Source organism: Coffea arabica, chromosome 4e (assembly GCF_036785885.1).
Source record: "Coffea arabica cultivar ET-39 chromosome 4e, Coffea Arabica ET-39 HiFi, whole genome shotgun sequence".
Lineage (NCBI taxonomy): Eukaryota > Viridiplantae > Streptophyta > Magnoliopsida > Gentianales > Rubiaceae > Coffea > Coffea arabica.
The window spans coordinates 26,836,127-26,961,316 of NC_092317.1; the positions used below are offsets into that span (position 1 = coordinate 26,836,127).

The window sequence follows — 125,190 nt, forward strand, 5'->3', positions numbered from 1 at the left end:
GCTAGACCCAATAGGGCCGTCCCTCGCTAGTACATACTCGCATGCCTTCACTACATTTTCATGCATTTTTCTTAGTATTTTTTACATTTTTACATGATCCTTTACCCTTTTCCCACATTCAAAGTATGATCTTTAGGATTTTGCATTTCACTCTAGTCATTAGGGTCATTTGCCTGATTAGGTTAGGGAGTTACTCTTTTGGTAAGGGGGATGGACGACTACACATAGCCTTAGCACGCTCATTTTTTTTCTAACCAAAAGGAAAAGTAAAAGTCACGATTTAGGGTCTCCCCGTACCCGTCTTGCTTGCATTCCTCTAGGGTTCATGCATTTCATTTACTCACTATCACTTTGCACTCTCACTTCATATACTATTACTTTTTCCACATGTTCACTTCACATGACTCTTATCTTACACATTCTCACTCTACCACTAGCACTTTACATACTATCACTGAGCACACATGCACTTCACACTATCACTCTACATACCTCACCTTGCACCCCCATTTGCACACTCCCACTTACACACTATTATTTTTATTATTACTTTTTTCACTTCACACAAACTCATGTTTTCACATTGCATACATTCATTCCATTCATTTTTTCACCATTAGCATTACTCGTGACCTCTTGGAGGGCTTATCTTTGGCTATCACAACTCATGTGATTTAGTCCGATCGAGCCTCTAAGAGATATTTGTCCCTTTCGATTCCTCATTAGGTTTAGGATTGCATTCATATTAGTTACATCTAAATACGATACATCTTTTGGTTAGAAATTAGGAAAATCATGACTAAATCATGCAACTAGCTTAGACTAGGTTGAGAGGGTGCCTTAGACTTTGTCTTTGCCTTCCCTCTCTTCAACTGTGACCCCCGAACCATTTTTCTCCGATTTATCGTAGATTTTGGAGTCAATCTAAAAAGGTTTTACATTTAAATCCACATTTTTTTGGTGACTTGGTACACCCCAACTCAATACCAAGTGGCGACTCCTACATTTTACCAAAACCTTTTTAGATTACTATTTTTGGCCAAAACGTCGTATTTCAAAATCCCGTGGCCTTTCCCTTTCATTTTCACACACATCACCATTTTTCAAACCATACTTCACCCACTTATTATACTTTTATTTTATTAAAAATGGGGCGCGACAACTGGCGACTCCACTGGGGACTTTCCTAAGTGGGTCCGAACATTTGATTTAGTTATTCTTTTCCTCTTCTACCTTTTTCATGTATCGCATTTGGATGTTTAGGGTTGCATTTTTCCTTTTTTTAGGATTTTTTGCATTTCGCGCGTATCAACTCACTCCCTCACCCGTTTGCGTACGATTGATTTGATGGATGGATGGTTTATTTATGTGATCCCGCGCTTTGCATTGCATTTGGGTGGGGGAATATTACCCTAGAGCCTCGCGTTGGTTCTCGATCCCTCCCCTCCAAGCGAAGCACTAGCATACGTGCATACGCCTTAATTTTTATCCCTCATTTATTTTTCTTTTAGTGGCTTGTCACGCCACTCCACCCTACTAGGATTAGGTGACCCACTTGGACGTGTGATCGCGACATGATGTGTGCGTAGCATGATCTGAGGGGTCACTCAATCTTCCATTTTAAGTTTTGGATTGATAGCCTTTAGCTTTTAGTCGAAGGTTGAGGATTTTTTGATAGATTCACTCAAACACGTAGCCGTGACACGATGTGTGCGTAGCGGTGTTTGGAGAATCGCTCAAGCCACCGATAAAGGGCCTGGGAATTGATGACCCTTGGCCACGAGTGTGACGACCCCACCTCCCCCTAAGGCGAACCAGAGGGTTCGGCGGGCTGCCTGCCCGGCTCTCGCCGGGACTCAGTCGTTCACTAAAGTCCTCAAATGAATTACAAGAATAAACCTCAAAGATACAGCACATGGTCCACAAATATACATCCAAGTCTCCAATAATTACATGTCACAATTGCAGCGGAAACAATTCCCAACTATACATAAAATGATTCCAAATCCAAATTGTACAACATAAAGGCCATCCATTCACGTCAATAAGCACAACAAGTCCTGCCTTCGCCTTGAGCCCTGTGGAGGGGAATAAAATATTTTTGGGGTGAGCTAGAAGCTCAGCGAGTAACCAGAAAATCAGTAATCAAATCGGTTTAACAATATTTCTTTTCAGTGATGTCATAAATCACATGATAAGTCCAGAAATGATTACAGCATTTACAAAACATTAAATATGGAGTATCAATAATTCAAGAAACATGTACAATGGAAAGCGATAGTAACATTCATGAAAAGGATACGTTCATTTTTTATAAATAATCCCTCGTTCATCTTTTTTTTTTTTCCGGACGTTGGCCGGTCTGTGAGGACTCGTAAAAACTATTATTTTATGCCTAATTTATGGCTTAATAAATTATTTAATTGGATTTTTATCCCAAGGAATATTTTCTAGTCATATTAGACCTAAATACATGGTAATATAACTTCGTTATATTTTTAAAGTGACTCGTTCTAAAAATTAATTTCCTGGAGTGCGTTTAGTAAAAATAGTGAGTAGTACTTGGAGATTTTATCCGCGTAGTAGCACAATAAGCTTGGAATATTGGAGACTTGTACTATGGTCCTAAAATAGGTAATCTTATGAGTAAATACTCAAGTGATAGTTAGTAGTGCAATCGTTATAAGAATTTATTGGAAGTTTCGCGTTATCGCGTTAAAATTGACGGTACGCGTTTTCACACGCGCGACCTTATTTGAGGGACTTTAGACCCTTATTTCGGGACAACTAAGAGTGAATAATACTTACATGAGTATAAATGCATTGGAGGTTCAGTGCACTAGTGAACCAAACGCGCGAGAAAATCGAGCCCTAATCGCGCCAAACACACCCTAATGAGAGTTGACTTATGGGTGAATTTACACCACTTATTTCACCTTCTCTTGGAAGCTAAAAGAAATCAGATCACTCTCATCTTCTCTCTCCTCATTGCCGACCAGCCCTCCCCTCTCTCTAACTCCCTTGCTTCAAAATTTCAGCTCATAAATCTCACTCAAACCAACCCCAAATCATCTCCAAATTCAACCAAACTTGCACCACACTTAGCTTGATACTTGAGGATCATTTTGAGCAGCAAACAAGGGCTGAAAACCACGGTTTTTCTGGGGTAAAAGAGGGCTGAAAATTCTGCTTGAACATCAAACCAAAGTAAGTGATGATCCACTCTTGGAAACTTGAAGTTTGGAAGCTATCTTACCTTGTTAAGTTCATGCATGCATTTGGTTAGCTTGATATGGTTGTGTAATGTTCTAGTGGGCTCTTTGTATTCCCACACTTGGGTTGTTGTTGCTGATTTGAGGATCAATGTTGGATTTAATGGTAGTTTAATGGTTATAATGATGGATTTATGGAGTGTTATTGTTGGAAACTCAAGTAGAGGTCATGACCAGAAATTGCTGAATCTGCCCCTGTTTTGTTCGGCCATGATAAGGCCCATTATTTATTGGCATGAACCTGATGTTTATATGCTATATTATATGTGTAGAAATTTTCGTTGGAAAACATTAACGTTTGGATGGGCAAACGAATTTATTCGTGGACTAGGCAAGCTGGAAAGTTATTTTCGGGTAACCCTGTCCAGCGGTAGTATTTTGACCATAACTCTGTCCTCGGGTGTCGAAATCAAGTGCCGTCGGTGGCGTTTGAAACTAAACATTCCTAGCTTTAATTTGAGATAAAATGCACGTTCTGATTCTTTGTGAGTGAGCAGAACCAAATGTTTTAAGATGGCTGTCCTGTCTCTCGGATTTGCTGGAATGGCTTGTAGAGGCAGCAACTTGAGGCTCAATTTTGAGCTGGTTGCTTGCCGAATTTCAGAACATTTCCTTCTGTGAACTTTTAGTCCCGTGAATTTATTTTCTAACTCCATAAACCATGCCTCATTCCGAGTTAAATTGATTGAGTTGTGACTAAAACAAGAGGACTGCCCAGTTTTGGAAAAACGTAGTATTTGGACTGATTTGGGGCAAAACTTGGGAATGATTTTATTAATTGAAGTTCTTGATGCTCATCCCTTACCAAAGGTATCATGGATGTATCTTAGACCTTTATCTCTCAAATGAACCATGGTCGGATAGTTTTTTGGTTAAACGATTTGAACTTGGAAAATGAAAGTTACAAGGCAGATTGCCTTAGAATTTTTCCTGAACTTTGGATGAGTTGTTAACTACCTTCCCGAGGGTATTTTTCCCTGAAATTTGATAGAAAAATACCTTGCATATAGGAGTAAAATACTGCCAATTTTGACACCAATTCAAGTTCGTTTCGATACCGAATTAAATTTCTAGTGTTGGAGGTTCAAAACTGGAAATTCTTCTTCAGTCTTGAATCTTCCTCAACTTTGAGCTACCGTATCTCGGTACTCGAAACTCCGATTCTCGATCCGCTTGTTTTGCTATAAACCTCACTCGCAACTCTAATTGAGTTACAAATTTCAGATGCCGGTTTGCAATGTGTGAATCGTGCCGAATTTTCAAAGTTGGCCGAAATCCAACTTAATTCTGCCTTGAACGCCGAACCTGTACCTTCAAGCTCATTTTTGAGTACTTTCCACTTAGATTCATGGAAAGGTGTCTTCTAAGAACTTTTAACACTTTCCAAAAGGTTTCCAACGGTATAAAGTTTTCCAATTTTGGACTTATATCGAGAGAGATGCGAATTTTCAAAGATTTAGGATAAAACTGAAATTTCTCAATTTTCAAGGCAAAGGAGTTTTTCCAAAACTTTTAATTCTCTTAGTATTATTCAAACGTTTTGCCCTCGCTTTTTATGATAAAAACCCAAATAATATTGTACATAATAAAAGGCAAGTTGAACCTCGATTTACGTGTAATTGAGGTTCCCTTTTGCGAAATAATCCTTAGATTGTACTAGTGTACGATCTTCATTGATAAATGGGTTAATTGTGTGACTATCCACTATTAATTGCCACGCGCACAAGAAGACCTTCAAGAGGATCTCACAGTGGACACTTGAACTCCCAGAAAACAATTCTTATTGAATTGCTCGGTGAGTGTCAAGTGTGTGAATTTTGATACTTGCTTATTTGTGGTATTTGTTGGAAGTTTTAAAAATAAGGGCGGGTGCGTACTTTACCGCACTCGTTCTAATTTCAAATGAATGATTGGAATGTATTGAATGAATGAAATATATTGAATGAATGAATGAAATGCAATGTTATGTTATGAATGCATGTCGTTGGAGTGAACCTCCTCGACTTTCAAATGAATGGGGGACGCCCAAACTCATAGGCCGACCTTAGACTCGAGCCAGCAATGGGCTTGGTGGGGACTTAGGCGTGCCATGAGATAAATATGAGCTTGACCTAATGAGAGGTCTTGCTCGGCATACTCGTGGAGTATCGCCTTATAAATGACTTGTGGGCCCTTGAGGTGTACGGTGGACGAAGAGAAGTAAGTGGTGATCTACGGAAATGGAAATACCGACCCGGTTGACAGGAGGGTCAATGCGGGAAGGTATACGAATGACATCGGCAGAGCGAGTGGAACTTAGCTCTTGAGAGCTATTATATCCTTGAATTGTTTCTGGTTACTTTTCCTGTTTAAATGATTGACTATTGAAGGGACATGGTTTTATTTACTAAATTTGGGATTGCTATTTGAACAAAGTGCTTGCATGTGTGTTCTTGGCCTCACGAGCGTTTAGCTCACCCTATAGTTTTGTTTTCCTTAACAGGACCGAATCTTGGAGAAGTAAGGAGAAACCATTCGTGGTACTTTTGTTAAGACTCCTGCTATATTTTGACTAGGCCCTGGTTTGGGTTGTACTTTTGGAAATTTGTAAACTTGAAAGTTTGGGCCCTGACGTGTATGTTGAATTTAAGTTGTTTTATGATTACCGATGTAATGGTTACATGTTAAATGACTTGATAAGCTTGAACGCTTCCGCATTATTGTATTTATGTTGTTCTCTTCGAAGTGTTTAGTCCGGTTCTAAATTGAATGGAATTGCTTGAGTCCTGGCGAGAGCTGGGCAGACGTCCGCGGATACCCTTTGGTCCGCCTTAGGGAGATGTGGGGCGTCACAGTTGGTATCAGAGCCATATGCCGACAGTTGGGACTTTAAGTCCTTCGTCTGGAAAAGCCCCGAGCCTCTCGTTCGTGAAGAGTCACGAAGCGAAACTCTCCGTAGGGGATGCCTGCGTGCGGGTGGCAAGCTGATAGGTACCCCGTGATGTGACCCTGAGAACTGTCACAGTTGGTATCAGAGAGCTAGGTTAGAGGTCTATATGGGAGACATATTAGATACTCTACCTTTAAGACTCGATACGGGATGACTTAATCCTACCCTAAGTGATACTTGAGGCGAGCTAGCAACTAAGTTAGTCCTACCTCAAGTGACGATTGGGATGAACCAACGATTAAGTTAGGCATGCATTGCAGGATAATGGAACTGAGTAGTGATCTAAGTTTCTAACCTGAAAGGTATTATTATTTTGCAGGGATGGATGGCGGAAATGGAGCCCCGGCAGCTAACGGGAATGGCCATGCGAATGGTCATTATGAGCCTCTTAGGACTATCTTCTACCGAGCTCGAGTGGGAGGAGCTCGAGTACGCTACTCACCGTATGATAGATACCCTCGATGTCCGTGTAGGTTGACTTACGCCTACCCGAGCCATGTAGTACATGCTATGGACGACGAGCGTCGTCAGTTGGTGGATACCAACCGCGCTTTACAGGCTGAGGTAGACGAGCTTAGGCAGATGGTCGGCGCTCAGGGTGAGCGGATTGCCGAGCTCGAGGAGGTGCTGGAGGGTGAGGTAGCCACATCTGCAGTGGTTAATGAGGAGCTTCAGGATACTAGGGCTCGACTCACTAGGCTAGGACGGGATGTCCGTAACCGGGCTTTCGAGATCCTGGCCGATGCTACTAGATTGGTTGAGGACGCTACTGAGGTGATTCCTGATGAGGAGGAGGAGGATCCCGAGGAGGAGGTTCCTCCTGATAGCCCCGCTGAGGACTAGGATCTTAGTCGTTGACCCCTTTTGACTTTTGACCAGTACAGTTAGGACTAGTTAGGGTGACGCGAGTGCCGAGGCCATGGTATTTTGCATGCTTGTGTGGCCTACTCTTGGGCACTTGTTCTTACTTTAGTCTTCTGTGACTAAAAGTATACTTTTGAGCACCTGTGTGCTATATTTTTGTGAATTGTCCCTAACTTGCTAATTGTACGAACTTGACATGCTTATGAATGTAAATTATTGTTAATTTCAATGCTTTCTTGGTTGATTCTAATTTTGATATATTCCAATCTTTCACCGCCTAGCTAGGGTTTTAATTGATCCGGGTGCAACACACTCTTTTGTAAACCCTGATTTCATGAGTGGAATAGACTTGAAGCCAATTAAGTTACCATATGACTTGGAGGTTAAAACACCCACTGGGGACAAAAGTCTAATTGCTAATCTGGTGTATAAGAATAGTGAAATCTGCGTGAACGAAAGAAAATTGCTGGCCGATTTGATAGGTCTAGTGATTAAAGGATATGATGTGATCCTAGGAATGGATTGGTTAGCCCGTTATAATGCCCAACTAAATTGTAGGACGAAAATTGTAGAATTGTGTATTCCAGGGGAGGCAACTCTGAAATTGGATGTGAGGGGTAAGTTAGCCTCATCTGCACTTATTTCGGGAATTCGGGCTAGAAAATTGTTGAATAAGGGAGCTCAAGGATATTTGGCTTTTCTTATTAATACCCTTAGCGATAAGGTGAATCTGGAGGACACACCGGTAGTGAAAGAATTTTCCGATGTTTTTCCTGAAGAATTGGAGTCTTTACCCCCGGAACGGGAAATAGCTTTTAAAATTGATGTAACTCCGGGATCAGCACCTATCTCAAGGACACCATATAGGATGGCTCCAGCTGAGTTGAAAGAGTTGAAGTTACCATTACAGGATTTGTTGGAACGGGGTTTTATACGAGAGAGTGATTCCCCGTGGGGAGCCCCAGTTTTGTTTGTAAAGAAGAAAGATGGGAGTTTGAGGTTATGTATAGATTATCGAGGCTTAAATGATGTTACGATTAAGAATAAATACCCACTACCCCACATTGATGAACTGTTTGACCAATTGCAAGGGGCAGTAGTGTTTTCAAAGTTGGATCTAAGGCAAGGTTACTATCAATTGAGGATTTTAGAGAAGGACATACCTAAGACTGCTTTTAACTCGAGGTATGGGCACTTCGAGTTTGCAGTAATGCCTTTTGGGTTAACCAATGCACCTGCCGCTTTCATGGATTTAATGCATAGGGTTTTTAAGCCTTACTTGGATCAATTTGTGGTGATCTTCATTGATGATATTTTGGTGTATTCTAAGAATACGAAGGATCATGAGAAACATTTGAGAATTGTTTTACAGATCTTGAGGGAACATCAGTTATATGCTAAGTTTAGCAAGTGTGAATTCTGGCTGAAAGAAGTGACTTTCCTAGGGCATATAATTTCTCAGGATGGGATTAAAGTGGATCCAGCTAAAGTTGAAGCTGTTTCAAATGGAAACGACCGGAAAACCCAACGGAAGTTCGGAGTTTTATAGGATTGGCAGGGTATTACCGGAGATTCATCCAGGATTTTTCGAAAATTGCTGGACCTATGACTGAGTTGACCAAGAAAAATAGAGAATTTATTTGGAGTCCTAAGTGTGAAGGAAGTTTTCAGGAGTTGAAAAGACGGTTGACTAGAGCGCCTGTTCTAGCTCTACCTAATGGACAGGATAGTTTTGTGGTTTACACAGATGCTTCTAAGGAAGGTTTGGGATGTGTTTTGATGCAAAATGATAAAGTGATAGCTTATGCATCTAGGAAATTGAAACCGCATGAAGGAAATTATCCGACCCATGATTTGGAGTTAGCGGCTGTGGTCTTTGCTTTGAAGAAATGGAGACACTATTTGTACGGAGTAACATTTGAGGTTTTTACAGATCACAAAAGCCTTAAGTACTTATTTTCTCAGAAGGAGCTGAACTTGAGGCAACGTAGATGGATGGAATTTCTGGAAGATTATGATTGTACGATTAAGTACCATCCAGGAAAGGCCAATGTAGTGGCCGATGCTTTGAGCCGTCAGGTACAAATGGCTGGATTGATGGTTAAGGAATTTCAGTTGTTGGAGGAAGTTAGCTATTGGAATCCTCGATTAGAACCAAGGAAAGTAATTTTGGGGAATATTGTGATAACCTCCACTTTATTGGAACGGATTAAGGAATCTCAGGAAAAGGACCCTGAAGTGCAAAAGTTGGTGGAGAAAGTTAAGACGGGAGACCAGACGGATTTCAAATTGGGATCAGATGGAATATTGAGATTTCGAAATCTGGTGGTTGTGCCAAAGGATGAAGGGCTTAGAAAAGAAATTTTAGAAGAGGCACACCGATCAAAGTTTACAGTACATCCAGGAGGGAATAAAATGTACCAAGACTTGAAAAGTCTATATTGGTGGAAAAATATGAAGAAAGAAATTGCCCAATTCGTTCAGACATGCTTGGTTTGTCAACAGGTTAAAGCCGAGCATCAAAAACCCTCAGGACTTTTGCAACCTCTAGAAATACCTGAGTGGAAATGGGAGAATATCACCATGGATTTTGTATCAGGCCTACCAAGGACACAGAGAGGCCATGATGCCATTTGGGTAATAGTGGATAGATTGACTAAATCGGCTCATTTTCTACCGATTAACATGAAATACCCGTTAGAAAAGCTGGCCAGGTTGTACTTGGATGAGATCATTAGACTACATGGTATACCTGTGAGTATTGTGTCAGATAGGGATCCAAGATTTGTTTCGAGGTTTTGGCAAAAGATGCAAGAAGTATTGGGGACTAAGTTAAACTTTAGTACCACCTATCATCCTCAGACTGATGGACAATCTGAAAGAACAATTCAGACCCTTGAGGACATGTTAAGGACTTGTGTGCTAGATTTTGGAGAAAGTTGGAGTAAGTTTTTGACTTTAGTGGAATTTGCCTATAACAATAGTTTCCACTCTTCTATTCAAATGGCTCCATACGAAGTACTTTACGGTCGGAAGTGTAGATCCCCAATTTGTTGGGATGAAGTAGGTGAACGAAAAAGTTTAGACCCGACTACCGTATCTTGGATTGAGGAGGCTAATGAAAAGGTAAAATTGGTACGGCAAAGGATTCAAACCGCTCAGAGTAGACAAAAAAAGTTATGCCGACAATCGGAGAAAGGATTTGGAGTTCACTGTTGGAGATGTGGTATTTCTCAAGATCACGCCTTTAAAAGCAAGCTTGTTGTCAGGAAAAGGGAAGAAACTACAACCAAGGTTTGTAGGGCCATATAAGATTATTCAACGAGTTGGGAATGTAGCCTATAAGCTGGAATTACCACCGAGCTTATCTCGTATTCATAACGTGTTTCATGTGTCCATGCTTAAGAAATATCATCCAGACCCCTCTCATGTTTTGCAACCGGAGAATATTGAGATCGATGAAACCCTGACCTATGAGGAGAGACCGGTAAAACTTTTGGATCGAAAGGTGAAGGAACTAAGGAACAAGCAGATACCACTAGTGAAAGTTCTATGGAAGAACCATGGAGTAGAGGAAGCAACATGGGAAGTTGAAGAGACAATCAGAGAGAAGTATCCAGACTTGTTCGTCAACCAAGGTAAATTTCGAGGACGAAATTTTCTTAAGGGGGAGAGGATGTGAGGACTCGTAAAAACTATTATTTTATGCCTAATTTATGGCTTAATAAATTATTTAATTGGATTTTTATCCCAAGGAATATTTTCTAGTCTTATTAGACCTAAATACATGGTAATATAACTTCGTTATATTTTTAAAGTGACTCGTTCTAAAAATTAATTTCCTGGAGTGCGTTTAGTAAAAATAGTGAGTAGTACTTGGAGATTTTATCCGCGTAGTAGCACAATAAGCTTGGAATATTGGAGACTTGTACTATGGTCCTAAAATAGGTAATCTTATGAGTAAATACTCAAGTGATAGTTAGTAGTGCAATCGTTATAAGAATTTATTGGAAGTTTCGCGTTATCGCGTTAAAATTGACGGTACGCGTTTTCACACGCGCGACCTTATTTGAGGGACTTTAGACCCTTATTTCGGGACAACTAAGAGTGAATAATACTTACATGAGTATAAATGCATTGGAGGTTCAGTGCACTAATGAACCAAACGCGCGAGAAAATCGAGCCCTAATCGCGCCAAACACACCCTAATGAGAGTTGACTTATGGGTGAATTTACACCACTTATTTCACCTTCTCTTGGAAGCTAAAAGAAATCAGATCACTCTCATCTTCTCTCTCCTCATTGCCGACCAGCCCTCCCCTCTCTCTAACTCCCTTGCTTCAAAATTTCAGCTCATAAATCTCACTCAAACCAACCCCAAATCATCTCCAAATTCAACCAAACTTGCACCACACTTAGCTTGATACTTGAGGATCATTTTGAGCAGCAAACAAGGGCTGAAAACCACGGTTTTTCTGGGGTAAAAGAGGGCTGAAAATTCTGCTTGAACATCAAACCAAAGTAAGTGATGATCCACTCTTGGAAACTTGAAGTTTGGAAGCTATCTTACCTTGTTAAGTTCATGCATGCATTTGGTTAGCTTGATATGGTTGTGTAATGTTCTAGTGGGCTCTTTGTATTCCCACACTTGGGTTGTTGTTGCTGATTTGAGGATCAATGTTGGATTTAATGGTAGTTTAATGGTTATAATGATGGATTTATGGAGTGTTATTGTTGGAAACTCAAGTAGAGGTCATGACCAGAAATTGCTGAATCTGCCCCTGTTTTGTTCGGCCATGATAAGGCCCATTATTTATTGGCATGAACCTGATGTTTATATGCTATATTATATGTGTAGAAATTTTCGTTGGAAAACATTAACGTTTGGATGGGCAAACGAATTTATTCGTGGACTAGGCAAGCTGGAAAGTTATTTTCGGGTAACCCTGTCCAGCGGTAGTATTTTGACCATAACTCTGTCCTCGGGTGTCGAAATCAAGTGCCGTCGGTGGCGTTTGAAACTAGACATTCCTAGCTTTAATTTGAGATAAAATGCACGTTCTGATTCTTTGTGACTGAGCAGAACCAAATGTTTTAAGATGGCTGTCCTGTCTCTCGGATTTGCTGGAATGGCTTGTAGAGGCAGCAACTTGAGGCTCAATTGTGAGATGGTTGCTTGCCGAATTTCAGAACATTTCCTTCTGTGAACTTTTATTCCTGTGAATTTATTTTCTAACGCCATAAACCATGCCTCATTCCGAGTTAAATTGATTGAGTTGTGACTAAAACAAGAGGACTGCCCTGTTCTGGAAAAACGTAGTATTTGGACTGATTTGGGGCAAAACTTGGGAATGATTTTATTAATTGAAGTTCTTGATGCTCATCCCTTACCAAAGGCATCATGGATGTATCTTAGACCTTTATCTCTCAAATGAACAATGGTCGGATAGTTTTCTTGGTTAAACGATTTGAACTTGGAAAATGAAAGTTACAAGGCAGATTGCCTTAGAATTTTTCCTGAACTTTGGATGAGTTGTTAACTACCTTCCCGAGGGTATTTTTCCCTGAAATTTGATAGAAAAATACCTTGCATATAGGAATAAAATACTGCCAATTTTGGCACCAATTCAAGTTCGTTTCGATACCGAATTAAATTTCTAGTGTTGGAGGTTCAAAACTGGAAATTCTTCTTCAGTCTTGAATCTTCCTCAACTTTGAGCTACCGTATCTCGGTACTCGAAACTCCGATTCTCGATCCGCTTATTTTTCTATAAACCTCACTCGTAACTCTAATTGAGTTACAAATTTCAGATGCCGGTTTGCAATGTGTGAATCGTGCCGAATTTTCAAAGTTGGCCGAAATCCAACTTAATTCTGCCTTGAACGCCGAACCTGTACCTTCAAGCTCATTTTTGAGTACTTTCCACTTAGATTCATGGAAAGGTGTCTTCTAAGAAATTTTAACACTTTCCAAAAGGTTTCCAACGGTATAAAGTTTTCCAATTTTGGACTTATATCGAGAGAGATGCGAATTTTCAAAGATTTAGGATAAAACTGAAATTTCTCAATTTTCAAGGCAAAGGAGTTTTTCCAAAACTCTTAATTCTCTTAGTATTATTCAAACGTTTTGCCCTCGCTTTTTATGATAAAAGCCCAAATAATATTGTACATAATAAAAGGCAAGTTGAACCTCGATTTACGTGTAATTGAGGTTCCCTTTTGCGAAATAATCCTTAGATTGTACTAGTGTACGATCTTCATTGATAAATGGGTTAATTGTGTGACTATCCACTATTAATTGCCAGGCGCACAAGGAGACCTTCAAGAGGATCTCACAGTGGACACTTGAACTCCCAGAAAACAATTCTTATTGAATTGCTCGGTGAGTGTCAAGTGTGTGAATTTTGATACTTGCTTATTTGTGGTATTTGTTGGAAGTTTTAAAAATAAGGGCGGGTGCGTACTTTACCGCACTCGTTCTAATTTCAAATGAATGATTGGAATGTATTGAATGAATGAAATATATTGAATGAATGAATGAAATGCAATGTTATGTTATGAATGCATGTCGTTGGAGTGAACCTCCTCGACTTTCAAATGAATGGGGGACGCCCAAACTCATAGGCCGACCTTAGACTCGAGCCAGCAATGGGCTTGGTCGGGGACTTAGGCGTGCCATGAAATAAATATGAGCTTGACCTAATGAGAGGTCTTGCTCGGCATACTCGTGGAGTATCGCCTTATAAATGACTTGTGGGCCCTTGAGGTGTACGGTGGACGGAGAGAAGTAAGTGGTGATCTACGGAAATGGAAATACCGACCCAGTTGACAGGAGGGTCAATGCGGGAAGGTATACAAACGACATCGGCAGAGCGAGTGGAACTTAGCTCTTGAGAGCTATTATATCCTTGAATTGTTTCTGGTTACTTTTCCTGTTTAAATGATTGACTATTGAAGGGACATGGTTTTATGTACTAAATTTGGGATTGCTATTTGAACAAAGTGCTTGCATGTGTGTTCTTGGCCTCACGAGCGTTTAGCTCACCCTATAGTTTTGTTTTCCTTAACAGGACCGAATCTTGGAGAAGTAAGGAGAAACCATTCGTGGTACTTTTGTTAAGACTCCTGCTATATTTTGACTAGGCCCTGGTTTGGGTTGCACTTTTGGAAATTTGTAAACTTGAAAGTTTGGGCCCTGACGTGTATGTTGAATTTAAGTTGTTTTATGATTACCGATGTAATGGTTACATGTTAAATGACTTGATAAGCTTGAACGCTTCCGCATTATTGTATTTATGTTGTTCTCTTCGAAGTGTTTAGTCCGGTTCTAAATTGAATGGAATTGCTTGAGTCCTGGCGAGAGCTGGGCAGGCGTCCGCGGATACCCTTTGGTCCGCCTTAGGGAGATGTGGGGCGTCACACGGTCTCCACCCATCCGGACGTAGCCGGACTCCACCCATCCGGACGTAGCCGGACTACAAGGTAATACTCGAGTATACCAAATTCACCCAGGGTCACCATATCGCCCGACCGAGTCCGCTTCTGGCTCGAGTCGATCGGTAACGAAGGGCAGTGGCCAGTTCAGCCAAACGGCTTACATTCATGCGCAACTAGCATTTAATCATTAATCATTGAAAATTTCATATTTATTTAGGTCGAGTGCGATAAAGTACACACTCCCCTAGAAAACTCGTTTTAACAATCATTGAAAGCACTTAACACATTATCAATCAATAATAACAAGCCAATAAATCAAGGAATACAGCAACAAGGAACACTCATATGCAAGCACGCATGATATGCAAGAAAACAGTTCAAAAGTAACTTTGGAAACAGTTTAAAGGTAAATATTGCAAGAAAACGGTTCAAAAGTAACTGTGGAAACAGTTCAAAAGTAAATAATGCAGGAAATGGTTCATAAATAACTTTAGAAATAGTTTGAGGTCACTCACCTCCACGGCTCAGAAATCATCCATCATATATCATTGCCTTGCTCAAATCCAAGTCTTAGATCACAAATTCAATGCAAACAAGTCCTTTAAAAGTTCGGACAGCACTTCCCCTGAATTTGCTAACTTTTCCAGCCATCATGGCTTCATTATTTCCTCATTCCAACCCAAAGGTACACAACAACAAGTTCATCCAATAGCCATTCAGCAAGCTCCAAGTAGTACTACTACAAGTCAAGCTAGGGAAAAGTCCGGAAATGAAAGTTAAGCTCAAAACCAGAAAAACAGTTTTGACGTCATTTTGCGGTAATGGCACCAAAGGTACTACGATTGTCGGATGAAGGTACAAGACCCACCGTTTCGAAGCTAAGAGATAGGGGTACAATATTGCAGAAGGTCACTCAACCCAGTTTCGAGTGTAACCAGGTCAAAAATGCAAGAAACTATACCAGAATCACAAAAACAGATTCACAGAACGCATTCCAGCGGAAACATCATAACTCAGGCTCTCCAAGTCCAAATCCAGAAATTCCAAAACCAGATAAAAGCTAAGAAACAGGGATACATTTCATCAGAAGACCTTAACAACCAAATCGGAAGCAATTCCAGCCAAAACAACCAATTACAGTCGCAAATCTCAATTTCGGGTAAACCAGAACAGCAATAGTAATTTTGACTTTTCTCACTTTACACTACTCCGATTGACCTGAAATTTTGTAGGCACCTTTAAAATGTCATTCCCTAAAACTTTCATGTTTTAAGAAAAGGCCAATTCGGCCTCTATCTAGGACCTAAAATTTCGGACAGAATGAAGAACCAAGAACCCTAATTTTCCAGATTTCTTCCAAAACAGAATTTACTTGCAATCTTCCACTTTTTCCACCTTCTAGAATCATTAAACATCATTTCCAATCATCATACATAACCACATAATCATACTCATATTAAAACAGAAAAATCCCCAAAAATAATAAAAGTTCATCCATCCAACCACAACTCAAAATATAATCCATCAAACCATCTCTTTAGCCATCACAAGTCACTAATTTAGCATAATCAAGAACAAAGAAAGGATGGCTAGACATGATACCTTCAAATATCAAGAAAGGTGATGACTTAGGGATTTTTCTTCCAAAACAACTCCACCAAGAGCTTCAATCTTCCTTAGCTAGCAAGTTTTATGGAGTGATTTGCAATTTAATTGGTTGGAACTCAAGATTTGGACAAGAAATTGAAGTGCAAGATGATGGATTTTCTCTCTCTTTTTCTCTCAAAATTTCGTCCAAGACAAGCTAAAATGGAGAGAAATTGGGTCCAAATTGGTTTTAGTAAAGTTAGAAAAGTCTTGGTCAAAAGTCAAGGTCCAATGGTTTTGTGACAAATGGTCCTTTAGGGTTTTAATCTTATCTTTTTGTCTCTCCAATACAAATATCTTAACACATTGTAAAATAATATCACTTAATACAAAATTCCAACAAGTTGTCAAAAATATAATGCATTTACCGCACTTGCGGGTCCCACGTCCAAAATACGCTTTTAATTTCTCAGAAACTAACCGATACTAGAAAAATCATTTTAAAACTATCTTTGCTCATAACTTTATCTGGGGAATTTTTCTAATCAAGAAAATGTAGAAAAGGCGGGCGTTTAAAAAAATAAACCCTAGAAAATTAGAAAATTTCCGGGTTCTCAAACTCTTTTTTTTTTCGGGGCGTCACAACGAGTCTGAAGGCTCGGGGACCTAAAACCTATCGAGTCTAGATGCATTAGTGAGCCAATACCTCATGCATCCATGATAGTTTGCCTAGGGTAGAGTCTGTCTTACCCCCTATTAGGGACACCATTCACGAGGGGAGGGATCCAACCCCTCTATTCTTTTTTTTTGCTTTATATCTTTGTATTGCTTTGCTACAAATGTGTTATGTGTATTTGTCTGATTAAACTAACTTTTCTTGGCTTTTGTCTCCATTGCATTCATAAGCCTAGAAAATAAGAGTCCTGGCATGGTACTCTCTAGGAGCCTACCCTATTTGATGTGACACGTTTAAATTCAATATTTCGCATTTGCACCATGAATCCATTTCATTTTAGGCTCACCCTAGCATACAAAAGGGGTTCCTTTAGGTCACGTTTCATTTGTGTACTGCATATTTAGTCGCTTTGATAAAATGGCATCATGCATAAACCCTAGAAAGGGAACGCCGCATAGGGAATCCCGTTTTAGGAATAAAGCCAACCTTTGTTTTTTCCCGTGGGTATTTGTGACAGCCCCACCTTCCCCTAAGGCGAACCAAAGAGGTTAGCGGACGGCCTGCCCAACTCTCGCCAGGACTAACGGTGCAGTTAAACACGATCTAAAACGTTCCGGGAGAATAAAAGCGCGCTCAAACAAGTCAAAATCGTAAAATAGCCAAACAAAAATCAAAACTGTCGATGAATAATGGGTGCCATGTCATACAACTCGGAAAAACATTTCCAAACCAAATAGGACACATAAACAGGGTTAAACAGTGTTATACACATACGTTTGTAATTTACAAAACAAAAGGGAGAGAATTGGATCAAAATACATTTAGGGTTTTTCCAACTATCGATGAGCTTTACAAAATATATATATAACTAGCTCAACTCGTGCTTTAAAACATCATAGTCCCCAAAAATGGTTCCCTGTATGGAAAACAAAGGCAACAGAAAGGGGTGAGCTTACGCTCAATGAGGTACCAAACATATAGGGGTAAAATCATGGCCTTTCACGTTTAATCAATCAGATACATATACCAGATATAAAGGAAAGCATTTAGACACAGTGATTCAAAAGAAAGGATACAGGTGGCTCTCAGGAGCCAGATTTCCATCTGCAGTACTTGATCCGAACCCGTTGACTCTCCGTCAACGTACATAGAACCAACATATCCGTAGACCCCACTTTACACCAATTTTCGTCCACCAAACATACCCCTACCGGGCCCGAACGCCGAACAGAACAGAAGTGGTAATACTCGAGTATACCGAAATTAAGGGTCTCAATACCCAAAGATTCCTGAAACAGACTACCGTGGTTCGTTATCTAATCGACCAGGCCCTTGTCGGCCTGACTTGAGTAACTAGCCACAGGTGTTGAGCTCAGAGGTCACAGAAAGGTCGTTGGATACCAGTCTCCAAACGACGTCCGAACAGACTCAGATACAGATAACAGATTCAGATACAGATAACAGATTACATATAGTCAAGAGGCATACAGACAGACAAGAGAACGAGTGTGATAAAGTACACCCTCGTCTCAAACAGATTAAACAGATAGTACAATCATTCAGATCACAGATTGCAAGTGCAGAAATCAAGTTAAGCAACAAGTGAGGGGAGTGGTACACTCACCGGTTCAAGTACAGATACTTCAAAAGTTTTCACTTCAGATTGGCTTTAATCGCCAAGAAACCCTAAAATCATCAAAGTAAACCAATTGAAGGTTTTACATCCAAAATCGAGTAAACGGAATGCACAAGTGAGGCTCGACTACATGTCGTACGCCTTTCCATGTTAAGTACTAGTACAAGTACTAGTACAAAAGAATAAGATATGACTTTTGAGCAAAAAGGATAACAGTTGGTCCTAGGGTTACAAACAACTCCTAAAACCCATCATTTTTTTCAAAAGGCAACTCAAACCTAAAAAGACTAAACGGCCTAGAAAATTAGACAGCATTTCCCCTAAATTTGCTTACTTTTCCAGCCATCATGGCTTCATTTTTCCTTAAATCAGCCCCAATGTCATACGCAATATAAATTCATCACAACAGCCGTTCAATAGGCTCAAAGTCATTCAAGTACAAAATTTAGCTAGGAAAATGACCGGAAATGAAAGTTAAGCCCTAAAACCCAAAAACAGTTTTGACGTCATTTAGCGTATTGGGCACAACCGGCACTACGATTATCGGATGGAGGTGAAATATACACCGTTTCGAAGCTAACATAAAGGGTTACAATGTTTAAGAAGGCCATTCAGTCCAGTTTGTAGTGAAACTACATCAAAATTGCAATGTACCAACCCAGAACCGCATAAACAGGTTAGCAAACCGCATTCTGGTTAAACAACCATAATTCAGGCTACCAAAGTCCAATTCACTTGATTCCAAAGCCATCTGAAAGCTAAGATACTAGGATATATTTCTTAAGAAGACATCAACAACCAAATCAGTAGTATTCCCGGTCAAACTAGCCAATTACAGAAGGAGATTCTCAGTCTCGGGTAACTACAGGGCAGCAGGGGTAATTCAGTTGTTTCACAGGCTACGTTGCTCCGATTGGCCTGAAATTTTGTAGGCATCTATAAAATATTATTCCCTACAACTTTCATGTTCTAACCCAAGGCTAATTAGGCCTGTAACTATGAGGAATAGTGCCGGGAAAAATGGGTTGGATTGAAACCCTAATTTCCAGAATTTCCTTTCAATGCGGAAATTTTCCGCAATTAGCCACAACTTACACCCTCTAGCTTCATTTAAGATCATTTCCAACCATCATACCAAGCCACACCATAATAATCATATGCAAACAGAAAAATCATGATTAAATAGAAAAAATTCAACAATTGCAACCAAAATCATGAAATAGCCCACAATTTCACCTCTTAAACTACCACAAGCCATCAATTAAACATCATTAGGTAGAAAAAAGAGGTTTCTTAGTTACTCACCTAATCAACTCAAGAAAAGAGACCACTTAGCACTTTAGCCTTCCAAACCACTTCACTAATCACCTTACAAGCACTAAACTAAGAGGTTTTATGGAAGAAATTCAAGATTAAACGGTTAGTTTGTGAGATTGGGCAAGATTGGAGCAAGAGACTTGAGAGCTTTTCTTTCTTTTCCTCAAGCAAGAGGTTCGGCCAAGGAGTGGAAATGTGATGAAATTTTTGGGTCAAATTTGATTAAATTGGTAAAGTAGAAAAGGTAGTCAAAGGCAAGACTAAACCTCCAAGTGACACTTGTCACTACCATTAATGCATGGCTATCCTTTTGTCTCTCCAACTCTCATCCATTTGGTATCCTCTAATTACCTCTTAACACCTATTAAAATAAACCCAGTATCCAACACTTAACCTAACTGGCCGAATTTTACCGAACTTTCCGCACTAGCGGGTCCCAATCCGATATACGCTCTTAATTTCTCAAAAACTAACCGATACTAGAAAAATTATTTTAAAACTATATTTACTCATAAAATTTATTTTTAAAATTTTTTGAATAAAGAAAATATGGAAAAACGTGCAATTAAAAGAAAATAAAACCTAGAAATTAAGAAAATTACGGGTCCTCACAGTATTTACCCCTTCAAGGGACTGCACGTTTAAGTTATCGCTTAACTGGAGGAATGAGACTCGTAAGTAAGGTAATTGACAAACTACTTTCTCCATTTTAGATGGATTGCCCTCGCCGAATTTATCAGTTGTTGATACCGTCAACCGAGGTTCAAAGATGGCCTACCTTCATGCCACCCAGTGAATTGCATCAAGTAGCCCAATATTTAGGACCGATTGGAGACTTTAAGGAGATCAAATCCAACGGTTATTTGGTAGAGGCTTTAGTGCATCTTTGGGACCCAGAGTGTTCTGCTTTTAGAATAGGTAATAGGCAAATGATTATAACACTCGAGGAAGTAGCTGGCCTTCTTAATCTACCCATGCATGGAACTGCCTTGAATTTTCCATCCGCTTCAGACAAGGCCGAATTTTGTAAGATCATAGGATTGAAAGAGTCAGTACTACGAGGGTCAGACCAACACGTTGCCGTGAATATTCTGTTTGAACGTTTTGCACCACGGGACGGGTTCGAGAGGCATGTGACAGATTTTGTGTTCACTTCCCAAGCCATATGGGAGCGCAAAAGGCCACTAGTATACGGAATAGTTATGAATGGGATCTATTTCTTTCCAAGGAAATATCAAAAGATAGCTTTTAAATTAGCAAAAATTGTGAATGACCTTTTTTTGGGAATCCAAGGTAAGCAATGCTCTATAGTCCCGACCATTCTCGCAGACATTCTTTTAGCTTGTACCAGTTGCCAAAAGGGAGAAAAGTTCTTTTATGGGGCGAATTTGGTTTTGCACATATGGGCTATAGGGCATTTTAGGAGACAAGCGTCCGTTGCCAATAGTTTGCCGGTAATTGGGTACAATTGGATAGTTACACATCCCAAAAGAGTCAACGAAGAGGGTCTACCGAAGAACGCATCCGAATATGTGGACTACTTGGAAATGTTGCAAGATCATGACATTAGGTGGGTATTAGATTGGACGGACTGTTTTAAGCCGGTACTTCGCACTAAGGCATTAGAATGTGTTCTCTTGTTGGGTACTCAAGGAATCATCTCATATACCCCGAAGAGGTTTCTCAGACAACTAGGTCGCATCCAGGGACTGCCGTCTACATCTGAGTTAAGTGAAGTCGTCGTATTCTTTGATAAGGGGGTACGTCCAAAAGAGATCCCTATGAAGAGCCAAATCACTGAAGCTTGGAGAACAATATCGGACGAAAGAAGCATTAGCTACCTTCCAGAACTCAAACAGAAAGGTGTAGCAACTTCACAATACGATGATTGGTTAAAAGACTCCACCACGCAAGGGTTGCAATGTGAACCGTATGAGGAGATCAAGAAGTTGAAAGCCATCATTGAAGCCAAGGACAAAGAGGTGTTACAGTTGAAGAAATCCGTCGAGGCACACAAGGAAAGGGCAGAGGAAAGCAAAAGGTTATATGAAGAGGAGCGAGAAAAGCGCCAAGAGATGAAGCGGAAATGTGGCGAATTATATGATCAAGCCGAACGTGTCAAGATGCCATATGCTAGAGAAAGTAGAGATTCTGTACTAGATAGGCTCAGAAATTTTGGTGACCTTGTACGAAATCGCCTTCGTGACATGATGTAAACAAATGTATTTGGTATTTTGCAATGAAGTGAAATCTCTCCCTTTCCACAAAGTGTTTGTCAAATAACAGGTTTGATTAACGGGTCTCATTCCGAAAGTGTTGCATCATGCTAGGCCTACCCTTGGCACAAAAAGGGTTCCCCCATAGGACATGCATCCGAATTTTTTTGGATATTTACTAACTCTTATCTTTTTCTTTTTCTTTATTTTATTTTTGTTGGAAAAGCTAAGTGAGGGCCAAATCTAAAGGCAATTCCTTTCAAAAACTTTCAGGTAATTTTTAAACATAGCTTCTCGCCGAAACCCCATCATAACACGATCCCGTAGTCAAGCCCAAAGGAATCGTGTAAACATGAGTTCACAACCGGAATCGTCGGATAGGTCTGCTACTACGGCTCAACCTGAGACTACAAATTTGGGGGTCCAGTTAACCGAGATGCTTGCTAAGTTTAGCGAAATGACCACCGAGATGGCGGCCCAGAGGAAATTGGTTGATCAACTTATCAGCAGCGGAGTTCAACCCGAACCTGCACCCGTCAGACAGCTTGAGCCAGAACCCTTTGTCATAGCCCCGTCTCAAACTACCTTTACTCCATCTTTCGTTATTCCACCCGAAAAACTTTCACCTATACCACCACAAATTTGACATACACTTACCCTCCTAATCCTTCATTCTTTCCTACTCACATGCAAGGTCCACAACCCCAGATCACTTCAAATATACCTCCCGAGTGTGAGAACCCGTAACTTTTCCATTTTCTAGGTTTTATTATCTTTCTAGGTTTTCTTATCTTCAATGGTTTGTTTTCTGCACTTTCTGTATCCGGAAAATTTTCTAGATAATTTTATGAGTAAATATAGTTTTTAGATGATTTTTCTAGTATTAAATAGGTTTTGAGAAATTAAGAGCGTATACCGGACGTGGGACCCACTAGTTCGAAAAGTTTTGGAAAAATTCGGCCAAGTTGCAGTCTTATAAAAAAGTTTTTAGATATTTAGAGGTTGCCAAGTGGATAGGTGTGAGAGAGACAAAAAGTTAGGCAAACAATTAATGAAAGTGACATGTGTCACTTGGAGATTTATTCCTACTTTTGACTTACTATTCATCTTTTTACCATTTTACTAAATAAAACCAAAAATTGACCAAAAACTCTCCAAATTTCAAAGCTTCTTGGCCGAACCTCTTCCTACAAGAAAAGAAAGAAAAGCTTCCAAGTTTCTTGCTCCAATCTTGCCCAATCTCACAAACTAACCATTTAATCTTGCAATTTCTCCATAAAACCTCTTCAATTAGTGTTTGTGAGTTGTTGTGTGAAGTTATTTGGAAAGTTAAGGTGACCAATTGCTCTCTCTCTCTTGTTTTTAAGGTGAGTTGTGAAGAACCACCCTCCTCCCTTAATTGATGCTTAAATCATGCTTAGTGGTAGTATGAGATGCAATATTATGGATTATTTCTTGATTTGTGGTTGAAGTGATGAAGTTTTATTATTTTTGGGGATTTTTCTGCTTTAATATAAGCATGATTGTGTGGCTATCTATGATGATTGGAAATGGTATATAATGACTCTAGGAGGTGGTAAAAGTGATTAATTGCAACCAATTTCTGGTTTGGAAGAAATTTCAGAAAATTAGGGTTCTAGTGGGAGCATTCTGCCCGAATTTTTAGCTCCTAGTTAGAGGCCGAATTGGCCTTGGATTAAAACATAAAAGTTGTAGGTAATGACATTTTAGAGGTGCCTACAAAATTTCAGGTCAATCGGAGTAGCGTAGAGTGAGAAAAGTCGAAATTACTATTGCTGTTCTGGTTTTACCCGAATGTAAGAGTTGCGCCTGTAATTGGTTGTTTTGGCTGGCATTGCTTCAGAATTGGTTGTTGAGGTCTTCTGATGAAATTTAACCCTGTTTCTTATCTTTCAGTTGGTTTTTGAATTTCTGGATTTGGACTTGGATAGCCTGATTTATGATGTTTCCGCTAGAATGCATTCTGTGAATCTGTTTTTGTGATTCTGGTATGGTATCTTGCATTTTTGACCTGGTTACACTCGAAACTGGGTTGAGTGACCTTCTGTAATGTTGTAGCCCTGTCTTTTAGCTTCGAAACGGTGTATCTTGTACCTTCATCCGACAATCGTAGCACCTTTGGTACCATTACCGCAAAATGACGTCAAAACTGTTTTTCTGGTTTTGAGCTTAACTTTCATTTCCGGACTTTTCCCTAGCTTGACTTGTACTAGTACTACTTGGAGCTTGCTGAATGGCTATTGGATGAACTTGTTGTTGTGTGTGTACCTTTGGGATGGAATGAGGAAATAATGAAGCCATGATGGCTGGAAAAGTTAGCAAATTCAGGGGAAGTGCTGTCCGAACTTTGAAGGGATTTGTTTGCATTGAGTTTATGATCTAAGACTTGGATTTGAGCAAGGCATTGTTATATGATGGATGATTTCTGAGCCGTGGAGGTGAGTAACCCTAAACTATTGTTAAAACTTCTTGTGAAATGTTTCTTGCATTATTTACTCGACTGCATCTCATGCGTGCTTGCATGTGAATTCATGATATGATTTTGGCTTCAATGAGTTCTGGGAAAGTCTTGTGCTGGACACCAACGTCTCCACCCTGTTTATGGTTCATGTTCATGTTTATCTGGAGCTCAAAAAGGGGCTCCCTCTTAATGTTAATGTTAATGTTAAATGATCTATTTGAGCGTTGGGTGTTCAAGTGCTATGACTTCACTGGCTCACGAGAGCAATAAACGGACATTTGTTCTTTGAATCATGACATCATCGAAAGGATCGAAATGCAATATTGTGAAATATATTTGATTACTAATTTTATTGGTTACTCGCTGAGCTTCTAGCTCACCCCAAAAATATTTTATTCCCCTCCACAAGGCTCAAAGCGAAGGAAGGACTTGTTGTGCTTATTCACATGTCTGGATGGCCTATATCTTGTACAGTTTGGATTTGGAATCATTTTATGTATAGTTGGGAATTGTTTCCGCTTCGCTTATGACATGTAATTTTTGGAGAATTTGATGTATATTGGAGATTTATATTGTAATATTTGAGGTTTATTCTTGTAATTTATTTGAGGAATGTAGTGAACGACTGAGTCCCGGCGAGAGCTGGGCAGGCGGCCCGCCGAACCCTCTGGTTCGCCTTAGGGGGAGGTGGGGCTGTCACACCGAGCCGTATACTTTTTATCACACCGCTGCAGAGCCCTTCCTGCCAGACCATACTGTCCAAGCTAAACCAGAGATAGGAGAATCTTCTGCTCCTGCGGATATGAAGTTGGTCAAGCGCCTGGACCGTTTGATGAATTTATGAGGAAAAGTCAGGGGTTAAAAAAGCAAGGAGTGCTGGATTATGATGAGCTTTGCCTTTTTCCTGATGTACAATTGCCTGTGGGGTTCAAGACCCCAAAATTTAACAAGTATGATGGGACAGGTAATCCCAAAACACACCTCCGACTGTTTGCTAACAAGTTGGGAAGACTCGTAGATGATGAAAATCTGCCTCTAAGGCTATTCCCGAAAAGTCTGGAGGGGGATGCACTCGATTGGTATTCCAATTTGAAACCGGAGGAAGTAAAGACCTGGCTTGACTTGTCTAATGCTTTCGTGAGGCAGTACGAGTACAATTGTGAGCTGGCTCCGACACGAACCACACTGGAAGGAACGAAGAGGAGACCATCTGAGGACCACAAAACTTATGCTAAGAGGTGGAGAAAAATAGCTGCAAAAGTTGAGCCACCAATGACTGAGGACGAAATTATCCGCACCTTCATTAAGGCACATGATCCTCCGTACTTTGAGGAAATTTTTCGCATAACTGGATGTTCGTTTGCTGCTAGTGTTAATAAGCTCGAAGAATTCGATGACTTCGTAGGAGCTGGAAAGATTGTTAATGTGTCTGCCCTGAAAACTCAAGTGGAAGCTTTGCAAGGACAAGGGAGCAGTGGGAAAAAGATGCAATTTAAAAAGAAAGAGAGGGAAGCTGCCTTTGTTTGGGACTGAAACCCTACACCGAGACCCAGATTTTAACACAGCCCAACATATTCACCACCTTATCCCTGCTATCCAAGTTCTCACCCTGTCTACAACACTAATATCACCCACCCCCGACCTCGCCCAAATTACGCCAATCCGCCTACAACCCCTTTTCAAATATCTCAACCAAATTTCCAACAAACTCGTCCTCGTCCTCCTTACAACCAGAGATTTCCCCCACCAAATAGACCCACCAACAACTATCCCCAACCCACTGAAACCTACAATCAAACCGGACCCGAACATTCACCAACCTAGGCAGGCCTTTGGATCAGTTGTATGAACAGTTGAAGGCTGCCGGTAAAATAGGTGTAATTCCCCTCCAACTTACCCTTATGGCATGCCTGCTGGGTATAATCCACAGGCTATTTGTGCTTATCATTCAGGGGCACCTGGTCACGCCACTGCCGATTGTCGACTCCTCAAACATAAAATTCAAGACATGATCGAGGCGGGGGAAATAGTGCTAAGGAAAAAGGGTGAACAAGGACCGAGCATAAGTACAAATCTCTTTCCCGAACACAAAGACGCCTTTGAGGCATCCACCCCCAATGAAGAAATTTAAAAATCCTGAAGGAGATTTGCACAATTGGATTGCCGAGTATCTTCCCTCTCGAAGGGAATTTCGATGAATCTGGCGATTGTCATTTGCTAAAAATTCATGAAAATTGTCACTGTTTTGTGTAAATAGTTTTATCAAGCTCAATCAAGTTTTTGCTAAAACAATTTTTACATTATCAAGTTCCTGTGTTTTTCAATAGAGTGTACAGTTACATCTTTTCATACCATTTTGTTGATTGCTTATTTCCTTCTAAATTCTCAGATGGCCAAAAATAAAATTATTTGACCCTTTGGATATCACTGTTCTGGAATCCGATGATGGCAATCTCGATATCACTCACGACTTTGGGACTATGGAATCCGGAATTCAAAACGAGAGTGATAGTAAGGAAGTATCTGATTCTTTTTCAAAAAGTCTCGAGCAATATGAAGAGAAATCCAAATCGAACCTAGAAGAGACAGAGATTGTTAACATTGGCACTGAGACTGAGATCAAAGAAATAAGGATAAGTATACATCTAAATGAAAAGAAGAAAAAGAAATCCCCTTCATTGCGTATTCTAATGGAAGCCAAGTTAGAAGAAGCTGATTGGTTAAAGCAGAGATTTTTAACAATTGGCTCTGATTGATGAAAAGCGTCTAAATGTTATATGTCGCGGCCAATGCTACCAAAAACGCATGGCCCGTGCTTACAACAAAAAGATCCACCGATGGTCCTTTGAAGAAGGGGATAAAGTGCTAAAGTGAATTTTGCCAATGCAAGATGAAGCCAAAGGTAAATTTGCTCCAAACCGACAAGGCCAATTTGTCATTCAAAAGGTGCTACCGGGCAGAGTACTTGTTCTAGCAGAGATGGATGGACAGACATTGCCTCAACCTATCAACTCAGACATATGTAAGAAGTTCTTTATTTGATTGTGCAAATTTCGTTTAGAAATCATGTAAGGGACGAGACAAAAAGTCAGGCCATCTTCCTTTCCAATTAAAACATTTCATCCCTAGTCATCCCCTTTGAGCTAATCAGAATAATAATTTTCGTTTGGCAGCCCCTGAGAATTGCAAACCCCACACTGGGGCAAATTTATTTTGAAAGAGAGATGATCAAGAAGAAAAATCGCACACTAGGGCAAATCTAGTTTTTAAAGAAAAATGCAAAAAATGAGGAAATGCAATGAAAAATGCAAAGAGAGAAAAATCCAATCAAACTAGGGCAAATTTTCCTCGGTTTCGTTCAAAATTAGAGATAATTTCAAAATGATGCAATCTCAGGTTATTTCATACCTCTCATAAAAAAATTTGCTTTCAAGCCTCAACTTTTCTTGAAAAACACCCCACCTGACCTCATTACAAAAGCCCAAAGTCCTGACTTTCGTCACTTGCTGTATTTCTATTAGGCAGTTCGCTAATCAACTGGCAGGTGATGTCCATAATGCCTTCGCCTAAGCTTATAAGGGAAGCGGATTTTACTGATGCTAGCAATCTTCAACGCACATTCCTGAGTCGATCATGGTCGAGATCTTCCATTGTTCCTTAGGTGAAAACCCGAAAGGGTACCTCGAAAAAAAAAGAAAAAAAGAGAAGAAAAAGAAAGAGAGAAAAAAGAGGAAAAAGAAAAGAAAAGAAAAGAAAAGCAAAATAAAAACAAAAGGGTGGGGGCAACCTTGGTGAAAACCTGAAAGGGCGCCAAGGTAGGGTTTTGCAGCAAGCGAGCACGAGGAAGAACAACTGGTGACTTGGTTCATTTGGATTTCTTTTCATTTTGTAATACTTCTGCCAATGTTGAATTCCGAAACAAAGATATCTAAAGATTCAAATATGACATTCGTTGGCCAAAAACTGTGTCACTTTGTAAAAATATTCTTTTGCAAATACATTCTTATGAAGCTCATTTTTTCTCAATTGCTTATATTCATGACATTTGGTAGACTTAAGCACAATTGGTTGTGTTTGCATTCTTTTGCATTCATCATTTTTAATCATTGCATTTTGGTGAATAACAATTCCCGTGGTTTATTCGAAGCATACTTGGATTCAGTCATCTCTTGAAAATGGTTGAGATTCAGCAAAGTCGGCTACGCGGGTTTCACAATATGGCAAAATGCATACCTGGTCAGTCTGGAAAAATCAGAAAGTGTTGAAGTGACAAATCCAACTAAGTCAGATGTCGCAGCAAAAGTTGACGAAGGCATCAAAAGACTCATGTTTACACGATTCTCAAAGGGAACGGATCAAATAATGGTGGCAATTTCTTTGTTCTTTCTCTTTTGCAGAAAAATTTCATGCATAGATGAAAACAATCACAACTTCCACTGGAGTCGGTATCGGAAAGAGTTCTCCAGTGAACAAAGGCGGATCGAAAAATGTTGCAAGTAAGTTTGATCAAAAGGTGCAACAACATGGCAATGCAGAATCAACTATTGGCTCAGATGCAAAAACTTAACCTCTACTGGGGCAAAAATTTTGGGCTATTTTCAGGTAAGTATACTGGAATTTCCCGTTTTAAATTCCCTGTTCGGGTCAGTCCCATGTATAAAATTCTCGTTCGGGTCAGTCCCATGTTTAATTTTTTTTTTCATTCCGGTGTGTGACGGCCCCACCTCCCCCTAAGGCGCACCAAAGGGTTCGGCGGACCGCCTGCCCAGCTCTCGCCAGGACTCAGTCACTCGTATCACGTGCGTACATCCATAGACAATAAGTAACCCATCCACTTCAACTTAATATATACATAGATGCTCAAGTAAAAGATAAGAAACTTCTACACACCAGAAGTTTTCAAAGTTTTTACCATTCAAGTACAAACATCGAATATACAAGGTTCTCATTCCTCATACAACCAGCCCGTGCCAAGCACTAGGGCGAGAACCATTACAAGGCCAAAGAACTAGATCAACCAGACTATACAGAACTCTCGTCCTTGCTCGCCTTCCCCTGCTAAGGAAAACAATTGACGTGGTATGAGCTAAAAAAGCCCAGTGAGGTTCTATATAAATAAACAAGTAATTAAACAAGGAACATATCAAAAGGTATGGCACATGATTTCATGTTGGCATTTTAGCATGGAACAATTATCATGATACACGGTAACCATATACTGAAGGATACGGTGTTCTGGTGGAACTTTGTCGGTCCTCTGCACCTTATAACTTCCGGATCCCCACGGTTGACTGGCCATCACCTTATCCCTCCAGTGGTAATACTCGAGTATACCGACGGTTGTCCAGGGTTCCAACCTACCCGACCGAGCCCAGTCCTGGCTCGAGTAGGTCGGTAACCGAGGCGGGGCCCAAGTTCAGCTTAGAGCTTACAACATGCACAAGTAACCAAGTAAATCGGTAAACGGTAAATGGTAAAATTCATCAATTGAATAGGTCGAATGAGGTAAAGTACACACTCGCCTAACAATGATGGACAACTTCATATAGCATGTGATTCATGATAATTAAGTAATCAAGTGGACACTTAGCACGTAAACAATACAAATTGATTTCATGGGAGCATGTAATTCACGAATATCACGTAATCACATAAATTGGAAATCGAGTAAACAGATAGTCAGGTAATCAGGTAGTCACAGAAAACACGGGTATATAGAACACTCACCTATTTACGCACAACAACGTGCAAAATATCCTTCCGGATATTATCTTTAGTCACTGAGAAAACCTAAAATTAAATGAAAAGAATATTACCACTCATTTATCACAAACAATTAGGTGCAATCGAAGAAACTCGACGAATGATGAGTAGAACGTATAAAAAGAGACTTTAAAGTGGAACGAGGACATTTGGACCCGTGGACAAAATACTCAAGAAAATCCTAAACCACTCCTCTTTATTTGGTAAGAGTAAGTAAACATTTGGAGTTTCCAATTGAAGAAGGATCATGTTTTTAAGATGGAAAAACGGTCATAGTATTATACAAGTTCAAATAGAACTTAGCTTTCGGGCGAAAATTTGGGCAGCATGCCCTTTGTGTTTACCTAATTTCCAGCCATTTATGGCTTCATGATTTTTCTCAGCCAATCCCAAAGTCATGTACAGCACAAACTCATCATAATAGCCATTTCATAGGCTCAAGACAATATAAGAACAAAATCAAAGGAATAACAAGTGCGGAAATGCAATTTGACAAAAGACAGCTTTGACGGGTTCATGCATAACGGTCACAACCGGAGTTACACTTATCGGATTGGGATGAAACTTAAGCCGTTTCGAAGCTAAGACACAGGACTACAATGTTGAAGAAGGCCACTCAGTCCAGTTTGCCCTGTATCTAGGTCAAATTTATCAAAATGATCCCAGATTTTCTAGTTCGAGGTTTACTGTGGTAGTCTTGATTCATCCACTCTAATCTCCGCACACATAACTCCAAATCCAATAATTCCAAAGCCATATGAAAGCTAAGACAAATGTATACAATTCTCATGAAGATGACTTAGTCAGATTTACAGTGCAATCTAGTCAAATGCCCACTTTACAGATCCAAAATCCAACTAGTTGGTCAATTAACCGCACTGCATTCAAATGACCATATCCCAGTCTACCGAGGTCCGTTTAAGACGTTCTTGGCGGCGTTGAAAAGCTAATACAGGGTACTAAAACTTTCATGTTTTGACAATTGGCTAAATCTGAACGGATTATAGTAAACAAACACAACCAAAGAGACTAAACTGTCCACGCGGAATTCTGGAACGTAACCTAGATCAGCGAGGGTATTTTCGTCTTTTCACAAGCTACGTTGCTCCGATTGAGCTGAAATTTTATAGGCATATATAAAATACCATTCTCTACAACTTTCATGTTTTGTTCCAAGCCAAATTCGGCCTCTAACATGGAGCAATAAAATCGGGCAGAAAAGGGGGAAAATTTTCCAGAAATCTGGAATTTTGATTTCTAATGGAACCTTTCTTGATTTCTTGCTCCCATCATCACTATAACCACTTATCTAAGCTTAGATACAACATAGATCATCCATATAGCAAGTATAAGCAGCACATACCTCAAAAGAAACAAGGCTTGCAAGAGTACCACTTCACTTCCTCTTGAAAATTTTAGCTTCCCTAGCTTCCCAAGATCACAATTCACACTTTAATCGGTTTAGAATTTGTTTCTTGCACTTGGATGGTGCAAATCAAGAAGAAATTTTGGTTTTCTCTTGCTCTCCCTTTCCTCTCTCCTTGCTCGGCTATGCAGCAGAAAAATTGGGGAAGAATGAAGCTCACTTGGTCTTATAAGAAGACAAGAAAATTAGAACAAATTCTGTCCACAAGTTTAGCCAACACTTGGCTTGATTTCCACCACACAATTTTCTCTCTCCTTCCTTGCATTTTAGCCACAAATTTCGGCCAAGCTGTCATCATGAGAGAGGAGATATTTTACTCCATTAGTAATAAACTTGTGTGACAAGTAAGTGGCGGTCAAGTGGTCGGTTCAAACGGTAGTGCACGGTACACGTCGGTGTGACGCGTTTTCTCTTAAATCGCACGTACTAGGGTTTTTGCTTCCTATTCACTAACTTTTTATCATTGCTTCTAATCACATATTATTTCTCACTTAAAAGTCACTCTTAAGCACCAAATTTGATCCTTACTCGGTACCGGATAATTATACTTCGGTTACACGAAAAATCCGATTTCACCTTGAATTGAAAACGAATAGGAGAACCCTAATTTCCTATGGTCATTGGCACTTTTCTAGGGTGATTGAACCATGGATAACATGAAATAATAATTTTCAAATAAAAGGGAATTTTTGAGAAATATGTAAGGAATTTGCGAGTCCTCACACTCTCTTCCCCTTAAAAAAATTTCGACCTCGAAATTTCAACTTGCATTAATCAGATCAAAAATAGTTCTCGAAAGTTGATCACGTACTAAGAATCATTTCAATCTTACTTATCACAATCAAATACTAATCAGATCAAATATCTCAGAGGTCAATCACATTATAAGAATCACTCATCACAATCAAGTACTAAAAGTACTCCAATTCTATTTATCACTTAGCAACAAGCCAACCTTAATCAAACAAGAAGACTAGAAGAAGGATGCAAAATCAAAAGTTTTCTCAACCATTTCGGCCACCACCACAATCTGTCAAAACCCAAGCTAAACACTTATTGGACAAGTCCAAGGTATTATTTTAATCTACTCATTCAGTTAAGTCTCGAGTCCAAGACAAAATCTTTTTGATCCTTTCACGCGTAAGGTTTGGAATACTCTAATATCTCATAGACGAGTTTACCAGTAGTGGTAAGGATTACCTTCTTTAATCTCAGGCAACTCTGAACCGTGTGGTGTGTTCATGTCATGCGTTCTTTCAGATGCCACTGGTTGGCTCCTCCTTCCATTAACTTGTCGAGGAACAGTTCCATTTCCCTGTTGAGCAGTAGTTTCTCGTGGATATCTCCTTGGACAGTCATGAACTTTATGGTTGGTACTCCCACACCCCATACACTTTCGTCCCTTTAGCCAACAGTTTTCTTCAGTGTGATTCGTCTTTCCACAATATCCACAAGTCGGACGGGGTATTGTGACCTGACTTGCTTGCGAAGTTTTCTTTGATCGTATTTGTCCCACTGAAGTCCCTCGCGACATAGTTCCTTTTGGTTCCTTTATCATGAGTGGTGCAGGAAGTAACAGTCCTACTCCATCCATTTCTTTTCTAACTTTGGGTGGTGGTTCATTTTCCCCTAGTGTACTATCAGATGCATTTCTTTTCCTTGCTTGAAAAGCTCTCAGTTGAGATTTTATACTTTCTACCCTTTGCGCTTTTTCGAGAGCGTCACTAAACGTTTCGATCTGTGCTGCGGCAAGGGCATCTTGGATTTCTAAATTTAATCCTTGGATAAACCGTCTTATTCTTTTCCGTTCAGTAGACACCAATTCTAGGGCATAGGTAGATAACTTCGTAAAGCGTGTTTCATACTCAGCTACGCTCAAAGTTCCTTGACGAAGCTTTATAAAATCATCTTCTCTCTTTTCTTGGACAAGTGGAGGAAGAAATTTCTCATTAAATTCACGTACAAAATTTATCCAAGTCCTTGGAGTTTGATCCCTTTCCCACTTGTTTCTTATAACATTCCACCAGGCTCGTGCTGCTCCTTCAAGTTGAAATACAGCAAAGGTGACTTGTCTCTCCTCGGTGTAATCCAAAGCATCGAATATATTTCTTATATTTTCTAACCAATTCTCAGCCACTTCTGGATCAGGTTCTCCAGCAAATTTGGGCGGGAAGAATTTCTGAAACCGCTCTAAAGCTCGATCCTCCCCTATTTCTTGGTTTCCTTGTCCAACACCTTGACCTTGTTGAGCTACTAAGAGCTCCAGGATATCCGTCATGCGAGTTAAAACTTGTCCCATTTGGTCATTTCCTCTCCCAGCACTTGGCTCAGCATTTTGGTCAATATCAGATCTATTATCTACTCTTTCATTTCGGGGTTGTCTAGGTTGACGTCCCTTTCGTTGTCCTCTAGTTTCCATGTCCACGGCTAATCTATACACACATATATAAATCTCACACTAAGCCTTAGTCGAACTACACACAGGTGCCAGTAACACCCTTTAGAGGAAAAGAAATCACATATACATATATCATTATCACTGTGCAAGCACACGCAAACTAGAGTTCATTAAATCATAAAACAAGTTATGGCCAAGTAAAGTCCATGCCAAATCAAAGTCAATGCCAAAATAAACAAGTAATTATCACAAGTACACTCGTTCCCAAGGCGCAACTCTTAAGTTTTACCCCCGTCGTCTCACTATAAAAGATCACAAGTAGGGATTCATTAGATTAATTGGAACTAGATGATTCTCGTTCCCTAACATGCTCGATTTCAATCTCACCACAAGGATCTTTGGGTTACAATATTTTCCAGACTCAGCTAAGATGACCCCGTCCGGTCTCTCACGTCACTTCCTAGTCACTAGATGTCCGTAGATTTCTTATATTCATTTTAGTCGGACAAAGCCTGTTCATGTTCCAAAATACAAGTCTCAAGTACCTAGTAGCTAGCATCGCCTCAACTCTGGAGTACTCGGGCACGAGAATCCGAAATAAGGTAATTCACAACTCAAGCCGGCCGGTCCCAAGAGTATATCACCAAATTCGGGATTCCTACCCAACATACATATCAAATTCCTCCAAGTATCAAGATAAAGGTTTTTATAACTATCACATCTATGATCCACCCCTTCACTCTAGAAGAGCACTTAACCCTTTTTCTCATCCATATGATAAGGACCATAACACCACTTGGTCCTATCTTGCTCCTTTGTAGGGACCACGTGAAGTGGCTCTAAATTACATCGCTACAAGAAATCATTTAACTTTCAAGCCAGTCCCACAGTTTGGCATCCTAAACATCAGCCTAGGATACACTACAAAGATCTGAAGCCTAAGCTCTGATACCACCTGTGACGGCCCCACCTCCCCCTAAGGCGCACCAAAGGGTTCGGCGGACCGCCTGCCCAGCTCTCGCCAGGACTCAGTCACTCGTATCACGTGCGTACATCCATAGACAATAAGTAACCCATCCACTTCAACTTAATATATACATAGATGCTCAAGTAAAAGATAAGAAACTTCTACACACCAGAAGTTTTCAAAGTTTTTACCATTCAAGTACAAACATCGAATATACAAGGTTCTCATTCCTCATACAACCAGCCCGTGCCAAGCACTAGGGCGAGAACCATTACAAGGCCAAAGAACTAGATCAACCAGACTATACAGAACTCTCGTCCTTGCTCGCCTTCCCCTGCTAAGGAAAACAATTGACGTGGTATGAGCTAAAAAAGCCCAGTGAGGTTCTATATAAATAAACAAGTAATTAAACAAGGAACATATCAAAAGGTATGGCACATGATTTCATGTTGGCATTTTAGCATGGAACAATTATCATGATACACGGTAACCATATACTGAAGGATACGGTGTTCTGGTGGAACTTTGTCGGTCCTCTGCACCTTATAACTTCCGGATCCCCACGGTTGACTGGCCATCACCTTATCCCTCCAGTGGTAATACTCGAGTATACCGACGGTTGTCCAGGGTTCCAACCTACCCGACCGAGCCCAGTCCTGGCTCGAGTAGGTCGGTAACCGAGGCGGGGCCCAAGTTCAGCTTAGAGCTTACAACATGCACAAGTAACCAAGTAAATCGGTAAACGGTAAATGGTAAAATTCATCAATTGAATAGGTCGAATGAGGTAAAGTACACACTCGCCTAACAATGATGGACAACTTCATATAGCATGTGATTCATGATAATTAAGTAATCAAGTGGACACTTAGCACGTAAACAATACAAATTGATTTCATGGGAGCATGTAATTCACGAATATCACGTAATCACATAAATTGGAAATCGAGTAAACAGATAGTCAGGTAATCAGGTAGTCACAGAAAACACGGGTATATAGAACACTCACCTATTTACGCACAACAACGTGCAAAATATCCTTCCGGATATTATCTTTAGTCACTGAGAAAACCTAAAATTAAATGAAAAGAATATTACCACTCATTTATCACAAACAATTAGGTGCAATCGAAGAAACTCGACGAATGATGAGTAGAACGTATAAAAAGAGACTTTAAAGTGGAACGAGGACATTTGGACCCGTGGACAAAATACTCAAGAAAATCCTAAACCACTCCTCTTTATTTGGTAAGAGTAAGTAAACATTTGGAGTTTCCAATTGAAGAAGGATCATGTTTTTAAGATGGAAAAACGGTCATAGTATTATACAAGTTCAAATAGAACTTAGCTTTCGGGCGAAAATTTGGGCAGCATGCCCTTTGTGTTTACCTAATTTCCAGCCATTTATGGCTTCATGATTTTTCTCAGCCAATCCCAAAGTCATGTACAGCACAAACTCATCATAATAGCCATTTCATAGGCTCAAGACAATATAAGAACAAAATCAAAGGAATAACAAGTGCGGAAATGCAATTTGACAAAAGACAGCTTTGACGGGTTCATGCATAACGGTCACAACCGGAGTTACACTTATCGGATTGGGATGAAACTTAAGCCGTTTCGAAGCTAAGACACAGGACTACAATGTTGAAGAAGGCCACTCAGTCCAGTTTGCCCTGTATCTAGGTCAAATTTATCAAAATGATCCCAGATTTTCTAGTTCGAGGTTTACTGTGGTAGTCTTGATTCATCCACTCTAATCTCCGCACACATAACTCCAAATCCAATAATTCCAAAGCCATATGAAAGCTAAGACAAATGTATACAATTCTCATGAAGATGACTTAGTCAGATTTACAGTGCAATCTAGTCAAATGCCCACTTTACAGATCCAAAATCCAACTAGTTGGTCAATTAACCGCACTGCATTCAAATGACCATATCCCAGTCTACCGAGGTCCGTTTAAGACGTTCTTGGCGGCGTTGAAAAGCTAATACAGGGTACTAAAACTTTCATGTTTTGACAATTGGCTAAATCTGAACGGATTATAGTAAACAAACACAACCAAAGAGACTAAACTGTCCACGCGGAATTCTGGAACGTAACCTAGATCAGCGAGGGTATTTTCATCTTTTCACAAGCTACGTTGCTCCGATTGAGCTGAAGTTTTATAGGCATATATAAAATACCATTCTATACAACTTTCATGTTTTGTTCCAAGCCAAATTCGGCCTCTAACATGGAGCAATAAAATCGGGCAGAAAAGGGGGAAAATTTTCCAGAAATCTGGAATTTTGATTTCTAATGGAACCTTTCTTGATTTCTTGCTCCCATCATCACTATAACCACTTATCTAAGCTTAGATACAACATAGATCATCCATATAGCAAGTATAAGCAGCACATACCTCAAAAGAAACAAGGCTTGCAAGAGTACCACTTCACTTCCTCTTGAAAATTTTAGCTTCCCTAGCTTCCCAAGATCACAATTCACACTTTAATCGGTTTAGAATTTGTTTCTTGCACTTGGATGGTGCAAATCAAGAATAAATTTTGGTTTTCTCTTGCTCTCCCTTTCCTCTCTCCTTGCTCGGCTATGCAGCAGAAAAATTGGGGAAGAATGAAGCTCACTTGGTCTTATAAGAAGACAAGAAAATTAGAACAAATTCTGTCCACAAGTTTAGCCAACACTTGGCTTGATTTCCACCACACAATTTTCTCTCTCCTTCCTTGCATTTTAGCCACAAATTTCGGCCAAGCTGTCATCATGAGAGAGGAGATATTTTACTCCATTAGTAATAAACTTGTGTGACAAGTAAGTGGCGGTCAAGTGGTCGGTTCAAACGGTAGTGCACGGTACACGTCGGTGTGACGCGTTTTCTCTTAAATCGCACGTACTAGGGTTTTTGCTTCCTATTCACTAACTTTTTATCATTGCTTCTAATCACATATTATTTCTCACTTAAAAGTCACTCTTAAGCACCAAATTTGATCCTTACTCGGTACCGGATAATTATACTTCGGTTACACGAAAAATCCGATTTCACCTTGAATTGAAAACGAATAGGAGAACCCTAATTTCCTATGGTCATTGGCACTTTTCTAGGGTGATTGAACCATGGATAACATGAAATAATAATTTCCAAATAATTTTCAAATAAAAGGGAATTTTTGAGAAATATGTAAGGAATTTGCGAGTCCTCACATTTCATATTTATGTGATTATTTGTGATGCCTTGACCTTTTCTTTTATTTTGGAAGGTAAATAAGTAATTTCACTCCATTAGGGCCCCAACTCAAGGGAGGTACACTCTAATCCTTATTCCTCACTCTCTTTGATCCTAAATGCCCTATGTGACTTTACGTGTTTAATTGCATGCCTTTTGAATGCTTTTATTTAATTGCTTTATTTGTTTCAAATTTGTATATTTATTACATTCGTAATTATTTGGGAAGGCAATTAAATGCCAAGTTGTAATAGTTAGGGTTTTATTTACTTATTTATTTATTTTCTCCCCTTTTAGATTGTAGTAGGGCCTCCCTAATGTAATAGATAGGGCTTCCTTTACTTTATTTGCCTTGCGTGATTTGCATGCTTACTTGCTATGTGTTACCGCTTTCCTAGGATTTAGCATCTAGATATGCATGCTTATGTGTTATGTGAATTACGTGCTCACATGCCTACTTGCTTTAACTATGCCCATTTACTTGTGTATATATGGTGAATGCAAATGTACGATATAACCGTGGCTAGTCCAATGCTAGTCATGGTTACTTATTCCCGATCGCCCACAAGTCCAATGCTTGTGAGAGAGCGTTAGTAAAGGGCTAGTCCAATGCTAGACCCAATAGGGCCGTCCCTCGCTAGTACATACTCGCATGCCTTCACTACATTTTCATGCATTTTTCTTAGTATTTTTTACGTTTTTGCATGATCCTTTACCCTTTTCCCACATTCAAAGTATGATCTTTAGGATTTTGCATTTCACTCTAGTCATTAGGGTCATTTGCCTGATTAGGTTAGGGAGTTACTCTTTTGGTAAGGGGGATGGACGAGTTTGGCTACACATAGCCTTAGCACGCTCATTCTTTTTCTAACCAAAAGGAAAAGCAAAAGTCACGATTTAGGGTCTCCCCGTACCCGTCTTGCTTGCATTCCTCTAGGGTTCATGCATTTCATTTACTCACTATCACTTTGCACTCTCACTTCATATACTATTACTTTTTCCACATGTTCACTTCACATGACTCTTATCTTACAGATTCTCACTCTACCACTAGCACTTTACATACTATCACTGAGCACACATGCACTTCACACTATCACTCTACATACCTCACCTTGCACCCCCATTTGCACACTCCCACTTACACACTATTATTTTTATTATTACTTTTTTCACTTCACACAAACTCATGTTTTCACATTGCATACATTCATTCCATTCATTTTTTCACCATTAGCATTACTCGTGACCTCTTGGAGGGCTTATCTTTGGCTATCACAACTCATGTGATTTAGTCCGATCAAGCCTCTAAGAGATATTTGTCCCTTTCGATTCCTCATTAGATTTAGGATTGCATTCATATTAGTTGCATCTAAATGCGATACATCTTTTGGTTAGAAATTAGGAAAATCATGACTAAATCATGCAACTAGCTTAGGCTAGGTTGAGAGGGTGCCTTAGACTTTGTCTTTGCCTTCCCTCTCTTCAACTGTGACCCCCGAACCAATTTTCTCTGATTTATCGTAGATTTTGGAGTCAATCTAAAAAGGTTTTACATTTAAATCCACATTTTTTGGGTGACTTGGTACACCCCAACTCAATACCAAGTGGCGACTCCTACATTTTACCAAAACCTTTTTAGATTACTATTTTTGGCCAAAACATCGCATTTCAAAATCCCGTGGCCTTTCCCTTTCATTTTCACACACATCACCATTTTTCAAACCATACTTCATTCACTTATTATACTTTTATTTTATTAAAAATGGGGCACGACAGCTTAGTTAGTCAAGGTTCTAATCTTGCTAGCCACATATGTGGTAGATTTTTCAAGATTGTCACTTCTAAAGATTGTGTCACATCAACTATTTTCGTGACAACGACAATGTGGCATGGATCCACCATGACAAGATGACACTATCATATTAACTGTTACATCATGAGGGCTCACCATAAGTACACATAGCATCCATGATAGAAAGGCAAATTAGTGAGATTGTGCTTAACTCCTAACTTGTTTATTATTTTGGCATAGTAACCAATTCTCTTTTTATGAATTATGTCAAACTTAACACATATTTATGAATTTCAAATGATCCGGAATTTAGTTGGCTTTGAAGATTAGCAAGTCCGTGGCAATTTCCTTTGCTTATTAGTTGTTAGTTTTGTTCAATGTTGTTAGTTTAGTTCAATGTTCCAGCCAAGTTGTTTAGGTTGGTTCAAGTAGTGTTAGCCGCTTGGTTTAATGTCGGTTCCGTGATAGTTGAGTCATTAATTTTAAAAGAATAAAGACTAAGGTCATGTTGACCATAGTAAGCCGTGGGTTGAGTTATTCTAGCCGAGTTTGAGTCAATTCTAAGTAGTTGAGGGTTCGGTTAAGTGAGTTCTAGTTTGGTTAGAAGTACTGAATCTTGTAAAGACTATAAAAGCCTTAGTTTTTACGCTTTGCATAAGTTGAATAAAATTTGAGAAAATTTCTAGAAATTCTTTTTAGTGTGCGAGAGCTTCTTTTAGCTTGTGAAAGCTGCCATTGTACATCTTAGAGTAGGTCTAAGGTAATTTGTCAACTTGTTAATAAAGTATTCACCTTGACTATAGTGTTGTTGTGACACCCCCACTTCTCCCAAGGGCGAATCCAAGGGTATCCATGGAACGTCTGCCCTGCTCTCGCCAGGACTCAATACAATTTCAATTCGCACTTAAAGGATAACAACTAATAATAAAGGTCGAAGTACATCAAAGTAGCTTCCTTAGGTAAACGTTCAAATCTTACATCATGAGTTCTCAAAAGATACATCAAATCCCAAAATACAACCATTATAAGTCGACTAAACAATTACAACCAAGGTACCAATCAAAAGAGTAATCTAGTCGGCTTTTCTCCAAAAATCTTCCCATCCGATCCTGTTAAGGAAAACAAATCTAATGGGGTGAGCGAATGCTCGTGAGGCTAAGAAACACACATGCAAACACGTAGTCCAAGTAGCCACAACAATTATATAGTAAGTGAAGCTAAAGTTCGAGTAATTCACATTTCAAGTAGGAAAAATAAGCATAAACAATTCAAGGATACTGTAGCTCTCAGGAGTTAAATTCCATGTAGTCGAGTCAAGGTCTTGATCAAATTCCATGTTGACACTCCGTCAACCACGTAAGTATCAAATCCTGTAGATACACCACTTTTTTCGAATCCCGTCACCTTTACACCCCCTTACCAGACCCGCTTATCAAAGTTTTGATATTACTCGAGTATATCATGGCAATACTACGCCAGTATGCCAAGCAAGATCTCTCCAATAGATCATGCTTTACGAATATCTCATGGTTTGCTAAGCTTATCAACCAAGCCCGTGCTGGCTCGATTCGCAAAGTTAGCCAATGAGTTTGGGCATCCCCCAAATACGAATACGAATATAAGTCGATGAGCAGCGCTCAAATCGACGATTCCAAATACGAATCACATATACGAATCACAAATACGAATCACATCCACATTACTTCGCACAAGTCGAATATGGATTCACATAGCAAAATTTGAATATAATTTCATTTGAAAGAGAACGAGTGTGGTAAAGTACACACTCGTCTCTAAAATTCCAAATTCACATAACAAAAAAGAAGCAAGTCAGGCACTTAGCAACAAATTCATGCACTTGACACTCACCAATCAAAATGAGAGAGTAAGTGCTCAAACAAGTTTTTAGGCGTCCACTCCGAGATCCTCTTGAAGGTCCCCTTGAGAGCCTGAGCAAATAATAATTGACTATCACACACTATTACTTACAAACCCCTTGCTAACAAGGAAGATTGTACACTTGTACAATACTAAGAAAATGTCATGAAAGAGAGCCTTAATTACTCAAAAATCGAGACTCAAAAGTGGGGTTTAATAACATAAGAAAAAATGATTTCCTCCATGAAATCAAGTTTAAAACGGTCAATCATTATCAAAGGATAGGGAAGAGTTTCCAAAAACTCATTTCCCAACAAGTCGGTAAAATTCAGTTTTAAGTGACAATCTTTGAAATTTCAGATCCTTCACTCAGTAGGTCCAAAATTGGAAAACTTTGTACCGTTGGAATCTTGGTTCAGAGTAGAAGACAATTTTTCAAGATTCTAAACGGAAAACATTCAAATTTCAGCTCAAAGTGGCTGATTTGAACAAGCAAGGCAGTTTCAGTCTTGTTTTTTGGTAAACTTTGGAAATTCGACAAAATTCACAAAAAGTGAACTAGCCTTTAAAATTCGTAACACAATAAGAGTTCCATACAAAGTTTCAAACACAACAAGTGGAACTAAATTTGGAGTCATGAGTATCAAGATATCGTAGTTCAAAGTCGGTAAATTTTCACTACTAAACAGTGAATTTTCAGATTTTAAAAGTAAACTTTGGGACATCATTTGGATATCTAAATGGTCTTAGAATAACACCAAAATTGGTACAATTCAACTTCCATATGAGGACTACTCCTCCATCAAATTTCATGTAAAAATTCGTACGGGAAGGTAGTTAACAAAACTACCACAGTTTAGGAAATTCTTAAAGCAAATCTGTCTTCTTGCTTTCTTTTCCTTTTTCAAACATTTTGCCCAATGAAATCAACTCCAATTCTGTCCATTTTTTAAACCAAGGTTCTAGGAACACTTAATAAGCATTTGACAAGCAATGGACATCAAGATTTTCGAAACAAAATATCCCAAATCAAACCTAACCAGTCGGCTAGCAAGAAGAAAGGGTTTTCCAGATTTCCAGCTTTGGCACAGTTTGTAAATTGAACCATATCTCACTCAATACAACTTAAAATTGAGAATGGTTGGTGGCGTTGGAAGCTACGTTCAAAATATTTCATCAGAAGAAAATATTTCCAAAATCAGTTCACAAGTAGTTCAAATTCAAGCCACAAGTTGCAGCTTCTCATGTCCATTCGAATGGAACATGCAAACAGAGCAGAACAGAACAGCCGACTTTATCAATTCACTGCACTTCTTTCAGATCGAACTAGCAAGTGATTTTTATACCGTTAGAAAGCTACGGATGTCTAGTTTCAAATGCCGCAAACGGCACTCGATTTGACTTTTTTACAAAGAGCTATGTTCGATCAAAGGGGCACTGTTCAGAGTCTGAACACATTTTCCAGTTTTATTCAAATTTCGAAATTTCAAGTTTTGCTTAACCGATTCAAATGATTTTTGGCAGAAACTTTCTACACACTATATACAACATATATCAACCAATTTCACAGCAAAACAACCCACAAATATTCGAAAGGTAGGCACGAAAAGCACTGGACTGACTCGGCCAGTTCTAGTTCCTCTCATTTCTCAACTTTCTCTCCATTTCTAACCGTAATTCCTCTCATTCAACACATAAACAATATTAAAAAAGCATTTAATCCTCAAGGCAGCTGCCTAGAGGTCACACCAATTCCACTAGCCTAACAATAAAAGCAAGAAAAATAAATTTCCTCAAGTCCTCTACCTATTTCTTGCTTACGGTAGTAAACCCATGCAAATCCACTACCAAACTTTGATTAAATGGAAAGATCTAAAGGAGATGGAAGTTACCTCCATAGACGTAGATGAGATCAGAAATTTCCACCACCAAAAGCTCTAAGAAATTCCACAAAATGAAGTCTTTCACCAATCTAGAGTTAACCTCCAAGTAGCTAGAAGATTGGTTGAGATTTTTGGTGCAAGATTTGAGCAAGACAAGAAGAGTTTTTCTTTCCTTCTTCTCCTTTGCTGTTCGGCCGACCAAGAGGTGAGGAAAGAGAGTGTTTTTGTTGTGTGAAGCTTCTTGGAGAAGATTGGAGGGAAAATGGAATGAAAAACTAGCCAAAGTCAACTAGGAATAGTGTCACGCACGGGTTTCGTATCACCGATTTCTCTTGGGTTTGTTTCACTTGTACACTAATCTTCCAATGTAATTCCCTAACACTTTTAATTACTCGCTCCTAGTAATCTAGTATTAATTTCTTAAATTTCCACTTAGTCGTTCCGGCTCGATTTACGCGAACTTCGGATTCGCGCGCGATAAAGCAAAACTTAAAAGAAATTCTTGTAACGATAATATAATTAATTAATACTAGGGTAAATAACTTATAAAATGACTATTTTAAGAAATAAAACATAAGTTCTCAAATCTTCAAGATCATTGCACTCTCGGATCGAATATTGCCTCGAAATACATGTATTCGCTATTTCTTACTAAACGAGCCTCCGAAAATTAAATTTGCTAACGGGATATTTTAAAAATATAAGTAAGGCATTGTTCCATGTAAATGGATTTAAAATGGTTGAAATAAATTATTCCGAGAAAATGGGTGAATAAATATTTAAATAAGTCAGTTTTTTTTTCTGCAAAAAGGTCATTATTAAGTCAACTGAGGGAAAAATGCAGCCACAACAGCGACAGTCCAAGAGTGATCTAGCATCGCCTCCTGCGGAAGCTAGGGAATCCTAGTCTATCCAGACGTATTTCACCACGAACCAAGAGAGGTACCATGTCAAAGGAGGTAAACACGGAGTCCGCTCCGCTGACGGCCCCCAATTTGGCCAGCCTGTCTGAAGGCTTGTTAGCCTCTCTGTAGCAATGCGTAATCGACCGGAACAGTCGCCTATGCCGCATCAGATCCTCCACTTCCCTCTGCAGCCACCAGGGACATGCCTGATCACCTGATATGATTCGAACCAAGGATAACGAGTCCACCTCCAGATGCAACTCTAAACACCCCCTAGCAATGCATTGTTGCACCCCATGAGCTAACGCCTTCAACTCTGCGTGTAGGCTTGTTATGACACCCAAGGAACACGAAAATGCCAGAACAAAGTCTCCCTGAGGATCCCGAAGCACTCCCCTGCCTCCATTCACCCCTGGATTCTCCAGAGAACACCCATCTGTATTGAGCTTATATCCCCCACCCGAGGCCACCCACTTAACCTGCAGAACGGTGACTGTTGTCGGACGAGCCACTAGGGCCAAGTGCAACCTCTCCCACGAGCCACCTGGCCACGCTATAGTTGGGAATTGAACCTCGAGTAACTCCCTCATCTTGACCAAGACACGGCCAACCACACCTCCCCCCGTTGTCCTTCCCCCATTCATTAATGCCCTATTTCTTGTACACCACAATTCCCAATAGATGACCGAAGGGAGCACACGATACACAAAGGTCACATACCGCTACTGTGCCGGCCGGATCCACCACGACATCGCCATGTGACGGACCGAGCTGATACGGTCCGAAGCCCCCGCTTGAATCTCAAATGTCCTCCATACCTGCCGGGCGGTATCCCCCGTGCAAAAGAGGTGATTCAAGCATTCCTCCTAGGGGGTCGTGCAGCAAAAGCATCTAGATGGCCCGTGGACACCCAACCGGCGCAACTGGTCCACTAGAGGCAACCTACTCGATAACAAGCAAAGCATGAAGAACGAAATCGTGATAGGCAGAGACTCATGCCAAACGGAGGCGGCCCCGAATGATCTATGCGAGTGGCCCCAAACGACCGCCACGGTCGAAGAAACTGTGAACTCCCCACTGGGGGTTAAACTCCAAACCATCCTGTCCTCCCCCAATAGGGGTGGCGGCCTACAGGACATAACCAGCCGCACAAGCTCCAGTTGCAACACCTGTGAGAGAGAGCGGGCGTCCCACTCCCCTCCCGTCACAAAATCCGCCACCCGATGATCCTGAAATTCCTCCACACTTCTGCAAAGCGGGCCAGACCCCAACCAGTTATCGTGCCAGAAGTCCATAGCTCCTGCCCTTACAATCCACCCTATGTGCCCCTCCGTGATCCCCTGGACCTCACACATCCGTCTTCATGTGGAGGAAGGACCCAATCTCTCCTCTGCCAAACAAGGATGCCTGCCCCTACAAAATTTGGAAGCCATGACCAACGCCCAGAGGGAAAGCCCCTGCCTAAACTTCCACCACAACTTCATGGAGAAGGCCTGGAGCACCTCCGACAAGCGCCGGAGGCCCAGACCCCCTTCTTCTTGCGGCCGACACAAAGCCTCCCACTTCATCCAATGAAACCGTGGACCATGCTCCGACTCGCCCCATAAGAAAGCCGCCATAGATCTCTCCAGCTCCCACAGGACCCCCTTGGGGGGCGTCGCTGCTGCCAATAGGTGTATTGGCATGGAGGACAGAACGTGCTTGAGAAGGACCACCCTCCCTCCCGGCGATAGGATACGGTGCTTCCAAGATAGGATCTTGTGAACCACACTCTTACACAGCTCCACAAAAGTGCTCCTTCTTCCGTCTGCCCAACACCAATGGACACCCGAGGTACCTGACTGGGAACTCCCGCTTCCGAAACCCTGTCACCTGCTCGATAATCCTACAGCAGTGTAACCCAAGTCGTGGATGCACTAAGAAACAACTTTTCTGTTGGTTGATCTTCTGTCCCGTCACTGCACAGTATCCCTCTAGAGCCCACATAATAGAGAGCAAAGAAGACTTCAACCCACTCGTAAATATGACCACATCATTTGCAAAAGACAGATGAGTAATGGCCGGGCACCCAAGAGGAACCTTGAAAGGTTGGAACTGGCCCTAACCAACTAAGGCATTCAAGGCCCTAGAGAGAGCATTAGCGCCGATTACGAATAAGGCCGGAGAAAGAGGATCCCCCTGCCGCAATCCACGCGTGGAGTGGAAGAAGCCCTGAGGCACGCCGTTGACCAAGACAGAGAACTAGACGTTCGAGACCAATCGCCATATAGCATCAATCCAGGTCTCAGAAAATCCAAAACGCCTCAACACCTACAAGAGGAAACACCAGGATACCCTGTCATAGGCCTTCATCATGTCCAGCTTGAGGACCACATTCCCCCCACGGGATGCTTTCCCGATATCCGTCACCAGTTCCTGCGCAAGTAGGAAATTCTCCGATATCTGACGTCCTTTAACGAACCCACTCTGTTGGGGAGAGATGATTCGGGGTAGGAGATGAGCTAGTCGACCCGAAAGAATCCGAAAAATCACTTTATTGATAAAGTTACACAGGCTAATCGGTCGAAACTGCGTGAAATCCTGAGGCGCGAGCACCTTAGGAATCAAGACTATGGACGTTGCGGTAATACTACGGGGCAGCTCGGCCCCAGCGAAAAAGCTCAGAACGGCCTTGTGAACATCCTCTGCCACTACTTCCCACGCAAAGGTGAAGAACCTGCCTGTAAACCCATCCAATCCCGCCGCACTCTCCCCGTCCATGGAGAATACCCCCTCTTTAACCTCATCCAATAAGATAAAAATAAGAAAATTTTCGGGTCCTCACAGTTGTTCTATCGTTTTGATCTTTCTTGAACGGTCCAAGATCGATCAAAAATATCCATCCCCAAACGTTGATCTTTAATCTAGATCCAGGGTTTGTGATTCACGTTCTTGATTCGTCTTAGCGTATTGGCGTATCGAGAATCGTATCATCAAAATTTTCTATTAACTCTAGCTAACTTTTATCTTAGTTTTCTGAGTTAGCATTAAACAATGCCAATTTTTATCGGATTCGTTAAGTATATTATTATTGTGATCTATTAGTATATGGGCCTTAATACTTGAAGTTTCTCTTTTATAGACAATAATTACTAGTATGGACATGTAAATTGTGGGTTAATGTGCTTAAGATGTTCATGTTGTCTTGTGCTCCTGTGGGTTTTACACTTGAGGTCACCGTAAATCTTGCTTCTGATCAAACTGTCAAATTAGGTAAAATGTGCATGATAGAAATACAAAATTTCAAACAAATGTCAATATAAGAAAAAAATAAAGTATTACATTGAAAAGGAAAATCAAGAAAAAATTTTATTAGGAAAGTAATTCATTTCAACAATTGGAAATAATTGACGAAGATGTAAATTATGAATCCAAAATTCAAGGCATTTTGTAATCCTTGGAGTTAAAGTACAGGAGATATTGTACAGTAACTAAAGAATATTGAAAAAAAATGATAGTAAACATGGGTTTTTTGCAATTAGGTGATATATGTTAAATAAAAACTTGGGAGGGTACAGTATAAGGTACTTTCTCTTCTAATGTGAAAGTGAAGAACTAAATAAGATTAAAGCCGAAATGAAAATTTCCATATTATAGCTGATCAAACAATCAAGCAAAATCATTATTAAAGGGACTTTTGGAATAGTTGTGCAAACTAACACCATGTTGGATTTTGGGTTGTATTTTTATATATGGGTCAATTGACTTTGCCTTTTTTAGTAATACTTTGTCTCTTTAAATTTCATATACATAGACTTTATCCTGTTATTAACCTTTTTAACGGATCAAATTGAAATTATGTTTTGAACGACCAAAATAAGTATTTCTAATTTCTGAACATATATAGCAATTGGAACTTAATAAACGACCAAATTTTTTAACAGTTGCTAAGTTCAATTGAATATAGTTGCACTAAACATCTGGCTACAGTCAATTTTGGGCAATAGAAGCTTTCCAAAAGATGCACAAAATTCTAAGACTCAAATGGTCATTGGAATGCTCATCGCAGTGCTTACTTCAGAAGAAATAAAATTATTTAGATGAAATAAAACTATTTTAGCAAGGCATGCATGTGGTACGAAAACAAAAATTCACGTCCAATGGGCTCTTTAGAATTCACAGCAAAATGCAAGGTAAGCAAAATTATGAAGGCCAATTGGTTGATAACTTAAAAAGTGAGAAAGATAAGAGGCGCAAAACTGTTATAAGTTTTGGGAATGGTTTCTAATATTTTCCTCAACTACACTATTTACCAAATCTTTGGTATTTCTACCATCTTTTTAAATTTTTTTCTCGTCAGGGAGGGATAAGATTTAAACAATAAAAAGAAAAAGAGGAGATTAGAACCCAAGATCTCTAAATGTTGAATACTCTACTTCAACCACTGCCATCTTTTTTTCTATTTTCTTTTTTTTTTTTAATACCATGTGAGCTAAGTATTATTTGTTTTTTTCGTTTCATTTCCCAATAAGCCGCTCCATCTTTTTTGCTTAAAGTGTAGCATTATCGATTACAACCATTACCATGCACATAAATGTCATGTTATCGATACTCCGGAGAGAGCCAATCACTGACCTTTGACTAATGGACGTAGGGGAAAAAGTATACGTTCAAACTTCAAAGTTCAAGGTGGCAATGTGTAAGTAACTTATTTAAAATGGATGAACAATTATACTAGTCATACACAAGCACAAACATTTATATATGCACTGAAAATAGGAAATCTTCAGAAAGTATGAGATGGTTTTCCTCAGATTACAAGTAAGAAATCAAACAAGCTACCTTATTTGATAAACAAATTATACACTGAACTGGTAAGTGACTCGAATAGGATAAATTTTCACTAAATGAGATACCCCCCCCCCCCTCCTTCCCAAATGGGGCCAAAAATTGATAAAATTTACCAGAGTAAAAATCCAACAGCTCAATTTTAATCACCATCTTAATACTATACCAAGTTGGCCCAGTGCAAATCCAACAGGAGCAGGAAATACCTCTCAAGAAGTAGGTTTTTTTTTAACCTATCCTGTGAAATCCTGGTGCCATATTGGGGAAGTTGCTTTGTATTGTCAAATTCATCACGAATGAAATCTACTTGGGCATGTGGATGACACAACGCAAGCAATTTCCTTCCCTCATCAGATCAAAAGCTTTGTTTACATCTTCAAATGGAAGATCATGCGTAATGAGTTCATCAATCTGGATTTCCTGAAAGTTGAAAACAAATGGTTTGAACTTTTCGCATTTTGCTAAACTGAAATAGTATGCAATGCAGCATATACCACAAATATTGTCAAGCATGGCTCCAAAAAACACATGGTCCTAGATATGGCCAGATAGAGAAAATTACCTGCTCTATATGCATATGGTCCACACAAGTCCCAAGATGAACAAATATTGGAAAGGAACCATGTTATTTCAGAGATAAGTATTTGGTTTTACCGCTCAAAGAGCCCTTTTTCCGGTCACCTGCCAATATGTTACTAGCATACTGATTTGAGAAGCAAGAGGTGTTTGCCTTTTCTACCTAAGCAGACTACGGAGTTTGGTTCCATTGGCAATGAATCCAAGGATATACCAAGTTCAGCAGCAAGATGCTAGTTATTTTGTCTCCCCTTGGCAATGAATCCAAGGATATACCAAGTTCACCTGCCAATATGTTTACTAGCATACTGATTTGAGAAGCAAGAGGTGTTTGCCTTTTCTACCTAAGCAGACTATGGAGTTTGGTTCCATTGGCAATGAATCCAAGGATATACCAAGTTCAGCAGCAAGATGCTAGTTATTTTGTCTCCCCTTGGTTGTCAAATTTATGGTATGCAGTAGCCAGATGGATGAGGGGCTGAACTGTCTTAAACAGTTGAACTAATAATTCCCACGGAGAATTAAGGAGGCCATGCTCCAAAGCATCCAGTGAAATGTGCTCCACCTCCTATAAATGTACATTTAAAGTAAACTATTCAGGAATTTCATGTAAATATATAATTCAGGGGCTAACTATTGACACTTTGACCTCATAGTGTACTGATAACGCACTATCTAGAAAATCGATCGAGAATTTTAGTCAATAAATGTTTAGTCCAGCTTAAATTCTTGCACTCTCTCTGAGCATTATCTGCTATCAGGCTACTCAAGATCCAGTGATAAGTCCTCCTCACAGTTCCAGCATCAAACACTTATCGTACCATCAGTAATAATTGCTCCTCAGAGCTGTTAGAAATGCTCCAACACTCCATTCTGTTAGCTATCATAAAGAGCTTCACATTAAGCACACTGCAAGTATAATTGGTGATAGCGACCCCTTATACAGATCCAGTTATACCCCCATTAACAGCCACAATCTTCGTTTCACGTATATCAGTTACAACTTAACCAACCTTCTCCTCTGAGGTATCAGAACCACTTAGCCCTTCAAGATCAAGTTCTAGACACCTCAATCCTTGTTTTAAACCTCTTCAATGGTTAACATCTCCGTAAAATATTAATAAATATTAGTAAATGATGTGAGCAATAATTTGCTCAATAACACTTTTTTTTTTTGGACTGAGTATGTTAGTATAAATATAGAATGCATTTGAAACTTTCTTTGATACATACATATAAATTTACAAAAATGTGGTCATCATACGCATTTCAAATACAAAGCATATATCACAATGTTCATAACCATAAATGAGCTCAAAATATAAAGTTAATCGTTGACCATATATATCCAGCTTTTAAGTTGACCAATTAACATGATTTATGGTGCTAACTATCACACTGTTTGCCCATTTCATAATATCATAATACCAAATACCATATGAGGAATTAATCCCATCAAAAGTCACCTTATACAAGAGGTCAATCAAATAAATCATTCAATCATTCACTTCTGATCAAAATTATGCATATATAGTAAATCAATAATATGTACACATACTCATGCCATTTCAATATACAAAATACCTTTTGAAGTCATAACAGTTTGATAATTACATTTTCAAAAGATAAAAGAGTACATGCAGCACTTACCTCTATCAAACAAGCTAGCATCCAACTCAACTCCATCCCAATTCCCAATAGAAACTATTCCCCACCTAAACATTGCAAACATGAGGAGTCTTAATAATGCTAATTCATCATAATATAGACACCAAACACTAGTCCTAAGTAATAACCTATAGTAAACATCATCCTCTCACTTCAGTGGAACACAAAGGTCAAATTTAGAAGTTCACCAATTCTTGTGAGTATAGAACTAGGGTGAGATCTTTATAAAAACTTGACACTCTCTGTGTTTAGTTTCCAACACTGCAAACAGCACTCAATTTCAAGTTTTCTACATCTTGAGCTAATTTACTAAAATGCAACAGTGCTACGAACTGAATCCAGCTCAGCATCTTGGATGAATCCAGCCGTGGATTCAGGGGCAGATTCGATGCAGAATTGACTTCCATGTTCGGTTCTCAAGTTTTATTTTCACCCTAAATCATCTCCAAGCTTCCATAGTCATAAAATACATAATTTTGTATCCCACAATCATATTATTGCATAAATAAACTTAGAAATCAGGTAGTGAACTCAAATAATTCAATTTCTACTAAGATTTTCCATCTCTTAAAACACCCAAAAACTCTCTTAAATATCATTCTAAGCAAACACTCCATCCCCAACCAAATCAAGAATTAAAACATCTCAAAACTAAAGCCTAACAAAAGATCCAAGAAAACCAACCAAAAGTCAGCCATACCCACAACTCAATTCATCAACCCAACAACCAATCCAAATTAAACCATAAATAAACTAAAATATAACTAACTTACCTTTGCTAATAGACAAAGAAGCATACACTAGCTTCTATATTGCATTTGTATTGGAATACTTAAACTCTATAGGAATTTGAAGACGAAAAGAACAAGAACAACAAGAAGCCATTTGGTTATAGGAAGAATAGAAAGAGAACAAAAGAAGAAATATCATCTTCCACTAACAAATAAAAATTGCACAACAATCCTTTAATTTCTCAGCACTCTAAATCTTCATCCTAAAGTTTCATAATTCATACCAAAACCCCTATAGAAATTACTTGGGTATCACATTCTCCCTTACAAAAGTTTCGTCCTCGAAACTTAAGCAATGTAGTTCCTGAAATTTATAGGAATAACAAAATCTCTCAAATATAATACACACTTTCCCTTTACCATAAAACTTCCCAACATATATGTCAAGATCAACGTGTCGTTTGGTAAAAGGGGATCGGAATCAGGAATTGAAATAATTCCAATTCTTGCTGTTTGGGGTACATCTATTGGATTCAGAATCTTGGAGTGAATCATTAAAATTTGGGGATTCTCAATCCCCAACAAATTGGGGGGTTTTGGTGGATTCTCAAATTTGTCTCAATTTGACTCAAAGACTTCAAAAAAGAAAAGAAAACATATCGTCTTCATCACTCTATCACATCGGCCCAACCTCCATTGCAGCACCTTAGCATCAGATTTCCTCTTTCATCCTTTCTCTCTCATCCCATCTTCCAAAGCAGGCTTTCATTATCATCCTTTTCTCTCTTTCTTCTCTCTTCACTTTCTCCTCCAACCCTCCATGGCAGCAACCCCACCCCATTTGGTTCTCTCTCCTTTCTTGTGAATCTCTCTTACTTTCCCTTTTCTTCTCTCTTCACTCTCTTCCTCTTTCCTCCAATACTCTATAATAGCCGCTCCTCTCCATCTAGTTCTCTCTCCTCTGTTTTTTTTTCTTTTTGTGTAAGCCTTTCTCTCATCCCTTGTCAGTCGCTCTCCCATGCTCCACAGATTGCAAGGTTGATTGGTGGTGGTTCAAGAGAAATTGGTGAGGCATGAATACTTAAGGGCTGGGAAGAAGGAAGTAGGAAAAGAGAAAGAAGAAAAAAATAAAGATAAGAAAATGAAAAATAAGTTGATTCCAAAACCTTATATATATATACCAAACACTAGTCATTGTAGTTATACTCTTGATCAAACCCCATACTGAATTTTTGGACGTGATTTCAATTAAAATTCTGATTTCTAGGCTTGAACCAAGCGCCCCCTAAAAGCCTTTAGAGTTTCACTAAACTTCTACTACGTATTCTAACTATTTGTACACATATAGTGATACAAGATCCCCAATCCCATCACATCTCATTTTCCCTTTCATTAAGTTCATGATCAATTTATCTTTGCCTAAGTAACTTCTACACCTCACATACATGGACTTGTAATATCTAAGATTTTCTGATGGCAAATACAAATATTAATTCCTATGAGTTAGAGGGATTGTCTTGATTTGATGATTAAAAAATGTCCTATTACAATATAGCAAGAGGCCACAACTTTATCGCAAGTGTATTCGTGGAGATGAGCATATAAGTAGTGACTAAAATAAAATGTGAAACCTATAAGATTGAACAAATACAACACATTTCTTACAAGCATAATTTCATACTTTGGTGAGAGTACAAGTTGTGGACAGTTATGACTTAGGCAAGTATTAAAAATAGAATGGCAGTGTCATTGAGTCTTTTAAGTTTTAACTATTTTGAGTTTACAGTTCTTTGTCTACATACATATATATATGTGCTTCTATGTAACCATTGGTGTTCACAATTTGCTTCTACAAGGTTTTCTAATATTTCATCTAGTCCTTCTAATTGTTCAAGAGTACTATAATAATTTTTTTTATTTTTCCTGTCAGATTCTAAAATATTTTTAGTAAACTCATCATCGCTATTGTTGTTTTCTTCTTCTAAAAATTCTTATCATCCATGGAAACTATACTATAAATAGATTCAATATCATCCATGTATTTGTCTACTTCTCGAACATCTTCATTTACACGTTCTATTAGAAATGCTTCTTATTATGCATATTTTGTCTTCAATTACAATCTTGAGCTAAATGTGCAGTACTTCCACAAGTAAAATAAGATAATCTATTACTATATTGTCTTCTAGGATTAAATCTCCTAATAGGTCTTTCTTTATTTAAATATGGTTTTCGAGCTGATGATCTCCTAAGCAAACATCTTTTCTTTATTTTCTGTTTTTTATCTTTTTGTCTTTTTGTTCTCCTTTCTGATTGATCATAATGTTGGGGAGTATAAATCTGTTTACAGAAACTATATTCACCTTTTAATTAACTGGTTATTTTTATATTTATACATTTTTCAACTAATTGGCTAACTATAAAATGAATTCTAGTTGCTATATTATCTAATTGAGATTGTATTGTTTGCTACTCTTTAAACTTTTTATGTATTTCTGATCCTAAAGGATCTGGTAATTTCATAAATAATTTTTCTCCTATAATTAAATCATAAAAACATCCTGCTATAGTTGCAGGATAATAAAAATCTTGTACAAAAGGTCTTATAAACGACCATTCTCTTATTTATAATTGTTCTAATTTTCTTATTACTTCCTGTTGTTGTTTATTAAATCCTACATTAGGCTGTGATCCTAGTAATAGTAATTGTATTTCATTTGTAAAGTTATAGGGATTAGGTCCTAAAGACAAATCAGTAGCAAAATCAGTTGGGTAATTTCTTTTATATGCTTCCCAAGCTGCTCTAGCTGTTTCTCCTAAAAAATTTTCTAAGTAGTTATACATTTCTTCAGCTGTTTGTTCATATCCTAATTCATCCCAATTTCTTGCTATCATTTGTGACCATATTTCTAGAACCATTGGCCATAATTGAGAATCATATGCTGATAAATTTAAAATTCTCCATTGTCTATTAATTTTTTCTTATCTACTGTTTCTAATAGTGTCCTTTTTCCTTTAGGTTTAATTTCTAACTCTAAGGGTTTATATTCTGTATAAAGGTGTACGAGGGAGTTGCCCACTTCTACTTTCATTTCTACTACTAAACAAGGGAGGAGTACTATTACTAGACTGTGCTGTATTAGTTTCCATTAATTTTATGGGTGTATTATTTAGAAATTTTCTTTCTTCTTTTAAGGCTTTTTTAATTCTTAGATTTTTATTATTATCATAATGTAGTTCGTCTTCTTCCATTTTTCCTTCTTCTTCTATTCTTCCATTATCATAATATAATCCATGGGGCTCCATATTCGAACTCCTTTAATACAGCTATAGACCATTGTCTTCCAAATTGATTTGTCGCATAAGTTCGAATATGGAGCCCCATGGGTTAATGTAGAAATTATATCAGCTCCTCCAAAATGGACAACTTATGACATAGAACCAGCAGTTCATAGAATTATCATTTATGGAATTATCAAGAAAGTTCAAGAACAAGTAGCACCAATTAATCCAATACAAGTATGTACTAAGAGCACTACCAAGCAATTGAGACACTGGAGGATGAAGACATTTGCCTATAAGCACAAGAAGTTTGAATCGAATTATAATTTAAAATTATTCGCAGAAAACAATATACAGAAGATATATGTCAAGGACAGAAGAATCTTGACTGAAGTAGAATTTGAAACATACATGCAATATCCAGATTTATTCATTCAAACTTTATGTACAGCAATATGAAAAGACCCTTGCAGAAAATGAATGGACAGAGCCAAGACACTCTAATGAAGTTGACACAATCAGTGACGATGGAGAAGGGTTTGAAGATAATATGGCACCAGAAGGGATAGAAAATCTGGCAAACATGTATGAAGGATAAAAAGAATGAGATTCTTTGTCAGCCACAAGTGAAAGCTTTACTTTGTAAAAATTAGATTGAAAACTTTTGAAATCTGAAGTTTGAAGTCTGAAGGACTTTCTCCCTATAAATAGCTGTGATACTCCAACATTGTGGAGCATCCACAGCCCTTGGCAATTGTAGCATTCAGAACATCTGAAATAAAATCCTTATACATGGCTTTGATCTTGCCTTAGCATATATATCCTATACTCTTCTTATTTTCACCTTAAAGGGGAAATCGAAAGGGAAAATTCCCAGACATAATTCTGGGAGTAAGGTTATAAGAGACCCTTAATATCGCTCTCGAAACATTAGCTTGGTAAAAGACATGGGGAAGTAGAGGCCATGTAAACCAAAGGAGTGGTATTTGGCCAAAGAGTACGCACAAGGTGAACCAAGGTAACGGTTGGATGAAGTTTTAATTCTTGATGTATACTACTCAAAGAAGAATTATTTGTCTGAGAACAAGTACTGAGTAGGAAAAACAATATATGACACCTGAAGCTGCTTACCAATTTGCACTCACAGAAACAGATGGCTTAAAAAGCTCTGCGGGTTCCTCCCTAAAAAAGGTACCCCCTAAATTCTGGTATAAGAGCTCCAAAAGGGTTCTGGTAACAATAAAATTGAATTAAATCTCTTTATTTGCTAATTTCTGTATATTTTAGCCTGTAATTTTTCAGTTTTGACTATTTGATTATCTTGCATCTTCTATAAATTTAGAAGAAAACAAATATTATTGAGAAGCGTATATCAATTCTCAAAAGTATCATTATGAGCCTAAAGGATTTACAAGGTACAGAGGAACAAACCCAGAAGATAAGATATACCCAAAACAGAATAATATAATATTAGGATTATTAATATTATTACATCAAAGGATAGACAAAATTGAAGAAAAATTAGAATATATAAATCAAGAAAAGAAATTAATAAATAAGGATTATAATAAAGACTTAGAGAATATAATAAATAAGTTAGAAAAAATTAAGATAAGTGAAACCACTGAAGATAAAAACAAACAAGTTAAGAAAATTGGAAAACATACTTTCGGGTCAACAACAAATTGAGTAGGACAAATTCCTTACGTTGTCCTGGAACAAGTTGAGAGATTAACCTATAAATGAACAAAATAATATAGGAAACCGAACATTTTTAGGAAGAATCTTTAATAGAAATAATATTAGTAACACAGAAAGAACTCTAGAAGAATTAGTAGATGTAGATAGAGATATAGAATTATTCAATAATCACCAGATTAGCATCCTAAACCCTAGAATATTATACAGGATAGGACCATTAAATTTACAAACGCGTCTTCTTAGAATAAACAGAGAAGAGAGAATTCTAGTAACAAATGATCCTAAAAATTTGAAAATAATCAGTAAAGAGTCTATAAATAATCTAAAATCCACAAGAAAGAATTTAGTGCATATAGGAATTATAGTATTATATATATATATATATATATATATATATATATAAAAGTCTGGAGTTTGGATGGTTAGAGTTTGGCCATTTGGTTTGCTTGGCGGGACACCATCAAAGTTGATTAAGTTGGTGATACTGTCGATTTGGTAGTTATGTATGAGGCAATAGTATAGATTCCTAGGAAGGAAATCTCTTGATACGAAGGGGGAAAAAATGCAGAGATTAATATGACTAAATTTATCATAAAACTTAAAGACTCAATGCACCGTCATTCTATTCTTAATACTTGTCTAAATTATAACCATTCACAACTTGTACTCTTACCAAAACACGAAATTATACTTGTAAGAAATCTCTCAAATTTGTTCAATTTCGTAAGTTCCATATTTTATGCAATCTTATAAGTTTCATATTTTATTTTAGCCACTACTTATATGCTCATCTCTGTGAATACATTTAAAAAATTATGATCTCTTGCGACATTGTAATATGATCTTCTACAATTACAAATAAATCAAGACAATCCCTCTAACTCATAGGAATTGATATTTACATTTGTCATTATAAACTCTTAAATGTTACAGGTCCATATATGTGAGATGTAGAAGTTACTTAGGCAAAAGATAATTGATCATGACCTTAATGAAAGGAAAAACGAGATGTAATAGGATTGAGAATGTTGTATCATTATATGTGTACGAACATTTAGAATATGCAATAGAAGTTTTGTGGGACTCTTAAGGGTTTTCAATTTTGACATATATGTTAGGAAGTTTTATGGTAAAAAAGTGTGTATTATATTTAGGAGACTTCGTTACTGTTGCAAATTTTAGGAACTACATCACTTAAGTTTCGAGGACAAAACTTTTATGAGGGAAGAATGTGATACCCCATGTATTTTCTGCAGGGGCATTGGTATGAATTATGTACTTTAGGATGAAAATTCAGAGTGACAAGAAATTGGAGGATTGTTATGTAATTTTGAATTGTCAGTGGAAGAAGATATTTCTTCTTTCTTTTCTTCCTATGACCAAATGGCGGCTTGTTCATCTTCCTTTAGCTTCTTTTCCTCTAAAGGTTTCCATTTCCTTTTAAAGTTCTCAAAGTAAGAGTTTAGGGATTTCAATGCAAATGCAAGAGAGAAGCTAGTGTACCGGTTTTTGTCTATTAGCTAAGGTAAGTTAGTTGTTTTTTCAGTTTATTTATGATTTAATTTGGGTTGGGTTTTTGGTTGTTAAATTGAGTTATGAATATGGTGGATTTTCGGTTGGTTTTCTTGGATCTTGAGATTTGGTTAAGTATTTATCGTCCTTTGAAGTTTAAAGTTAAGATTTATGGTGGTTGATCATGTTTGGGTTGTGTTTAGCTCTAAATCCTTGGTTTAGAGTTCTTGGATGTAGAGTTTGGAGTTGGTTTTAGTCTCTACTTGTTTGTGTTGATTAATATTTGTCTTGAAATGAAAATGGGTAATTTTGATGAAAATTGCATGATTCGGGTTTAATACCTTGTTTCCAAGTTTATTTATGTCATAATATGATTGTGGTATGCAAAAATGTTGATTTTGATAATTAGGGACGGTTGGAGATGATTTAGGTGGAAATAGAACTTGAAAACCGAAACTGGAACTCGATTCTACCTCAAACCCATCCCTTGAATCCGTCGCTGGATCCCTCATGCATCCTTGGGCCAGATTCGGCTCACAACACACTGTCACACTTTAGTAAATTGGCCATATCTTTGCATAGGAATCTCGGAATTGTATGCCATTTGTGGCGCTGGAAACTAGATTTAGAGAGCTTTAAATATGTATAAGCATATGACCCTGATTTTGTATCTATGGATGTCGGTGAAGGATTAAAGTTAATCTATGTGTTTCATTTAAACTAGTTTATGACCTTTGCCATACGTTACTACTTAAGGGTGGTGTCTAGGGTCCTTTTTGTGATAAATTAGAATACGTAGGAGGTTTTAGAGTTTGAACTAAGTATTTTTAATATGTTTAGGTAAGAAATGATTTCTATTGAGATGGTTCATAGTTGAGTTAGATGCTAGCTCGGTTGGTGAAGGTGAGTAGTGCATGCACTCCTTATCTTTTGAAAATACATTTATCAAACTCTTATAACTTTGAAAGCTAATTTATATATCAAAGTGGCATGTGTGTGTGTATATATGTTATTGATCTACTTTTTTTTTGTCAATCAGCAACTCTTACTCCTGCTCTAACCTACATTAGGGCAGGGCCCAACTGGGCCAAGGGAGGCTAAAGGGAGAGGGTCCCAACTCTAGATCAAAAGGATGCACTACTACACACCTTTTGGAGTTTACTGCAGGTGCAGAAATTTGAACCCCTGACCTGTAGCCAAACTTGTACTTATTGATCTACTATGAGTGCATGATTGTGGTCAAATGTGAATAAGTAAATGACTTGTGTGATTGAGCTCTTGTATACAGTGACTTTTGACGGAAGTAGTTCCTCATATGGTAGTTGGTATTATGATATTATAAAATGGGCTAACCGTCTTATAGTTACCAATATAAAACAGACTAACCGTATGGTAGTTAGCATTATAAACTCTGTTAATAGTTCAAGTTAACAACTGAATATCTAGGGTCAATGATTAACTTTATATCTTGAGATCATTTATGATTATAAACTTTGTGATGCGTGCTTTGCATTTGAAACGCTTATTATGACCACATAAAGAAGTAATGTGCCCAAACCAATAAAGAAGTACATGTGCTACTTACTAAAGTACATTTGTGATAACGCGCTCAAACCAATAAAGAAGTACATGAGCTACTTACTGAACAAGTTGTCACTAACCTCACTCATTAGCATTTTGTAGATATTTTACCAATTAAAGAGGTTTAATTGAAGGATGTGGGACTTTAGAAGCTAATCCTAATGAAGAGATAATTGTAGCTAAGGAAATGTAAATTAATGCTGAGCATCCCCTTCCCTTTAGCCTTGTAAGCATTTGACAATAGTCGTGTATACATTTGTCGTTCAATCATTGGATTTGAATTCATGAATTTTTATTTACTAAGGTTCTGAAGAACAAAATGTTGTCTATGGTTGTCGACTATGTTGATATTTTGATGGATTTGAAATTAGTTTAACTTTGTTCCCTTGTGCCTTGTGGGTCAGTCACAGGGTATGTTATGTCCCAAGTACAAGACATGATATTAATAGTTCCGTTTGGCACCCTTATTTTTTGCTTGTTTGTTTTAGATAAAGTTTTTTTCCAACTTCAGCTACAGGAACTTGTAAAAGCACCCTAAATTTTATAAAATCACACTCCAAAATAGATAAAATCGTTCAAAACATCTCTCACATTTTACAAAATGACTTTTTTCGTCCCTCACTTTTAAAAGAATAATTTTACGTCCCTTACAAATTCACATTGATCAAATTTGGTGCCTACCTAGGTTTTCAGTTAATTTTTAGTCGAAATCTACCACATGCCTTGTACGTAATCATTTTTAAGGGCAAAATTGTCAAATCAAATTTTACATAATTCGATTGATAGTCCCTCACATTTCATAAAATGAATTTTATCATCCCTCACATTTTACAAAATGAATTTTTTTATCCTTCACATTTTTCAAAATAGATTTTTTCATCCCTCATTAATCATGTGTGCAAATAATTTTTTTTTTTTAAACCCATGTGTATATCTATTTGATTTCACTTGAATAGTACGAATAGCATGTAATATGTCTCTATTTAATTTCACCTGACGAAATCAAACAGAGATATATTACATGCTATTTTGTATTGTTCAGGTGAAATCAAATAAATATATACATAAGTTTAAAAAAATTGTTAGTTTTTCACTCATATTCATTTCCTTTTACTTGAAAATTGAAAACAAAGAAGTCATTTAATTCTAAACATTATCAAGTATTTATATCAAATTAAATTTGGACAAAAAAAATAGACAAATGAAAAATATGACAAAAAGAAATAAGTGATTGGCACTTTCAAATTTTAAGACAATCACAAGACAAGTAATTCAACTGTTGGTCTTAAAAGTGGCGAGTAGAAATTTCATATTTAAACTGCAATTTGTTAGCATGACTATAGAATTTGAATTATGACCGATTAATTACATGGCTTTATTATACAATTCAATAAATAAATTATTATCAAAAGAGAAAGGCCACAAATATTGAATATGTTCACATGGTAAAATCATATAGATATATACATGGGTTTAAAACAAAATTGTTAGTTTTAAAAACTGTATATATCTATTGAATAGAATGTATACAACTACGATTAGCTTGTTTAGGTAAAATCAAATAGAGATATATTATATATTATTCGTACTGTTAAAGTGAAACCAATAGATATATACATGGATTTAAAAAAAAATAATAATTCGTACACATGATCAATGAGGGATTAAAAAATCCATTTTGAAAAATGTGAGAGATGAAAAATTTTATTTTGTGAAATGTAAGGGACAAAACAATTCATTTTGTAAATTGTTAGGGACGAAAAAATTCATTTTGTGAAATGTGAGGGACTATAAATCGAATTATGTAAAATTTAATTTGACAATTTTGCCTTTAAAAAATGATCACATGCAAGGTACGTAGTAAATTCCGATCAAAAACTAGTCAGAAACCTAGGTAAGGATCAAATTTGATCAATGTAAATTTGTAAGGGACGTAAAATTACACTTTTAAAAGTAAGGGACAAAAAAAGTCATATTGCAAAATGTGAAGGATGTTTTGAATGATTTTCCCTCCAAAATACCTAAAAACATACACCATCTCCCTCTTCTACCACCACCCTCCCTGACCGTTTTCACTTCCACTCACCTTCATCCCCACCTGAGCCAACCACTACAGCCACCGCCGCCACCACCTCACCCTCCGACTAATTTTTTTTCCTTCTCCGCTATCCCTCCCTCTCCTCCTCCCTCTTTCCCCTTCTCCTCCCTCCTTTCCTTTCCCTTCCCCTCTCCTCTCTCTCCCATCACCCCAACCCCTTCCCGCTAATCGTGCGACCAGCTGCACAACCAAATTGACCAGATGCACGACCAAAGGGAGAGGACGAGGGGGCCGAGGTGATGGGAGAGGAGAGAGAAAGGGTGGGAGGGCGGGGGAAAGGAAAAGGAGGAGGGGGGGAGGGAGGGAGCAAGGAGAAGGGGAAAGAGGGAGGAGGAAGGAAAAAGAAGGGGGAGGGAGGGGTGCCGATAGTGGCGGTGGGAGAGAGGAGAGGGGGGTGGCGGGGAGGGGTGGGGTTAAGGAAGAAGAAGAAAGGAAAGAAAGGAAAAAAGAAAAAAGAAAAGGAACAAAAAAAAGGAAAGTTTTTCAACCATTCTCAAACTTTTCGTAAAAATTTTACAGTAAGTTACGGTAAAATTTTAAACAAATTCCCAAAATACACACCACTCCAATGGAGCCAAAGGGACAGAAGGTCATTGATGGAATTAATGCAGGTGACACTTCAAGATGGTTATGAGGCAGCGAAAAGGAATGGGGAAGGTGCAAAAGCAATGGTGGTGGTAGTGGTGGTGGTGGTGTACTAGTAACTGGAGAGAGATTTTACAAGTATATTTGCACTAAGGCAAAGTACATACATAATAGCTTAAAACAATGCTGATGGCTTACATGCTTGACCTGGAAAATTACAGGCACAAAATTATGAAAAATCAATTTATGCACACAAAATGCTTGTCAGTTTATAAAGGAAACAACTATGGAAAATTCTCTTGACTTTGTGGTTGAGAGAGTGTGTACTAAAAAATTGCAAATAGTTATGTAAAGTGGATTTATCTAGTTGTTCTTCTTTTTAAGTACGTTTCATTACCTAACAAAGAATGATTTTCCTCAACTATCGTGCAACGAATATATGCAGTCGTTATGCTATTATGACTTGAGCTTCAGTGCTTATCTTAAATTGTAGGAAGAAGTTTTGATATAAGCAGAGTTAAGTCTACATTCAGGCCTAAACTTTGAAGTATGCTTAATAGACTTACCAGGCTCTATAAAGCAGTTCAAGCTATCAATAAGCTACCATCAGCAAGGATGCAAGTAAAAGTCCATTTTTTGTAACACCACAAATACCACGGGTTATGTAGGGAAAACTTAATTGATGAACGATACCTATTGTACTACGCACTAAAAACTTCAGTCAAGCATTTTCAGCTATTCTTTAGGTCCAAAAGTTACAGACTACTTGTGATCGTTGGTGTTAGTGTCCAGATTCCTTTTTCTTTTTCTTTTTCTTTTTTTTTTGTGCTTAGGATGGGAGCATATCTGTTGGGTTGGGCAGTGAAAATGTGCAGGAAACAGTGAACTACTGTATTCTGTAGGACTAAGTGCTACTCCCGGAATCAAGCAGGAACCATCTCAAGAAGCTCTATGCAATTCTGCACAGATTGGTAAGGTCCTGGGTTTGGACTGATTGGAGTCAGCCAATAGAAAGTTAGGGCCCTATGGAAGGGAGGAACTAAGGCTAACGCTCCAAATCCAACATGGAACATATAGGCAAGCTTGAGAGATCAACCAAATTTGTGTAGTGAGCTACTGATAACTTGGCTAAGGCACAAGGTATTTAATTAGTCCTCAACCCTAGGAATTATAACTACATTTCCACTAAGCTCTACAATTTACTTTTGGACAAGACCATTATGAAAACAAGATGTTTTGATTGCTGAAAGAACAGTTATAACAGGAAGAACTCATGCATTAAATGGCTATAAGAAATATGTTAGGCAAGGCATAACTGACAGCCACAAGGAGCCTTTTATCTATGAAAATGATGGTAAAAGCTTTGTCAATAGAGATGAGTCTTGCTTAACCTGATAATATAGTAAAAAGCACAACTTACCTTCTTCAAATACATGTCCACCAATGTCGGGATATCAGATTTTGGTTTCCATCCCCCAAAAAGGGAACCTCTTAATGTTCTTCCAGTAAGAAAAAATGCATAATGAGCTGTTATCACTGGTTTCACTTTTGGTACACCAAGAGTAACAGTCATGCCCCATCCCTAAAAAAGTGGCAAACAAGCAAATAAGGTGAAGAACGGATCCAAGCTATGAAAATTAATAGCCAAGGTGGATACTTACATCACAACAAGACTGTAATGCAGTTGTAATCATGTCTGTATCGCCAATACATTCAAAGGAGTAGTCAGCCCCTCCATCTGTGATGCGTTTTATAACCTGTAAAATTATGCCATGCATCACGTGAAGATCACACACTTGTATGCACGCAACTAGAGAGACAACATACATGCATTTAAGACTTTGAAATGACTCAAAGCAACCCAACAATAGAAAGAAATATATATAATCATCTCATTTGATGTGTTCAACAGTTGAAGAAAAATTCTCACCGCCTAGAAAGTTCCTCTGTGCTATTATTACCACATTCTTTTCTATTTCTTTTCCTTCAGAAACTGTGCACTCCCTATGGCTCATATCTATAACTAATGACTTATTGGAAGGAAAAAAATGCCCACTTAATACAGATGCTTCTTACTGAAGAAAGAATACCTGCTGAATTGGTTCTTTGCATTCACTTGAGTTTAAAAAGTCCGTTACTCCAAAAGCCTTTGCTGCAACAGGTAGTAAATCATGAACAACACAGGCCACAATGTAGGCCAAATTGTGGGTTTCATGGTTGTAAAAAAAAAGACATTGACGCAAAAGAAAATAAGTCAGATACCTTTCTCGCTCTTTTCAGGATTAATGTCAATGCCAATGATTCGAGATGCTCCCCTTAGCTTAGCACCTTGGGCAACCTGTCAAACAGAAAGTATTGCATGACAAACATCCTGGTAGGGTGACAAAAAGCCCTAACTTGGTTATCTTCTGCAGGTGATTTAACTCACAGAAAGACCAACAGTTCCAAGACCAAAAATGGCCACAGTTGACCCTTCAGATATATCAGCAACCTTCCAAGCTGCACCTAGTCCTAGGAATTGATTTAAATATGAGGCATAATCAGCACCAACTAGCGAATATATTTTGTAGTAACTGAAAATCATGTGTAGAGTTAAAAGGATTAAAAGGAATTTAACCATTTTATGGGACAAAGTATTTAAATTTGTTATAGCTGACAAAAAGAAAATAGTGCAGAAATCTGACACACTTTTAATTCTTAACATGAACTTGATCATCGCAAGCTGAAGTTCTTTCCTTTGAAAAATATTAAGACCTTGGGAACTATGAATTCAAATTTCTTTGTCAATCATTCTGGTTCAAAACATTCCAAACACACAAAATGGAGATCATTCTGTTTTATGTGAAGTAAAAAGAAAGAACATCAGCGCTAATGCGTCAAACTAACACCAAAGAATTATTGACAAAATATCCTGAAGAATACTGAGAAATGAGGGTAATCATAGCCAGTTCTACAAGCAATGGTAAGATATGAGCCATTCTGGCACCATATAGCTGGATGTACAGCCTTTTACTTCTTGATCATTTAACAAGTTAATCATATAAATAATACATACACATCTTTTCATTATCAACTTTCTATCTGAAAGGAAAGCCGAGGGGAATAATTAAATCAAGTTTCTTTGTTGGTATAGCTTCTTGTCTTGTCACCAGCAGTCACTTTCCTTCTTCCATCCTTGACATCTCAGTTAAAGCTATATGTTGCATAACTAGAAGTTTTTATCTCCTCCTTTTAACCGCTACTTTTCTTATAAATATATTAACATTTCAATTAAAGAGATGATATATTCCACATAAAATAGAAATAGAATTATTGTGAAACTCCAACAAAACACTTTATTTAAGAGTCTAGGGATGCAGGAATTTTATGCCTGCTCCAAGGTTTGACAATGTCTTGAAAAGCTGTCCCATTCCCTAAATTCTGCACTGTGCAAGTTCTTCCATTGATGTGTCAACTAATTAAAAGTTATCTTTAACTCTGTATAAATGAGAAAACATCGGAAAACTGATGTAGTAGAGAGTACTTTGCCGATGGAGTTTTATTCCTAATTTTGCATACTAAATCATCCAAATATACAAATGTTATGCTTGTAAGTACATCACTTCATTGAAAAAAAAAATGCAGAGCCGCAACTTAGAAGTTTTAAGATGACTGAAAAACATGATCCTTCCAAGTTTCTGCTCTAAATTTGATTTTCATCAGACCTAAGCACCCTGAACCAGAGTTGATACTTAGGACCAGCGTTTTCAGTCTTTAAATTGTTGGATATGCCTGAACCTAGGGAAAAAGGATATTACCTGCTGCAACACCACAACTGAGCAGGCATATTCTATCAAGAGGAGCAGTCGAGCTAATTTTAACAGCACATCCAGAGTGCACAACTGTGTATTCACTGAAACTTGAAACTGCACAATAGTGGAAAATAGGCTTCCCCTTTATTGAGAAGCGTGTTTTATGATCGCTATGCATTAGACCTTGCCGTTCCAAGCCTAGCACCTGGCACATATTGCTTTTATTTGAGGTGCAGTGTTTACATTTCATGCATTCTCCAGTAAACAAAGTTAGGACATGGTCTCCTGGTTCAAATTCAGTTACTCCTTGCCCCACACTCTCAACAATACTGCATAAGCACACAATTAAATAATCTTTCATCAGGCTTCTCCTAGAGCAGATAATGAATTGGGTAGATAGTGAACTTGTTAAAATACCAGATAAGCGCACTGCAATACAAACCTCCAAAATAAAAATAATCAATATACCATTATAGCAAAATTGTCCTCGACTAATATTTTTAGCTGCAATTCACCAGAACAAGTGACCACATGTTTCTAATTCGTTAACGACCAATGCATCATAGATGATAGAGAGAATTATTCATATTGATAAACTATTAGCGTTTGAGAGGATTAATTGTTGAAGAAAATGCATTTCATAATGTAGTTACTTCCAGCACTAGAGCAGATTTCCTTTAGCTAATGCCTACTTTCTAGTTATACTAACACGAGCTCTAAGTCACAGCATTTACAACATTCGAAAGGGACAATGAAAAGTTTGAAGTCACCTAAACGGGGCAAAAATATCTATAACAAGATTCAACAGCATCCCTCAAAACCTATTCCTTTAACTAGGACAAGTGAAAAGTAGGGCTCACCCTGATGCTTCATGCCCAAAAATCCTGGGAAATATACGAATGTGTGCCTGCAGAAACAGAATTTGAAAGAACATATCTTTGTGTTACTCCAAAGTGAAACAGAGAAACAAAAAAGGCCAATAAATCCTTGTTTCAAGAAGGATAATTCAGCACTTCCTTACCAAAGATGATACTGTGTAATTTTAGCAGGAAAAAGGTACTTGAATGAACTTTAAAAAGTTGATGTAGATAACAAAGCAAGAGATTAAAAAAGAAAATTACCATCGTGTTATCTTTTTCCGGAAAAGATAAAAAAAAAAAAATTAAAACAAAATCTTATAAGCATCGAGTACGTATTACCGAATTCTTCATCTTTTTTATTTCTGAATCTAAAGTAAATAGCATCTTCAAAATTGACTACATTGTAAGCAATAAATGAACATGCAAGTCAAATTAGACACAACCTAGACCAGGCCTGCCTAAGCCAATACTGGGATTGAGAACAGGTGCAACTGTATGTCCCAATGTCTTGAAATACTTTTACCCTTTCCTATCTAATTCAGCATACTCAAAACCAATTTCAAAAATCTTTTGTCCCTGCAGGATGATAGCTCCCAAAAACAAGAACCGAAAAAACATTCTTCCGCTGCACATGTTATTTATGAGGAGTACGTTCCATGATTACAATCATTTTACTATTCCCTGTACAATGGTGCTAATCTTCTATATATTCTTTTTGGGGCATGAAAATTGAATGAATGAATTGTCATCATGTTTCTTATGCAAAGCTCTGGTTCTTGTTAAGTATATCACCAATTCTTTGATCTATCCAATTCCAAGAGCACCAAAGAACAACAAACACAAGTAAATTTCCTAGAATTAACCTGGGAAAGCCAAGCGGTAACGTCGCTGCGACAAAGTGAAGTAGCTACAACCTTGATACGAATCTCCATAGGCTGGGGAGGGCTGACTTCCACCTCCTCCATCACCAGTGCTTCTCCAGCTCCCCATGCCACAGCAGCTGCATATGGAAAATGAATACAAGTAAACTCTTAAAAAAACAGGGCCAAAAAAAAATAAAATAAAAAACTAAGATGGGATCAATTGATAACAACTGATTTCTTAATCTGAAGATGTGCATAGGACAGAAGCAGAATGCTACCCTTGCAAGTGATGACAGCAGGCGTTGAAATTGAGGACAACATATTTTGTGGGCAGCTCTAAATTTAGAAGCTTCTATGCTTTTGTTTCTCAGCCAACTTGAATCTGTTATGGTATTCAAATTGTGAGAACGGATGCAGAAGGAAAATTGAAGTTGTTTTAGCCTTCTTTTCGATTTGAACAAGAACAGCAATAACTACATGGACCAAATTATAGATCAATTCTAAGAAGTTAGGTGCTGCTTGGTTGGCATGGAAGTAGTAGGTGAGAGGCCGAGTGGGCATTTTGCAGTGCGGACAGGTAAACACTACAGTTTTTCTTCTTTTTTTTTGTTAAAAACAAAAAAGTTACATGTGATATACATAATACACCAAAAAAAAATTAAATTGTAAACTAACAGAATTCGTTAAATTTAACGAAAATGACAGTCACCGGATTCCGTTAAGTTTACCGTTAAATTTACCGGATTCTATTAAGTTTTTCGTTAAATTTACCGGATTCCGTTAAATTTACAATTTAGTTCAAAATATAAGATGTGGTTTTGTATATTTTGAAACCACAAGGGGAATTTTCTATATATTAGGTATACCACATGAAGTTTTTTGTTTTTAACCCTTTTTTCTTCCCTCTAAGTTTTCAAACGTTTGGATAGAACGACTTGGATCACTTATAAATAAGGATTACTACAGATTGTTCATAAACACAAAAGTTCTAACATTCAGTGGCGTGACGTTACTAACATTCCGCAGGATACGGGGCAGGAGCGGTCCTCAGACGACCGCTCCTGAACGGTCTCCTCACAATAAAAAACGTGAGGAGACAAATGAGCCAAGTCAGCAAGGCTGAAGCAGGGCACAAAAACGATGCCGTTCCAAATAAAAAAATGTTGACTTCCAAACGGGAGCAGACGGAGCAAACGGAAGAGAATTGGTTTTTGAAATTCAAGTTGAAATTTTGAATTAGCCGCAGAAAACAAAACTGAGGGAAGCCAAATAATTAAATTGTGAAGGTAATCTACTCTGACCAACCACTCACTGAAGGCAGAAAGCTGAAGTTGAGGTGGGATTCAACCTACTGGGTGTTTCTAGGTGAAGTGGGTGTAGTCTACTCTGATGAAGGTAGCAATTGACAGAAAAGTGGGTGGAGAGGCAGGTGGCATGGAAGAAGCAAACAGAGATGAAGCCAAAGTTTGTCCGTAAAACTGAATAGCAGAAGCAGTTGTGGTCTCCAATTGGGTATAAGAGTGTTGTATGTATTCTGAATGCGTGCAAGAGCGGCAGTAAGGTAGAAGCAAATAGAGGAAATTCAGCATCTCACGAAACCAGATTTTGTCCTTCAACTTAATAGCAGAAGCAGATATGTCTCCGACTTCGGTGAAACGTGAAGCGTATTAGCAGACCAAGGTAACATGACTGAACCATGTCAGTAATTGTGGCCAATAATTTGTCACCCAAATGCACATCTGTTAAAGGAAGGATGAAATTAGAGTCACTGAAGACATAATATGAAGATGATAGAAGAATAGTGAAGTTGTACTGTATTTGTATGTGTGTACCGTATCTGTGTGTGTGTGAGCATTCAGCTTTTCAGTGATGGACTATAATGGGATAGTAGTTTTTGGAAGACCTAGGGTTATGTATTCAAGTAAACCGTCGACTGGAATTAGGGAAAGATGAGAGAAACAAAATCACATTTAACAAGTGAATGAATATACATCCTGTTGTAAATTAGTTACATGTTATAGCCACCGTATTACAATTGATATGAATCATTGTGCATTTAGTAATTGGTCCATGCTCATGGAGCAATATTAGTTTGCCCCTTTCCTGACCATATAGTGTGTGTAAAATGGAGGCGTAGAGTTGAATGGGGTGAAACAGAGGAAAAGATACATATGTGAATAATAAATGGGTGAACCTTGTGTTGTAAGTCAATTACATGATGTAAGAAATATATTACAATGAGTAGAAAGTACTTGTTTGGCCCTCAAAATGTAGAAAATGTGGAGTTGGTTTATACGGTTGTCATTAACGAATGACATAAGGTCCAATAAGCTAAAAAATCTAGAATCAAAATATAATCACCAGCGTGGATGTACATACAGTTAAAATAGACTTATATCGTGTGACCAATACATTACAGTCCGTATAAGTTAGTGTACATGGAGTGCATAATTGGCAGGAGTAGAAGTAATGGATTGCAGCAAATTGGCAGAAAATGGGACCCCTGAATTAGGAATGGAGTTCAACAGTGAAGAGGATGCGTACAAGTTTTACAACAAGTATGCCTTTAAAATGGGTTTCAGTGTACGTAAAGACTATCTGAATAAAGACAAAGACGGCGTGACCACGTCTAGGAGATATAGTTGCTGCAAGGAAGGTGTGAAACGCAAGTACGAAGGTGATGTGATGCCAAAGAGGACACGAGCGCCGACGAAAACAGGGTGTGGAGCTAAGATGGTTATCGTATTGTTTAGAGGGACAATGAAGTACCGTGTGCATGACCTTGTCTTAGAGCATAATCATGAGTTGCACATTGCTCAATGTGCTCACATGATGCCATCACAAAGAAAAGTGAGTGTGGCTCAAGGATTCCAAGCTGAAATAAGCGAGGATGCTGGGCTTTCATTGAAACAGAGCCATGAGCTTATGGGAACAGAAGCAGGTGGGATGGGTAATGTGGGATATACTCGGGATGATCTTAAACGATATCTTCGAACGAGACGGGAAAGGAGCTTGAAATATGGAGAAGCAGGTAGCATGCTGAATTATTTTCAAGAGCAAACACTCGAGAATCCATCCTTTTTTCATGCCGTACAGCTGGACTGTGAAGAACAAATAACGAATATCTTTTGGGCTGATGCAGGAATGTTAATTGACTACAACTTTTTTGGAGACGTAGTCACATTCGACACAACCTACAAAACAAATAAAGAATACCGGCCACTTGGAGTATTTGTGGGTTTTAATCAGCATAGGCAAATTGTGATATTCGGTGCTGCCCTTATGTATGATGAGACGATAGATTCTTTCAAATAGGTGTTTGGTACATTTCTAGAAGCAATGTGCGGAAAACATCCAGGTACCATACTAACCAACCAAGATCACGCCATGGCAGCCGCTCTTTCAATTGTCATGCCTGAAACATTTCACGGTCTATGTACGTTTCACATAAGGCGTAATTTTATGAAACATCTTGGCAATCACTACAAGGAAAATAGTGATCTTCCATACATGTTTGGTGCCTGCATGTATGAGTTTGAAGAAGTGGAACAATTCAATAGGGTGTGGGAGGCGATGGTGAAGAAACACAATCTTGAAAATAATGAATGGCTCTCGGGGTTGTACAAAATTCGTGATAAATGGGCAAGGTGCATGATGAAAGAAAGATGGACCGCGGGAATGCGAAGCACCCAACTCAGCGAAAGCCTAAATGCAGCAATTAAAAATCATTTGAAACTGGATCAAGACCTTGTGCAGTTCTTTAGACATTTCAATCGGGTGGTTGATGAAAAGAGACATAATGAACTGATCGCAGAATATGAAATGAGGCAAAAGCTCCCCATGGTAGGGTTAAGGCAAACACCTATGCTTGTGCATGCATCAGAGACGTATTCACCAACCGTATTTGTTGCATTCCAAAATGAATATGGCGAGTCAACAGCTATGGTTATATTGAGACAATAAGATGCAGCGATGTTTGTGGAGTTTGCGGTCATGAGGTATGATGGAGGACCTGAAAGAACAGTAGTATTCAATCGGAATGATCTAAGTGTACGTTGCAGTTGCAAAAAATACGAGAATGAAGGCATTTTATGTGGGCACGCGTTGAAGGTGTTTGATACCGTGGGTATAAAAATAATTCCTCCTGAATACATTAAAAGGCGATGGACAAAAAGAGCTCGGGCTGGAGACTGTTTTGATCGGCGAGGACAGGAAGTTGTGGCTGATCCTAAAGTCATGATTTCAACTCGTTATCGGGAGCTCGCTCCGGCCATGATTAAGGTCGCAACTCGAGCAGTAATGTCGGAGGACACCAGCAAAGTAGCAATCACTGTCATATCCGATTTGTCAAAGAGAGTTGAGCTCCTCCTCTCAGAAAGCGAAGAGCAACCTTTGCAAAATCAAAAAAATCTGAATATGGAGGAACGGGATAAAATTGAAATGGTAAATGAAATGGGGGAGGCAGTAGTCGCAAGAGGCATTAAAAAACGAGGCGGTGGGAAGAAAAGTAGAGTGATGCGAAGTTGGGTCGATAAATTTGACAGAATAAAAAGAAAATCTAGATTATCAAGGACTACACAGACTACGGTATGGATCAAATTTTGGTACATGGGGAACATTTATGCTAAAACTAAGTTATTGTTATACTATTAACTAAAGTTTAGGTAACATTCATTATGAAATAATATTATTGCCGTGTCAATACTGTAGGTCTCAGAATCGGAGCCGACATCGGTTTCATTTGAGGAATACATGTTTATGGGATGCCGTTCATCTACTGACTCTGTTTCGGTTAGTATAAAATGGACATGACTCTTGCTTTTATTTGGATGTTTCTAACAGCATAAATAGTTACATTGATGTTACATTGTGTGATAATGTTGTTACGGCCGTCATCCCTCCTGATATACGTATTTTGTTTGTCTTATACAATGATTTGGCCCATACGAAACTTGTAGACGCATTCAATGAGTCAGACAGTGAATGGCCCTCCAAATGTTGTTGCTCCCGATATCGATGAAAGTCAAACGGTATGCATACATTTAGTAGTTAAAATAAAACCTTCTTGTTCATGTAGTAGAGCTACCTTTTTTTCTTTAATTGTAACGGTGGGCTCCCGAAGGCTGTCAAATCATGCAAATTATGTAGTTAACGTATGCTCGCTTTAATAACGTATTATTTTTTATTATTTCAAGATCCACCGTTTGGCTAATCAGGGGCCTCCTGCAAGTGTCCCTACAGAATGGATGCATCCCAGATTTCCTATTTTTTCCAAGCATAACTCCATCAGAGATGTCTTAATGGTCTGATATATCATTTTTGTTATAATGTCTAGTCCAATTTAACTTTATAAGTGAGCAATATAGGCACTGGTAATGATTTGTTGACAGTCGATTACTTATACTATATAATGTAGGAGGAGCGTGGGGCAATTTCAACACACTGTGATGTTGATGCATATCATGTATTTGCACCATCACCTCAGGTGATAAACTTTTATCGTTACAGCACATATTTATGTAATGTTATTAATTGGAGACTTGGACATCGTATATCATTAATCGTATGTTTTATTAATAATATTTGCTGATTTGCCATCGTTACCCATTTCAGGGAAGAAATAACACACAGGGATTGCAACTACGCGTTGACGTCGCCTCCCCCCAGAATGAGGTTGATGAATGATGTGTAACTATATATTTTCAACGAGACATTAAGTGGTTGTCCCAACCTGAGAATGTTGCATATGTACGTTACAAGCAGTTAATAAGTTGTTACAACTTATTGACGAGGTTATACAGGCACCATTGATGTTTCACTCTTTTCAAATTTAGACAAGTGGATTACAATTGTAATCGCATCTAGTGTTAGTAGTCATCAATTATTGGGTTGTAAAAATTATAAAGTTGGTAGAAAATTGAAGTAACAATTTTACAATAGAATTGAACGTGTTTTTTGTGATCGGATTTTTTTCACTAAATCGACCATAACAGTTGAATGGTTGTCGTGATATGTATATCATTCTACTACGTTCAATTGCATAGCTTAATAACATATTTATTGGCATAGATCGCACCGTCAAAGGTACGATGTATAAGATAACACAATCTAAAGTCTAAATTGTCTTGATTTTGTTATGATGATAAATTCGAATTATTATTGGGCTATTTTTATAAAACATTATCATTTAGGCCATTTGTTTTGCATCGCTTGACGAATTTAGTGCACCATTGACATGATATATCACAGGCACATCAATTGGTATTACAAGTTTTTAGGTTAATTAAATTATGATCAAACCAGGTCACGACCACGTCTAGGTAATAGGTGCGCATAAGAAAATGATTCCTTGGACAACTAATTTGTAACGTTAAAATGAAGTTTTACAATGCAACAAAAAGGAATAACGAACAGTACACAATGGGTTACAACCAGTTAGGGATCTGTTACTGTTACGTTACAACTAGTTACGACTGAGTAACAGGCATTATTAATATCCAAATATGGTAAGCAATTTATTTGAGTAGAGATTATAATGAGTATAGTTTTACCGCTACCCTAACAAACATTGAACTACATCCCTTGTTATCAGTTGTATCCCATACAACACCTGGGAACGCCGTCATGCATTAGACAATGGGGTATGTACCTTTGAAAGTCATCGTCGCTTGATTCAGTAAAGTCAGATAGGTCCGGGTCCGATATAAGCATGGGATCTGCTAAAATGTGTTGAACATCAAAATGTTTTCCAATACCATGTATTTTTGCGGCCTGGATCTCGTGGAACCTGTGAAGCCTACGCTCCATCTGCATAACTTCTCGCTGTAGTCTATGTAATACGCTGGCATCATTGGCTTGTGGTCCTATAACAAGATCCGCTGACCTTGTTCTCGGGACGCGGATGCCATGCCAGCGACAAAATACCTCTAATTCCATTCTTCGCTCACGAACAGGCTCCCATATGGGTTCATGGTCCATAACGAAATAGCCAGACGGTAGATGATCGTTGACGATATTTTTAAAAATGTGACCAGCTAGTCCCAGAGAGTTGTTGGTGTTAAGTGGAGCGTTCCTGAACTCGCGTTTGGTACCATATAAAACCCTCCCATCTGGTGTTTCGTACTTGCTTATGGCATTTGTTGGATCCAACGATACTTTCCGTCTTTTTTGCCGAACATTTGATGGTAAACTTGTATGAGATCCTTCGTTTGTGGATTGCATGACTATACTAATACCTACTGCTTTTTGGTTGGATGTTAGAAGTATCTACTGATAAAGAATTAGGTGAGAGAAAAAAAGAGGTAGAAATTTTTAACAGAGCACCTATTTGAGACCATACATAGTAAATGGTTTCTTCTGGCAACTTGACCAACTGCTTGCTATGTCATTTCATGTTGTTCTCCACGGGATAGTACTCCTGGGTGATTAGATGAAGGCATGACAACCACCTATTAACGAGAGAATAGATTCAACGTTTAGTCAAATGTATAGTGTGTGGATGAAATAATGGTTTAATTTGATTGGGTCATAACCTGTACTCCAACAACAATTGGTTCAGGTGAATTTCCAATTATTCGTCAGTCACCTTACTTTTCAAGTGTAACAAGAAGTTGCCACTAGCATATGTACGTTACAGGACGTTAATAAGCTGTTACCGCTTATTGATGTGCTTGTACAGGCACCTTGTCATTTGCCTATATGTTAAAATTTAGACAATTTGTTTACAATTATATTAACGATAAGTATTACAGATAGTATTACAGGCACTTCAATAGGTATTACTCTTTCAGTACAGAAATGAACTTACAATTTGCGGCTTGGTTTGGTTCCACATGACCACATAATAAGTAACAGTTTCGCAGAAGAACATGATACTTCATTGGGACAAGTAATTTGAAAGTAGGGTAACTAATATTTAAAATGCAACAAATTTTGATTACTCTATGTACATGTTGAGTTACAACCAGTTATGTATTTGTTACAATTCATTACAACTAATGAATTTGCAATCGGCAGTTTTTCGTCTTATCTAGTTAAAACTACTGATATTACAACTAGAAATTCCCTGATATTACAACTAGTGATACTACAACTAGTTAATATCTGATGAACTTTTCCTCTTCTCTCGTTTGTGCAATTGCACTTGGCACAAACAAAAAGTCCTCCCCTCTAACACATAAAATTTCTTAGACACTTTAGTAAGTGTCTATTGAGAATATAGAGATGGTCGATTCGAACCCCAAAACAATTGATGTAGCGAGGCCTTCTCGAACATCTCATTAAATTAGCGAGATCTTCTCGAACATCATGCAACCTACTGGCTGCTATTTGGCACCCAAGAACTTGATTTCTGTGTGAACCCTCTATTGATGACACTGCAATTGAGGTTAGAGGAGGGTTGGAAAATACTAATAATAAATTTCATGCACGGGTTCATTGCCACCCTTCAGTAGAAAGAAATGGGAAGTGTGAAGTTATTGAAAATGGAAAATGTTTGTGTAGTAATGAAAGGTGGACAGAAAAATTTTTGTTGTTGAGGGATATACTTCTGCAACCGCCCCCTTTTATACTCCGCAGGACCCTCACAATGTGGTAAAATATCACTGGACAACGCATTCCAGGCCAAACAATTTTGTCGTTGCAGTTGAAGCTGTAGAGTTCGATGCATGCCATTGAATTGTAGTGGTTCTCTGTTCACACAATAAAACAAATTTTGCAGCTTTTGTCATGAAATGACCTGTACACCAATATTAAGGGTCATGTGGATAAACAGTTACACATCAGTGACCTGTACGTTTCACTATGTACGGATTGCGTTACAACCAGTTAGTTGTATGTTACAATTTATTATAACTAATGAATTTGCAATCAGCAGCTTTTCGTTTGCTCTATTTAAAACTGAATAATATTCCAACTAAATATTCCCCGATATTACAACTAGTGATAATACAACTAGTTAATATTCGATGAACCTTTTCTCTTCTCTTGTTTGTGCTATTGCCCTTGGTAGAAACGATAATTCCTCCCACTGACACATTAAATTTCTTAGACACTTTATTAAGTATCTATTGAGAATAGTTACGATGATCGTTTCGAACCCCAAAACATTGCGTAGCGAGACTTTCTCGAACATCTCATTAAAATAGTGAGATCTTCACGAACGCATATGAGGGCAACTAGTACATCACGGGAGAAGAGACTGTAGACCCACATGCAGTGCCTGAACCATGTCGGATAAGTTTTGTTACGTTTCCAGGCCAGATTTGTTGTACCGACAGTGAATATACGTGTTACGTGCTGTTGCCAATCGTTTACAGACTTCAACACATGTTTGCAGCTTTTATCATGTTTTGGTCCTGTCCACCAACTTTTAAGAGTCACGTGGATACAGAGTTACACCTTAGATTCATGTACATTTCACTGTGTGCATGCACAGTTACACTGTCACAGGGAGGTATGACAGCCCAAATTATGCAACAGTTTCTTGGCCAAGAGTCAGATGTGTAACACTCTATGACCTTGGTCGGTGTATGACCCAAATTTACTACCTCTATGAGCGGTTCGTACCTCCTTCTGCTCCAATGCTCTATAGGAGATTTCAAATTCGACCAGAAATTTTATGTATGTTGTAACTCAGAACGAACAAAGAGGTAAATAATAACTTACGAATTGTAACAATATATGAACAGTTTGTCAATCGTATGGACAAAATTTGTTGAACTATATTTTTAGTATCGATACATAAAATAATAAGTGTTACGTCGTGTCACTAATCAGCATCAGAAAATAAAATACCAATTGGGCAATTTTTATCATGGTAAGACCTGTATTGCAACATTAAGGGTACCGATGTGAATACTGAGTTACACATTAGTGACCTTAATTTCGACACTGTGCATACACAGTAATACGCAAAATATTGTGCACAAAATCTCACAATGAATGTCAGTTTTTTGGCCCAGAGTCAGATGTGTAAAACTGAATGGCCTTGGTCATTCAATGACCCACAATGTGATAGTACCTGAATAAGCACCTCCTTCTGCTCCTGATGCTTTATTAAAGATTTTCAATTTTACAACTAATTCACTGAATGTTGTAACTTAGGACGAACAAAGCTGTAAGTAAGAACGTACGAATTGTAACAATTTACAATTAAGGTAACCATTTGTGCATCATTATACAATTAATAGTTTCAATTAGTTGGAGTCATTAACACAAAACAATTGAACAACACAGGTGATTTCAGATAAAAGAGCAATCATATAACTCCACAAAAAACTAATAGTGTGACTTCACCAGTTTCATACAACTATACGACTGGATCTACTGTTTACTCTATCTTCTAGATCACCTGCCAAAATGGAAAGTCAACAGTACAAGGATGTCAGTGTAACTTTGCCTATGAAGGATACATCTCCGACAAACTACAGGCGAAGTTTATATCCTCCCATGGGGCGAAAAATTGAAAGTGCTGTCAGCGAAAAATTGCTATTAGGAGCAACAGAAAGGCGACCGCTACCGATATCATCATGAAGGTTTTCATTTGTCGAATATCTTGTTCGATTCGATGCACATGATACGGGAAAGAGTTTGGTTCATTTTGCACTGTTCCGGGACTGTCGAAGGAGCTTTCTCTACTTATTGCTTGTCGATTCGGTGAGGGAGGGCAGTAGTTAGCCTGAACTTGCTCATGATTCCTCCCTATTGGATGACACCAAGCGAAAAAAGCACAAGTTTTTCCTTCACAATAGAAGTACAGCAACCCCTTCGTTGGTTTCTGTGACTCCACGATCTTCAGCCCAGCCCTTTTTCCGCAGTGGCAGTACCGATATTGGTACCTTAACTCAGTAGATCCGCCACCAAAATTGCTCGATGAAGACATTTGAACGATCTAAAACTCCTTTTGGGTCACATAAGCTTTAGTGTTTTAACCTTCTGTTGAATTAATGGTTGTGTGTCGATCATGAGCTAACACGGACGTACACATAGGTGGGAGTTAATATGTGGCAAGAAACGATATAAGCTAGTAACTAAATTCTGGAGAATTAGTAAGTATAGAATAAGTAACATGTTTTTTGAAGACATACACAAAACCCAAAACATGTAATTGACTGTTACAATTGGGTTTACGTATCACTAATCCAATAAATAAATTGATAATCAAACTTTTTGAATAAATGTAATAAACTACTGACCCGATTCGACACATGCATGCCATTTTCGAGTGTGTTCAAATAAACTATTTTATTTGAATGCCATTCGTCATTTGTCACAATAACTATTTTGTAACAACCTATAAGCACACTGTAGCATGCAATCATCAAACATGGAGTTTTGTATTAATTTTCACACTCTAACTTCCCATTGAAGCATTTTGTAATAGTCTTTAATAACATTCAACTTCCCAATAACTATTTTGTAACAACCTACAAATACTTCGTAACTAACAATTTTCAAATATGGAGTTTTGTAAAAATTTTCAAACTATCCCCTTGCGAGTAACTGTTTTGTAACGGTTTTCGAACATACTGTAACTTCCCAATAACTATTTTGTAACAATTTACAAACACTTCGTAACCAACAGACTTCAAATATGGACTTTTGTATTAATTTTCAAACTGCAACTTTCCAACTAACTATTTTGTAATAGTTAGCGAGCACACTGTAACTTTTAAAAAACTATTTTGTAACAACCTACAAACACTTTGTAATTAACAGTTTTCAAATATGGAGTTTTATATTAATTTTCAAACTGCAACTTCCCAACTAACTATTCTGTAACATTCTACGAACACACTATAACTTTCCCAAAACTATTTTGTAACAACGTACAAACACATCGTAACTAACAGTTTTCAAATATGAAGTTTTGTATTAATTTTCAAACTGTAACTTCCCAAATAACTATTTTGTTACAGTCATACAAAACACTGTAACTTCCCAATAATTCTTGACTAACAACCTACAAACACTTTGTAACTACCAGCAGTTATATATGAAGTTTTGTATTAATTTTCAAACTGTAACTTTTCAATAACTAATTTTGCAACAAACTAATTGGGCGCTTGTTCTATAGTTACACATTGTTCAATGTAGGTTCTAGTATAGTTGGCACAGAGTCACGACGAGCATCTTTGAACCATAGATTCACGACACAATTGAACCAATTAATGCTCCGTTAATGTTATTACTGACATTATTCTAGTGTCAATAGAAAATCTGAATTAAATTCAGAATTTATGGCCACAAATGATAAATAAACAGCACCACGATAAAAATTGCTAATCAGTATTGATGCTAATGTCTCCAGAAAAACAAAACTACTGTCTCAAAAGAAAGGTCCTTCTGAGTAGACTCCATAATAAAATTAGTTACAGCAATCCAAAAGCTGTAATACACATGTAATAATATACAAAAGCACGTCAAATGCAATTTTGTGAATTTCTTTCTCTCCCAGTCATGAATACTTATAAATCAGGCATTACCAACATTCAACTGCGCCCGTTTAGGTACTTGCAGGTTTGCGAAGCTGTCCGGAAACTTTGAGTTCTCCGCTGAGTTACACAATCGAGCTGTGTACAGCACTCGATACTTGCCAACATTTTCCTATCAGCACAAGAGGTAGGAATTAGCATAGTTGAGTGCCGAGGTAACAAGCATTAAATCAATTTCAGATGGATTGTAGGGAGAAAAGGGATATCAATTGTAATACCTCTGTAAGCCGAACAGCCAACCTTCCGCTCCAATGCTCTAGGAATGTCATAACGAAAACACCACTGTCACACCTGGTCACGTTGTCTTCTCATTAGTCAGTTATGGTATATATGTTGGACAAAAAACTTAGTACACGCTCTAACAATAATGACGGGAGAAGTCAAACTATTTACACTTTGTTGGGTGAGTGATGAGGGACATCGGCAACAGAAAATCCGAAACTGGAGAAGTCAATTTCCTTGCCAAACTTTGCCGCCACGACCAAACCCAGTGAACGTTTCTATATCACCAAAGATTATGTAAAACTGATTACAATCCACTAATGTGTCACTGTCATGTCGTGTAATGCATTTAGCAATTTGTCCAACATACCAGTCGATTCAGTACACTAATGTCTTTGCTCTTTGCTTGACTGCTATCAGGGTCTAGCACGTGCACTTCTTTCTCTGAGACACCGAAGCTGTAGACAAACCAAGACCCCTCTATGCATACTGGCACAAGTATCTGCGCCAAATGAGGTATGAAAAAGGTCAGACAGGTCATTCTACATAACCGAGTATGACTATGTTTTGAATGTTTAACAGTCACATAAGAAGTTTTGGATTAAAACTGATAATTGCATACCCAATCACAATTTGCAGGATCAACCCCCGTATTGTTATTGCGAACCTTGAAGAGCTTTAGAAGCTTAGCAGATAAGCTGGCATCAGAGAGCTTGTCGAATTTTCCCATTTTTAAAATTCCTTCCTGCAACCAATAACATAGCCGAGTGAAAGGTGCATAGAAGACATTAATAATGGTGCGTTGGATCGTAATACCAATTCAGATATGATGATGAGCATCTTTAACACAACTGTAGGATGCAGTCCAAATTTCAAACTCACAACTGCAACAGGTTCTACGATGTAGCGTTCAAGCTTCCTAATTTTGGCAGTTCTTCCACCCCAATTCATGAGACGGGCAAACATATCAATCACCTAATCAATGGCAAATGGTGATCAAAACATATAATTGAGTGTTGCTTGGGTGAGTTTACGTATGACTATTCCAATCAATAGATACATAATCAAACTTTTTGACTAAAAGTAATGAACTACTGACCCGATTAGACACATGCATGCCATTTTCCATTGTCTTCAAGTCAAGCCGAGTCAGCGAAAATTGATACATTTGAACAAGTATGTCCCTATCACATCCAGGACACAATTAAACGATTTACTAATAATTATTACTCCTACTCCAAAACACGAAAATCTGACTAATGTATATGAACTCCAATCTCATCCATATTCAATCTGTTTTTCTATGCCATCTTCTTATGAACCACACGCGTACTTATTGTAGTGAATGGATCACAAGATCGAATTAATAGTTTTGTCAAGAATCTTACTTGGGATTTTGGTCCGGATCCCATGCATATGCAGCCACATTTTTTTCGTATAGGCTAACTGTCACAGGTGCTGGTAGAATGAACTCTGCTGACCGCAGAACAGTGCTCTTCTTTGTTGCACGTGTAGACTTGTGCTTCACCTCAACGTCAAGGCCTCCTACAAAAGACAAATAACATGCATTTCATATGACATTCATTTGTTGTCGTCTAACAAATTATAAGGTATTTTGCTTCATTCTTCAGACACAATGCAATTAGCAGTCATCAAACACCAATCGATTATTTTTCAAATGCAATGTAACTGTCCTAAGAACTATTTGTACAACTCTTCAAACACACTGTAACTAACACTTTTCAAACAGTTGTGATAAATTTTCAAACACACTAACTTCTCAATAACTAATTTGTAACAGACTTCAATCACACCATAACAGTATGCTAAACTAACTGTTTCTAAGAGTTTTCAAATGCACTTTGACCAATAAATAAGTGAGTATCAACCTACAAACACACATTTAAACAGCAATCATTTAATATGGAGTTATGTTTGAATTTTGGAAACTGTAACTTATCTATTAATTATAATGACTAACAGTCTCCAATAACATTCAACTTTCGTCTAAATAATCACTCATGTAACAAGTTACAAACACTTCGTAACTAAAATTCTTCAATTACATCACCTGCATTAATTATGAAATAGCTTTCCGGTAACTATTGTACAATAATGTAAAATAAATTCCGTGACTAACGATCCGCGAATATGGAGTTGTGTATTCAATAGAGCAAACTGTAACTTTCAGGTTACTATTTCGTGACAAACTTCAAGCACACTGTAAACATTCTTCAAACATACTAATTTTTAATCTATAAGTTTCCACATTTTTTGGTAACAATTTTTAAACACACTGTAACTTTTCAATAACTATTTTGTAACATTTTTCCACTGCAATGTAACTAACATTTTTCGAAACACACTAACTTCTTAACATCAATAAAGTCATACTTTCATAATATGCCTAATTACGTTTGTTACATCAACTTCATATGTGTTTCATATCGGACAGGGTATGACAGTATGCTTAACAAGTTTTCGATGATGACAAGCCAGAGTTCAGACCCGTGTACGTAGCATCATGATGGTATAAACACAGTTACCGTATATGATAATAGATGTTACAGTCATACTACATGAATTACAACCTTATGAATAATAACAGTATACCAACCTTTCCGCTTTCGACCATATGATCGCAACTTTCGTGGCATTTCTTGCTCAAGCAGATGTGACGTCGATGCACTGGCGTGCAAAGGTGGTTGCACCGTACATTGACCCTCTTCGGCAGGTTCTATGACGTTTGACCTGTATTGCTCCTGCTCTTGCTCTTGAAGCTGTATAATGCTTCCTTGCGCAGTTGTTGTCATGGTGGTCCCTTGTTCCAATCCGCGACTGATGTTATCGGGTACGACTGATGAGGTAGGAATTGGATTCTCCACGTCCATTACATCTTCATTCAGCTCTGGATCTTGGATACCTTCAATATTTGTCCTCGTATTGGCATCGTCTTTCTCGGCCTGCGCTGCATTATGCTCGTCTTCATCAGACCCTTCCGCATCAATTTCTTCAGCATCATCATCCTCGTCGTCTGCCCCTTCTTCGGCAGATTGAAATTCCGGCTCTTCTTCGGTATCAGGACTCTTGTGCATTGTATAGTCCTCCTGTACAGGTTTTTTTCCTTTGTCCAATGCTTCAGTCCCAGAAGTGGAAGCTTTTGCTCTCGGCTGAGAGGAGAGGATTTCTGCAATCTTCAATATCCTTCGTTGGCTACTAACAGCAATGTTATACAGCTCATTTAGCTCAGCCTGCAGTTAGATGATGAAATTATCAATCCATAAATGAGCCACATGCTCTCAACAATTTCATACAATACAGGCATATACAATAGTACATTTACGCAAAGGTTCTTAATTTAACATTTGAATTGCGGCCATAGGTTCTATAACTGTAACTTATATACTAAAAAATAAAATGGTCACCCGGGATCATTGAAACTTCATACATTTATAACATGATTGGCCAAGAGATCACTATATTTCTGTATTTCCATTCATGTGACTTAATTTTTAATAACTCTCTAGACAGGGATGTAATATTGGGATTGGTATCACATATTAACATGATACTACAACATGAATGAAGTTGATAGGCCTATCAATAACCAATAACGTTGCTTACAATATGCAGTAATTACGTCTAATCAAACAACAAATTTCATTAAATCATGGAACAGACCCACTTACACCGATATCGGCGTGCCCGCTGTTCATCAGCATTCCTACCAAATCAGGGGGTAGTTCAGTACTCTGCCCATCATATTCATTATCTTCCGGATCATATTGTCCAATCTTTAACAACAAATTAAACCAACCATTTCAATAGAAAAGCCACGCAATACATAGACCACTACCTTTTATATGAAATGAGATCAATAATATATAACATTTTACCAGTTTTCCTTTTCCATAAGCTCCAAGATTTTTAATCTCAAGTGCATCCCTTTCAGAGATCAGAGCATCTGTCCATGCCTTAGCTCGCGGAGTAGTCCTCGACACTTTATGCTTCAGTATTTGTACCCGATCAAGATAATGAATCTGCAATACAATACAGTAATTAATTCAACTGTAGATAAACTTGACCACACTGTTAAAACATCATCGTAGACGCATTCATTTGAGCATAATCTAATCAATCCATCGCACTGAATTTGATAAAATGTGGAAATACAGACAGTAGTTATGAAGGCACGCAAAACTAATTGACTCTCTGGTGCACTGTGTAACAATTAGAGCATATTTTCGTCATGACTACAACTATCTAATCTTACCAGCAGAACGAAGATACAACCGCCAACGTATTGGTGCTGCTTTTCACTTTTCTTTTGCACCTCTAGCACCTTATTGCATAGTACGATCCTCACATACTCAGCCCAGTTCAATCTGGCTACCCTATCAACCAATTGCGTACAGTTCCAAACCTTTATTTTGTGCTCGGCTCTAGTGGTTGGAGCCAGTAGACATCCACAACAAAATGCCACGAATAGTCTTAAGAATTCTTCCCCTGCATTCATGGCTACCAACTCATTTGGGAGCTCATTCCATTTGTATGTCCTACGACTTGGTCCACTTCCCCCAACCTCGGTTGTATCGGTGTCTTCAACTGGAACGGGACCTTCGTTCGGGATCCCCAGGATTAAACTGATATCCTTTGACGTTAAAGGTAGCACACCATCTCCACCAACATTTAAACTGCTCAATGTCGGATTAAAGTTGTCAACAAGCCAGGTAGCTATGCCACTAGGAATCCAGTGACACTGTATGTCTAGCAGCCCTCCAAATCCTATGTCTCTAATCTGCTGCTTCTTAGTTTCATCGATTCGTGAAACTAAACTTGACATCTGCTTTGGCGAGCATCGGATAGTGTACTTCTGATTCTACACCATTTTTTAGATATATGCATTAGACTAATATAAGTTTCATTAAATGTTTGATGAATCATGCCGTGTATTTACCTTGATTTGAACCCGTGCTTTTCGCAATATCGGCTTTCCTAGACGTTCCATTTCTTTCTCATACTCTTCTTTCTCTTTCAAATATTCCTCCTTTCGCTTCCTCATTTCTTCCTCACTCAACTTATTATATGCTGCCCGGGCAATGTCATTGTACTGCATTGAATAAATAAAATCAAAAAACACGTTAGACTAAACACAAAATAATTGCTCGTTTCACTATTTTTCCCTTAGGCACCCCATCGGTTCAATGATTCTTCAGTTTATTTTGCTAGGACAGCATACCTCGGTCAGCTTAACACCCTTCGCCGAAACCGTGTGTTGATACTCTTTCCTGTCCACATTCAAAACTCCAAAGTTATATGTGCTATTTAGTACCATTATTTTTCCCTCATATTCAATAATCTTACCTGAACTTCATCCATGGATTCAATGGTGGGACTGGTTCTGCGACCTCGCTTGTTCCCGCTGTAATCAGTTCTTCCTCCCCACCTAAACGATCATTCCTTTTACTGCTTCTTTTCCTTCCCATCCTGCCCCTGAACAGTCAACATTGTAATGCTGAATAATGATGCCAAGTCTAACCTGCCAAGACCTTACGCAAGCACTGGCCACTTACCTATTCGATGAAGTGGGTGCTGCACCGTGTTCTGTACCACCACTTGTTTCGGCGAGTTCTTCTCTGTCTGCTTCCTGAAGTGTGCTTCCTGCTCGCGTTCTTGCCATTGTAAACTAATGTTTTTAACAAACATATTGCACTTCAGTTCCAAAATTTTTTTTCCAACCACAGTCATAACATATCATGAAGTACTGCTAAACATAATATATGAGCATCAAATATTAGTCACGCTAGTTATAGTACAACCTGTAACATTTTTTCTCACACTCAGTAACTCATTCTTCACAGTTTGTTATTTATTCCAACTGCCACTAATCTACATAATCTGTTGTTCTACCTATCAGATTGTACTTCATCCATCAATTTCTTCTTCTATTTATTATGCTACTGTACAATACCAATGCAGTAGAATAAGGGGCCATCCAAATTTATAGTATCTTCATGAAATTCTATAGACCAGTTCTATTATTGTAACTTCTGATCTATTACGTGTAACAACTATCAAAGATGATGTCCAACCACAACAATTATTGTACAAGTAATCTTCCTTTTCACAATTTGTTTGTCTCAATACCAAATTTTCTGGTTAATTATCCCTCATTTAGTCATTTCATAATCTATTCCCCTGCCTATCAAGTTCAATTCAATCACATTCTCCTTTATTTATCACCCTCTTCAACAATATGAATGAAGCAACAAACCCGTTAAACAATTTTACGTCATTGTTCATCCAATTTTACAGTGCACTTCTCCTAGTGTCACTATTAAATGACTGCGTGTAATGACTATCCAACATGATGTGCACCTACAATAACTAGTAAGATTCTTAACCGTTATTCCACACTAACTATGCTAAACCTCATGATTTGTTATTCCGTCTGTCTCACATTGCCAACTTATAACCTACTCTCGTACTCATTCACTTCCAACCTAGAAACTTGTCTCTCTTTATGCAAGTAAACCAATAACCTGTAACATCAATGTAAAAGAAAATATGAGAAGCACAACTGAGTACAAAACATTAAAACTCTGTTATTTCTCTGTACCTGTTAAACCACAACATGTAACAATTATCCAACACTGTGTTAATGCACACGCCCTAATACAATAAACTTACACCAATCAAGACACAAATACGACATCTCAATTTCAAAATAACATTTTCATTAGCAAGTATGAGACGCACAACTCAGTACAAAACATTTGAACTCTATTATTTCTATGTACCTGTTCAACCACAACATGTAACAATTATCCAACACTGTGTTTGTGCACACGAACTAATACAATAAACTTACACCATTCAAGACCCAAAAACGCCATCCCAATTTCAAAATAACATTTTCATTAGCAAGTATGAGACGCACAACTCAGTACAAAACATTTGAACTCTATTATTTCTATGTACCTGTTCAACCACAACATGTAACAATTATCCAACACTGTGTTCGTGCACACGAACTAATACAATAAACTTACACCATTCAAGACCCAAAAACGCCATCCCAATTTCATGATAACATTCTTGCTTCTCCTTGCTATTTTTTCAGTATCCAATGTTGCACTTCCACAGCTTTTCGCAATGTCACGCCGGAGAGTGTTGCCAATCTCGTATTTTCCCCTCTTATTTCTCCCTTCGTGGCTTTTCGCATGCAACTGCTTCGTCTGGTTTGGGTGGGAGTCTAAGTGCGGCTTTTCATTTTGGTTTGGGCGGGACTTTGCTTACTAGTGGTCATAACGTTCCGTTTCTTGCCGTTACGGTCAGCAGAGCAAAACCATTTTTTTTATTGTCTCACTTAATAAAACGACGTCGTTTTGGGCCAAACTGAAGCCTTTTGACGTGGTTTATTTCTGGCCTTACCTTTCTTTCTGTGAGGGGACCGTTCAGGAGCGGTCCTTCTGAGGACCGCTCCTGCCCCGTATCCCATTCCGCATGACATTGACATTGATAATGCTCAGCATGACACTAACAACATGAGTCCAACACACAATATTTGTTTAAGTAAGTAACACGACCTTATCAATTGATTCAACTTAGGGTAATTCACATGTCAAATCAATATTGCACTATCTCTACTTTTATTACACTTTCACTCATAATAAATTACACTCAACACAATATAATAATATCACCCCATAATCAAATCAAACATTTATTTTTATAATGCCTCGCTGGTGTTGTATTTTCTTGCGGACAGCTGAAACCGGAATCCTTCCTTGCTTTCGACGGAGTCTTTGAGCCTCGACAACCTATACCAAGGTTGTAATATTCTGATGCATATTGATTTCCCATTGATGAATTAAAATAACCAAGTGTTGGATGCATGTGAAAATGGATACGAAAACTTGGTGGATTTTGATAATTTGATGGACGATTGGAATTGGGCAAATTTGGTGGAATACCAGAAAATAAAAAAAATTGGGGTAATTTTGAAAATTTTGTTGGTTTTGATTTTGGGAAGAAGATGAATTTTCTATATTTGGAACATTAAGCATATTCCTAAAACTATTAAAATTCTCATCCATAATGAGAAAATAAGAGCACTTTGAGGAATTGTATAAATGGTTGAAGGAAATGAGTAATACAGTATGAGAAATGAAGAAATATGAGGGTGAGAAATGAAAAAAAAAATTATACCTTATTTATCAAAAAAAATTTGAACTTCAAGTAACGGTACAATTTTTTTAATGAAAAGAAAAAAAAGTGAGCAACGGTCATCAAACAACGATCCAATTGATTTGATTAAAAAAAAAGTAGAAAAGGCCCACAGTTGGGCCCCATCAACAGAGCATTACATGCATATTATGCTCATTGAACTCCCCCAATAAGGATAACACGCTCCATTCAATGCCGTTGGAGCCACCCTTATGTTAATAAACACTAAATTTGGTTAGAACTGTCAATAGGATCGAGCCAGCCTAAGTTCAGCCCAGTCGACCCGAGAAAAAGCTTGATTAACCTAGCCTTTCACCGAGCCAAAATGAGCTTGACCCTAAATATTGGCCTGAATTAAATGCAAACCAAGTTTATACCTTATTTGGCTCAAACCCGATATAGGTTGTGCCCTTTAATTTGTATGTACTTATGTATGTATGTGTGTGTACATATATATACACACACACACATACACAAATTCTTGATTTATGTACTTTTTAATTATGTTACTAGTCCATGTATAATTTAATATTGTGATCCTGTGAAAGTTAAATTAGTTTTAAAATTAATAGTTATAATAATTATATTAAGGAAATTAAGAGATAATAAGTGAATTTGGGTTAAACCTACATTAGATTCACAACTCAAATATTTTGTGAGTTAAGTATGAATTTCATATTTATCAATTCGAAACTCATAATTCGAAATTCGAAAGTGGTACAAATTATATGAGTCAAACCCAGACTTATTAAAGCCCGACTCAAATGGTCCAATTGGCAGGCCTATAGTTGGCCCACCATTTCTCATACCACTGTTCTACTCTAAAGTCCAAACCCCAACCTACAGAATCTTTCTGTGGCACACCAACAAAACTTGTGTCATATTCCGCTTTTATTTAATAAGTAGTCTATTCTGTAATTAAAAAAATTGTAGCCTATACTATAATTGAAGTTCTTTTGTGACAAAAGCGAGTAACTATTCCAAGATGTATGTGAGAACCCGTAAATTTCCTTATTTCTAGGCCTTATTTTAATGATTTGCACACCTTTTATGCATTTTCTTTATTAGAAAATTTTCTAAATAATTTTTATGAGTAAATATAGGTTTTAGATGATTTTTCTAGTATCGGTTAGTTTTTGAGAAATTAAGAGCGTATACTGGACGTGGGACCCGCTAGTGCGGAAAGTTCGAAAAAATTCGGCCAACTAGGTTAAGTTTTGGATACCGGATTTAAATTATCGGGTGCTAAGAGATAATTAGAGGTTACCAAGTGGATTGGTGTGAGAGGAAACAAAGTGATATGCATGCATTAAATAGGGTGACAAGTGTCACCATATGATTAAATCTTGCATTTTGACTACTATTCACCTTTTTACCATTTTACTAAATAAACCCAAAAATTGATCAAAATCACTTCATTTCCAAGCTTATTGTGGCCGGCTCTCTCCAAGCAAAAGAAAGGAAAAGCTCTCCAAGTTCTTGCTTCAATCTTGCTCAAATCCAACAATTCAACCATTTAATCTTGCTTTTGTTCCATAAAAACCCTTAAGTGAGTGATTGTGAGGTGATTAGTGGAGTTGTTTGGAGGATTAAGGTGCCAAGTTGCTCTTTTCCTTTGGTTACTAAGGTGAGTAGTGAAGGAACCCCTCTCCTCTATCTAATGATGTTTAATTAATGACTTGTGGTAGCCTAAGGGATGAGATTAGGTGTTATTTCATGATTTTGGTTGAGATTGATGACATTTTCTATTTAATCATGATTTTTTTGATTTAATATGATTCATATGTTGTGGCCATGGATGATGATGGGAAATGATCTGGAATGAAACCTTAGTGTGTCAATTGTAGTTATTTGCGGAAAATTTCCGCATTGAACGGAAATTTCGGAAGTAAGGGTTTCGATTACCCCCTTTCTGCCTGGTACTGTTCATCATAGTTAGAGGCCGAATTAGCCTTGGATTAAAACATGAAAGTTGTATAGAATGATATTTTAGAGATGCCTGCAAAATTTCAGGTCAATCGGAGTAGCGTAGCTTATGAAAAGACTGAATTACCCTTGCTGCCCTGTTTCTACCCGAATTTGATAATTGCTTCTGTAATTGGTTAATTTGGTTGGGAATACTTCTGATTTGATTATTGACACCTTCTTAAGAAATGTAGCCTGGTGTCTTAGCTTTCGGATGGCTTTGGAATCACTTGATTTGGACTTAGGTAGCCTGAATTACGGTTCTTTAACCAGAATGCGGTTTGTTAACCTGTTTTTGCAGTTCTGGTTTAGTATATTGAATTTTTGACCTGGTTGCACTAGAAACTGGACTGAGTAGCCTTCTTCAACATTGTATCCCTACCTCTTAGCTTCGAAACGGTGTGTATTGTACCTCTATCTGATAATCGTAGTACCAATGGTGCCAAAACCGCAAAATGATATCAAAAACTGTTTTTATGGTTTAGAGCTTAATTCCATTTCCGGATTTCCCTGGTTTACTCTAGTGCTTATACATTCTTATGGAGCCCTATTTTGGTAGTATGTGGAATTGGTTTATGACTTGTAATCGAGTTTTATTGTGCTTATTTGAATATTTTAGGGTGTGACGGTGAGTAAAGACGCTCTTTGGGCGGAAGTTTACGAAATTCCACTTGCTTGCTTGGTGAGTGTACTACTCACTTGCTTGTTACTGTGTGGCTTTGTCTATTTGAACTGAATGCCTTGAATGCTTATTTGCACTGTTGAAACTGATTAAAGTGAGGGTGTACTTGACCGCTCTCACCCCTTTTGTATTATATATGACTGTTTACCGTGAAATTGAATGATACATGCAAATACTTGAATTGGTGTCGTATGGACGAGTATCCAACGGCCTTACTGTTACTACTGAGCTCAACCCCATTGGTAGTCGATTGAATCGAGCCAGCGAGGGCTTGGTCGTGAAAGTTGACGAGCCATGGGGACTGTTATATGGAATCTTGTAGTAGTGAGACTCTTGATTCCGGTATACTCGAGTATTACCAAATTTCTACTGTTTGGAGTTCGGGCCCGGTGGGGGTATGTTGGGTGGAAGGAATGGACGTAAAGTGGAGCCTACGGTTGGTTACTCTTAAACATTGACGGAGGGTCAATGAGGTCCGATCAAGAATGCAAGCGAGGAAAGGGGCTCTTGAGAGCCGCCCGTATCCTTTTATCAACACTATTGATGTGTGCCTTTGCTTACTTTTGATGTATTGGAATGAGAAGCTTGATGCTTATATGAACTTTGCTGCTTGAGTGATAGTATATCACTGGGCGTAAGCTCATTCTGTTCCTTTTGTTTTCCTTACAGGAAATTGATTACTTGTGGAAAGGTTGTACATGTTGGTTGCCGAGTTGAGCTTATGTAAATGTATTTTTGAATAGCTCCTTTTGGGCAAAACCCTAACTGTATTTTGATCTAATTATCTCGCTTTTGTTTTGTAAATTACAAACGTATGTATATAACACTGCTTAACCCTGTTTATGGGTCTTATTTGGTTTGGAAATATTTTTCCGAGTTATATGACATGGCACCCACTACTCACCGACGATTTGATTTACGTTTGGCTATCTTGCGATTCCGGCTTGTGTGAGCACGTTTTATTTTTCCGGAACGTTTTAGATCGCGTTTGTCTACAACGTTAGTCCTGGCGAGAGCTGGGCAGGCAGTCCGCTAACCTCTTTGGTTCGCCTTAGGGGAAGGTGGGGCTGTCACAATGTACATGGTTATGAACACGTTGTACATTATAAGGTCACTATTGTAAATAATTTTATTCATTGTGTAAATAATGAATCCTATTTCATTAGTTTTAGAACCCTATTATAAATTTGACGTCATTGTACATTTTGTAAATTAAGAAGAATGGCCAAATTTCCTGTGATTGTTGTTTGTTGCTGAAACTATTTCAATCATTTATCCTTCTTAGGTGGTCTTTTTCTCTTTCTAGGCCCCAAATGCGATTTAGTGGGGAGAGTTACATTTTTTTCTTCAAGCTTTCAAGTAATACAAACATTTACAATTATAAAACATTTCCAAAAAAAATCATCATCATTACGTTATGTGAAAATCAAATTATTTTAAAAAAATGTAAATATCAATCAATCTGTTGCGGAATTCACCAACACCCCTTTAATCAGGCGAATTTCCGGAATGACGTTAAAATGAGAAAATATTACAAAAGTGGTGTTAGTTGGGTGGGTGTTCTACTTTAAGGGTTGCCGCAAATCGTAAGAGAGGCTTCATCGAAAATTGCTTTAAATTTCAAATTTTTTTTGGCATCGAAATTAAGGGAGAGGAATTTTTTTTTTTTAAATGCTTCGCCGCTCATGAAATCTGCGGCGAAGTGAAAATTTATTAAAAGGAATCATCGCAGATTTCATGTGCAGCGATTTCTTTTATTTATTATTTATTTTTAACCCTAACCCTAACCCTAACACTAAATCTCTAACCCTAGTCCCTAAACCCTAACCCTAAAACCCTAATCCTTGTGATACGATTCTTGAAACGTTAAAACGAATCAAGAACGTTAACCACAAGCCCGGATCTAGGTTAGGAATCAACACTTGGGGATGGAGTTCATAATCTATCTTGAACTGCACAAGAAAGACTAGAACGGATAGGATAATACCACAATCAAGGTGAATACTTGATTGATAAGTTGACGAATCACCTTAGGGCAACTCTAAGATGTTCAATGGTGGCTTCACAAGCCAAGAAGACCTCTTTCATTCACGAAAGAAATCTGGAAAATTTTCTCAACTTTATTCAATGCCCTAAAAACATTAAAGCTAAAGCGTTTTATAGCCTTTTACAAGACCAAACTCCTAATCCAACTAGAAAATGAGAAACTTAACTCTAACTCCACTTGACTCTACGAATTAACTCCAACTCGGCTACTAACTATAGTCAACATGACCTTTTAGCCATTTATTCCATTAATTAATGACTCAACTTGATAAACTAAAGCTGTTGGAATTAATCTAGGCAAACGGCACCAGCACAAAGAAACTCAAACCAAAAAACTATAACATTAACTAAGGAAAAATGACTCTTTATAGCCTTAGCTAGGCTCAACAGCTGGCTTGGCTTCTTTAGCAACTAGATCCCGTATCATTCCTCTCCTCTTAAAGGCGATTTGCCCACAAATCGAAGCACGAAGGGTGACAATTCGAATGACATGCCGACGGGCCAGCCTTGTGATGATCATAAGCCAAGGTGTCATCCAAAGAAAAACCCTCCACTTGTCAAGTTGGAAAAGACATCGTTTAGCTTCTTGAATCTCACAAATCAGCTTTAATTATGCTCAACTAATTCACTTGTATGCGTGAGGTAAGGGTCCTCAAAATGATGCAAAGTAGCTCCCATGAAGTCAAACTCCTCACTCTTGAATAAACTTGCAAATTGATTTGGCACATGATCAGCCCCAATATCTCCATAAGAAGGATTTAGCTCGTCTTTAGTTATGCACACCAATGCCGCTTTCTTCTTCTCTTTTTCAACCAAACTTATTTCCTTTTCTTGCTCACGCATTGACCTTTTCTTTTGTTCACATTCTAGCTCATATTCTTCATGTAGTCTTACTTCATCTTCATGGACTTGTCTAGGGGTAAGAGGAACAAGAGTAATCTTTTTATCACCATGCATGAAGGAATACCTGTTAGTTCAACCATCGAAGTGGACAACTTTGTCATATTGCCAAGGGCGACCTAAGATCAAGTGACTCGCTTGCATTGGTACCACCTCGCACACTACTTCATCTTCATACTTACTAATGCGAAATGGTACCTTCACTTGTCTATAAACACATCCACCACCATCATTATTTAGCTATTGAAGTTGATATGGCTTAGGGTGCTTGGTGGATAGAAGAAACAATTTCTCAACCATGAACAAACTCGCCACATTTGTGCAACTTCCACCATCAATTATTAAACCACAAAACTTGTCCTTAATGTGACGACGAGTGTAGAATAAGTTCTCTTTTTGTACACATTTCTCCTCTATTGCTCGGGTAGCAAGCAATTTCCTTACTACAAAGACTCCAACATTCCCTTCAAATGCCAATTCTTCCTCCGAGGCGTCGCTTTCCTCCACTAAAGGTGTCATACCTTCACAATCGTCCTCATCATCTGACACCACTTCTCCATTAGGCAAGATAAGCATGGTCCTATGGTTGGGACATTGAGATGCTATGTGTCCAAAACCTTGACACTTGAAGCATTTAGCATCCCGACTTTGTGGTTTTGGAGTTCTTTGGCTAATTTCCATCTCGGCCTTAGGTGTTGGTTTAGTATCATTTGGTCTCAATTTTGGTGGTTCAAAAGCTCCTATGGTTTTGTCCTCACTTCTTAAGGGCAAGTTTCGCCAATTCCCAACTTGATGGGTGGGATTTGATTGAGTGTTACCCCTCCTCTTGAGGCGCCTTTCCACCTTCACCGTCTTATCCAACAACTCATTTAAGTCAAGGTAATAATGTAACTCCACAATTTCAGCAATTTCATCCCCCAATCCACACAAAAATCTAGCTATATTGGCCTCCAAATCCTCATGAACATCAGCCCTCATCATGGCCATTTCCATTTCCTTTACCTAGGTTTCCGACTAATTTTTGGTCGGAATCCACCACGTGACTTGCATGTGCTCATTTTTTAAGGGCAAAATTGTCAAATCAATTTTTACATAATCTGATTCATAGTCCTTCACATTTCACAAAATATATTTTTTCGTCCCTAACATTTTATAAAATGAATTGTTTCGTTCCTCACATTTCAAAAAATGAATTTTTCCATCCCTCACATTTTTCAAAATGAATTTTTTCATCCCCCATTGATCATGTGTACGAATAACTTTTTTTCTATAAACCCACGTATATGTCAATTTGATTTTACCTAAACAGTATGAATAACATGTAATTTATCTCTATTGGATTTCATCTAAACATGTTAATCGTAGTTATACACATGCTATTCAATAGATATATATAGGGGTTTAAAACTAATAATTTTGTTTGAAACCCATGTATATATTTATATGATTTCAGCATTTGAATCTATTCAATATTTGTGACATTTCTCTTTTGGTAATAATTTATTTATTGAGTTATATAATAAGGTCATCTAATTAATGGGTCCTAACTCGAATTCTATAATTGTACTAACAAATTTCAGTTTAAATCTGAAATTTCTATTCGACACTTTTAAGATCAACAGTTGAATTACTTGCCTTGTGATTGTTTTAAAATTTGAAAGTGCCAATCACTTATTTCTTTTTGTTATACTTTTCTTTTGTTTACTTTTTCTATCCAAATTTAATTCGATATAAACACTCGATAATATTTACAATTAAATATCATCTTTATTTTCAAATTTCGAGTAAATGAAAATGAATATAAGTAAAAAACTAATAATTTTTTTAAACCCATGTATATATCTATTTGATTTCACTTAAGCAGTACGAATAGTCTGTAATATATCTCTATTTGATTTCACATGTTATTCGTACTGTTCAAGTGAAATCAAATAGATATATATATGAATTTAAAAAAAATCAATCACACACATGATCAATAAAAGATGAAAAAATTCATTTTGAAAAATGTGAAGGATGAAAAAATTCATTTTGTGAAATATAAGAGATGAAAAAATTTATTTTATGAAATGTGAGGGATTATGAATCGAATTATATAAAATTTGATTTGACAATTTTGCCCTTAAAATATGATCACGTGCAAGACACGTAGTGAATTTCGACAAAAAACTAGTCGAAAACCTAAGTAGGGATCAAATTTGACCAATGTGAATTTATAAAAGACGTAAAATTACACTTCTAAAAGTGAGGAACGAAAAAAGTTATTTTGTAAAATGTAAGAAACGTTTTGAACGATTTTCCCGAATAATAAACTTTAAAGAAGGTTAGCATAATTTTTAAAACTGTAGCAAGGAGGAGGCAACACTACTCTGAAATTTCTAAGTCCTTCCCCCATTATCAGCTCCACATGCCACATTCTCCCGGCCAAGTCTTTGGGTTTTCATTCCCACATATATGCATTTGCCCACACTTCCCTGGAAATTTTACCAAAAAAACAAACAAACCAACCATGCCATTTGCCCGAAAATTCAACATAACTAAATTGGAAACAACTATCAACACAAGTTCAAACCTAGATTTCCGTTTCCTAAAATTGTTTTCAGTCCAATATAGTCCTATGCTAATGATTAATCTAATGAAGACTACTGCACAGCATGTCTGAGCTGCTAAGATAAGCTCGTCAACAAGCAATCAATTGCTATTGTACAAGCTGTACAGGATGCACAACAAGAAGGAACTTAGGAATTACAAAGTTGCTTTGCACGAGGCTTTATTGTGTCCTGGCTCCTTGCACCTAGTACAAGTGACTGTCCTCCTATTCAGCGCCTCCTTTCTCGCCTGTTCCTTCTTCTGTTCAGGAGTTAATTTAGGGGGATTTGGGGGAAGCACCTGTACTGAGTCTGAATCAGCCTCTTCCTTGTCTATAGGCTTGCCAATGTCAGGTATAGGGTTCAAGGATGCAGAATATATTGAACAAAAACTCTCTACGGTGAAATGTTTTGGGCAGTAATCATAAATGCTTTTGCCCCTGCAATTTAAGACAGCAATAGCATGCCGGCATGGTAGACCATTCTCTTTCCATTCCAGGCAAGTACATTCCTGGCTTTCAATGTTCACAACATGGGTGCAATCATCATGAACCTCAGCAAGGATATCAGACGAGAACAACACTTTCAGACTGCGGGCTTTAAGTGCATCTTCCTGCAGCTTTTTCTCAATTGATGGAGTTAGTTTAGAAGACCACAAACTTGACAGCGTTTGCCGATTCTTAACCAAACCACTAATCATACATACGAGAGCCTCAATCTTCTGCATTATTGTAGCCTCCTGGACGTCCTCCATAAGCTTGGTGTACAGTTCAGAGACATTTTCAGTGATATAGTTATAACGCTCTCCCTTAAATAGCAAACTTGTCCAACACTCTGGCTCTATTTGGATTACCCAATCATATGCTTGTGATGAGATCTGCTTTATTTGTTCAGTGAATTTTTTGTAACTACCAATTCGGACAGCATGAGCAGCGGAAAGAAAAATACCAGGCAAGACACCTCTTCCATCAGCCCCGTGAAATGGACCTCTCAAACTCCTCCTGAAGCTTTCAACAAGGTGGAACATGGAATAACCATGATAAGCATTCTCAAATACCTCAAGCACAGAGTTCTTTAAACCCTTTTCCCTCTCTGAGACAAAAGTGATGGGCTGGGAAGTTGAAATTGCAGAATTCAATTGTTCCAGAAACCAACGCCAATTGTCATTATTTTCAACGTCAACTATGCCAAAGGCAACTGGGAAGAACCCATCATCTGCGTCGACTGCAGTGGCTGTCAACAACATTTCCTGGTATTTTGACTTTAATGATGTTGATTCGAGAAAAAGAAGGGGGCGACAACCATTTTGAAAACCATGTATTAAGCAGTGAAATGAGACAAAAAGGCATTTAAGCCTTTTGTCATCATTAGTGACGAGATTGGCAAAGCTACCAGGATTTGTCTCCATCACTTTCTCACAAAAAGATGGTAACTGATTGTACGAATCTTTGTATGAACCTTGAAGCTGCTCCCTGGCATGCTCCAGCCCACGCCACACTTGTGTATAATTTAGTTCGATCCCAAAGTCCCGGAAAATGCCATTAGCAATATCCTTGGGTTTATGATGTGGGGACTCTCGTAACCTCTCCTTTATAATGCTAACCAGCCAATTCCTTCCGGGATGAGCAGATTTCCAAGCTTCCCCTCCACATGTGTGTACATTATCGAACTTCTTAATCCTAAATGATTGAGATGCAGGAACCCAAGATGCATGAATCCTCCAAGGACAGCCTTCAGCAACACACATGCCACTAGCACGATTTGTATCATTCTTTTTTAGTTTGTAGACAAAACGATGAGCAATAGCATACTTCTGCAGGGTATCTCGAAACTCTTTCACACTTTCAAAGTCATGACCTACTCCGGTAATGCTATCTCTCCATGAAGCAACCAGATTTTCTGGAAGATCTTGATCACGAATAACAATACCGTAGGGACTCCCCAGATCATCTGTCCCTGACTTAGGATCTCCTTTCAGTTCAACGTCATCATGTACCTTGATAAATCTGCCTCTGCTACTCTTCTTACGAGATCGCTTTTCTTGTGCGTTATCTGCATCTGACACAATAACTGGACCCTTGGTACCAACTTTCCAAGAAGCAGTACGCCTTCTCTTTTTGACTGTATCTGCTGGGGTGCTACCTGCATCAAAGTTGATGGGGCTACGAGCAGAAACACCACCAGCAACAACACGGCGGGGAGCATAATCGGAATCATAATCACCACCATGCGCAGAGGAAGGAGTAGATGTGCTGGTGGTTCTGCTTGGACTCTCCATAGTTACATTGACATCCACCAAATTATCAGGCGTAATAACCGGAACTCTATCAGCAGCTGCAGCATTCTTTTGCCTAGATCTTACATCAGGGCCAGAACTATTAGCAGCTGGGGGAGGAATTACATGGTCCACAGTCTCTGCCAATTTTATGCCAACTCCCCTGGATGTATTACCACTGTAAGAAAGTATGCACTCAAGTAAATAGACTAACTAGTCAAATTCCAATGATCCACCAAGACACTAGGCACATTCTAAAATTGGATACGTGAACTTTGAGTTCCCTATGTATCTCCTATGCTGATATGGTGCACAGGAGTGCAAATGTGTCATTATGACATTCCGTTAATGAATGGAAAAAAGTAGCAATTTATGTGAGATAACAAGTTCTCAAAGTAATACCTTGAGGCATCATTCTTCAAGGCTGGACGCTCAAACCCATGTTTCCCAGATACAAAGACATCAGCTGTCACTGAGTTCCCATGAAAATCAAGCATCCTCTTTAGGTCCTTTTCATTCTTCAAAGTAATAAGATTTCGTTGATTTCCTGGGAGAAAGTACTTGAGCGCAATAGTTTTCAGATCCAAATTGTACAATTCAGCAATCTTCAACTTCAAATCATCATACAAGGTATCATGATTGATGCTCACAGCATTTGCCTCTCCTCCATTATAAGATAAGATCCCATCATCTTTTGTTATAAATTCACCACCATACTGGCTGATCAGTATGAGTTTCCCCTTTGCCATAATTCACATCTTTGAACATCACAAAGAATCAGTAAAGTTTCACTAAAATATGTCAGCACATAGAAACAAAAAATTCGAATAGTACTACAACGATTTTAAGAGGACAAAATTACACTCATTGATGCTTCTGTCTTCCTCTGTTGCATTATTTGGATAATTACAACTTGGTTAACATAGATTCAGGGGGTGACAAAAGCACTGCATTTCTCATTACTGCACAAGAAAAATTCTAGCTCTTTCTCTTCATACATTAGCAAATTAAACAAAAGACAGGAGGCTTTCAATACAGAATTAAATGTCAAACTTGCTATCCCTCATCTAAACCAAATATACCCTAGATCATGCTTCAAGGAAACAAAGGAATAAATCTTGGCATCAAGGACAACAAATTTTGCTCCTCATAGCAATCTCCAAACACTGTAAAGGAAAAGGGAAATGCTTCCCCAAAAAGCAAATGATAAGTTTAAACAAAGAATCTTATAAAAACATGTATAGGTCGAATATTTTGTTGTTAATGGAGGCACAGGGGATCCAAACAACGTAGCTTTACCACTTCAGCATGCCTACTATCTGCTAAATCAAAAGTTTCATTCCTTACCTTTTAAGCTGATCTATAACCTGCTGAACATATTGTTGGGTGTTTGTGACATAACTTAAAAGGATTAAAATGATTGAGCGATAAACTCACTAAGTCTATTCTTCAAAAAAGTTAAACCTCAATCCTTTGATATTGCAAGCTGAAGCAGAGACCCTGACTTTACCAGTAAGTAAGCCAATGTTAAAGCAAATGAAAATCAATCATAGCTTCTCAGCAATCATATGCTCCCAACACCTTTTATAGTACACAATGTCTTTCCACAATAAACTTGGACAATGTTTTCACCTTTTTCCCCTTTCTTCGGGTAGAGAGCGGAGTTAAAAAAAGCTTTCCAAGAGAACACTCGCATGCACATTTGTATCTAGAATATACTTTTTTAGCATCCTTTTTTGGAAAAAAAAAATCAAGAATAATCACCAACAAATTTTCTAAAACTTCCTTTACAATATTTCGTGCAACATTACTCGTGAAACTGAAATCTTCACCAGCCAACAGTTTAGCACTTGCACGTACATGATAAGCATCCACATTTTTTCAATGTACATTAGAAAAAGAAAATGTTGGCATTTCTGTCTAATTGGCTATTCTTCATAGGGCTCTACCTCCCCCCAAGGAGCATTAGAGGGGTAGAGTTCTGATTTCCATTAAGATAAGACAGCTGTTCTGACTATCAGCAGTGAACACAGAGTATTTTATAAATTACCTCAGAAGCACACATAGAAAAACTAAAATGACACCATGGAACCCATGCCAACATGAGCGTTTACCATATCCATATCCAGTCATGAATAAGAAAATCCAGCTACCATCATCATGGCACTTGATGTTATTGTCAGATAAATTTTTCTTTTATAGGTCAAACTGTCGTAAAAAGAAATCTCAACTAGTAGCCGAAGAACCTTGCCAGTGTTGTAAATCCAGCTTGCCCAAACTGTGAAATATTTTGCTAAAAAACTGCACATCTTGAGTAAGAAACCAACATATTAACCAATCGAAGCAACTCCATGCAATGATCTTATCTCACCTTCCTACTTAAATGCCCATGGAAGAAAATATGAAGGGCAGAAAGGACAAATAAGGCAAGTAACAATCAACCCCCCTTTTCCCAAGACAAGAAAACAAGGCTAGCACTCTCGAATGTGCTCTCCACTAGTTCGTTACCAATGTCTGCTTTCTTATTGCCACCAAACCACAGAAGGGAATCCACGCAAACAGCACAACAATTGTCTAATGAGTCATAAGCTACTCTTTTTTTGCACTAAATTTGTTTAGCTATTTTATCTAATTAAACTTCTCGAAAGGTAATTCATACTCGAAAAAAATACTACAGTGTAAAATCCCAGCAAAACAATCATCCCAAACATCGACCTTGATATAAGACTAGAACAAGAAAGATTATGCGTATAGTGCTTTACAACCAAGAGATCAAACACCAAAATTCTAAAATCTGACAAACATTGGTGATCAATTGAACTGAAAATAGAGGTCAAATGAAGTCTACAAAAATCAAAAGTCAACAAAAGTGCAATTTTCAGTTGAATTTCACTTAAGAATCAGCTGTAACATGTTAAAGATTAAACCTTTTAAACAATTTTATGAATGCATGCATAACAGAATTTTGCACACTTCAACCCTGATTTAAACCCCGGTTTAGTACTCAACAAAAAGAGGAGAAAAAAAAATTATCTACACACAAATGCAGAAAGCGATATAGAGGCGTCTGATTGAAAGAAAAGTGGAGCGAGGAAGAAAATTACCAGAGAGGCGTAGCGAAGTGAACGTAAAACCTAGAATTTGGGGCCGTTTCGGAATTAGGGAGAAAAAGGGAGAATGATACGAGGGACAACAGCCACAAGGGCGTTTTACAAAATAAGAATGGATGGGCTAGGGCTATAAAGAGGCTTGATGGTGATTAACTATGTTGTGAGGGGTCATATTGAAATTTCGGCAAATTTGATCAATTTAGGATTGAAGGACGTGGGTGACCTGGATAGACATAATAGACTTTTTGATTGGATTGAATTTTGTACCACCTATTCCGTTTATCTTTACCATAACATTGAAAATAATAGAATTTTTATAGTTTTAGCACGAATAAAATTGTTGGTAAATTCATAATTTTCTCAAGAGTTTGATTTTTTAAAAATCTTTTTTATGTTGTTTTTTTTAGCAAATTTAGAATAGGTAAACATTACACTTGTAAGGATAAAGATATTAGATAGTACAATTACTCTTTAAAAAAGTTAATAATATTTCCCAAGGTTAAACTTTTATGTATAAAATTCAAATGGCCTAAAAGTTTATTCGGTTTTTAGCATACCCTTACGAAAATCATTTGCTGTTTTCATGTTCTTTAAAATGTTGATTCCAAGTTTTATGAGCTAAATTCTGTATGTGGTGTTCACATTTAGTTTCCTCCGTCTTATAGTGGAATTTATTTTTAAGATCAAAAGTTTATTTAAATACTTTGCTTTTCGGGAAAGCACAAATCGCATGGCTTTTTTCGCATAAGAAGAGAAAAAAAAAATCAAAACATGAAGCAAAAGAAACATATTAGTGTACATAGGTCAATCCCTTTTTTTCAATTATTTGTCAGCATAATACGTTTTTTAATTAGTTTACAACGACCACTACAATCTTTATTTGTAGAAGAGAGTTGAAAAAAATTACATCACTTAACTTATTAACAAATAAAAGAAATAGACTAACGATGTGAAAACTTAAAGAATTCATAAAATTTATTTAAGTGATTTTTTCATCCTAGCATCTAAGAACATCATTGAAAAAGATTTGAAACAAATGTTGTTGTCTTTTGCCTGGATCAAAGCAGGTAATGTTTAGGTGGCAAATTAGTTTAATTTTAAAAATGTAATCTAAATTGTTGAGTTCTCTTTTGACAAATTCTTTGTCTCCATACCAATAAGACTGCATTAGGGCAATTTGAAGCATACTGACGCTCTGTTTAATAATTCAATTCAATATTTAGATTTACAAATGTATTTGATAATCATAAATAGAACATCTGAATTAATTAAGTGGTATTGAATTTTCTAAACAAAACTTGTTCCAAAAAATAAGTGATAGACTATTCACTTATAATTTAATGTGATATAATACATAATAATGCAAGAATTTAATGGATTCATACTTTAGTTTCATATTTCAATTTTATCAAACGTAACCCAAGACAACTAGCTGAAAAAGTAGCTAGTATATTGAAAACCCACTTAAGGAAAGGTAAGAGTTATACAACATCAAAGAGATATATAATTTGGATTAAAAACAAAATTAGATGAAGAATCTGGAAAATTCAAAGGTTGCTAAAAAAAACTAAAAATTTACCTGGAAATGGCAATAAGTATTGCTGCACATTCACTTGACCAACCGTGAAAACAAAAAAACCTATCTTATCTGCCACTTCATTTTACTGAAAAGTTGGATTGACATATTATATCAAATAAATGGAAATTAATAATTTTGCGAGTTTTAGCATATATATCAAATAAATGAAAATTCAAATTTCACTCATATGTCATGCATCTAACTGTAATAGTATATACACTGTCAGTGTATATAAGATTTACTCAATTTTTTTGGAAGACGTTAAACACTTTTAGTACTATATATTTTATATGGTTTTGAAGGTCATCAGCTCCCCAATTCCTCCATCCATCAAAATCCTTTGTGATATGGATATCCCATAGCTATGTACTCGTATTTCTCTTCTTTGTCCACTATTTTTCATTTTGGGCACCCTATGGCACGCCAAAATAAAGGGATCGGCTCCATACTGGTATTACATGGTTGGAGCTCTTTTCTTCAAGACTTTTCTTCATGAATTTTAAAAATTTTAAAAATTTCAAACCCTTCTTCCCATTGCTACCCCTTAACCTTTTCCCGATCCTTTCCTCTCCCCTTCCCTCTCCCATCCCACCTGCCCCTCCGAGAGAGGGAAAGAAAGAAGAGGAGAAGGAAGGAGGAAGGGAGATGGATGAGCAAGGGAGAGGGATGAAGCAAATGGTAAAGTGGGAGTTGGGGAAGAAGGGGAGGGGTGGGAGGTACCAAGGAGCCGGAGAGGGTCAGGGGAAGATGGGAGAGGGAAAGGAAGCGGAAAAAAGAGGAGGAGGACAAATACAGGTAGCGGTGGAGGGGTAGGAGATGGGATGGGAGAGGGAAGCGGGAGCATTAGGGATAATTTTTAAAAAATTTTAAAATACCAAAAAAACTTTAATTTTTAAAATTAAAAATTTTAAAAAACCCTATGGAACATGGCTAATATGATGACATGGCAAAAGAAAAAAGGAGAAAATTGAAAAAAAAAATAAAATATAGTAGTATAAAAATCACATCAAAGGTGGGATCACCGGCTGTGATCACCTAAATATGCAAGTGCGGATGTTGCTGCGGTATGTTTAGTAGTCAAAGAAGAGGTGTGGAAAGTAAAGCATATGGCAAAGAAGGCGGCACGTTGCATCCTGACATGTACGGATCAAGAAGGGAATATTTCTACAAAAGCAAGTGGTGACCTATAACCGGGGTTTAGAAATATTGCGTACTGCAGAAGCTAAAAATGTGTTGGGATGTCACGGAATTAACATAAATATAAAGGGTCTAAGAATAAAACATTTGTGAGGAAGCGTAAGCAGTACTAATTACTAAACAAAGCCATCCTGGGGCCACGGATTATGAGCATTACATCAACAAAATACTATCTATTTATGGGCATTTTACTCTGAATCATTACATTTATGTAAAATACATAAATATTTTGGATAGCACGGATAGTCACACTAGCTGTCCTTGTACTAAGTTTTATGGGCATTTTACTCTGAATCATTACATTTTGGATACTACTTTGATTAGAATTTAGTTTAAAGACATTCACTGGAGTTTGGACGCATCCAGAGAGCACCGATCGATGTATGTTCAAGCGTAAATTGAAATAAATATGCAACTTAAATTTTTTAAAAATAAATTACTACTGCATGTCCGAAATTTACTTTTTGGAGAGTAGGTTTAGTTCATACTATTTTTCATAGTATTTTAAAATATATAAGTACAAAAAATTTTAAATTATACCTATAATCATGTATTATACGAGTATATTACGAGTACTTACTAACTAAGGTACTAAGCGTTAATCATTGATAAAACATCTTATCGTTATTTCAAATAAACTTCCTAATACTAGTTTGAGATAAGTTTTAAAGTAAAATAGTACATGCGTCCCATAAATCAATAAATCTTGATTATTAATCAAATTTGCCATGTTATCAGTAATAATTACTATTTATGTATAAAAACTTACTATTACTTGAATTAAACTTACTAAGGTATATTATGAGTGCTTACTAACTAAGGTACTAAGTTTTAATCATTAATAAAAATATTTTATCATTATTTCAAATAAACTTCCTAATACTACTTTGAGATAAGGTTTTAATGTAAAAATTGTACATGCATTCCAAAAAATGGTAAATTTTGATCCTTAATCATTTTTATTGCCATGTTATTAGTAAGAATTACTATTTATGTATAAAAACTTACTGTTATTTGAACTAAACTTACTCTTTTAAAAGTAAGTTTGGGATATCAAGTAGTAATCTATTTATTTAAAAATTAAGTTTAATATTTATTCCAATTTACCTTTTGAGGTATAAAAGTTACTAATCTATTACACTTAACTTACTATTTTAGATAGGAAACTTACTTCCATAATTTTAGGTGTTATTTTATTTAGGTGAATAGGTCCAACAATAAATCAAATGATCGCTAAAAGTGCAACAACATGTTATATCAGGTAAAAACTATTTCGCTATCATAACTATTGTTTAGTATCTATATCTATATGTATTGCTGAGGGGGTTTTGGATAAGGAGCTTCCAAAATTATCAAAAGTCTGAATGCTATTTTAATAGAATTTTACATTTTTATAATTAAAAAATATTTATCTCTTAACTAATCATGTAACCGGCCCTACAAATCCTATAATCATGCTTATATTTTTTCCACATTTCCCTCATGTTTTTTCCACTACCCCATAAAATTCAAACTCCTAAACTTTAACTAACGGATAATAACCACCCCTGTAAAATGATATCTGCAAATTCCAATTCACATCTCACATTTATTACTGACACTTATCATATCACTTAGAGTAATAACTAACCGTTAATTTAAGAAATTCACAACTACGAAAGTCAAATATCCAAAATTTAGGAGCCTGTTTAAATTACAATTTTCACAATTCAACGTATCTTATTGCCATAATATATTTTACTCTCACATTCATTCACAAATTATAAAGGCATTAAAAATAAATAATTTTTTTAATAAAAATTAATTCAAAGGTAGTTAATTCACACACACACACATATACATATATATATATATTCTCATAATGCATATATATATAAGATTATCAAATCGAATGCATAATATTGGTAAGTATTTCATTTTAAAATAAAAAAAACATGCAATTACATTTATTTCTATCCATATATCATTCATTTTCTAATATAAATTATTATTATTATTTTACGATCCATCTTTTGCAAAAACACAATTCTTGAATGATTTACAGTTTTTTTCATACTTTGAACTATTGTTAGACAAATCTTAAATTTTATTTATGCTGGTATAATTTTTTAAACTTTTTTCAAATTAAAATGGTATAATCTTTTGATTTATTTTAATAATGTAAGCACCGTATGTAGCACGGATATTCACACTAGCTGTCCTTGTACGACCGAGCCTGAGAGTTTGAGCATGTTTTGGTTGAATGTTATAATTCAAAATTTGGGGTTTGGAGGGAATAGCTTATATCCATTGTAATCAAAACTCAAACAAATGTGGGGATAAACCTGATTGTCACAACAAACTATACAAATGTGGGGATAAATCTTAGTTAGTAAGTACTCATAATATACCTGTATAATAAATGATTATAGGTATAATTTAATATTTTTTGTATTTATATATTTTAAAATACTATGAAAAGTAACCTTGTAAAATATATAATAAAATTTTGTCTTATCATAAGTTTGTATTCATTTTCAATTTTTGAAAAGTTTGAAAGTTTGGATAACAATAACAACAAATCTTCCTAGTTACACGTAGAATATCACTTGTTTCTATATCACAATTTTTATAATTTAACACCTATGAATATAATAAAATAAAATTATTATTTTATAATACGATAAAATTTTATTATTTTCTAAGGTCATGTGAAAGGTCAAAATATTTTTCACAGAATATTTTAAAATATATAAGTACAAAAGAATATTAAATTATACATTTAATCATGCATTATACAAGTATGTTACGAGTACTTACTAACTAATGTGCTAAGTTTTAATCATTTATAAAATATTTTATTGTTATTTCAAATAAGCTTTCTAGTATTAATTTGGTATAAGTCATAAAGGATTGAGTGATTTGAGTCAGTTGCTTCTGTGTTAATTTTGACTGTGGTTAACGAACTCAATGATTTAGTCCGTCTACCTTAGGTTAGTGGGAAAATGGGTCGCAGCTGGCTGGAATAAAATTGTAATAAACCCGTTTTCCAATAAAAAATTAATTTTTTATCGCTTTCCTCCATTATAAGAACAAAGTACCCATTTTCCTAAAAAAAATTATTTATCGGATAAAATAAAAATAAACCCGTTTTTCAATAAAATTCTAACTCTTTATGCCTTTCCTCTATTATAAGAACTGTGCACCCATTTTGCCATAAACAAATTTATTTATCGAATAAAAAAATTTATTTATCGAAAAAATAAAAATAAGCCCGTTTCTCAATAAAACATCAGCCCTTTATGGCTTTCTTCCCTTATAAGAAAAGAGTATTCATTTTGCCATAAACAAATTTTTTTATCAAATAAAATAAAAATAAACTCTTTTTTCAATAAAAAACTAGTTCTTTATGACTTTCCTCCATTATAAGAATATAGTATCCATTTTTCTAAAAAAATATTATTTATCGAATAAAATAAAAATGAACCTGTTTTTTCAATAAAACACCAACTCTTTATAGTTTTCCTCTATTATAAGTACAAAGTACCCATTTTTCATAAATAAATTTATTTATTGGATGAAAAAATAAATATATTTTTCAATAAAACACCAATTCTTTATAGTTTTCCTCCGTTCACTGCAACAAAAAAGGGTATTAGCGACAACAACTTTAGCAAGAAGTAGAAAGGTTGACGCTATTAAGAGGCTTATAGCAAGGAAAAGAACAATACTTCACCAAAAATTAGAGCCATCATATACTCTGCGAGGGCAAGGATTTTTTTCGGTTAAAATTCTCGCCAAAAGAAGTGCGGGAAAGCTTCCCTCCAAATACTGATTCTAGTGGGCCAAAGTTTCTATGTTATTGGTGAGAAATCATGGGTGTTTTTTTTTGTGAAAATTTCAAAATTTTGCTCATTTCCAATTTTTAGCAGAGCCGCGCATTGAAAATTTTTTAACCATTCCTGGCACAGCACTTGTCAAGCGTAGCACCACATGAATTCCAAGTCTTCCATACTTGCAAGGCTATTTTTCCAAATATTGTTCTCAGATCAGAGCCCTCGAAAGTTCAATTGCAACCTCCCCTACACCTTTCTCCTTTTATCTCTCTTTCCCTCTCTATCAATTTTCAGTTTCCCGTAGACATATGGTTCCTCTCTTCCTCTCTAGCATCCAGATCTGAATTTATACAATCATGGACACACTTTAAAGACCCTTTCGATGCAATGGCAGACTTCAAGGAAAAGCGATGGTGCAGGTTTTTTAAGCAGATATGTTATTTTTATCTCTGTTTTGTCAATTGCTTGTTTCTTGTATTTTTGGTCAATTTAACAATCGCAAGATAAACTTTTTAAAATTGTAGGCTTCTACCTCAGTGGATTAGAGTGAATGGGCATCTCAGTTGGAGTAGAGAAGGGGGTCTTACTGGAAGGCAAAATGAAAACGGCCAGTCAAAATTTCAGATCTAAGATTTCAGGTAGTCTCCAACATATTTTCATACTAGAATTCTTCCTTCCACGATTTGATTTTTTCCCTGCTTTGTTGTATTGTTCAATCTCGTCTCTTTACCACTCTCATTTTCATTCCTCCGTACCTCTCGTTGCCCAGCCCTAATTGTCCCCTTTTGTTGTCCCAAACCCTCTTTTGTTGTCCCAAACCCCCTAATTCTCTTACGCTGCAATGAAGAATGAATTTAATTCTAGCACCTGGAATTAATTTTTGCTATTTAGCTTTTAAGTTGCTATACTGAGTGATATTGGCTTGTGCTTCAGAGAACGACAAAGGCATTTTTTATGATATCCTAGCGGGGCGCCTTGATTTCCAAAGCTCTCCCTGGCCTTCAATATCGTCTGGTGCAAAGGATCTTGTTACGAAAATGTTAACAATGGATCCTCGGAAAAGGATCACTGCTGCCGAAGCCCTTGGTAAATAGTAAAAACTTTTGACCTTCAATATTATTATTTTTTGTCCTTCTCAAGTCATTTGGCTCTATTTACCTGTTGCTGTAAAGAAACTATTATATATTGTACAGAGAGTAAATAGCGTATGGAGTATAACACTCCATGTAGTGGCAGTAGTTAACATTGTCTGTATTGCGCTTCTTGGAAAGAAAATAGTATATAATGTTTACATCCTCCAAATAATTGCATACCTATAATTCAGATCATCATCTAAATTTGGCTAAACATATATGAACCAGAACATCAATGGCTCAAGGAAGGTGGTGAAGCATCAGATACGCCTATTGACAGTGTTGTGCAAATAAGGATGAAGCAATTTAGAGCAATGAACAAGCTGAAAAAGCTGGCTTTAAAGGTAATGAATCGATATGTAAATTTCTTTGGACAGCGCAGTTTCCATAATGAACTAGTGAATACATTTGACAGTCATTCATAAGAGTACTTTCCCTTCTACATTTGCTTTATGATTCCTCTTTCTAGAGTTATTGATAGCTGAAACATGAAATTACTGGAAGGTTGTTGCAGAAAACCTTTCAGAAGAAGAAATCAAGGGGTTGAGACAAATGTTCAACAACATGGACATGGATAGAAGTGGTACCATTACTTATGAAGAGCTCAAAACTGGGCTATCTAGGTTGGGATTCAAGCTTTCAGAAGAAGAAATACAAGAATTGATGGAAGCTGTAAGCAACCCGCGACTATGGAGGAGGTTCCTTGTGTTAACTCACACATGGGGAACCAAAGGCTAATTTTTCATTTACTAAAATAATAAATGAATGTTGACTTGAACTCTAAGTGAGTGAATCTTTTAAAGCAATTAAAACATAACGTCTTTGATATATGTAGGCTAATGCAAGTTTAATTTATCTAACTACCAATGTAAATTTCTGTTTAATAATTTTTTCTCCATTGGACTCTGTAGGTTGATGGTGGATTGTAGTAAACCTGGCTATGAAGCTCTTACAAGCTACTTCGATTATGGACTTCGCCAATTAATGCAAACATGATACTCATTGTATATCGGCACAGGGTCTATCTTAGCATTTGTTATCCCTGACAATTTTGGTTGTACATATTAAAGCCTAATTAGGATTTGATTTGAGTATCTTTGTGCTTTGTACTGTTGATAGTATTGGTTGTAATATATTGTTGCTCGTTTTGTATTTGTAATGACAAATTGGTTTGTTATTTCATATAAAATTTTTGCTATATCTCAATATTGACATTAATGATACCTCTTGCTAAAAAAATGGTTGAAAAAAAAAGTAGCAACTACAGTCACAAAGCTGCTTTTGGCAACTTTCTTGCAAAAAAATCATCTAGCTGCATTTGATCGTCTTTGGTAAGGGGTCGATGGTTTCTAATTAAAGAAGTTACTTGTTTATGACAAAATGGGCACTCTTTTCTTATAATGGAGAAAAGTCATAAAGAGTTGATGCTTTATTGAAAAATAAGTTTATTTTTATTTTATCCGATAAACAAATTCCTTTTTGCCTTCAAAATGGGTACTCTGTTCTTATAATGGAGGAAAGTCATAAAGAACTGGTGTTTTATTGAAAAAATGGGTTTATTTTTATTTTATCTGATAAATAAATTTATTTATGGAAAAATGGGTACTCTGTTCCTAAAATGGAGGAAAGTCCTAAAGAGCCGGTCTTTTATTAAAAAACGGGTTTATTTTTATTTTATTCGAAAAATAAATTTGTTTATGAAAAAATGGGTACTCTGTTCTTATAATGGAGGAAAGCCATAAAGGGCTGGTCTTTTATTGAAAAATAGATTTATTTTTATTTTATCTGATAAATAAATTTATTTATGAGAAAATTGGTACTCTGTTCTTATAATGGAGAAAAGCTATAAAGAGCTGGTCTTTTATTAGAAAATGGATTTATTTTTATTTTATTCGATAAATAAATTTAGTTATGAAAAAATGGGTACTCTGTTCTTATAATATAGGAAAGCCATAAAGAGTTGATTTTTTTATTAGAAAATGGATTTATTTTTATTTTATTCGATAAATAAATTTAGTTATGAAAAAATGGGTACTCTGTTCTTATAATGGAGGAAAGCCATAAAGAGCTGGTCTTTTTTGGGAAAGTGATACTTTACACAAAGTGACCGCGATTTGGTTTATGAAATAATCCCAAATAAAAATTTAGAATGAATTTATTTGTTTTGAAAGTTATATAATGGTTGTTAAAATTTCAAAGATTGGCAAAAAAATTTTGGGGTTACAGAAAGGCAGAGCGAAGAAGGAGAATAATTGAGTTTTTTGTCCGTTGCAATTGTTCCATTAAAAATGGCTCTATTCGGTTTTACCCATTTTTTGTTGGGTAAAATCGTTGGTTCTAACGATTAATTCTTCATTTCCCGTCAATTGTCCTTAATTGGCCAAAATTACGAAACTTTGAGGATGCAATATGTTTGGGGTGAAACTTTGAGGATGAAATTGGCCTACCACCCAAACTTTGAGGATGAAATTGGCCAACCACCTAAACTTTGAGGATGAAAAGTGCATTTTTTCGTATAAGATATTTAATCAAATGTTATTTCTTGTCTTAATTTTAGTTATGACTATACTACATATTTATTAAATAGACATACCTTTATAATTAAAGTTAATATTTGATATTTTAGGATGCCATATATTTAAATAGATGAAAATTATTTTGAACATAACATATTAAAATAATTTTATTTATCAATCATTTTGGCCCTCCCTTCAAGGAAAAAATCTTGGTTTCGTCACTGCGTAGGAGGAAATTGGGATCTATTGCTAACAAAAGATTGTGAAAATTTACCTTTATATCCTAATTATTTGAAAAAAAATCTAATGAACAAATTTTACAAAAGAAACCTTGTTTCTTACCAACAAATTAAGTAACTAATAAAATCACCTTTAATATTGCTTTAACATATTTAATTTATGTTAAATACAAATTTTACCAGTTTCTCTTTTGTAAAAATATAAGTATATTACTTTTCAATTTTAGTTACAAACATTTATGTATTTTATGTAAATGTAGTGATTCAAAGTAAAATGCCCATAAATAGCTAGTATTTTGTTGATGTAATGCAAAAAAATCCATAAAGAGCTGGTATATTAGGGGCACAATCTTTTTTACTTTCAAATATTTAAAATTTGTTAAATGCAAAATCTACTGGTTTTCCTTTCGTAAAAGTATAAGTATAATACTTTTTCAATTTTAGTTACAAACATATCTGTATTTTACATAAATGTAATGATTCAGAGTAAAATACCCATAAATAGTTAGTATTTTGTTGATGTAATGCAAAAAACTCATAAAGAGTTGGTATGTTATGGGCAAAAATTTTTTACTTTCACATATTTAAAATTTGTTAAATATAAAATTTACTAGTTTCCCTTTAGTACGTAATACGCTTCCTCTTTGGTGGCCCCACGATGGCTTTGTTTAGTAATTAGTATTGCTTACGCTTCCTCACAAATGTTTTATTCTTAGACCCTTTATATTTATGTTAATTCCGTGACACCCCAACACATTTTGAGCTTATGCAGTACACAATATTTCCAAACCCTGGTTATAGGTCTCCACTTGCTTTTGTACAAATATTCCCTTCTTGGTCCATACATGTCAGGTTGCAACGTGCCACCTTCTTTGCCATATGCTTTACTTTCCACACCTGTCTTCAAATATCCGATTACACTACAGAATTTACCATGCAAGTGCAACTAATTCCTCAGTTCCCAAATTCAAAGTCTCAAACCCTAAATCACACATATGAAATCTACAGAATCTAAAGTTTTAGTTTCAATAAGGAAAAACTTAAAAAAAAAAAGAAATTACAGAATCTAAGGTTTTAGTTTCAACAAGAAAAAACTTAAAAAAAGGCAAAGTAATTGCAGCAAAGGTCATCCATAAACCTTAACTTCTGTACATTCATTAAAAAGAAACTAAAAAAAGGCTAAATAGTTGAGTCAATTATCCCAAAACAGATCCTCGTGTATGAATCTTAAAGCAAAACAAATACTCACTACATTTAGCTCTCGAGTCCTCATGTTATTAGGTAATAACAATGGGTTCAAATAGTAGATTAATTAGGATACTTTTTTGAAAAAATTACTGTAGCACTTTTTGGATATAAAATGTATGTGAGATAAAAAAAAAGTGGTTAAAAAATATGTTGATGACGCAAGCAAATAAATTTTGACAAATAATTCACTGTCACCATTGCTAGTAAAGTTAAACCGCATCTTGAAACCATTTTATCATCATGAACATTATAAAAGACATTAAATAGTTCTAAAATAAAATGTTATACAGTACATGTACATTTCCTTTTAAGTTAAAATGAAATGGTACCACATATATTACTACTAATTACCTGAAGCTAATCAAGAAAACATTTTATAGAATGAAATTTTAGGAAATAAAAATAGGATACAACTAAACTAAAGCCTTGTTTGATAATCCAATTCAACACTTAAATTTGATGGGTTCAGATCTTAATATGTTTAGAAGCATTTGATAACCAAAAACAAATATCTGAATTAATTAACTGGTAGTGAATTTTCTAAGCAAAACTTGCCTCCAAAACTAAGTGATAAATTATTCACTTATTACTTAATATGATATAAATTCAAATGTATTACAGTAACTACTTAACAATTTAATAACTTAATAAATTCAGATTTCAAATTTTAGTTTTTAGATTTTAGTTTTATCTAGGGTTACAAACGAGTCGAGTCTAGTTGAGTTTTGAACTTATCGAACCGAGTTGGATTTGTTAATGTACTAGCTCGTCGAGCCAAAGAAATGAAGCTCGAGTTTGACTTGACTTAGGAAAGGAAAGTTTGAGTTTGACTCGTTTCTGGTTCGTGAGTTTGGCTCAATTTTTGGTTCATGAGTAGCACGAGATATCAGGTCGAGTTTCACTCAACATTCTGGCTCGCAAGGAGCTTGAAATTAGCCCGATTTTAATTGATATAGGGGTATTTTTATAATTTCACATCAACTTAAGCTTTTCGAGCGGCTCGTCAAACAATTGAACCTAACAAATGATTGCTCAATTCGACTCGTATATATTAATGCTCAGCTCGAGCTCAGTGTTGATCAAGCTCGAGTTGAGCTCTGAGTCGATTGCAGCATTGTTTTATCAAACATACCCTAAATTAGACAAGAAGAATATGATGGGATATAATACCTGCCAATTGTCCATGCCCTGTGTATGCGAACTCATACCCTATCACAAAAGGGCTCGGGCAGCGAGCTCTGTGACCGAACAGCATGAAGATTTACTGTAACGGATTAGCAAGACTCAACATAAATCGAGAGTTCCTCTACTACAAAGTGCCAATTGAGTTCACAATTCCTCACAAGGTTGACTTAAAAAGCAATATTAAGAAAGGTAATAAGTCATAATGCCCCAATTTCACATTAGATTCAGCAACAATCTAAATTAACGATCAAAAATACCAATCTAAATCCCCAATCATAAATAATAGACAGCTTTTTCTACCACCATTTAAGTTAAGGATTGAAAAATTCGAATTAAAATCTACCTTCTAATGAATTTCAAATTAGACGGAAAAAATAAACTAAGATCAATCTTTTTTTTTGCAAAGAAAGATGAGAAATCACAGAAATTAACAGAAAATTCTCTTAAACTCTAGTGAGAAAATTGAAGAATTAGTTTAATCTACCTAAAGAATTCGATGGTCAGGAGAAAATTGTGAATAATCAGACGCAGAGAATTGGTAAATTGATTGGGAGATTTTGCATTCTGCGATTATGTGATTCTTGAGACGGGAATATAGATATGGAAGTAGGGTTATCTGCAGCTTTCACTATTTTTTGGTGCCTGGGAGGGGGTAGAGAAAACAAGAAGCATGGAGCAAGAATTTACCGGTAAGCTCTGAGTTTAGAGCTAGTGGAGGGGTAGGGCTGCAAACGAATCGAGCCGCTCGTGAGCAGCTCGAGTCGAGTTCGAACTGGCTCGAGTCGAGTTCGAGCTCGAACTCGAGTTCAAAATATTAAATTCGTTAGCTCGCGAGCCGGCTCGCGAGTTCGAGTAGATATATATATTTTTTATATTTTTTTAATTTTAAGTATATATATATATTTTTATTTTTTTAAGTATATATATTTTAAAATTTTTTTAATTTTAATAGTAAAATTACATATATATCCTTAATATTTTATTATTTATTAAAAAAATATTATTTTATTTATTTTTTTAAAAATAAAATAATTTTTATTTATTTTTTTTGGAGCTCGAGCTCGAGCTCGAGCTTGAAATTGTCAGCTCGTCGAGCTCGAGCTCGAGTTCGAGTTCAATGAAATTAAGTCAAGGCTCGGCTCGATTAGGCCAAAACTCGACTCGGTTCGACTCGTTTGCAGCCCTATGGAGGGGCTCCGGAAAATATTGAAGTGAAATTACCAGCATAACCATATTAATTCATATGAAATTCCAAAAACAGCCACCTACTCATGGTGCCATGAGCACTGTTCCTAAACTCAACTTGGTTATTAGGATATTTCCTAAAGAACGTCTTTACATATGGAAATAAGATTTTTAAAGAGACTAGATCTTGCTGATGGTTAATGTTTCAATAAGATAAAATGTCAACTTAAAAAAGAAGAAAATCAAAACCATGGAAATCCGAAGATTGTCATGCCAAAAATCAAAGCTTGATTCTAGTAGAAGTAGATGATGAAACTGACAACCCAATAAACTTTTCTGCCAGCCAGGTGGTAGTAACAACACGAAATAAAGCCGCAGACAAGACTTGGGGGATTCAAATGTTCAAGATTAAGCAAAACACAAAAGTACTAAGAAAACTATGCAACATAAAAGTTTGGTACTCCATATGCTTCAAGTCAATTTATTGGAATGGCAACCACGTCAGTGACATTTTTGGTACCGATCGGCATGGATTCCTCATATTAATTTTCATTTATTTAATGAGTAAATCTTATATACACTGATAATGTATAAATAATCACGGTTAGATACATGACACATGATCAAATTTTGAATTTTAAATTTAAATTCACATGAATTGTCATGCATCCAATGGTAATGGTATATACAATGTCAATGTATAAAAGATTAATTCCAAAAATTTAGGGCGCATTTGATAAAAATGAAGTCTGAAAACTAAATATGAAATTTGAAATCTGAAGTCTAAATCCATTAAATCATTAAATTGTTAAATATTAAATCTAATACATTTGATTGTATATCACATTCAGTGATAAGTGAATAGTTTATCATTTATTTTTAGGAGCAAGTTTTGCCTAGAAAATTCAGTGCCACTTAATCAATTTAGATGTTCAATTTTTTATTATCAAACGTATCTAAATATATTAAAATCTGAATTCATTAAATTTAAGTGTAGAATTGGCTTATCAAACAAGGTCTTAGTGTAACTATAATCATTGACCAGTGGAGCAAAATTAGATAAATTTGCTTCGAAAAGAAAATTGTAGTTGTAGTAATATCGACGGTCGTAATAAATAAATTGCTGATATATATATATATATATTATTACTCAACCTCCTTCTCATATTATTGCCTTTACTTCACATGGTAATAACCTCTTTGTCATATTATTGCCTTTACTAAATCTAATATGGTAATAACCGTTGTATTGTTGGCATTTGAAGTTACTTGGCTTTTTCTACTACATTAGGCTTGATGAGGATATTGCAAAAACAAAAATGAATGAGACAACTAAATTTGAATTTCGAGTAGAGGAAACTTTTCAAATTGAAAACATTACATATATCCAGCTTCTTTCTTCCTTTCTCTTGAAAAAAAAAAGAAATAAAAGAATAGGAATTTGCTTGCAGTCTATCTACACCTTTCGGCAATAACTACTACTGTGTATGCGCTGGTCTATATATATATTTATATATATAAAAGCTTAATCAATGCCAACAAGTTTAGTTGCATTACTTAAAAAAAAACAAAATAGTATATGCGGATTAAGATTAATTATCAATCAAGCAATACTTGAACTAGATTTTACCAACATCCAACTTAAGACATTGTTCAGCTCTAAATTATTAAATTTGGAATTTGGTTTAATTAGCTTAAATATTATCTAAATGTTCAAACTCGGTGGTTTTCAATCATAGCATAGATATATTTTGAACTTGGACCTAACTTTCCAAAAAAAAAAAAAAACTTTGACCCAAAAAGTTTAGGTTTATACGTGTATATACACTTTGATATTGCAAATGATAAGCTATTGTTCAATTTCGGTGATTTTCAAACTCGGTGGTTTATATGCATATACAAGGGGATGAAAGCTCGCGCGTGTTGGGTGCCTCTATTTAAATTTTTTTACATAATTTTTAAGAAAAATACAATAAAATTGAGAAAGCAAAAAGTATTACAGATATAAGTTATTTAAAAAAACATGTATATAAAGTAAGTATCATATCAATTGAAATAGAATTACCCATAAACAAATCTTTTCACACCCTACAAAAAATAAAGTTAATTTTTAAGTGCACATAGTGTTTCTCTACATATGTTAATCAAGAACATAGAAGGAAATATCAAAAAAAGCTAATTGAATAACATAATAAGAAAACATCCAAAGTTGAAGTTATAATATATTACTTTATATTATTCAACATCAACAAAACAAATGAGAGCAAAAATTTTTTTTTTAATGTCAAATAGATAATTCCCATCCTTATACTATAACTCATTACACGATTAAAAATGGTGAATACTTAGTTTTGTTTTTAGCCAGTTTTATCTCATCCACATCAATTTTAACAAACCTGACACTTGAAAAGAAAGAGTCAGCCTTATAAATATATATGGAAAGCTCAAAAGCATCACACAAATAATTTGGAAGTATCAGCCAATCCATCTTAACTATGATCGAGGAAGTCCCTAAGTTTTTGTGCACATAGAATCCAAAATCCAAAAAAGTTGATGCCTAATATCACTACAATAAAAATGGCCTTTAACGGCATTTAAAGGTGTCAGTATAGATAATCTAACCTGACACTTTATCTATCCTCACACCTAGGGCGAGTGTTGTCCCTTCCAATGTGGGGATAGCCTCAAATCTTTAGCAACATTCAAATGTGTCAGGAAAACCATGCTGCTATAGCATTCCCTCAGCCAACAAAAACTTTTTTTTGTGATAATCGAAAGTGTCTGTATAGCATTAGGACATCAGTAGCAGATCAGTAGGATATCCAATTTATGAAGGCATCTTGAGTTGTCTTAATATATGGTTTTAAGGACACGTAGCCATGTGAATTTACACTGCTTTGGACGACATGCCCATTTGTCAGTAGTATTTTTCGAAGCTAAGCTATGCTGACACTTTTAATTGCCAAGAGTTTTTCCCTGTTTTTTTTATATGGAAGCAACGTACAATTAGTCCTCCCTGCTATACATTCCATCAACCAGAATCCCAAGGGACTTGTAAAATTATCCCAAAGAGCAGAATGCATATAGCAATTTAAAAGAAGAAGTCGATACTCAAATATAATTCATTGAATTAAAAGTCAATAACAAGTACAAACATAGTAAGTACTAAAATCGCAAACAAGTGCTAAAAGCAAGTACTAAAATCCCAAACCAATACCGAAAGATTCTCATTTACAATAACTTGAAAGACTTTCTTGTGCACAAACTAAAACACTCTCATCCCTAATAAGCTGAAAGAAGTAGAAATAGCTTCCAAACTTTCCATTTTGTTAAGAGTCCTCAGTCATAACCATGAAGTCCCCATCATTCTTCAGCTGGTTCCACCTGTGCACAAAGACCAAGGGGATCATTAGATCATCATAGCTAGAACTAAAATTTCAGAAAATCCGCAATGTATTTAAATGCATATCTCACCAAATGACAAGGCCAAGCAACTGGTGCACCAAGTGCATCTTGAATTGTTTGTTGCAAATCATACGGTCTAATCAATTGCTCACGTGGACTCCTTGCAAATTGTATCTGTATTTCACACCAGTTTGGCCCAAGAGCTTGTCCCCCGACCTCATCCAATGGATTCAGACTCCGTAAATATCCCTTTGCCACGATTTTTGTTGGGTCAAACAAACTTTTTAGTGAAACCATATTCCCTACCTAGTAAAGATCCAACAAGTACAAGAATCAAACTCATGCCAAATTCCAGATTACAAATGTAAAAGTTTAAAAGTTGTAAATACTTACTCGAATAGTTTCAAAAGTTTAAAAAACAAAACAAAGAAATGATTATTGTAATTATAAAAAATAATAATAACAATTTTGTTAAAACATTTAACGAATCATAATCAAACTTGAAAGTGGATTTAATGGATAGCAATTTCCCATAACACAAAGGCAGATAAAGATTGCACAGAACATTTCAATTGAGGCCATGTATGGTGTACGGGCAGATGCTTGAATAAACACCATGAGCTGCAATTCCGTAAATTTGAAACCATATTTGTCCCTTCAAATTTAGTTGCTGTGTATAATAATCAAACGAACCAAAACTCACAAGCTTCCTTCCATTTCAGACCTCGGCCTTCCATTTCAAAACACTTACAAAGCCAAAACACTTACTAACACCTTATATGGGAAACAATGAAACAATGTCCAGGTCCAAATTTCATCTGTTCCATTGTACAATAAATTCTAACGTCTAACTTTCAAAGAACAATACAAGACCAATGAAATGTAGGCAAGTAATTGGCACTGACCTCAACAAAATTTTAAAAATAATACCAACTGTTATAAATAAGTTGTACTCCCTGAATTGCAAATTGGAATAAATGACAGCTAGTAGTAGAGCCCTAGCAATTGAAACAGAGAACAATAGGGCCAGCAAGCTTAGCAACTATAAAAGATACTAAATCGGATTATATTGGGACAAATCAACTTCAATCTTGAGTCCATGCTCACGAACCCAACTAATTTCCTCATTTTCATTCTCAACAACAGGATTGCCAACATCACTTTGCAAATATGTCTCAACATCCATGGTTGTGCCCATGTTATATCCAGCTCTTGCAGTGGTAGAGATAACAACTTGCCAATCCTTATCAGTTGGATCTTTCACATAAAAAACCTGTGATGCTTGTGAAGCGAGTATAAATGGCTCAACATGAGGCCTCACATTTGCAAAATTGACTACAGTAAACCCATCAGCATCTTGTTTCATTCTCGAACCATTTGATATCCAATCACATTTGAATAACACCACCCGACGACCTCCGTAAATTAATTCAATCATATTTTTCAAGACGCCGAAGTAAACTAGTTCACTCAAAACTGGATTTTGATCCCTTATACTTGCAAAACTGGATGTTGTTGCATTGACTGTAACACCACTATTCTGTGTTTTTCTTTTCTTCTCAACTTCGTTGGTGTGAAACCGAAATCCATTAACAACGTACTTGTCATGTTGGATTCCAACAACATCTGGACCTTTAGCAAGGAACTTCAAGTCTCTCAACACCGAAACATTTTGAGGAAGTTCTAACTTGTCAATCTGTAGAAAAAAAAAGAAGATGAAACTATATTTGAAGTCCTACAATTCAAATTGTACTTAATATTCAGAATTTTACTTACATGTTCAGCAAACCAACAAGCAAAATTTTCGCTGTGCAAGCGCTCTTTTAGATGCTGTGGAACTTGAGGATGTCCTTCTTCTATCAATCTACGATACTGCCTAGAAGTACATGAGTCAAAATTATAATCATACGTTGAATTCTACAATAAAATTTTAATGCATCAAGTTGTAGTTGAACTTACTCTATGTAAGGTGTGACAACATCACAGTTAAATAAAATATACTGATGTGCTTTACTCAAGATATGAGCATCAAAGACTGTTGGCTTGCCCCTCCCCAAAGGATGTCCTGATTCAGAGAATATATCTAAACCCTCTTCAATTTTCTTATGTACTTCTTCATTTCTGCTTGGACGATTAAATTTTGTCTCAACATAGTCCGCAAGATACAACGAGCAAAAGTTTATGCATTCTTCTGCCAAGTAGCCTTGAGCAATCGAACCTTCAGGCCTACTTTTATTTCGAACATAAGATTTTAAAGTTCCTAGGTATCTAAAGTATCATCATTCCAAACTCTCTGTTTAGTTCCACAAATCAAAGAAAGAAAAAAAGTAATAAACATTTAAGGCATAATTAGAATTACAAGCAGTACCTCTCTACAGGATACATCCAACGATAATACACCGGGCCACCTAATTTCACTTCAGTTGCCAAATGAATAGTTAAATGCACCATGACATCGAAGAATGTTGGTGGAAAGCATTTCTCAAGATCGCAGAGTATAACGGCAATTTCACTTTCCAAACGAACCACATCTTGAGGATAAATAACTTTAGAACAAAGCTGCCTGAAGTATCTACTCAATCGAATCAAAGGATAGCGCATTGATTTTGGCAAAGTCTTTCTCAAAGTTATAGGCATCAATTGCTGCATTAGGATATGATTATCATGACTTTTAAGCCTCGAAATTCTTGGTGGTTTTACTCGAACGCATCTTGAGACGTTAGCTGCATAACCATCTGGAACTTTCACTTTTTTTAGCACATTGCAAAACATAGTTTTTTGTTGTTTATCCATTGCAAAGGAAGATGGAGGTAAGTACACCTTTCCAGGTTCTGTCTCAATGGGATGCAGCTATTTTCTTATTCCCATTTCTCTCAAATCACGGCGGGAATTATAATGGTCCTTTGCTTTATCCTTAATGTCCAACAATGTCCCCCAAATGGTTTCACAAACTGTGAGGACCCGTAAATTTTCTCTATTTCATAATATTTTATTTTATTTTCTTGCATGCATTTTCTTCATTTAACCCTATTATATTGATTTTCGAGAGATTTTTATAAGTGAGTATAGGTTTTAAATCATTTTCATAAAATAAGTTAGTTCATGATAAGTTTGAAGTGCGTTATAGATGTGGGACCCGCTAGTGCGCTAAGTGCGATAAATTTTTGACGATTAATTAAAGTTTTGTATTAAGAAATGTTATTTTACCAGGTGCTAGGAGATAACTGGAGGTTAGCTAGATTAATTTGTATTGGGAGACAAGAGGATGAGAACAACATTAAAAGGTGCTAGGTGTCGCGATCCGATTGGAGTTGGACTTTGACCTAACTTTCTTACCTTTACTAAATACCAAAAATTTGACCAAAAATATCCCATTTCTTCTTCCTTCTTGGCCGAACACTTGAGAGAAAGAAAGAGAGGAAAAGTTTCATCTTCAACTTCAAATCCAAGTCAAATCTTAAGTTCCAACCATTAGAATCTCAAATTACTCCATAGAAACGTCTTGCTAGGAGGATTAAGGAGGTTGGTGGAGTTGTTTTGGAAAGGAAAGACCTAAGTTGCTAGCTTTCTTGAGTTGTTGAGGTAAGTTGCTAAGAAAGTTCCTTCTTTGCTTTCATAATGGTTTATTAGAGGCTTTTGTGGCTAAATATGTTGATTTATAGTAGGTTTGATGGTTGGAAGTGGAGTTTTGATGGAGTTTTGATTTCTTATTGATTTTTCTATTTTTATATAGAAATTATTGTTTAGTCATGGATTGATGGGTTGTTATAGTGTAAAATGGAGTTGGTATATGTTGGATATGATTGGTTGCGGAAAATTTCTGGTTTGGTGCGGAAATTCCAGTTTAGGGTTTCAACTAACCCTGTTCTGCCCGTTTCTGTTCAGCCATTATGGAGGCCGAATTGGCCTTAGATTAAAACATAAAGGTTGTAGGAAATAATATTTTATAACTTTCTGTAAAATTTCAGCTCGATCGGAGCACTGTAACATGTGAAATGACCGAAATACCCTTGACTGCCCATAAGTCCTGTTTCGGGAACAGTTTTCTGTCTTCGTGGAGATTTCAATATTTTGACTCTGAAAATGCATGATTTAGCTTTGGAGGCCTTCATAAGAAATGTAGGTATATATCTTGGCTTCAAAACGCCATAAGATACACCTCAATCGGACTATGGTTGCCTGAGTTATTGTCGTTTAAGCATAGTGCGGTTAACTAGCCTGATTGTGGGACTCTGGTTTTGTAATTTGAAATTTTGATCTGGTTACACTATGAACTGTACTGAGTGATCTTCATCAAAGTTGTATTCCTTTATCTTAGCTTCAAAACGGTATAAATTGCACACCAATTTGATAAGCGTAGCTTCGGTTGTGCCCGTTACGCTAAGTGACGGCAAATATGTCTTTTATTTTATGACTTAAACTTTATTTCCGGACATTTTCCTAGTTT

The 125,190-nt window shown here is 36.9% G+C and overlaps 6 protein-coding genes and 5 long non-coding RNA genes across 14 annotated transcripts; 4 read left to right on the forward strand and 7 right to left on the reverse strand.

Annotated features, from left to right (window-relative positions):
- Nucleotides 1-29,218: 29,218 nt before the first annotated feature.
- On the reverse strand, nt 29,219-32,126 carry LOC140005750 (uncharacterized). The gene is made up of 3 exons (XR_011813319.1): nt 31,543-32,126; nt 30,144-30,206; nt 29,219-29,471 (listed from the first exon to the last, which is right to left on the reverse strand). It is a non-coding gene; the product is annotated as an uncharacterized lncRNA (long non-coding RNA).
- Nucleotides 32,127-35,045: 2,919 nt separating this feature from the next.
- LOC140005751 (uncharacterized) lies at nt 35,046-37,478 on the reverse strand. Its single transcript, XR_011813320.1, has 3 exons — nt 37,376-37,478; nt 35,977-36,039; nt 35,046-35,304 (listed from the first exon to the last, which is right to left on the reverse strand). It is a non-coding gene; the product is annotated as an uncharacterized lncRNA (long non-coding RNA).
- An 8,043-nt stretch (nt 37,479-45,521) lies between these two features.
- LOC140005538 (uncharacterized) lies at nt 45,522-46,010 on the reverse strand. The gene has a single exon (XM_072046546.1). The coding sequence runs from the start codon at nt 46,008-46,010 to the stop codon at nt 45,522-45,524; it is 489 nt and encodes a 162-aa protein (XP_071902647.1).
- Nucleotides 46,011-49,338: 3,328 nt separating this feature from the next.
- LOC140004516 (alcohol dehydrogenase-like 6) lies at nt 49,339-69,234 on the reverse strand. Its single transcript, XM_072047803.1, has 10 exons — nt 69,009-69,234; nt 68,731-68,867; nt 67,868-67,914; nt 67,014-67,336; nt 65,645-65,727; nt 65,479-65,554; nt 65,307-65,368; nt 64,878-64,973; nt 64,637-64,798; nt 49,339-49,902 (listed from the first exon to the last, which is right to left on the reverse strand). The coding sequence occupies exons 1-10, from the start codon at nt 69,049-69,051 to the stop codon at nt 49,786-49,788; spliced, it is 1,146 nt and encodes a 381-aa protein (XP_071903904.1). The 5' UTR covers nt 69,052-69,234; the 3' UTR covers nt 49,339-49,785.
- Nucleotides 58,755-60,318, forward strand: LOC140006094 (uncharacterized). The gene is made up of 2 exons (XR_011813701.1): nt 58,755-58,965; nt 59,992-60,318. It is a non-coding gene; the product is annotated as an uncharacterized lncRNA (long non-coding RNA).
- A 1,965-nt stretch (nt 69,235-71,199) lies between the features above and the next one.
- On the forward strand, nt 71,200-72,045 carry LOC140005539 (protein FAR1-RELATED SEQUENCE 5-like). The gene has a single exon (XM_072046547.1). The coding sequence runs from the start codon at nt 71,200-71,202 to the stop codon at nt 72,043-72,045; it is 846 nt and encodes a 281-aa protein (XP_071902648.1).
- Nucleotides 72,046-73,924: 1,879 nt separating this feature from the next.
- Nucleotides 73,925-74,573, forward strand: LOC140005752 (uncharacterized). The gene is made up of 3 exons (XR_011813321.1): nt 73,925-74,033; nt 74,147-74,215; nt 74,344-74,573. It is a non-coding gene; the product is annotated as an uncharacterized lncRNA (long non-coding RNA).
- Nucleotides 74,574-81,040: 6,467 nt separating this feature from the next.
- On the reverse strand, nt 81,041-81,706 carry LOC140005753 (uncharacterized). The gene is made up of 3 exons (XR_011813322.1): nt 81,618-81,706; nt 81,443-81,515; nt 81,041-81,336 (listed from the first exon to the last, which is right to left on the reverse strand). It is a non-coding gene; the product is annotated as an uncharacterized lncRNA (long non-coding RNA).
- A 2,549-nt stretch (nt 81,707-84,255) lies between these two features.
- LOC140005540 (uncharacterized) lies at nt 84,256-87,126 on the reverse strand. The gene is made up of 9 exons (XM_072046548.1): nt 87,020-87,126; nt 86,811-86,939; nt 86,686-86,734; nt 86,404-86,556; nt 85,720-86,325; nt 85,343-85,486; nt 85,136-85,240; nt 84,370-84,697; nt 84,256-84,284 (listed from the first exon to the last, which is right to left on the reverse strand). The coding sequence occupies exons 1-9, from the start codon at nt 87,124-87,126 to the stop codon at nt 84,256-84,258; spliced, it is 1,650 nt and encodes a 549-aa protein (XP_071902649.1).
- A 10,657-nt stretch (nt 87,127-97,783) lies between these two features.
- LOC140006095 (uncharacterized) lies at nt 97,784-103,390 on the reverse strand. Of its 2 annotated transcripts, none has more exons than XM_072047805.1 (3): nt 103,236-103,390; nt 100,534-100,889; nt 97,784-100,294 (listed from the first exon to the last, which is right to left on the reverse strand). In XM_072047805.1, exons 2-3 carry the CDS (start codon nt 100,878-100,880, stop codon nt 98,014-98,016), a joined length of 2,628 nt encoding a protein of 875 aa, XP_071903906.1. In that variant the 5' UTR covers nt 100,881-100,889; nt 103,236-103,390; the 3' UTR covers nt 97,784-98,013. The 2 variants fall into 2 exon arrangements, with proteins under 2 accessions (XP_071903906.1, XP_071903905.1); XM_072047804.1 differs by having other exon boundaries at nt 97,784-100,309.
- Nucleotides 103,391-109,946: 6,556 nt separating this feature from the next.
- On the forward strand, nt 109,947-112,163 carry LOC113741405 (calcium-dependent protein kinase-like). 3 transcript variants are annotated; one of them, XM_072047807.1, is made up of 6 exons: nt 109,947-110,251; nt 110,357-110,470; nt 110,766-110,918; nt 111,194-111,309; nt 111,470-111,749; nt 111,877-112,163. In XM_072047807.1, exons 2-5 carry the CDS (start codon nt 110,383-110,385, stop codon nt 111,701-111,703), a joined length of 591 nt encoding a protein of 196 aa, XP_071903908.1. In that variant the 5' UTR covers nt 109,947-110,251; nt 110,357-110,382; the 3' UTR covers nt 111,704-111,749; nt 111,877-112,163. The 3 variants fall into 3 exon arrangements, with proteins under 3 accessions (XP_071903908.1, XP_027124729.1, XP_071903907.1); XM_027268928.2 differs by having other exon boundaries at nt 109,951-110,470; nt 111,470-111,637; XM_072047806.1 differs by having other exon boundaries at nt 109,954-110,470.
- Nucleotides 112,164-125,190: the final 13,027 nt, after the last annotated feature.

Excerpts from the sequence above, each read along its gene's own strand:
- LOC140005538 (XM_072046546.1), bottom strand. The coding sequence starts at position 46,010 with ATGTGTGAGGTCCAGGGGATCACGGAGGGGCACATAGGGTGGATTGTA.
- LOC140004516 (XM_072047803.1), bottom strand. The coding sequence starts at position 69,051 with ATGTTGTCCTCAATTTCAACGCCTGCTGTCATCACTTGCAAGG. Across the intron at positions 68,868-69,008 it reads TGCTGTCATCACTTGCAAGG|CTGCTGTGGCATGGGGAGCT; the intron begins GTAGCATTCTGC and ends TTCCATATGCAG. Across the intron at positions 67,337-67,867 it reads TTTGGGCATGAAGCATCAGG|TATTGTTGAGAGTGTGGGGC; the intron begins GTGAGCCCTACT and ends GTGCTTATGCAG.
- LOC140005539 (XM_072046547.1), top strand. The coding sequence starts at position 71,200 with ATGGATTGCAGCAAATTGGCAGAAAATGGGACCCCTGAATTAGGAATG.
- LOC140005540 (XM_072046548.1), bottom strand. The coding sequence starts at position 87,126 with ATGGCAAGAACGCGAGCAGGAAGCACACTTCAGGAAGCAGACAGAGAA. Across the intron at positions 86,735-86,810 it reads AATCCATGGATGAAGTTCAG|GAAAGAGTATCAACACACGG; the intron begins GTAAGATTATTG and ends GAATGTGGACAG. Across the intron at positions 86,557-86,685 it reads AGGGTGTTAAGCTGACCGAG|TACAATGACATTGCCCGGGC; the intron begins GTATGCTGTCCT and ends TATTCAATGCAG.
- LOC140006095 (XM_072047804.1), bottom strand. The coding sequence starts at position 100,880 with ATGGCAAAGGGGAAACTCATACTGATCAGCCAGTATGGTGGTGAATTT. Across the intron at positions 100,310-100,533 it reads TTGAAGAATGATGCCTCAAG|TGGTAATACATCCAGGGGAG; the intron begins GTATTACTTTGA and ends ACTTTCTTACAG.
- LOC113741405 (XM_072047807.1), top strand. The coding sequence starts at position 110,383 with ATGGGCATCTCAGTTGGAGTAGAGAAGGGGGTCTTACTGGAAGGCAAA. Across the intron at positions 110,471-110,765 it reads TTTCAGATCTAAGATTTCAG|AGAACGACAAAGGCATTTTT; the intron begins GTAGTCTCCAAC and ends CTTGTGCTTCAG. Across the intron at positions 111,310-111,469 it reads TGAAAAAGCTGGCTTTAAAG|GTTGTTGCAGAAAACCTTTC; the intron begins GTAATGAATCGA and ends AATTACTGGAAG.